Source organism: Hippopotamus amphibius, chromosome 15, assembly GCF_030028045.1.
Source record: "Hippopotamus amphibius kiboko isolate mHipAmp2 chromosome 15, mHipAmp2.hap2, whole genome shotgun sequence".
Classification (NCBI taxonomy): domain Eukaryota; kingdom Metazoa; phylum Chordata; class Mammalia; order Artiodactyla; family Hippopotamidae; genus Hippopotamus; species Hippopotamus amphibius.
In genome coordinates, this window is record NC_080200.1 from 65,967,776 (window position 1) to 66,111,954 (window position 144,179).

Here is a 144,179-nt window from a genome sequence, read left to right on the forward strand (position 1 = left end):
GTGGGGAGAACAGCCGGGCAGGTGTTGTGCATTTGCCACTTTTCTCATTAAAGTGCGTGTGCGATGGCAATTATTCTATACGTTCCCTGGCATGTCAGCGAACATCATTATTTTTTCACTCATTCCTAAAACAACCTCATGATGTAGGTAAGACAGGTATCATAAATCTCATTTTTCAGGTGAGAAAACAGTATTTTAGGAAGTAACAGGATTTGACCACATTGCTTCCATTCCTATTCAATTGTGCCATAGCTGCTGGGAAGACAGTCGGCACCCAGTGACCAGGGCATCGGGTAAACACATGGACAATGTAGTAATATTCATAGCATTACTATCAGAATGCACAATGAACACAATGAAAGAATAGCAAACTATTCTGTCCATTCATGTTAAAAAAAAAAACTAAACAAACCATGATTAAAGGATAAAAGTTATGAATGAATATAGACTTTTTTTTGCAAATGGATAATGTAAGTACAGCGAACAACACTATTCAAACTTATACACAGATTTTTTTTTTCAGTAAATACCTACTACAGTACCACACACTCCATGGTTGGTTGAATCCGCAGATGCAGAACTATGTATACAAAGGGCCGACGGCAAAGTTACACGTGAATTTTCTGCAGCACTGGGGGTCGACGCCCCTAAGCCCCACATTGTTCGACTGTAGTTGATGCCCCAAACGTACAGGGAAATATAAAAGGATTGAAAACCTTCACTGCTAATTTTTGTGCACACCCAACACTAGGCAGGAAAAGAGCATGACTAAATTGAAAATATATATTTGGGCCACATGCTAAATGCATAGAATATACTAGAATAAAATCTAGTATGGGTTAGATTAATATATAAATAACTAAAATCCAGGACAGGATATGTTAGTACTTGCCATTGGAGGCACAAGAAAATGGAATGGGAGATCACTGAGTCAGGAGATTTGGATATAATCATTCAGTGTGATTATTGAATGAATTACATTTTTGTAAGTATAAAAATTTACTTTCAAATTTAAGAAAGCAAACTGAGAGAGAGACTGAGAGAAAGAGGAGTGTTTCTTTCAGTTTTGTGGACTGAATCTGATCCTGTGTGTTTTTCTTCTTCCTGGACTCCTCAGGCAGGTATGAACAAACCCAGTCTATAATGCATTTACATCTATTTCCTGGAAACTTTCTAAGATTGTATATAATGAGCATTTGATAATAAACCAATTTATCTCCAGACTCATGGTGTGGGTTTTAATTTCTGCTTCTAAATTTTCAAAGATTAATAAAAGAGAAAATAGAGTTTCTGCAAGTGAATTTGATGTAATTCCTTCCACCTTTAAACAGAAATGTTTTTAGACTGCCCAACATAAGCCACTGCACATGGTATTCCTTAGCTCTCCTGCAAACAAAACCTGAGAGCCCCTCTGCATCAGGTGTTCTGGCTTCTCTGCAGGCTAAACAAGTCTGCTCCAGGCAGAGGGAGTCTTTAGTTGCATTGCTAATTTCTAAAGTCTCTGGCCATGGACATTCTTAGCAGTGACATTTCCTCCATCCACTTATGCCTTGGGGCTTAGGTCCTTGTAGGCAAAAGAAAAAAGGTCACAACTTCTTTGACACTCCTCCCATCATGGGGCTGGGTCTATGTACTCTCTTCTTAATCAGGGCAGGCTTGTGGCTGCTTCAGTCAAGCAGTATGGTGGAAGTGACCCTGCGTCTTCTGGAGCAAAGTCATAAAAGCCATGCTGTCTCCATGTGGTCTCATGAACCCAGCCCCATGCAGTGAGAAGCCCATCCAGGGATAGTGACCACGTGTGGATGCCCCAATCAACGGTCTCAGCAGATCCCAGCCCTCAAGGCATCCCAGCCCAAGCAACAGATGTCTGAGTGAGGAAGCACCCAAATGGTTCCAGTCCCCAGCCTCAGGTCAACCCAGCCATTCTAGTCATTCCAAATGAGACCTCAGACCTCCCTCTTGTGTTCTGTACAATTTCTTGACCCACAGGATTTGTGAACATAATAAAATGATTGCTGTCTTACCCCATGAAGCTTGGGGTCATTTGTTATGCAGCACTCAACCAGAACACCCACCATTACATCTGCCCATGTCACTCAAACTTGTCCTGAGTCCCACCTCTCAATCGATTTCTATCCTGACCTCAAATTCTCTGCCAGTCCTTATGCAAATTTTGCATCTTAACACTCACCCAACTTTATGCTTATATTCTTCTCATTGTGATATTTTGTTGCATTTACTTCCATTTTTAAAAACATTTTACTATCATGGGACATTTCCATTCTTTTCTACTTGAGGTAATTATGGATGATGCCATCATAAATATCTTCATATGTGATTCCATGCTTGAGTTTCAGATTAGTTTTAAAGGGTAGATTTTCAGAAGTTCAGTTACTGGGTTAAAGAGGATTAACGACTCTAGGCTCTGGAGGCGTACTGGCAAATTCATTTTCAGAGTTATAACAATTTAGAGTGACACCAATAATCTATGAGCATGCCTGTGCCGCTGTGCCCTCTCAGCGAAATTAAGTTTTATAATTAAGAAAAATACTAATTTGAAGCATAAAATTCACAGTTTTGTTTATCTCAGAAATTCACATAGAGGTGGAATGACAAGGGCAGCTAGAATCACAGGCACATTAAAGCATGAGATACAAAAACAGACAGAATATGATTTAGAAGAGACAGAGAAAGCAAAAGGAATGATTGTCAAGTCTAAGCTGGGGAGTGAGAGAAAGACGGAGCAAAAAAGAGATGGAAGAAGGTAGCAGAAGGGACCCTCAGACCATGGCAAGGCCAGATGCATAAAGAGAGGGAGAACCAAAAAGAGAGATTAATTCCAAGCAGCTCATAGGTCACTGTGTTGAGTAGGACTCTGAGGTTCCAACTAAGCTCATGGGGGTTGGGTAGCCGGCAGTTCTCTGTGGGGCTTTCAGGACAGCTTTCTGTGAAAATCAAACCAAGGTTTTGGAGAGACCCAAACGAGAGTCGTTAAGAGAATGAGAAAAAAATAATCCAGATAAGAGGTGTCATTATGATAGAATGTCCACCTTGTTTATCATCCCACGTTTTCTCAGAGAATAGCAGGAGGATAGAACACAGCTTTAGATGAACAGCATTAGGAAAACAAATTACCAAAAAAAAAAAAAAACTTGGAATGGGAGTGAATTTGGCTAGATTCAAGTACCCTTACCTTTATTTTCTGAAACAATGAACAATTCATTGTCTCTCAAGTACAATAAATGTAGCTCCTTGAACTAAAATGTATAGGTATATTCAAAACAGCCTTTTCAAGGAATAAGAGTGTCTTCCATGAAATGCCGCTGTTTGATGGCCAGCTCGCTGTGCTGTTTTATTTTTTCCCCGGATTCTAAGCACTTGCGATAAAAACACTGGTCTGGGTAAGCTTGTTTTTGGCAGCAGTACATTACGTAAATAAATATCTGCTTAAAAATGCATCCCATGGTGCGACTGATATCATCAGCGCCCCAGTTTTCCAAGAACAATATGAGATAAACCACAATTAAGTCTTCTAAACAAGAAGAGAACAACAGATAAAATAACCAGTTTCGTTTAAGCTCTGCTCTGGGCTGGCATCAAGGACCTATGAAATTCAGGACACTGCAGGCTACTGGACTTGCAGAAAGATACACGTGTTCCCCCAGATCACACTCAAGTGCTTGGCACATACATCTCACATGTACAAACAAATTAATATTTTATTTTTTGCTTATCCAGGAAATGGGCAAATTAAACACTCTATAGCATAAGCGATATTTACATGTCAGGTGTGATCACTTATAAGTGTACATTGACCTACGACACAGAAAGGTAATTTCCTTGTATTATCCCATGTCATAAGCACAACGATTCTGACAAAAAGCTATTAGCATCTCCCTTTTTTTTCAAAACCTGATCCTAAGTAAAGTCAACTGCTTGCCTACATGTAGGGAGCTCAGTGCTGAGGGGAGAAATTATACAACTGCCATTTGATGTAATTTCAAACCAATGTTCTCCTGCTGCACCTGGACCCTCAGATCCCACCACAGCTGGACCCTCAGAACCCACCACACCTGGACCTCCAGATCTCACCACTCCTGGACCTTCAGATCTCACCACGCCTGGACCTTCAGAACCCACCACACCTGGACCCTCAGACCCCACCACTCCTGGACCCTCAGAACCCACCACACCTGGACCTCCAGATCTCACCACACCTGGACCTTCAGATCTCACCACGCCTGGACACTCAGAACCCACCACGCCTGGACCCTCAGAACCCACCACGCCTGAGCCCTCAGATCTCACCACACCTGGACCCTCAGACCTCCAGCCCGTGCCTACCTCACCTTCCACCTCAGAGGGGGATTCTGAGATGTGCTCAAGGGCCCACCAGGTGCCGGCTGCCCTCACGCACTGCTCCGCTGCAATCACCAGGTGCTCCCTTCCCCCAGCAATTCCTCCACCTGCAGTTCTTGGAGTGAACCGAACACAGGCCAGTGAAGAAAAAAAGGTTCTGTAGGGTCTCAGGGGCCTGAAGACAATCTTCCACCTCATTTTCTGAAGAATTCCCCTCTTGTTTACATCAACACTGAAAACTGAACAGAAAGGCCTCTCTCATGTCCAGATGCTCTTTGAAGAGATTACTGGTGTTTTCCAACCTGCTTTCTTTCCACGTGGACTGCAAGCCCCCTTTGGGAAACAAGGATTTATTTTCTGGGCCTTTGAAAAGAACAGAAAGCAACACCATGGCTTCTCACACTATTGGGCCAGAGCCTGTGGGGGGTGGTTGTGAAGCGGGGGCCCCCCGGGCCAGCCCCACGAGGGACCAGCAGTGGGTCCCACTCTCTACAGCTCAGCAGATCTTCACATATGAGGACAGGAAATGCAATTGGGCAGGGAAGGGGCAGCGGGACACAGGACAGCATGGCAGAGGGGGTCCAATCCCAGGGTCCACGGCTGGGAGCCGGCGGCCTTCGGTGATGTTCATGGTGAGGTTCCCAAGAAGCAGGGACAGAGTGTGTGTGATGAGGAGGAGATGCAGGCAGGAAATGGTGTGGGCTTGAGGCTGCACCAGGAGGAGAAGCCAAGCGGATGCTGCTCTGGCCTGACCCCAGAGGGGCCCGGGGTGTGAGTTCTGGTCCCGAGCAAGGAAGCCTCGGTCACGCTCCCATACCAGGGCCAGGTCACCAGTCACCGGGGTGGGGTGGCAGGACCTAAACTCTGGGCACTCCCCATCTGTGCACATGAAGGGAGAGCCACAGCTCCAGTGGGCAGGTGGGCGTAAAGGCAGGGAGGGATCTGCGGGGATTCGGGCCAAGCACTGGCATCATCCTCCGTGGTAATAATTATTTTATCGTTTCATACTTACCACGTGCTGGCCACGCTTCTAGGCACTGTTTGCATGTGGATTTACTCGGAAGGATCTACTAATCCTCACTGCCCTGGTTTTACAGATGGGCAGGCTGGGCACAGAGAGGTTGATTCAGTGACCAAGGCCCTGTGCTTGGCGGTCACATTCCGGCAGGTGGCAGACCCCCGCCTCAGGGGTGTACTGTGAGCCTGTGTCTGCACTGTCCTTGCACAACAGCCTGTTGCCTCCTCTGTAAAATGAAACAACAACTAGCTGGCAGGGTTGTGAGAAGATCCTATTGATTATGACATGACAGTGAATTACCCCAGCTGGGAGCAGAGAGAACCAGCTAACCCCAGACAGCCACAAGCCTGGTCAGCTCCACATGGAGTGAGCCCCTGGTGCCCACCTTCACTTTGATGAGAGAACAACTGTGAACATTTAACTCCACTCTTTCAAGACATTGGTACAAGGGCACCTACTCCATCCTCTTTCACAGGTAACAAACCAGCTCCTATGTTACGCTGAGCTATTTTTAAAAACTGGCAGTTTTCTCACCTAATGAGAATTCCAGAGGCAAGTGGTTGCTGGCCTTGGTTCAGTGGCTCAGTGACGTCAGGAACACAGCGTCTGCTATTTTCTTGGCTTTCTCTGTGATTATGAGATGGCTATTGCAGTTCCAGCCATCACATCCAAATTCTAGGCAGCAAGAAGGACGAACAGAAAGCTAAAGGGAAAACAGTAAGTGCCAGCTGAATCATCTACCTTTCAAAGCTTTTCTAGAGGGCATCTTATTTGTGAGAACAAAATCACATGGCTGAAACCAAGTTCCCCCTAAAACTGAGTTTATGATTAACCTATCTATCAAAAATTTTGTTCCCTTTCTTGTCCCAAACGTGTTCCCCTCAAGATTGAGTAGTATCAAAGAAAAGAGGGGATTAAAACCACACACAAGCCCTGTGTCCCTGTCCTTTAAAGTAAGAGTTTAGTTTTAGTCTCCCAGGCCTCCCCAGAGTTTCAAAAGAGTAGCTCAAGAGTTAATGGTTCGGAAATGTGAAGGTGTAGAAACAAAGAATAGCTGTTGGTGGGGAGACAAGTAACAATTTAGACTGTAGACCAGCCACATAGCAGAACCAGCCACCAAACTCCCAGGTCCCTGAAAGATAGAGATAAAGACCTGACACGCATTCCTAAGTTGTTTTTACAGGAAGCAGATCTGCACTGGACGAATGCTGCTGCTGCAGGCACATGGACCCCAGACCAACTGAAAGCAGAAGACTGGTGATACTCGAAACTTAACCTTGATACCAACCAATCTGAGACTTGTGCACAGGCTGATCAAACATCTGGCAGCCCCCTCCCTGAAAGCCCTTGGGGAGTTCCAGTCTTCTGAGCATAAGCTGCCCATTCTCCTTCCTTGGTGCCTACAATAAACCCTGCGCTTTCCTTCACCACAACCGGTGTCAGCAGATTGGTTTTACTGCATGGGCGAGCAGCCCCAAGTCCAGGTTTGGTAACATGGCCACCCCATGGGCAAAGGAGCCTAGAAAATACACTTCCTTAATTGGGCTCATTGCTGCTCCAAAATAAGAATCATATGGGTGTATCGTTTCCTATTGCTGCTGTGAAAAGCTTAACACAAATTTGGTGGCTCAGAATGGTACCCATTCATTCCCTTTCAGTTCCAGAGGTCAGAATTCTGACACGTCTTAGTGGGCTACGAACAAGGGGTGGCAGGGCTGCATTCCTCCTGCCAGGTGAGGGGAGATGGTTTCCTTGCCTTTCCCAGCTCCCAGAGGCTCCTTGTGTTCCTGGGTTTGAGGCTTCCTTTGGCCTTGACAGCCAGCAAAATCCAGTCAAGTCTCTTCTGAAGTTTTATCTGTCTGGTTCTCCCTTTTGTGCCTCCTTTTCCACTGTCAAGGACCGTGCGGTTACTTTGGTTTCACCTTGGTAATCCAGTATCATCTCCCATCTCAAGAGCAATAAGGAATCAGCAACATCAATTCCCCTCTGCCATGTAAGGTAACACACTCACAGGTTCCGGGAATTAAAATGTGGACATCATTTCAGTGGGGCAGTGATTTTTCCGCCTACCACAGTTAGAAGAGAAGAAAATAAAGTAGATATTGAGTGGGCCACCTGCAGCATCTACCATTTGGGCGACTATACGTGACCTTGCAGTAAAAAGTGCAACTGAAATAACTCCATTTCCTCTTTCAACAGGATTATAAAGTCAGGGAACTTAAGAAACAACCCTCCAGTACCTAGGGTTTACACAGGGTTCCATATTTAGCAAAGAATTAGGAAACTGAGGCTCAGGAAAGTTGAGCAGCCTTCCCTAGGCTGCTGAGCAGCAGAGCTAGGATTTGAAATCAGGGGTCAGGGCCCAGGTGAGAGCTGGGACCAGAGCCCGGGTCTGGGTTCTCCCTCACCAGTCACTTCCCTCCCCTACACCACGCTGCTCAGACTTTACCAAAGCCAAAGTGGGAGCCACATCATGTTCTCATACAAGGTGGAGAACTTTTCTCTAAGGGACCAGACACTGACTATTTACGTTTTCCGGCTCTTTGGTCTGTGCCATAACTACTCAAGTCTGCTCACAGTCACAGACAGTAGTAAATGAAGGTCCTGGTGGCTGAGTTCCAGTGAAATGAAAGCTGAAGGTGGACTCGATCTGGCCCAAGGGCCTAGTTAGCTGAGCCCTGGTCTAGGCAATGATATCGTTGGTAGTTTGTCTTATGAAACCACCTTGAACCCCGGGCTCGTGCTGAGTCACTGCACCTGGGGAAATACAGGGTCAGGTTCCTGCGAGGCTCTGGCCACACATTTTTGTCAGCCAATCAATACAGAACCTGGTTTTATGTGTGTTTCTGTTTAAAGACACTTGTTTAATGTGTAGTTGAGTTATGAATATTGAACTCATGCCAGCATCTCTGGAGCTCATGTCTGAGTGAAGCTCATCTAACACGTATTTTCTCCGTAAGACACATCACAGCCTTCTTGTCCTCAGGACCCTGGACAGCCTTCTGGCATGATGCTTGAGGGCAATTTTAAACAGTGATGTCATCACCAAGAAGCACAAGAATGAGAAAAATGTGTCACTAAATACACCGTGAAAAGGATGCTTGTTTACAGGGTGAGAACCGAGACCAGGAGGCAGAGTCCTCGGATCCCCCTCAGCTGAGACTGTGTATGTCAGGAACTCAAATTTACCACTGCTCCAGGCACGTCTGCCAATGACCATAAAAGCACTGAGAGTGTTGATTTGAGGTTACAGGTAAATATTGGCAACTGGGTGAATGCAAAAATACGGAAACTGCAAATACTGAGGCCAACCTCTGTATGATGCTGGTAACCAGGTTACCACACGATGAGAGACGCAGCATTTGAAACGCTCGGTAACCGTGTGACGCTGACGTCACCAGTGAGAACAGACCCTGGTCCTGTGGAACTGATGCCCACCTGACCCTGAAGAGCTACAGGAAACACCAGCGCTTCTACCAGCCACTCCAGCCTCCCCCCTAGAAAAGGGCTGGGGAATGACTGCTGCTGGCCAGGCCCCGCCCACAGCCTCCGTCAGCACCGCTGGTGGGAATCTGCAGTCTGCGGAGCAGAGGAACAGGACAGTGTTAGGTGCTCAGAGGAACAGCACGTAAGCAGCTGTGTTATCCGCAGAACTGGGATCCTAAAAGCCCTGCCCAGCTGGAGCAGTGACCAGTGTCCCACGCGACACCTGTGAAGCCGGCTGTGGGCACAGGGCCTGAGTGGGGGACAACCCAACGAGTAACCAAGCCTGGGCCCCCAAGGCCTGGTGTCCTGGAGAAGTGACCCACGGTTCTACTGTGACATGGCCTCTGGCAGCCTACTTAGCCTTCTCATGACTCGGTTTCCTGACCTAAGTGCACCCCCCTCACGGGGGCACAGGGAGAACCAGAGATCACCCAGCCTCAGCATGGTGCTCGGAGCCCGGCGGGGGGGGGGAGTGCTGTGTTGTCCGTCACCATCGTCGTCACAGCCCAAGTGCCTCCTCTCTTCTCAGGCCGTAAAATCCCAATAAGATGCGCTATGTCTGCAGTTCTGCATCTGACCGTCCTGTTCCATCGCACACTCGGAAACCAAACCTGGAGCATTGTGTCCAGGTACAGATCCACACAGTAGAAGACAAACTAGGGAGATGCCGTTCGCGACAACATGGATGGAACTGGAGGACATTATGTTAAGTGAAATAAGCCGGGCACAGAAAAATAAATACTATACGGTGTCACTGATATTGAGAAACCTCAAGAAGTCAAAGTCATAGAAGTAGAGAGTAGAAAGGTGGTTTCTGGGGGCTGGAGGGGAGGGGGAAAGGGGGAGACATTGATCAAAGGGTACAAAGTTTCAGTTATAAGATGAATGAGTCCTAGAGATTCACTGTAAAGCATAAAGGCTATAATTAGCGATACTGTATTGCATCCTTAGAAATTTGCCAAGAGGGTAGATCTTATGTTGTGTTCTTATCACACACACACACAAATGATATTAGAAATGAGGAGGAGGAAGAGAAGGAGGAGGAGAAGGAGAAGAAGAAGGGGAAGAAAAGAGGGGCAGAGGAAACTGGGAGGTGATGGATATATTTACGTGTAGGTGGTGATGATGGTTCCATGGGTGTTTATTTATCTCCAAACTTATCAAGTTGGGCACATTAAACAGGTACAGCTGTTTCTGTGTCAATTGTACCTCAATAAAGTGCTTTAAAAAGTACCAGTTGTCCAAAGTGTAGATAAGGGTGGAGGCTCTATTCCATCTCGTTTGGGTTCAAGCTTTAGAATTCTAGCTGGTTCTGATGGACAAGGAGCTGTAAGAGTTGTGCAAAGAGCAAACCACAGCAAAGTTACACAACAGATTAGAAGAGCTGCTCCTTACAGTAGAATTTGACCCCAAACAAAATGGCACGTGTGTTGATTTCAACCGTGTTGTGTGGTTTGGGGTGAAATTCTCTCCCAAGCAGGCAAGGTCCACATGCAAGCCTCCAAGACAGTTGATGAGAAGCTCAACATTTGTCAAAATGATACACGCAGGGTTTTCTTGAGGAACTTTCAGAAAGTCCACACCAAGTGCAAGGGGCAAACAGCTCAGTGATGGGCGGCAGGACCAGCCGGCCAGCTCTAAACCTCGCCCAGCTGGGCCTTTGTGTCTTTCTGTGTATCAGGTGGTAATGCTGTGACCTTTCCCAAATCCGTGGAAAAAGAACTCTAACATATTTTGTACTCCTTGTAGAGACTGTTATATATACAGGGCACATCTGTTTGTTGGGCGAATACTTTGTACTTATTTGAAGAATATTTGGGATGCATTTCTCCCATATGTTACAAAATAGTGAAAAGGATCTCTCTGGGAAGCAGTGGCAGGTTAGGCCTGGGTCAAGTGCTGGCTGGAGTCCGTCCTCCTGTACCTGGACAGAGCGGAGAAGGGGAGGATGCAGGTGGCTCTTATCAGAAGGAAGCCTGCAGGGCCCCATGACAGAGGCACGGCCTCCCCTTGCTCAGATCCCACAGTGGCGACACTGGGCAAGGCTCACGCAGAGTGCACTTTCCTCGGACTGCTGCGAGGCTGAGCGTGAAGGTCTGGTTCCACAGAGGGTAGAGCTCAGCGTCCTGAAGTTGGTCCAGGTGAGGCGCTGACTGTGGACCAAGCTTCTGCACACCCATCGCATCCGTGGGATGTCTTCCTCAGAGCCTCTCACTGCGCTGACTCCAGGCCCCCCAGCCCTGGCATTACCTGAGCCGCTAGGTAAAGTGTTCAGTGCAGGTGGATGGGGGGTGGGGTGGGACGGGACTAGGCTGGAGAAGCAACAGGCAAGTGATGGCGGTCTTCCCCTGGGCCCCCCAAACAGGCAACCTGAGTGACAGGTAAAATCAAACAGGTGACTGTAGAGGCAGCGAAGGAAACACGCTGATGGTGAGTGAGGAAAGGCTCCAAGGCTCCCTGCGCCTCAACTCCAAGGTGAGGCTGTCAGGCCCCACCCAGGTCCCGTCTGTCTGTGCCTTTGAATAGGAAGGAATAAAAGAGAAGAGGTGGGGGGGAGGGGCAGAGGCACCTCTGTCTGGTGGTCCAGCGGGGATAGGGGCGGGGCCATCACGGTCTGCAGCAGGGATCACGGAGAGTCCTGATGAGAGCAGCTCCTCCTGGCTTCCCCCGCGAGCCCCCGCCTTACGCTTCTGCTCTGCAGCCTGCCCCCTACCCCAGTTTGGGTGCAACTATCTTTTAAACTGTGTGCCCGAGGCAACCCTGCACCCTCTCACACACTGAGGATGGCCCCAGGCTGCCTCTGGCACCCATGATGGGATGCAGGGGTCTGTACCGGGCACCGCTGCAAGATGGAGGAGGTCATGGATTCAGAGGCAACCATGTGGCTACACAAAGGACCTTCTGATCTGGGGACACACAAGTGAAGGGCTTCATACATCCCGACGGGCGGGGTGGGGCAGGGCTGCCTCCTGCCTGCAGTGTGCGATGGTGTGGGTGTGGTGCAGGTGGGGGGGACGAGGCCCCCGTCCCATCACCCCCTGCACGCTGGGGTTCCAGGCACACTCCAGCAGTTAATCCCACAACGACTGTGAGATGCTGACCTTCACCCCCCTGCTGAGTTCATGTTAGAGCAGTCAACCCCGCGATGGCCCTCAGCGGAGAGGCGCACTGTGATTAAGAAGCCCACAGAGCCCTGGAGAAAAGACTGTGGTTTAACACTTTTGCATCTGACCACTATTTTTCATGGAGGAAATAATGAACAGGTGCATCAGCAAGAAGTAGGTGGTGAGCAGTGCAGCGTCCCATTCTAGGGAATCTGGATTCAGAAATGTGGATGCCCCTGTCCCCAAACATGCCAGTTGGAAGACACCCCCATCGATCACTTCAGGAATGATTCCCTCTGAATAAATGACCTTTCACACTGGCCCACCTGCTTCCTCTGACTCAGGATGCTGGGCTGGTGCAGCGGGAAACACCGCTGGAGTGTTAAAATGTTAGTCTGGGTTCTCTAGAGACACAGAGCATAGGACATATTTGTCAGGGAATATGGTTCTGTGTCTCTGGGGGACCATGATATGATGAATAAGGTGGATGGATGGATGGATGGATGGATGGATGGATGGATGGATGGATGGACGGACGGACGGATGGACGGATGGGTGGATGGATGAAAAGGTAGATAAATAGGTGATAGATATATAGCCAGATAGATAAGTAGGGTTATAAATATAATCTATATATCTCTCTGGATATATAGATACATGTAGATATCTATATCAAATATCTATATATCTACATACATCTATATATAACCTATACCTCTATTTACAGATATATAGAGACAGAGAGAGATTTATTTTAAGGAATTGTCTCACAGGATTGTCGGGGCCAGGAAGTCTGAAGTCCATGCAGCGGGCTGGGAATTCAGCTAAGTGTTGCCACAGCAGTGTTGAGTTGGAATTCCCTGGGGCCGCAGGCTGCAACGTAAGGCAGGGTTTCTGTGTTGCCATCTGGAGGCAGAATAGCTTCCTCTTTGGGAACCTTCAGTCTTTGCTCTTGGGGCAAAGACTGGATGAGGCCCACCCATACTATTAAGGGTAATCTCCTTTATTTAAAGTCAATTCATTGTAGAATGTTTCTCACATCTAGAAAGTACCTTCACAGCAACAGGTAGACCCGTGTTTGACCAAAGAACCGGGCAGCAGAGCCTAGCCAAGCCAACACCTAAAGTTAACAACCCCAGCGGTGTCTACTCCCTTCTTCCTGGAACTCCACCGGGAAGAATAGTCATCTTCCCCAGAGAACAGCCACGCTGCCGGGTCGGCTACCTCGCTGTCCATGGACCAGAGCGGACCCCGGTGGTAGGAGATCCCAGAGGGAGGAGCAGAAGGAGCTGGTTGTTCTGGTGATGTTCTCAAAATCAGCTCTTTCTCTCCCTCTCCTTGTGAAAGCAAATTTGTGTTTGAGGTCTGCTCTCTCAGCCAGGGGTGGCAAAATGATCCAAATTCATACAAGGAGAAAATTGTTTAATATAATTTATGCATATTGACATGCTCAGATATCAAGTGGACTATTCCACGAGGTTCTATGAACATTATGAAGGCACAGAGCACTTTCACCAACACACATCTGCCACCTCCCCTTGCCAGTGCCTCCCTCCCACCCAGAAACCATGGGTCTCTTGCTTATTCTAGACGTTTATACCTATTGAACTACAAAGTACATACTTTTGCGTTTGGCTTATTCCAGTCAGCCTATTATTCAGAGAGTTACACCTATTGCACACTTATCAGTAATCTATTCCTTTTTAAAAAATTTTTGCTGAGTACTATTCAACGGTATGAACAAGCACAGCTTATCCATTCTGTTGATCAGTGGTCCAGACTTGACTATTACAGAGGTCTTATAAAAGGCTTTTCATGGATGTACATACACATTTATTTTGCACACATACCTAGGAGTGGAATTACTGGGTCACAGAAGTAGATTTCACACTTTAAGAAACTGACACTTTGCCAAAGTGGCCGGACTGTTTCACAGTCCTGCCAACACCAAGTACAAGTTCAGGCTGTCCCAGACCTCTTCCCAGAGCTCTGCTGTGGTCAACCTGATGTATTTTAGACCTTCTAGTGGAGCATGTAGTAACATCTCATTGGATTTTTAATGTGCATTTTCTTGGTGATTAATGAAGTTGAACTGTTTTTCATGTGCTTATTGACCACTTATATATCTTCTTTTGCGTAGCACCTATGTGCCTGAGCCTCTTAAAATTGGGCTGTCTTGTTTTTGAATTTCAGGAGTTCTTTATATTTCTGGATACAAATATTTTGTTTTATGAATATATTCTCACAGTCTGTGACTTGCTTGTTTATTTTATTGATAATGTTTTATGATGACTTTTTTATTTGATGAAGTCTAAATTATCATTTTTGATTTTATGATTACACCTTTTGTTTCACAAGAAATCTTTTCTTACCTCAAGGTCATAAGTATATTCTTCTATGTTTTTTGTTTCGTTTTGTTTTGTTTAGGGCTTTACATTTAGGTCTATAATTTATCTCAAATAGGTTTTCATTTGGAGTGAATTAGTGACTGAGGGGTTTTGTTTTTGTTTTTGTTTTTTTTAATGGACCTCACACAAGCACATTTTAGACCCTGACTTTCAAGGTGTTGATAGATAGCAACTATAAAATCTTTCCTCAGTTTGGCTATTAACACAAGCTTTGACAACTGGCTTTAATACACCCGAGAGCATTAGGTGACCTCACAAGATCCAACTCCTCTCCTTGCATTTTTCAGCCCCTTCGCATGGGACCACTCTGACTTACCAACCACATTTATTTATCACTGTCAAGACTCCTGCTGTCAAAATAGCACTTCTTTTCACCCCTCCTGTGTATAGCAGAGCACGTGTGACAGTCTGCAGATGGTATTACCTCCCTTGATTTTTTTTCTCTACTTTTTTAAATTATGAAATTTACTATTCATAGATACATATGTACAATTTCAAGAATACACATACACATTGATAAGGTCAAGTTTATAGAAATTTATACCTTTTTTGGTGCTCTTCATTGCTTCCTACAGATTCAGAATTGAATCTGATATCATTTTTCTTTAGCTTGAAGAAATTATTTTGGTACTTCTTTCAGAGAAGTTCTGGTGGGGAGAGATTCTCCTAGCTTTCATCTCTAAAAATGGATTTTGCCTCCAATTTTAAATTAATCTTTTCATTTTGGGAAAATAGTAGATTCTCATGCAACGGTAAGAAATACAGAGAGATTCCATATATCCTTTACTCAGTTTCCTCACAATGATAATATCTGCAATATTATAACCAAGATACCAGCTCTAATGCAACCAAGATACAGAACATTCTGTCACTACAGGGATCTCTCATGTTGCTCTTTTCAGTAACATCTTTCTCCTCTCTGCCTCCATCAGTGACTCTTGGTAACCACCAATCTGTCTCCCCATTTTATAAATTTGCCATTTCAAGAATAAAATTGTAAGATGGAACAGTTTGAGATTGGTTTATTTTTAAGGCTATTTTTGTAAAATATGGAATTCTAGGTTGATATTTGTGTATGAATGCGATGTGTGTGTGTGTGTGTGTGTGTTGTGTGTGTGTGTCCTCTGTATTTGTCCTGATTGGTGTTTCCTGAGCTCTCTGGATTTGTGGGTTGATGTCTCCCATCAATTTTAGACCATTCTCAGCAAATATCTCATTAAATATTTCTTCTTGTTCTCTTTTCTCCTTTTGGGCTCCAATTACAGATATGTTTGACCATTTGATATTGTCCCATAATTTAAGACACTTTTTTTTTTTTGGTTGCACTGGGTCTTTGTTGCAGCAAGCAGGTTCCTTAGTTGCAGCTCATGTGCTCCTTAGTTGAGGCATGTGAACTGTTAGTTGTGGCATGCATATGGGGTCTAGTTCCCTGACAAGGGATCAAACCCTGGCCCCCTGTATTGAGAGCATGGAGTGTTAACCACTGTGCCACCAGGGACGTCCCAAGACACGCTTATCTATTCTGTTCTTTAGTTTTATTTTATTTACTTATTTTTGGTTTGCTGGGACTTTTTTCTCTATTCACCTGTCCTCAAGTTCACTCATGATTTCCTCTGGTGAGTGATTCTGTTATTAGAACCATTATTACTTCTGATGCTGTATTTCTCATTTCTAGAATTTCTACTTGATTCATTTTTGTAGTTTCTTTGTGTCTGCTAAAATTCACCATCTCCTCATCCATACTGCACCCTTCTTCTAATAGATCATTTAGCATATTTCTAGTTATTTTAAAGCTCCTGTGAAATAATTCCAACATCTGGGCCACCTATTTTCTTTCTACTGTCAGAACAGTAAAGTCTAAAGTAAATAATATTTTTTCCCTTTAGAAAAGGGCTTTCTTTCTTGTGTCAGGTCACTGGTTTAGAGTAACTGAGTAAATTTGCTCTGTAGTTAAACTGGGTCTGAGCTTTTTGGCAAGTTCAGTTTGTTTCAGTTCACTAATAATTACAGGTATTTTGAGAGTGGGCTCAGAATTTTCCACTCTGCAGTGCTCTGTGAATACTATGAAGATTCCCCAAATTTAATCATGTTTTCCACCAGTTTTCCATGCCATGACAGATCTCTCTCTGATTTACAACTCTGACTGACAGCTTTGTACATTGTTGGAGGGTTCCCTTTACTTTCTGGTCCGGCCACAGGCTTTTGGACCCCTGTGAAGACCCTGTTCTGCCTGGAATGGCTTGGAGGGGTTACTCTTAGCTTTCTGGCCCCACCCACAGCGATCGTCAGTGGAAAACCTGAAGCATTTTGGGGAGCGGAGGATTTTCTCGGTCTCTTGCTTATGCCTAGCCCTCGGCAGCTTAAAACCCAGGGTGCCTTTGGCTGATTTACCTCATTTCTCCCCTCCTTCTGCAGCTGCATCCTCAGTTCTCTGACTGGTTTAGAAAGACTGATTTTGTGGCTCATACATCTTGTTTGGGTTATTAAGAGCAGCAGCATCTTGTCATTTTCTACTTTCCAACCAAAGGGACATCTTTCACATCCTTTACCTTCTATTTTCTCTCTTTTTTTTTTCTCTGAGTTGTTTGCTGGGTAATTTTATACAGAGTGGTCTTATTACCAATATTTCATCATTTGTAACGAATCTGCTTTTATTCTGTCCCTTGACTTAATACTTGAAAATACTTGAAACGTGTGCACATGTATTTGTCTTTGTTTTTAGAAGTTCTATTTTGTTCTTCAAATCTGCTTATAAATTTTCATAATCTTTTTCTTTTGTCATACTTTCATATTCCCCTTATTTAAACATATTAAATCCAATTATTTTCTGTATTCTAAACCTGATAAATAGAATATATACAAACTCCATAAATGTGACTTCAAACATAGTTTGTTATTCCTGGAAATTCTCACTCATGGAGTGAGCTTTTTTTTTCTCATCTGTTTAATAATTTTGTGTGTATGAGTATGAATTCAGGCTCCTCGGAACTTTATCTGTGGGGATTCTTCAAAGATGGGGTTTAAAAAGATCTCTTCTCTAGCAAGGAGATGCATTTGCTTTTTTCAGGGGCTTCAGCAGTATTGAATTGGGAGCACTGTCAACTAACTTGGAGGGACTGAGGCCACCTTCCTGCCCAAGTTCCCATGAGTGCAGGCCTTTGGGTAGAAATTCTCACGCAAGATATTGGGGTGTGTGTGGTCTTTCCTGCTCCTCCCATAGCTAGGATGGTCGGGGTTCCAATTCCTACCTTCTCCCTCTGTGGGTTTTTCCTTGCCTTGACCCAAAGCCTCCTGGGTTTATGGGGTGAGATTGTCAGTGATGTGGCCATGTTATTCTGGCCCCAGGCCTTGTCTCCTTTGACCTTCCTCACGGACTGTAAACGACAATATCGTTGGCCATCTGAGACTGGTTTCCTCCCACCAGGCCCCCTCCAGGCCAAGGCCATAGTGATCCCTCCTACCGTGGATTTCGGCTTCCTTGTCCTTTCTTACCTTCAGGAGATTCCCTTATTTTCTGCTGGCTCAACTGTGCTTTATATTTTAAATATTTGATTCAACATTTTTAGTTGTGCTATTTGTCTGCAATTCTGCTGGACTCCCTCTTCATCTTCTGTTTCGGCCCTGCTCTCCTGACAATGAATAGGCCTGTTTGCAGTCTCCAGGGGCCCTCAGGAGCTATATTCTGGAAGCACACTTCAGGATTTGGATAAGTGGGGGGAGATGTATGTCCTTCTCAGATAAGGCAGCTACACGCTCACCTGGGTGTCCACCATGCAGACATCCCAAAGGGGAAAGCCTGCTCCTTCCTCAACCTACTGGCCCACTCTGAATTTAAAAATGTCATGTGAAAGTGATTTTCATATCAGTCTTTATTTTGGTAACTATAAATGTTGACATGAATGTAGATATTACTACGTTTAAAAGTAAATGTATCATATATTACAAACTTACATTTATTGTTTTAAATCTCAAACAAGCCCTTATGATTTAAAGAACAGTGCTTAACAATTATTTCTAATTTTAAATTAATTATTGGGCAGAAATACATACTTTTATATAATGACTAGAAATTGGTGTTAATTGCACTTAGAGATTTTTGTGACTAAAAGGTTAAATAAGTCTGTGCAAGTTTAATAATTTAGAAGGGAAGTGCACAACCGAAGCTGGAATTACACAGAACTATTGTGAGATAGTCTGGGGTAAAATCTATCTGATAAAGAGAAAGTAATCGTGAAGTTCTTCATATATGCTGTTTTCCCTTTCTGCAAAGAAACCTCACATGTGTACACACACAATGAGGCAGTGAGCCAGCGGCACAGATGTTGAAAACCAGGCGGGGTCTAGACTGAAGCCAGAGACCTGGTTTGTATCCTACCTCTGCTGCTGCCAGCTCTGTCCCGCCGGGGCCCCGGCACCGTGGATCAGTGAGAGGGGTCGTGGTGAAGCCACTGCAGAGGGCCTCTGCGGGGACAGTGCCTGTGGCCGGGGCTGGGGAGCAGGCGGGGCTGATGGTGCCCTTGCTGCCCGGTCGGCTGGCTGTCCTGCTCTACTGGCCGGGGTACGCGAGCATCTTTCTTCTTCCAGGAGATGCCAAGAGTTGATGGAAGCGGCCTTAAACCAAGTGTGACCTTTCTGCCACCTTTTTGGTCTACCACGGTGAAACACAAGACCCTGGAACATGGGAAACAAGCTTCATCCCTGGACATTGGAGACCTCATGGGTTGCGAGAAGCAGCCCCAGGTTTCTAGGATTCTTAGTGCTCTTTGCAAGCCAACATCCATGGATGCTGAGGCCACCACGCCTGCCTGACCTTATGCAGATGGCAGTGCCTGACTTTCAAGCAGGCTCCCAGGAAGACAGAGATACAGTATTTCTCTGCTTTAAAACATAGTAGTTTGTCTCAACAAACTACCAAGTAAAACTTTTAAAAAGCTAATCAAATGAAATTAGTGGCACATAATTTCTTCAATAGTTCACAAAGAATATCGTGATAGCCACGTACGAACTTGAACATTTAAAGCACATTCTCACTCCCCACCCCTCAAAAAACCCACCCATATACAAAAACAAGAAAACAATAAAGTGAAAGAAAGCAATCAAAATAATTTGATTCCTTTTTCTTTTCTTTTTTTTTTGCTGTGCTGCTTGCGGGATCTTAGTTCCCCAATCAGGGACTGAACCCATGCCCTGGGCAGTGAAAGCTTGGAGTCCTAACCACGGGACTGCTAGAGAATTCCCAAAATAATTCCATTCCAGTGGTGACCAATTACTAATGGTGTCAACTAACAAACCACCAAGATCCTACTAGAACAACTGAGAGAAAAGAAGAGATGTCTCCACGGCTGGATGTCTCCTGGGCTCAGATTCTCAACATCTGTACACGTATTTTTAGGGGCACTGTCCGTGCTTTCTGTAGAAAAAAGTTTTGAGCCCCACAAAATTTCTTGGGTGACATAAAAATATAATTTATGGTATACCTGGCTTTCTGTGTTTCTGCTACACTGAGACAAAAGACAAGCCCCAGGGGTGCACAGAGCCACATGAAGTCACAAAAGAATACAGACGTTCCTGACTCCGCCTCCACCTGAGACTCCACATCAGTAATCCCAGATGAGCTGCACCGTGATCAGGTGAAAAGCGGAGGGTGGAATTTCCCAGGGCTCTCTCAAAGCTCCTGTGCTGGAGGCCCCTTCCCACCACCAGCTGATGCAGCCTTTGCCTCTGCGGAAGCTTCCTCCTTACAAGACACCAGGAGTACGTTTGGGTTCCTGTGAAATCTACCTCCATGTCCTTCTGTCTCTTTCCTCTCCTAAACCTGTTCCTGTGTCTGGGCTGAGGAGGTCCTCGGGATGGGTGGAGTGCTCTGGGCTCGTGACCAAGGTACGGAGCACCCTCTGCCGGGAAGGACAGGCAGCTGCAAGCCCCCAGCTTAGAGTCGAGTTAGGGAACTGATAAAGTCAACGTATTTTCCACCGAAAACACTTGCATGGGATTACAAAGAAAAAAAAAAATCAACTTGAGGAGCCAGGCACAGGGGTTTTCTTATTTTAAGATTTCTTTCTCCCTCTTTCTCTCCACGTGGTCAGATTGTGGAATTTGAGTGGAAGGGAATGCCAGGTGAAGATAAAATGCAAAGCTCAATCTGTGAATTAAAGCAAAGCATTCATGATTATATTTCCTTTTTCTTAAGTGCATTAAAAATGGGATGTACAGCTAAAGAAAGCCAGAAAAAAAGAAAGGGAATTTTTAGTTTCTGACACTGTATTTATCTTACTTTAGTTTTTCCAGTGCCTTATTACTATTTAGAACTTACAGTTATGCACTGCAAAATTTTGTCAAAATCCAGGAAACTCATTTTCCCATCACTAAACAAACAGGTTTATAAACAGAAAGACACATTAAAACTGTTATTCTGGATGACTGACACGGTGATAGGAGCTAAATTTCAGTCCCTTTAAAAATACAAAATAGGAAAGGTCAAGAGTGAATACTTTAAAAATTCTATTTTCTGATACTGATGAACCCAGTGACAGGGCAAGAAGAAGGATGCAGATGCAGAGAATGGATTGGAGGACACGGGGTTGGGGGGGCGGGGGGCAAAGGGGAAGCTGGGATGAAGTGAGAGAGTAGCAGAGACATATATACACTATCAACTGTAAAATAGATAGCTAGTGGGAAGTTGCTGTATAACAAAGGGAGATCAACTCAATGATGGGCGATGCCTTAGAGGGCCAAAATAGGGAGAGCGGGGAGGGAGTCACAGGAGGGAGGGGATATGGGGATATATGCATAAATACAGCTTATTCACTTTGGTGTACCTCAAAAGCTGGTACAAGAGGGTAAAGCAATTATATTCCAATACAGAGCTTAAAAAAAAAAAAAAGTTCTATTTTCTGCTCCAGTGCTGATTTAACAGACAGATTTTCAACATGCAAATACAGGCTGGTCCTTAGTTAGACACTCAGAGAGGAGGTTAGACCCTGAGTCACCCTTTTCCTCCTTCCCTGAAGGTAGCTCTCCAGTTCAACTCATGTTCCTTGAGTCTCAGGCAGGAAGAGTAGCTACAGCCTGACCTGCACGGGATGCTAATCACACTTCATAAAGAACTTCTTCAGCAGAAGGTAGGACACGGGTCGTGTTTGGTCTTCTTGGTCTCTCCCACGGCTGATGACAAGGCTCTGGAGCAGATACCATGCCTCTGGAGCACGGCTGTCACCATGACAGTACCCAACTCTGCTCTTCGAGATGCTTCCACACTAAGGCTCCAGAGGAAGCGAGCACCCGACACTGGCAGGTTCTCCCCAGTATCCCCAGGTGATGGGAAAGCAGAAGCTTGAGACAAGTCTTGCCAGCTTTGGACGGCTGATGGGAGCTTCCCACGATGACGGAGGCTCAGGATCACGAGCCCCTTGATCTTCCTTTGCCTGATCAGTGGTCAGGGCTGGCAGGGGCTCCACTTAGCAAAAGAAAACGCCTCTTCGTGAACACTCTGTCCTCTTCTTCCAGGGGTCAAAGCGTTTTCTTTTAGGATCACTAGAAAATATCCAGGAAAGAATCCGACCAAACTAGTAAAGTATCTGCTTCTATTTTTCCTTTGGGGAGGGGTGGGGGGTGGTATTATTAGCTCTTGAATACCATCGATTTTACGAGTTACCCTTTCCACACATTTCCCCCACTTACTTCTGGAGATAAGGGGCCTGGGCAGTAAAACTGACTCCACTCAAAGCCTAAAATATGAATGGGGAGATGTCTTGCTCAGAGTGCTGCCTGCAGCCACGAGGGGCCCTTTGTGTCCTGGACCTTGTTGTTCATGGTGGGGCCACAGCGCCCTCTAATGGCACCATGCTGCTCCTCCCACTCCAGGCACAAAACCTCCTTTACGTTTCTCCATTCAATCTGTGAGTTCAGCGGTCACATTCTATCTTAAAAAACAAAGCAATGTGACCAAGGATTCTCGGGGGGGCCGGGGGGGGGAGGATTACAGCCTGATGTGTCACCTCCGGGCTGATTTTGTGCTCGGAATGAAAAGCGGGGGCCTCCCTAGGAGGTGCATGGGGACAAGACGTCCATTAAGATCACTGGGTAAGCCGCACTACACGCTCCTCACAGCCACTGCCGGATCCCCGGGCTCCCGAGTCATGCGAGTGGCTGCAGGCACAGGGGGCCAGGCCGCCTGGTCCGCGCAGGCCCCAGTGATGGCACCAGGACCCCTGTGCCTCCTGGGTGCACACACCGATTCCAGCCTAAAGCCGTACCCAACTCCAGGTCCAAATGCGTGTGTACCTTTCTGTGTTTATTTATTTATTTTTTTTCTTGATAAAACTCTACAACCATGTTCTGCCTGGGGACCAGAAACTAAATTTAACAGCAGCTTAAAACTGTTCCACCCCTGAGGGTGACGCAGCACGACGGGCACGCTCAGCCCTGTGTACTATATCAGGAGCGGAGGCTGATGCGTGAACTCAGTGCATCCTGGTGGGTAAACAACAGCCTATGTCAGGTGCCACCTACTCGCCACCAATTAAGAACGCCCGGAACTGCTGAGGTTAAAAAGGTGCCCTGAACCATCTGACAAATCTATTCACCAGGCAAATTCGCCCCCAAACTGTGTCTGCAGACCTGCTCTCTCTCCCTTACCCCTTTGCACTCCACGACCCTCTCCAAGGCTGTCGTTTGTGGGAAACACTCACCAGACTCACAGCTGCCCACAGACAGCAGAATCCAACCACGGGCCGCCCACCCGCTCCCCGACCTTGCAGCCTCAAGCAGCCCAGGGCCAGCTGCTGCCTCCTTGTCTCCCTGACTCGGGCAGGGGAGCAGACGCCAAGGTGCTTCGCTGCCGCCCTCTCCTGCCCTACCTGACTTTCCTCCTCCACCCTCCCCATGCATCTTCACATTACAGGATGTGCTCAGTGAGGGAAGCTATTTTTCTCCCCAGGTGACCACGTGCTTTAAATAATCTCCAAACTCTAACAACTTCCTAACTTGTGCCCGCATCTCATCTGCACCCGACTTCTGCCCATCAAGGCTCCCTGCCACCACCACTTGGATGTCTCACATCCCAAACACATGCTTAGGACTTGTGACTCCTGCCACCAAACCCGGAGCGCCTGTCCCCAAGCCCAGGCGCCCAAGACCATGGGAACCCTAATTCCCATCTGCCCCTCACCCCCAGATCATAAACTCAGCATTGGTTCCACCTCCAAGACCTGTGTGACATCCCTCCACCCCACGGTCTGCACGGCCGCCAGCGTCAACCCCCAGCCTCCTGACAGGTCTACCTCCCACATCACCCTTCTGTCCTGTGTCCTGGAACATCCCAGTGAACTGACACCTGCTCAAATCTCCCTAGGAGCGTGACTGAGCCCAGGGCTGCCCAGGTCCCAGTGACTGGCAGTCACCAAAGGACACTCGCCCCCTTACCCAGCGTGTTCTGGCCACACCAGCCTCCTGCCCACACTCGGCAGGCTCTTCCCCTGCATCCCAGGGTCCCCTCCTCTCAAGGCGGGCTCCTTCCTCTCAGGTCCTTGCTTACGTGTTACTTCCTCGGAAGGACCCTCCTTGAAGACCCTCCCTTCTGCTGCAAATCTGCATACATCCCTCTCCACACTTCACCAAAAAGCTGGACTGCTGACTTACTGGGGAGACGGTGTAGGGTTTTCTCTATCAGCAGATCACAGGGAACCTGGCCCTGGCTTTCTTCACCAGCTCCTCCCAGCAAGGCCCTGGCACAGAGCACATGCTAAAGAGACAAAGGCAGAAAGAAGGAACACACCAACAAAGAGCACCCAAAGCGCAAGGCAGAGTTGTTTATAAATCTCAGTTTGTTATAATTACTTAAAAAACAGGAGGAAGCAGTAACAAAATAGTTGTCAAATGCAACGTTTAAAGGATAGCAACTGTAGTTAAACAAAGAAATCCAATATCGAGGGCCAACCAGCCCTCATCTGGTATCTGCTCTTGCTAAGCTCACCTCGGAGAACACTTAGAACTGACTACATCCTGGCAATCCGCCCGTCTCCGTCCGGGAGGGGGGCTCCTCTGGCAGTCGGCCTCCTCTCTCTTTGGCCAGCACTGAGTATTTGCTTCATCTTTGGTTGGAGCAGAAGTAAGGCCACGTGTCACTCTTTACTGATCAGGACAATCGTGTGCATGGCTTACTTTTATTTTTTATTATAAAAAACACATACAAGAGTTTTAAGAAATGATGAATATAAGACACATCAGGACCACGGTGAGTTATGAAACCCATTTTCTATGTACAAATACTAAAATTCCGAAAGTGGAACATCATCAAATGTGAGACACATTATAGGCTGTCCATATATACACGGCACACGCAGAGACCTGCCCGCGCTCGGCTGCATCTGTATGTACACGGTGAGGTACAAACACCCGCGGGATGCTCTACTCTCAGTTCCCCTTTTCCTGATACCTAGTTAAATATGTTTAAGGAACTTTAGAGATAGGAAGAAATGCATTAAGGTTAAGTTCTAAAGGCTCTCCCTGTTTAGTTACTCTGATCAGCTGCACACTATACCTTGAGAGAACTTTGTAGCCCATTTCCAGCTAAGACAGGGGAGGAGTCTTCTAGTTGTTTTAGCCTCCTCAGTGTTTCCTAGTCAGTCATTTGGGCACAAAGTCCAAAATTGGCTCAGGAACCAAATCAATATTTTTATATTAAATTCATTACAAAATGCCACTCAATTTTAAAAAGCGACTAAAAGGACACTTTCTGCAGCAAAAAAGGGCTAAGTTCAAGTTTTTGTTGTTTGACCAAGACACGACAAACGACCGTCCACATGTCACGTGATCACCACGGCGGTAAGTGAAACGTGTGCGGTTCAGGGAGAGCAGCCACTGCTTGTCTCGCGGCCTCGGCCGCAGTGAGGAGACCCCCCAGCACTTGTATCTCCCCGACCTCTCTCTCCGGAACCTCGGTTTGCATCCTGGAAGCTGACGGATCGGTCTCCACCCGAGACACGTGAAGGCACTTCTCCGGGCGTGACCTGGGCGGTCAGCCATGCTCCTCCGCGCACAGCGCGCTGACCTCCTCCAGGGAGCTGAGCACCGCGGTCGGGACGCAGCGAGAGGTCTCTGTGCGCCAGGCTTCCAAGATCTTGGAGATCTCCGCCGGGTTGCTGGGACTCAAGTCGCACAGAGCGTACACGGCTGCCAGCTGGATGCCCCACGGTATGTCTGAGGAGAATTCCCACGTCAGTCATCACACAAGACAATCTTTGCTATTCAGAATGTTCATGTTGTTAATACTATTCAAACACTTTCCACCAGCAATGACAACTAAATAGTGAGAAAAAAAAAACCCTACAATGAAAAAGTTCACTCAAATCCCTTCGGCAAATGGGAAAAACAAAACAAAACAAGACAAGACAAAACAAAACGCAGCACAGCTCCCTACAGGTTCTGGGTGCTGTCTGCGTCCCGAGGACAGCGAATGGGAGTCAGGGTGCAGGGCCCGAAGCACCCGCCCTCTCGTGATCAGTGCTAGGCTTTCCAAAGCAGTTCTGGAGAGGTCACACCCCGTGTTTACGTGTTAATAAAATGTGGGTCCCGAAGCACTTGTCAAATAAATGACTCTGTTATATCCCCTGGAAGTATTTATATGTGGACTTCGGAAATGAAAAACATAATGAAATGAGAGCAAGTGAAGAACTAGTTTTTAGTATGCAGTACAGCATATACTACACTCTTACACACTCGATTATCGTATGTGACTATAGATCATGGCATTTAATTGTAGACTACAGCCAGGTTAGAGATTATGGTGTATGAGTTCTCATTTAGCAGAAGTTTATTTAGAAGTTATTTAATCCAAATTTAATTTAGTTAAATTTTAGTTAAATTCACTTCAATAATCTAGTTAAAAATTCAGGAGTTATTTCATTAAAACTTATTATTAACTATATACTGTTAGAGATGCAATGCCCAACAGGGCAAACTACCACTATTTAAAAATAAATATCACAAAACCCATAGGTTCAAATGTCCATGCTGTAGATTTAGGTAGTACTCCAACAGCTTTAAAATTACTTTCCCTTATCTACATGGTAATTAGAGAGGCAGAGAGAAGGGCACATAATAAAGACTGAAAAGCAGTGTAAGAGTAAGAGTTTTACACAGGGATTTAAGAATGACGAACAGGTAAGAGCGCGTGCACTGTGTGAAGAGCTGAGGCTCTGGCCTCGGGCAGCCCGGCTGTGAGCTGGTGGCGCTAACCAGCTCCAGGCCTCAAGCAGAGCACGCTTCCTGCGAGGCGTTAGTTTCCTGTGCACAGAATGAAGCCAACGCCATCCACTGGAGGGCCGCCCCAGGGATTCCTAGCACCAGGCCTAACCCAGAGCAGGCCACGCAAGGCCCTCTCGCCCCTCCAAGCAGGGGGGCCCGTGCTGCTGCTAGGCAACGCCCACCCGGCATCTGTGCCGAGACAATCCCTCAGCCACTCTTGTGGCTACTCTCTGATGACAACACACAGTCCAGACGGTAAGAGTACACTCTCAGGGCATTCTCTCAGCAGCTAGGCTAAAATCAAATGAGAGAAAGAAGTCCTCGTGAGCTCAGCCTCCTGAGCCTCACCCTGAAAGCCCAAGACAACCTACAAAGTACGATGATCATCCAAGTAAATTTCAGACCTCACTGTGTGTTTCTGATGGAAACTGTGTAACTGCTTTACTCCCTGACTGCATAACCTTCAAATAAAAATGAGACATCCTTCAAGGGTTACTTTTGAGTTAATGCTCTTCCCACAAAAGAATAAGAATATAAAATTACATGCTCTGTGGTATACCAATTAAGAGGAAACCACCTCTCTGAAGACCCGCTCAGGGACTTCCCTGGTGGCGCAGTGGTTAAAGAATCCACCTGCCAATACAGGGGACACGGGTTCAATCCCTGGTCCAGTAAGATTCCCACATGCCGTGGAACAACTAAGCCCGTGCACCACAACTACTGAGCCTGTGCTCTAAAGCCTGAGAAACACAACTACTGAGCCCGTGCAGCGCAACGACTGAAGCCCGAGCGCCAAGAGCCCATGCTCCACAAGAGTAGCCACTGAGAAGCCCGTACACCACAACAAAGAGTAGCCCCTGCTCATCACAATAGAGCAAGCCTGTGTGCAACAACAAAGACCCAACACAGCCAAAATAATAAATAAAATAAAAATTCAAAAAAAAAAAGGTACCTGGCTGTGACTGAGAGTCAAATAAGCATGCTATTCAGGGACTGGTAACAAACAAAATAAAAATTAAAAAAAAAAAAAAAAAGACCGGTTCACAAGGCCTCCGTTTCCCAGTGCTCTGGGGATGCTAAGTACTCAATGACAGGCAGGCCGCCCTGGGGCCGCTGCTTCACACGTGTGGCCGCACTTGGTCGTCACGGCACAGCCTCAGCCGGGCCTCGGTGGGCAGCTGAGGGTGCATCACTGGTCAGAGGTCACAGGGCAGCGTGAAAATAGTCCTGACAGTTCTTGCGACAGAGCGTCAGCGCCAGGACGATAAGAGAGATTCCTCTTCCTTAGGGACGCGCTGCCCCACAGGGCGCGCGGCCACCACTTAAACAACAGGAAACCCATGCACGCTCACATGCAGAGAGCGCAGGCAGCGTGTAGCTTCCTGACCAGCTCCTCACCCCCAAGCAGGGAGAGACGCGCAGAGCACAGCGCACGGCTCGGACTCAAAAAGAGGCTGAAGAAGAAGAATGGAAGTGATTTAAAAATAATTAAACGAAGTTTTACCTTCATCCTGAGCATGCTGTATAAACATACCAATAACCGCACTGATATTTTTCACAGCAGATGGAAACCCTTCCTTCAAACCCAACTGGCCTAAACGACCTGTGGGAAAAAAAATGTAAAACATCTGCGGTTAAATGTGAACTTTTCATGAGAACTTAAAACTTAGGTTTTCTTTCGTTTAACAGTATGTACATTAAGCTTCAGGATCCTGAACTGAAGTAAGATAGGTACCTATTCTTAAACGAATACAAGTTAAATAGTGAAGCATCAGGACTCAATACAGCACCATTCGTCCCGGGGAGGGTGGAGTGGGTTTTGACTAAGTGACTGTCATCTCATATATGCTTCACACATGCAGATGAAACACAGATACACAATGTGTTGCTTTCCCAGTGATCAAATAATAAATGGAGTTTAGCAGAATGAATGGTTTCAGCAGGCTCAGTGTGAAATGACTAACTTCCATGGGTTAACAGACTAAATGTAAGACACACAGTTTGCTGTTACGACGTAGTTGTCTAACACAGTGTCCGTTCTCTCGCAGAGCAGCAGCTCCCTAGTGTGCTCTATGGAACCCTGGGATCCTCAAGGTCAAACTCCGCTTTCCCAACAACATTAAGAGCTGACGTGCCTCCTCCCAGCGCTGAGATGCGGCCTAACGGTACAAATGCAGCAGCAGTCAAACCAGTGGACCCTCAGCACCAGGCAGGGCAGGGGCAGCAACACTGCACGGGGGTCACTCTCCATGGCCAGGAGCTCACAGTCGGGAAACTCACTCACTTAGAATGTCCTTGATGAAGCAGTAACAATGGTTCCTAGGAAATCCAGACCCCTGAGCTCATAGCTCTGTGAGCTTCTAGGGACGGAACAGGAAGGGCACTTGAGGCATGTCCCTGGAACCCTGGCACCCCACCTGCCTCCAGGAAAAGCACCTGTGCAGCTGATTCAGTTGGGAAGGGAACTGGGTGCTTTCTCCATGAAACACCCACGTTTCACTGAAAGAACCACTGACAAACTACGGCTATTTAGACCGAGATAGACATTTTCTTAAAATTTAGTAACGTAAACCTGGCACTGAAAGGAAATTTATTACTGTTGTCAATAATAAAACTTGAGCTCTTAAGAAAGTTAGAATTTTGGAGAAACTTCCATCACCGACCCTAAGCGCGACAGCTTCAAATACTTAAGAATTCTCTGATGAGATCGGTGATGATATTAATGTCTGTTTTCATGATACTGTTGACATCTGGAAGATTTGTACGTATCAATATCTTCCAAGTGAGCAGCTGCATGTTACAAAATCATGAATGGGCAAAAGATCCCTTCAACAAGTCAGCTGGACTTCAAAGGACTTTCGTGCAACAGAGCAGCAAGGTTCACTGATGAGGTTTCAGATTTCACAGTGCAACTAGCCTTTAAGAAATCATCACTTGAGTTCTACTGCAGTGTCAAGGAAGAACATCCACAATTACTTGAAAGGGCTATTAAAATACTCCTTTAATCAACTACATATTTGTATCGGACTGGCTTTTTCTCCAAATACTTCAACCAAAACAACACACAGCCAGAGACTGAATTGCAGAGCAGCGATGGGAAACCAGTTCCGCTATGAACTCAGACAGCAAAGAGCTCTGCAACAAGATAAGGTCCCATTCTTCCCACGCATATTTTTGTTTGTTCTGAAAATGTTTTTCATTAAAAATATCATTTGTTAACATGTTTATTATTATTAATTTTAAATGAAGAGTAAACATTTTTTGAAGTCCTAGTTTTACTTTCTAGTACAATCATTGACACGCAAAACCTGGAGTGACAAAAGCTCTCTGGGGGTGTCACTAGGGCACTAAACAGGAGAACACTATTTCCCTACCCACCTGGACGCTCCGTTTTTCCAACAGTCCTGTGGAAGCCGGCTCACTTCAAAGCAGAAGCCTCTGTGCCTCCCTCACAGCGCGGCCTCTCCCGGCCCTGCTGTGACACGGGGGGGCCCCTGGGGCAGGTCCCGGATGCTGCTTGCTCACAGCTCTCCCTGCACTCTCAACCACGACACCACCCTGCACACTCGCTGCGCTGTGTCCCTGCTCCCGCCCGAGGCTACAACCAGTCCACAGGTTTACGCGCGTGCCAGTCCGCCAGCCCCAGCTCTGCCTTGAATATGGAGAAACTGAGGCACGGGACGCTAACGAAACTTTCCTACCTTGTGTGCCCTACAGGAACTCATGCACGCTGAATGCTGTGACAGACAGCAGACATTCGGTAAGTTCCTACGAATCAATGACTCTCCAGATAATTCCTAATCCAGGATGAAACCGTAAACATCTGGATAATCCCTTAGGCAGTCTTTTACGGGCTGAAAAGTAGTATGCTTCAGAGATCAGAAATTTCAAGGTACTGAGCACTCTTAAATATCTCCTTGCAATTCGATCAAAGTGCTAACTGCACGTCGCCAGACCTGTCCTCTGAGACAACCTATCGGGGTATTCAATGCGTGACTAACAGCAGGGAAAGGGCCAGGGTGTGTGCCCAGAGCAGATGCGGGATCACCTGGCCATGGGATATGCACGCGAGCCCAGATGATATATGACTGCGTTATAACGGGTCCCTTTCTTCTAATTAAAAATGCTTAATGAATTGGGTTTCATAAGCTACTTAAGTTAACAGAGCAAATCAGAGATAAAATAAGAGGAAATCATGAGTCTGAGGTGTATGGTTTTGGGGAAAAGCCTTAAATGTATACGACCTGACAAAGATGATGGACAAACTTGCTACATAAACGGGGAAAAAAGTCCCTCTACAGAAGGAACGTGAGTGGGTCCAGGGCGGTCCAGCCATGTTAAAATTCAAACAAGAAATGTGGAGTTAGTCAATGTCAGAGACGCCCCACTCCACACTCAGGGAAGCCTAAGGAGGAGAGCTGAGGGCGAGGGAAGGTGACCCAGTCTACAGGGCAGGACTCAGAGCAGGACAGCTACCCAGGGTTCTCATTCCGGATTTCAGATGCAGGTATGTTAAGGAAAGGATGAGGTAAGACAGCTGCGAAGAAAAGCTGACAATGTGGTGCGACACTAGATAGACATCCACAAGTCCTGGCTACTGCAGCCTGACACGCAAAACCTGACATGGGAAACAGTGCTATCCCAGCTTCTAGGCTCTGCTGACGCCGGGTGGGACACCTCAGGAGTTAAAGCTGTTACACAGCTTTATACTCTGCCGCCTCCAGTGGCAGGCAGACTTCCGCCCCCACTCTGCTCCCTTCCCACCCAGGGGCTCACATTCCCTGCCCCCCGGCCCCGACTCTGCCAGGACACGCGCAGCCTGGAGCAGGTTCTCCCATCCTCCACCTTGCCAGAGGTCTAGAGCCATTCAAACGTCCCACAAAATGCTCTTTAATCCATTATTGTTAAGGTAGGTTAGAGAAACCCCATTTAATAATCACGTGACCTTTTGCTAACAGCGGCTGTCAAACTCCAATCCAACATCAGATAACACTGAACCATTCTGACAGAAAGTTTGTTTTACTTCCCATGGAGTAAACATCCAATTAGGATTTACAAATTTGGAGTTAAGAATACAGACAATTCCTTTAATTTATGAATGCCTGCTCTGTGACTTTATTTATAATTAAGAAATCATAGACAACCAACTTAATTACTTGCTAAATTCTTTAGTAAATGTCAGCTTCAGAAACTCCAAGAAACTTCCCCAATAGAGTTTCTTCTTAGAAAGAGTTCAAACTCCAACTCAAGACAACTGTGTGGGAAAGGAAAGCACACATCCCACCCTAAAGCCCCGTCTCAGGATTCCACCCAGTCCACACAGCAGGCCTCACCTGCATGTGCCCTCCCCCTCAGCCCGACCTGCTTGCTGGGACACCAGCACTGGCTCTGCTCGGGGGGCCCAGCAAAGCTCAGTCACGGTTCTCCCAGAACAGCCCAGCGGCCACTGCCGCTCTCTCCACACCAGGCCTCTCACTCGCAGTGGCTCGCCCTGCCCTGGTCCACCTGCCCACCTGTGGACCCGAGAAGGGTTTGCTAGTCCTGACCCTGCTCTTATTTTCGACATTACACTTCCCTTCTAATTAGCCATCCTCTGAACTACTTATTTATTTATATATTATCATTTTATTATACAGTATTTTTAATTATATATTAAGTATACATCATTAATTATTCCTATAACATACATCATTGCATTATATCACCCTTAATATGTAAAATATACATATATTACTGTAAGTAATGTATATTATCAAATGTTATAAATTATTTTCTCAAAAGCTATATTTTAAGGATTTAGAGACTAAATTAACCTGAGTTTGACTAAAACTACCAGTCAGATTTTCTTCCTACAATTATATATCCTTGTTTTTGGATAAGCCATAACATACTCTTAATCCACATATGAGTTACTTTTTAAGGTATATATTCAAAAGTAGTTCTATAATCTTGTGCAGTTTTGTGTGGAACCTGAGAATCTGTCATTTTAAAAATGCTTTCAGGCAATCTGGACAATCCGCCAAAGCTGATGAGAGCTAAGTGCAGAGGAGGAGGACGTGTGAGGCCGACCCCCCACCACAAACGCTTCCCAGAGGCAGGACGGGCAACACCAGAAACGCGGCCGCCCACTCTCCCTTCCCTTCTTGTTACACTCAGTAAACACAGAAGGAGATAACTGCAAGGATGACAGCAAAACTCACAGCATATCTTATAAGTGTGTCTTCAAAATCATCGTATTCCTTAGCACATTCCATACACTCTTCCTCTAGGTCAACATGCAAGTATTTATAGACTTTACATCGTTCCTAATTTCTTAAATTCTCAAAAAGGTTTCTCAGTTTAGAATGAATTAGTTCAAAGTATGAACATTCTTTCTTGAATCCATAAGAGAAGCTGCTACTGAAACCAGAATTTCCGGACACACAGATGCCACCACCTGATGGCTGAAAATGCGGTCACTGGCCCTCCTGCGTCCTTGCTCCTGCTGCTCGGGACAGACACTGGTCCTCACGGCACTGGGCCTGAGGCATTCAGGGAGCTCCCCCACTGAGCAGTTAAGTTTTCTCCACTTCCACACCTTCATGCTTTCACGTTTGGTATCTCAACTCCAAGTGATGTTTGGTTATTTCCAGTGAAAATTATCAGACGTCCAGCTCGAAACCATGTTGCGGTCAAGACCCAGTTTATATATTTATTTACTACAATGTTCCTATGTTTGCATGTAAAATGTGCACAGTGCAGGAATGCATGTTTGCAGATATACAATAACAAAATTAGTCTGGGATATTATATTTCTTACTGAGATCTATTTATAAGACTGACTGACATGACTTAAAAATTCTCAAACCTCATTTCAAATGGTATTACCTTGGGAGTTTTACTTAATTATATGCCAAAGACACTTAAAAGACATGATAACGCTCTTCAAGGATCTAAAGGGCCCTGACACAGAAATAGGGTGAACCTTGTTTTGTCAGCCCCCAAGCAATCAATACATGGCAGATAGAAGAGTCAGTTCAAAGTAAAGAGAGCCTTGGAATAATGAACAGATCTCAGGATTGATGATGAGCCAGGGACCAGAGAGCAGTTTGTCAGAGATTGGGCAAAAAGAAAAAAATAAGTAAAAAGAAAAATTAAAGATTTGCAGGTGAAAGGGAGGAGCAGAACTAAATGGCCACTGAGGTCCTCTTTAGATCTGAGATCAAAAAGAATCTGTTTCATTTAAAATATTTTTAAAGAATGATTTTAATTTCTGTATACTCAGCTTAGAGTACACAGAAACAAAATAAAACTAGTCCCCAGTTATGGAAGTGCATCACCATCCTTACTGAGCAAGTATGAAAACAACTGGGCTGCATCAGGGAAAGATACACTTATTTTATAAATCAAATTAGACTGTAACTTATAGCAATTTTTGCATCCTCGTGTATATATATGTGTGTGCGTGTGTGTATTAAAATTAACATCTGAGAATCAAGAGCTCAATTACAAATAAAATGTACTAACATGAAAAATTTCTGACAAAGTTGAATACGACGTTAATTTATAAAGACAGAGTATGAGTAATGAAAATTAACTTAGTTCAAAAGTACTTACTCTGATGGCTGTAAAGTCAGTCATTACAGTGAAGGTTCACTCAAGATATATTATTACACACTTATTCTCCCACCAAGACACCATCAATAACAAGACCAAATTTAATACAACAGACAACTTACCAATGAGCCTCAGGATTGATGCTATAATAACATCAGGAGTGTATGCAATGTTTGCATGTCCTTTCCTGTATTTTATCCACTTATCCATTACAGGCCACAGCTCCTTACTACAAAATAACAACAAATATTATGCACGTACATGAAAGTATGCTCGCCCACCATCGCTCAAATATTAAGAACTTATCTTAAAAATGGTCCATAAGAGACAGTTAGTGAAGAGGAACATCTAAGGAGGTAGCGTTTTTGGCTAACATGAGAACAGATGCTGAAGGTTCACATACTTTCCAACTATTCAGGATCTCTGTGCTCACAGTGGCTTTAAAAAGGCTGCAAGCGATCACGCTGGTATCTTTACTGTGTTTCACCCTTTCCACAAGGCTTTGTGTACAGATGCTGAACAACGTCCCCAGGTCACCGAACCGGAAGCAGTAGAGTCTGGGTCCTCACGTGGACCATCCAGACATCAGGCCGCACCTGTGTTCTGGAAGCCTAATTTCCCGGGCAGGGGCAAGGACGAGCAGGCTGTATTTTGTAAAAACAACTAAACCAGAGGAAATGAACCACACTTCACGTGGATTTACAGAAACTTTCTCGTGATTGAAAACAGTGGCAACTCCTCTTTGCTTTCACTTTTCAAAAACGTCCTACCTTCTTACATCGTACTTATAACATTAGAAAAGTTTAACACAAACAAACGAAAGGAAAATGTAAAGTAAAAGCACCCCAAATAACATACTCTCAGGTAACGACCACTCTTTTAATTTGGGGCTCTTCTTCCCACAGACTTCTCTGTTTGCATGTATGTGAAAAACACGGTCAGAGTGACCACAGTGCTCAGGAATCGGGGTCTAGAGTCACTCTGGCAGAGATCCTGATATTGGGCACTCCGTCCACACCATCGGCAGGGGGACCTTGGACAAAGCACCTCTGACCGGCACCATCCCCGGTGGTCACATCTGTCACTGGGGATAGAAGCGCCCCTGCTACCCCAGAATTTTGAGTATTTCTGTTCCTGTGGGTTTTCCTTAGTATCTGCACATTAAGATAATGATCGTTACATTTCAATCTACACACACTCGCCGAGCACCTCTCTTGTGTGGGCACAGCTCTCTCTACATGTTGGGGGAGGCCAGGGAACCAAAGTCCCCCCTGCATGAGATTCACTTTCCTTCAGGAAAGAGTAATAAGAGGATATAATGAAAAGCAGTGAAAGGTACAATAAAAAAAAATAAAGCGAGGGGATGGGGCAGTGACAGTGGCATTTAAAGAGTAGTTTTAGTAACTCTTATCCAAAGCAAGGTGTGCTTTGTAAATGTTTCAGCTGCCTCACACAGCAAGAACGACTCCCCCCACAGTGCGGCAGTCACCACACAGACCACCTGGCAGTGCGAAGAGCCCCGCCCGAGCCCGCAGAGCAGCCCTGTACCTGATGATGTTGTCGTGTGTCCACACCCACTTCTGATGGCAGCACAGCAAGTCGATGGCGCAGATGTACTCCCACGTGGCATCACTCAGGTCCTCACCGAATCTTTCACTGGACTGAAATTCTGTCTTTGGACATAACTGTATGGTCAAAAGCAGCTTAGAAACCATGAAGCCAACATCTACAGGAGCATTCTAGCGAATAAAGAAGACAAAAGGAAGTTTAGGGCTTCAAATACAACACATCTTACATGGGTGATCTCAAAGAGTAAAACAAGCATCACATGACTAATCACTCAATTTTAAAGGACACCTATTGAAAGTTACTTTGAATAAGGAACTATGTTTATCTTAGTCATAACACCTGACCTACAATGACTATGTATGGTGGCAGGCGGGCCAGGTCAAACAGTTGCAGGCAGAATGCAGGATCCAGTCAGGCAGGAAAGACACTGCAACCCAGAGAGGAATGCAAATTTTCATTAACTCAAATCAGGGAATTAAAGTTATATAAAAAAAAAACTTTTAATCTTTAAAATATTCTTTAATAAATTAATCTGTCATCTTTCTGACCCTAGATATCAACCTGCTTTTTCCAGAAATTCATAAAGTTGAATTCGACAGTACTAGGCTCTTCTGTCTGGCTTCTTTTACAGCTGTGCATGGTATTTGGATATTTTTCCACGTTCCTGCATGGATAACTAGTTTGAACACACCTTTTTACTGCAGAGCAGGAATCCATTATATGGATATATATATCCAAACCACAAACCAGTTTGTCCCTTTGCCTACTGACAGGCACCTGGGTTACTTTCAGCTTTAGGCTTTAATTAATAACGCTGCTTTGGACATTCTTGTACAAGCCTTTTTGTGGACATAAATTTGATTTCTCTTGGGTACATACCCAGCAATGGACTTATTATTTTTTTTCTTTTTTGTGTTATTTTTTATTGGGTTTTGTTATTAAAAATGAACAGGGAGCTTTCAATCTTCTCTTATACCTGAAAAAGACTGGAATTAGTTGGTTCTTTAAAGATTAGAAAAGATTCAGGTGAAAACTATACATGCTTCTTATATATTAAATTTTTAATCATCTTTTCAACCTTTTATAATTGAAAACAACTGGTTCATTCAAGTGTTTTTACCCCAAAGTCAATTTTGACCATTTTTATGTTGCTGAGAAATCATGCTAGGTTTCCAAAGCTGTTGCTATAAAGTTGCAGGTGGTAGTCTTCTCATTCTTTATCCTCTATCTCTACTCACATCTCCTCTCTCATTCTGAAATCCTGGAATATTTTTGCTTTTCTTTTTTTACATTAATTTGAACTAAGTTCTCTGCTTTATTAGTAACTTTTAAAGGCAATTTCTTTTGTTCTCTACTTCATTACTATTACCTCTTAAATTATATTTTTTTTCCCTAGATTCCTTCTCAAATTTTTAATTCTTAAGATTATTATCGGGGAACTTTATTACTTGTTTAATAATGAAGACATTTACACTATTTCGATGAGTTTAAGTTTTCTAAAAACCAGAGGTCTTTGGTATGAAGGGTTTTCCTGTCATACCGAATACTGTGATTTTACTTTCGAGTTTCTATGTGTTCACAGATTGTCTAGGACTGTGAATCTCAATCTCCAGGGAATTTTTATAGAATCTTCTAATTATTTATGTCCAATTTTACTAAATCATTACCAGAGAATCTTGAGTGCAGAATCTTTACTTTTTAAAAATTAAGGTTTTCATGTGGCCAAATTCATGACTGGTTTTTGCAAATGTCATAGACGTATGAAAAAACACAGTCTTCATTCAAGTTTACTTTTTTATATTGTTGAATTCCACTATCTCTTTACTTATTTTTGTGTCTCACACTGGTTGAATTCCGTAGAACAGAATCTGGAAGTCTTGGACTATAATGGTATTTTTTCCCCCAAGTATTCCTTTTTTTAAACGCTCTGGCTTTATATTTTTATTTGATATGATACAGGCTATGTATAAACACATTTATTAAAATTCTACTTTCTTCATTAATCATGTTTTATCATCCAATCATATCTGGCTTCATCCTGAACAGGCCCAAGGAGAAAGCTCCAATGCACAAGCAGGAGGACCAAGCAGGGACAGGGGTGGCCCTGCAGCCAAGTGCAGAGGATGGGAACGCGGCAGGGATGCTCTTCTCACTGCCAGCTATCATGCTCTCTGGTACCTCACACCAATACATTCTCGTTTGTCTAAGTGGACTGATGAAGAGAGGATTACAGACTTGATTTTTAACATTCCCCTAACTTTTTATCCACCAACAGCCCTTTCTTTTTTTTATAAGAAAATAAAAGTCTAATGAATAGTACCATCAAAAAGTACTAAAAAGGAAAGCAAAATGGCATACAAGTCAACTACATGCATAAGCCAGAATTTTTTAAAAAGAAGATAGTAATCCAGTCATAAAAAAGAACAGAACAAAGTGAAAGTCAACCCCCCACTGACTTCAACACCGCTTCTTAAAGTTTAGCACTACCAATTCAGCATCCAGAGGTTCTTATTAGAGAAAACCTAAGCAGAACACCAATCCAGATACTTTATTAGCACATCAATCACTAAAGAAAAGAAAATAATAGAAGAAAACAAGGAACACAGTACTTAGAACAAATACAAATTCCATCAACTGGAAATAAAAACACGGAATATTAGATTCAGAAAAATCGTAACAGGAAGTAGCTGAGATACCAATTTTTTCACCTGCGCACGTGCTGTAGAAGCGAGCGACCTGCATCTGCTCCGAGCCCTTGCATACACGCGTGCATGCAGGCATTCCATCAGCCATAAACTAGTACACAAAATAATCTTCGTTCACTTAACACAGCACAGAGGTCTCAACTTCTCCCCAAGTGTCTCATGCACACTTAATGCACAAAATGCACAGGCTTAGACTAAAATGATATTTTAAAGGATCTAATATGGAGAATATCTCTAACATGCTCATGAACTCAAAAGCCAAGTAATCACATTTATGTAAGAAACACAAGTACAGTATCACATAAAATAAAAAGGAACCTCACCTTCTCCCAACTGAGGAAAGCTCGCAAACAGTTCAGAACCTCTCCTTTAGCACGCTGCCTGGCTACCAACTGCATTGCCTTACTAATCACCGACTGAGAGAGAAATATATCATGCCACATGTTTGCGATGAACAAAGTCAATTTTTCAGACTCTGGAAAACCTATGAGAAAGAAAACAAGATAATAAACCTTTATGTCTGATTAAGTGAAAAAATGACAACCTAAGAATATATTTGAATAACTTCCCCTTGTGCGCAGCAGGCTATCTAAAGCTAAAGAGAGGAGGCCTGATGAGGCAGCCTCAGTGGTGAAATCTGCTCCTCCATCTCTCCTGCCCATCCCTCCCCTCCCCCCAGCCAACCTTTCCCTTTGACAAACTTTCCTTAATCAAGTTTGCAACACAGGGCATGAGGACACACCACTGTGGAAAAGAGCAACAGCTCCAAAACAAGAAGAGAAGGCAAACCTCCTCTCTCCAGACCGCACGCCCAGACCCCTCCCATTCGGTAAGTGTCCTTTCAGGCCATGTTTTATGCATTTACAGGATGGAACTCACTTGAAGCACACATAAGGCTTTTGATATGAAGGGATTTTTTATAAATTATGACTGATAATCCTTTTCTTATAAATACCTTCTCAAACATGATGGCTTGTCTTTTTGGTTTGTTTAATCAACTTAATTGAGGCATAGCTTACATGCAACAAAATACACTCTTTTTAAGCAGTCTGATGGATTTTGGCAAGTGAGCATGCTCGTGTAACCCCCCACTGCAGCCCAGAGAACATTTCCTTCCCCCCGACATTGCCACAGTCTGACCCTGTCAGTGAATCACTTCTTTCCAGAAACACACAAGCCTGCTCTGCCCACTGTCACTTGCCACATGTGCCTTTTCTCAAACCCTGGTGGGCGTGCACCCCTGCCTGCCTGGCACCCCCTCAGCAAAGGCCCCGCTGCCGCGCGTCACCAGCCCTGTCTCCGTCTGTCTGAGGAGCCGTCAACGGCTCAACACCCCACACTTGGTTTTCATTCAACTGCTGATGGACCTCTGTTTCCAACTATGGGCTGCTATGAATTAAGACGCTCTGAACACCTGTGAACTATATATGACTATGTGGCTATGTCTCTATTTCTGTTGGGCATGTACCCAAGAGTGACACTTCTGTGTCATCTGATAAATTAATGGTTGATTTTATAAGAAACTGTCAACGTGTTCTGCAACTGGTTAAATCAGCCAACACAAAGATTTGTATCCTGATTGGCATGAGACCACCTCTTTTTTGTTTTCTCTGTTCTATTATATCCAGCATTGCGATGCGTATGGAGAAAGGGTAACGCAAAGCATAAACTCACTGCGCTATTATGATCTGTTACTTTAGGAACCTTGTGCTTATCTGGTTATTAGCCCTCCTGTCCCAGGACTTCACGTGCTGTCCCCTCTGCCTGGAATTCTCTCCCTCACTTTTATCTTCACATCTAAATTCAGAAGGCACTCTGATGAGGACAGCTTCCCTGACCCGAGACTCTCTCAAACCCACCTTCCACAGCACAAGTCATTCATTCATTCAACAGATACTTAACAAGGACATACAACACACCGCTCTGGGGTGAGGATGTAGGAGGAACAAGACAAGCAAAATCCCTGCAAAGACAGAGGCAACAAACAAAAAGGTGACAGCATGACCGCAGCAAAGCAGAGGAAAAAGCTTCCCAGGAGAAGACCTGCTACAGATACAGAGGTGAGGACGGGCTGGGTGTGGCTGAGGACACGTGGGCTCTGCAGAGCCCCTGTCGCTCTCCTTCCTGCTGCCCTCTACCGATAAAGCCTGACGTGTGCTCCTGTGATGTCATGGTCACGTGTGTGCCCCACTGGGAGGCCATATCTGTATCTGGGTTTGGCCACCATCAAAGCCTTAACACTTATGTGCACCTCATAACTATTTGTTCAATAAGTCAGTGACTGAAAAAATAAAGAAAGAAATTTAGTGGGCAACAAACACAGCAGCTTCACTCACAATTCCACAAGAGACAGACTCAATTGCCCTGATTTATAACCCCCATAAACATTATGGTTAATACAAGATTATCAATCTTTGAAACCTAGATAAGACTCTCTAATATAGCATTAAATTCCATTTGTGTATGACTTTGCTCTTTTAAAATGTTTCCACTGGTGATCTGATATGAAGAGTGAGCCCTATCTGCTCCATGAATAGACTGAAGAAACAGTAGGAAAAGGAAAAGAGAATCTAAGGACAGCCCTCCTTTCCATTTCTCCCTGAAACTCTTCTTTCATGAGCTTATGAATCCATCTTAGAGTTTCTGCCCTTTCCAGCTAGTGACAGGGCAGAGTGGTTTGTCAATTTTAAAATGATGCCCTTATCTTGTGTCAACTATACCTGAGTTTAAAGGAGCCGTGCAAGGAATCACAGCAATACGCAGTAACGAGAGACACTCTCTCATACACAGGTGGAAATGTATGTGCTGACCTAAGTAAGCTTAAGTCACCTGAATTCTCCCACTGAAAACCAGGCACGGGCTGGGTATAGCTAAGGCTCTTCATGCCCTCTGGCAAATGCACAAGACAACATGATTTTAAAAGACACACTGCAATAACTTAGCTGAAAATACGTATAAGCAGATAAAAAAGCAATAACCTGTTTTCAGTACAAAAACGTTGCCATCTACACGTACCTTCCTTAAGTAAGCTGTAGCAAAACAAGCGAGCTCTTTCCAAGTCTCCCAGCTGCCGACAAATACCCACATACACCCTGCAGAGGGCATGGATGTAATTGTGCTCCACAGACATCTTCTGAACTTTCAGCTCTGAGAGAATGGAGTGAAGCAAACACTCTGCTAAATGCTAGATTGGAGGAAAAAAAAAAAAGAAAAGGCAATGTACACTGATGCATATCTTTAGCCTACTGAAGAACAGCTAAAAGTTACAAAATTAAGTATCTTTTGGAAAGTTGGAAAAATAAAACATGCACTGTCTCAGAAAGCAGAGGACAGCAGCCCCCGTGGTAACCCGCTTTAGCCGTGAGGGAAAGCCGGGAGGCTCCAGGGGAAAAAGTGCCCACACCCGTGGGCAGCCAGGGCTCAGCGGGGCTGCAGGGCCCACTCAGCAAGTCCCAGCACACCTGGATGTACACGGTCACTACCACCATGCCAACTAGTGATCATTTTTTGGTTTTTACTAAAATAATCTGTGTGTGTATTGAATCCACTCTACTCCCACTCTTGTTTTCTGAACTCCAATGTACTCTACACATTTAGATCCTGTTTAGATCTTAAAATACTGGGTAATGTTTTCCTTTGCTCAGGAAAAAGAGCATTAAATAATTTGATATATTCAGTCATTTGAAGATAAACATCTTTCCAAAGCTACCTGTACCACAATTTGTGCTTTCTGAAATGCAATCTAAGAAAATAAACATTTATACCATTGTGATTCCAAGACGTACAGGTAACCAATCAAGTACCACCCACAGGACACTGGGAACCGCACACCCAGCACCAGTGTGAACATGTAGAAAACAAAACCCTAGGATGGTCCTGATAAGCCACGTAGGTAAATCTGCACCATCCTCCCCTGGCCCCCTTCTTGAAACTAAGCATCTATTCCTGTCGGATTTGTGACCTACATAAAGGGAGGGAGGGGCAAACCCCACACTAACTTTCTGACTCTCAGAACTCTCAAATGTGTATACGATGCCATTCACAGAAAAGGCTCTATTACATAGCAATGTGATGCTTTGAAGCAAATCATTTTGAGCCGTTAAACATGCCAGAATTAACGGGAAAAATGCAATTTAAGTCCTGACAAGCACTTTTCTCCCCTTTAAAATTTTAAGTTATTCGGTGAATACAAATTATCAAATCTCCAACGTCTTATCACTTCCCAAATGAACAAAACGCTGGCTAGAAGTAAAGAGCAGGTCCTAACATTTACACGGGTGACTTGCCCTCTCTGAGAACAGCCTTCTGTTCAGGGTCCCCATCCCCCCCACTGACAGAGACAGCCTGTGTCTGAGGACATGCATGTCCTAATGCTCTCAGAGCAAAGCAGCCACGTACCTTCTTTGTTGTGCTAAATTCATAAACAACTTCTTTCTCTTGATCTCGCATCACAGGCTTTTTGGAGATGTTTCCCACATACACGTGACTACGAATGACCGGCAACAGGTCGAAGGACGACTCCGCGATCTTCTTCAGAGCCTCCGCTATGGCTCTGTCCTGGGACTCGATGGTTTCTTTGCGGTTGAGAGGGGCCTGTGAGACTGTACCGACGGCCGGGAGAGGACGCCTCCCCTCCTCTGTCCTCACAGCTGCAGCCTGGGAGGGGTTCCTTCGGGGGCTCCGGCTGTCGCCCTTCGAGGCGGGCTCTGGCTCTGGGGACCCGCTGTCCAGGCGCAACCTCTTAGCACTCCGCGGTGTCCCCGCCGACAGTGCCCTTTTCCCCCCTGAATCCTGCGGAGGGCCCACATCTCTCGACTTATCCTGCTTCCGGTCAGCGCCAGAGCCGCCCCCCGCTTTCACAAAGGCGGTTGAGCTTGAAGCGATGGCTTTGAAGCCCGTGATGGCGGTGACGGGCCCTGGTAAGTTCTTGCAGTCAGCCGGCGGGCCTCGAGTGAGCTGAATGTTCCCTTTGAGGATGTTGAGGGTGCGGGCCCTGGCGGACAACTCTGGGTACATGGTGTCCAGGATCTTCACGGAATTCTCCTGGGGCACTGCCGCCGCAGGATGGGCAGAGGCACACGGGGGCAGGCGGCCGGGCACGGGGAGGGCGTGCTTGGGGGTCGCAGCACAAAACTGCAAAGGAGATGACAAGACCCTGTCACTGGCTGGAGCAGTGGACGGGGACAGGGACGGGGACGTGAGTGGAGGAGAGGAGTGCCCCGGCTCCTCCGGCACGGGAGACACCAGAGGCGGCACCGGGATCGCACATGGCGGAGAAACTGGGCCACGGGGCGAGGTGGGCGAGGAGGGGCTGGAACTTGACATCAGCGGAGAAGCTGGCTGTGAAGTCCGCGGAGGCGTGGCGATCAGGGGAGCCAGCAAGGGGGGCAGGGGGGGCCCCACCTCCTGCCGGATCTTACTCAGCGTGTCCGCGCAGCAGTCCGCAGGAGTGGATGTGTCAGCGCTGGCTAGGACGGTCTGCGTTTGACTCCTCTGACTTTTTCCATTACCTCTTTCCCCTGAAAATGATGGAGCAACTTCACTCTGAGTAGTCTGCACTCTGCTCGATGCTGAAGTCTTTACTGGTTTGTTTGACTGATCTCTGCTTGAAATCTTTGATTGATTCTTATTTTTGCCCAATGGCTCTAGTTTTGAGTTATAGTAAGTGTGATCAGACGGAACAGTCTGAGACTCAAAGTTTTGATCGTATATCTCAGAGCTAATCCTCACGCTGGGTTTAACAGGTCTATTCCGCAAACGACTTTTATCAAAGTTCGTACTCTGACCACTGCTTGAAATATCCTGGGTTCCGGCCACAACACTGCCACACTGGAGCTCCTGAAAAGGAGGGCCCAGGTGACCGGTCTCTGGGGACTTCTCCACAGAAGGAACTGAAACGAAACCCGCTGCCAGCCCTTCTGGATCCGGGGAAACAGGGGCGTCTTCAGCAGCATCACACAGGATAACCTGGTCCACATTTGGCATGAGAGCCACCCCGTTGATGATGGTCCAGTTGTCCCCCTTCTCAATGACTAGATTCTGATCCTTATTTATCAGCACGTTTATAACCTCAGAGGTCACTGTAGCGATCTGACACTGAAATGTCATTCCTGCCAGCCCCGCGCCTGAGTTACCGCACAGGAGTGAGGGCTCAGTGGGTTCTGATGGGCCTTCTTCTCCACCGTCCATCGGCCTGATCACTTCCACGTTACCCTCAGACCTGCTTTGTGTGTTTTCATGGTCAGGTCCACCACGAGTGGGAGAACCGCCCTGAGTGTGCGAGCCAGCCGTCACTGGGGGTGAAGAGGAGCCAGTTGTTTCCAGAGGTGGAACTTGCTCTTCCACGTGTTCTGCTGTCACGCCGTCAGGTACATTTAAGAGCAGCAAGTCACCAGCATCCTTCCCACCCGTGTCCTCCTGGTTGGTCTGTAGTTCCTGTTTGATCCTGGCGAGCACCTCGGACAGCGTCTGGTCCAAGGAGCACTGTGTGAGCTGACCCATGCTCCTTAAAGAACAGTCGTCTTCCTCCGACTCAACGCACTCTTCAGAGGTTTCCAGTGTTTCTTCTTCACACAGCTGCTTTGTGTCCTTTTCTCCTGATAGTTCACTTTGCTTTAATTCCTTGTTCATTCCTTTATTTAGGGTTCCTTTGCTAGAACATTCCGACACAGAGTCCCCTGAACTATAATCTCTTAACTGACAACTTTCAAGAAACGTCACGACCTCGGATGTGGAAAGTCTGTCTGTGTCAGAGAGAGTACTGATGTTGAAGTCCTGCAGAGCGGAGGTCAGGTACCCCACCTCGACGGAAGGTCTGGCCTCGGCCGCGCCGGCACCTGCAGCTCCCAGGTCTCCTCCAGAGGCCGCAGCCGTGCTCTGCTGGCCGCCCTCCAGCCCAGCTCCAGGCTCGCTCTCCCCCTCGCTGCAGCTCAGTGCCTCGCTCTCTTCCACCTCGGTGTCCCCGCCCCCCGCCTCCCGGAGGCCGGAGTAACAGTACAGGGCACCAGGAAGGCTGCTCTGCGCGTCAGCACATTTCTCCTCCTCGTTTCTGCCAGACGCTGGTGAAAAGGTAGTCTCTGTGGTGCCTGGACCTTCAGGAGAAGCACCACCAGGAGTCGGAGACAACAGCTGCAGGCGCTCTTCTGGGCCGTGCTGCACAACAGGTCGGTCCTCTGCAATGGCCAGGGCCTCCCCAGAGGACCTGACTGTGCCTCCAACAGGAAAGCCTCTTGACAGTGTCGCCTCCGTAGCTGGAAAGTCACCCACATCCAACCTGGATGCGTCCACATTTGCGGCAGGAAGACGCGGGCTCTGCGTCTGCACCTCTTCCTGCACTGCAGCTTCTCTCACGACATCTTGGTATGGGACCGGGATATGTTCAGAAGAGAAAGATAATTTACTACCTGTGGAACAATGGGAATTTTCCACTGGTGAAGAACCCCCGGGAGGGTCACGATCTGATTTTCTCCACAAGGAGGACACTCCCGGGGCAGTGCCCTCTGCAGCGGCCGCCTCCCTGCTCCTCTGTGCCGTGTGCACGCTCTCCCCACCACATCTTGCTCCAGATGGCATCCCACGAGCCCCATTACCAATGTCTGTCACCACGAGGGGCTCCCTCCTCAGTGGTCCTGAGGGTTCCCATCGTGCACTCTGCACGGTTTCAGGCCGCGCCTGCTTGGTGATAACTGACACCTGGTTAGGCAACAAGGATGCAGGGGCCCTGAATCCCGCAGGACGGTGATCCTCTCCGGCAGGGTCAGGCTTGGATGCTGAGCCTCTACTTTCTGAGGACAACACTGCCTCTTGTCCACCTTCGGGTTGAGCCCTCAGCCTCTTTTCGCCACCTCGACGTAACAGATCACTGTGGTGCCACGAAGTGCTTTTAGCAAAGCCGAAGCCACTCCTGATCAAGCTAGATGGAGGCCCTGCCAAAAATGTGAAATCCGACCGGCTCGGTGTGAGCTCGACCCTCAGACCTTGCCTTTCACCTGTCTCGCCTCGTGCGGCTCCCAGGAACACTGAGTGTGGGAGTGAGCAGATACTGCTCACGCCCTGCACAAGAGTCGTACATCCCACCTCGCTGCTCCTCGAACCGTTAGAATCGGACACCGCCGACACCGGGCTCAGAGCACGTAAGCTGTTCTCCAGATGGCCTTCCCCTGTGGGGCGCTCCAGGAGCTCAGGATGCACCTCCAGCATGTTAAACGCAGCAGCCCGCAGCGTCCGTTCTGAGCGATGCAGTTCGGGAGGGCCGGCTTCAGTAGCAACAGGCACACCATCCTCCTCCAACCCCGGGGGAGACTGGGGTTGACCGCAGAGCCACGAGGCTCCCGCGGCCGAGGAGGAAGACAACGCCTCCTCCAGGCCAAGCCCCGTGGCAACCAGTGCCGCCCCTGCTGCTCCCGGGCCAGGGGGGTCTCCCGAAATGAACCCTCGCACCGCTTCTCTTTCCTTCTCTAATTCTCTAGACGGTCCCTGAAAATGACCAGAAGCTGACAGGCGACCAGATTCAGCAGTGGTTCCACCAGTGAGCGTCCACTTGGTCGGCTCTAACTTGGGTGATCCTATCACTGCGGATGCTGGCGTCTTTCCTTCAGGGGCACTAGGCTCACTCAGTGGCCGCGGGCCCAGGGGACGGTGATGCGAGTCTGACGTCCCGAGAGCCGCACCCTCCTCTCCAGCCAGGCTGCCCGACAGCTCAACACGCTCGCTGCCCATGGGTTTAGGATGTGTCCTCTCCGCGTGCACCGACCCGTCCAGCTCCCTGACCTGTCTCTGTCTTCCCGGCTCATCCAAGACATCTTCTCTCTCACCCATGAACTCAGGTGACACTGTCCAGTGCTTCTCACGAGCGAAGGAGAATATGGCTGCAGGTTCTCTCAGGTTTGCTGTAAATGTCCCAAACCCAACTGTTGTCACCTTACTGCCTTCCATTGTATTTAGAGCTTGGGTGGCTTCGCGTGGTTGGAGCTTTTCCTCCCATGTTCCAGTTCCTTTACTTTTCCCAGATGAGCTAAAAGGATCCCGCAACTCAGGTGTATCATCTTCTGAAACAAGCTCAGTGCTTCTATGTCGGGCTGAGTCACTGTCACTGGAATCTGTACACTCTCCAAAGTAGGTTTCCTTAAAAATAAATGAATTATATTAATTAGTAAAATACCACTTCAACCAACTAAACATAACTAGCAATTAAACGCATTAAAAAAGGACGTGCTTCCAGAAGAAGCTGAGGAAAGGGTAGCCTACTCTCTGGGCTCCATGAAAGGATGGGGCGGGGGCAGGGGTTCAATGGAGCAGAGCCCGGCTTCACCTTCTTGCCTTAAAGAAGCCACCTCTCTCCAGCGTCTCCTGCACTCACATTGCTTCTCCCGAAACAGAGAAGCTTGCAAGTTCTACTCCACGTGCAGCCTAGGGTTAGGTCTGTTCTCCTAATCTCTAAACAGTCTTCCTTCTCAACTCTGAAGTCCTCGTTTCCTGGTACAAAAGGCTTCCTCCTCTAGCTGCCCAGCCGATCTCCTCCACAGGCGTCTGACTCTGGCCCGGCACAGCCCCACCCCGCACCCAGCCTGGGCTTCGATCTCCTGTCACCCTGTAGAGCCCTCCTGCCACCTCTCACAACTGGCTGCACTCCAGCTGCTGTTCTTGGCAGACCTGTTCCACCCCTTCAGCAGCCTGTGCATGGACACATCCCCTCCCCCACGGCCCCTGACCTCTGTGTCCGCTCCAGAAACCCCCCGTGACTCCCCACCAGCCCCTGCCGTCTTGAGTGAGCTGCCTCTATCACACAGCCCCCAGGAGAGCCCATTCATCCACTCCGTGCTCCCTGGTCTACGGGGCAAATGGACTGATGAAGAATAGCCACCACTGACATTAACTCGCTCCTACTGGAAAAACCCTTCACTCCTTTGGATTCTAGAGTGCCAGCACCTCCTGGTTTTTCCTCTGCTGGCCTGCAGCTTTCAACCTCTTTTCCTCTTCTTCTGTCTGGCCATATCCGCACTGACGGCTCCCCAGGACTGTCGGGACCTGCCCCTCTTCTACACATTCTGACTGAACGACACCGCACAGTGCTAGGGTCTCTGCTGCACCGGCACGCTGGTTGGTGCACCCGGCGCCTGCGTCCCACCCAGCCCGCCTCTGAGCACCACAGCCGAGGACGTGTTATGCGCTCCACACACACCCTGCTCAGAAATCCCGCACATAGCTAACGGCGAAGGTTTCCTTCACTATCTTCCGGCCCAAATAGGCTCTCCTTCTATCTGTTGTTTCCAACATCCCGACTCCACACCTTCTCTAGCAACCGCATCGCAGACCTCGCCAGACATGCCGCTCACTCAGCCTTGGGACCTTTTCCTTACCAGTCCCTGCCTCGTGAACACCAATGCTACTACTGGGTCCAGGTGTCAAGGACTAAGGAAACTGCTAATTAAAGGACGTCCGTCTACAGTCCTGCCTTTCCCAACCCTCCTGTCTCCCTCCCCACTCAGATGGTGACCAAACTGAAACTCTCAAGTGGAACGCGACCATTAGGTCCCCTTCTCTGGGTCCTCTGCCTTCAGGATGCTGCGGGAAGTCCTCAGGACGCACGTGCACTTGGGGCCCTGGTCGGGGTGAATGCTCCCCAGCATCCAGTCCGCCTCTGCATCAACAGCTGCTCCACCTGACGCGCCGCACTCCCTCCCTCCCTCCCTCCCCCAGGCCCCCTCCGCCTGGCCTCTGGTCTCCTTCCAGCATGAGCTCCCCGCCCAGCCCAGGTCTCCCTGGCAGCACGCCTCCCAGCACCGCAGACTCCACCATGGCCCCCTTACGCGGCAACTACCACACGAGATCCCACCAAGGGTGATCACAGCCCAAGTGACCGCAGCACTCCCAGGGTCCAGCACTGTGTCCAGAACACAACACACACGCGATACGGATCCTGAGTGAAGGAAGCGACGCAAGGGGCACTCCATTTATCCGTTCCTCGAGCCAAAAAGGATACAAATCTGCTCTGTCAAGACCAAGTTCCTAAGAAATTACAATAAACCATTCTGCAAACATACAAAAAGCGGATGAATTCATTGCATGAAGGTGGGGAATTCAGCAGCCGAAGTTAACTGGCCTGCATGCTGTATAAACAGATTTCCCATTCCTGAAAAACTCCATGTCCACAAATAGCTTTCACTCATTCATTCCACATCTGTTGTGTGTTCAGCCACTAAAGGTAAGAGTAAGCCTCCCACAGGAGACTCACAATACACTGCAGGTGAAAACAATACAAACGCACCCCTAGTACAAAACGCAAAGCCATACATACGTGTGGACCTGAGGGCACCGGCACCCCCTGTTAAAGCCCCTCCCTGACCCGATCTGGTCTGAGCTCACGCAGCAGGGTGGACAACGTGGCCACCTGGTAACGCAAATCCAACGTGCCAACTCACGGGTGCGAGCGAGGGCGACAGCGCAGCCAGGGGTGGGGACGACAGCAGGGGAGGTGAGGGCACCGGGGACAGAAGAGGAGGGGGAAGCCTGAAGAAGTCGACGGCGGCCTGAAGATCTTCATCCAAACAAGGGCCGTGATCAGCAGAGTCAGCAGCGCCGTCCTTGCGCCTCTGCGCTGCAGCCTCAGGACGCCCGTCCTCGCGCCTCTGCGCTGCAGCCTCAGGACGTCCGTCCTCACGCCTCTGCGCTGCAGCCTCAGGACGCCCGTCCTCTCCGCTGGCACGGCGAGCCGCGCCCCCTGGCCTCGCCCTGCCCACGTTGCCACACGCAGGCAAGTCGCCCTCTATCTCCATGGACAGCTCTGCCAGGCACGCCTGCACGGCCGAGGCTCCGGGAGGGCTGCCCCCTGCTGGAGCGGGCAGGCCGTCCTCCCCGCACTCTGTGGGTCTGGGGTTTTCTTTGGCCGGCTTTTCTGTGGGTGAGAAAAAAGTGAATGTTAACTTATTTTCAATATAAAGAAAACTTAAAAAAAAAAAAAAAAGAAAAAGGAAACCTTATGTTAAGAGTTCAAAATGCTTGCATGAAATCCAAGTAGAAACATTTTTAAAAGGCAACCAATCCCTTCCTATAGATGATCCTATAAGACTTGAACATATTCCACGAAAGTATGCTTCCCTCACAGCAAGCAAATGAGAAGATAGGCAGGTGGATGGGTGAGAAGCCTGTGTCCCATCAGCAGCAGGGTGCCCGTGCCAAGGCTTCCGTCTGCAGCCATGGTAACGGGCCTTGGTGAGGCGCTCATTCTCTTGGGAAATCAGCAGTATTGGAGAGAAGTAGCTTTCTGCATACAAGATTACAGGAAACAGTTTTCTCTGTCTGAAAACCAACCTATATCAGGCCTACCCCATGATCATATTTGCACAATACTCTAATTAAGGGACTTGACTAGGTCACATAAATACTTTGCTAATTGTAACGCAACAGGAAAACTACTATAAAATGCTAGTTCTCTTTGGGTTTTGATTTTGGTACTGCAGCAATGCTAATTGTTAGTAAAAACATTGTGTCCTGGGAAATAACTAGAAGTAACCATTTGTCACATTTGAAAGATGTAAAACTACATTTTACAGAAGGTCTCAGGGCTCCTTGGAGCAGGGGTTGATTACAGGGCTGGGGAGGGAAAAATATAAGCTGAGCCTGAAACAGTTTGCAGACGAGAAGTACAGTAGTATTCAAATCAAGATGGGACAAGCCTAAATGACCCAGGAGCCAAACTAAAGATGGTCCCAATAACCAACTCTGGAGCAATCTGAATAAGATAAATAATGAAAGCACCGAATTATAACTTACAGAAAAAAACAAATATCTACGAGCCTACATTGACAGAAATAGTGAACAAAGTGGTGAAAAGCGACAGCTCTTCCCTACTGAAGAATCCCAGCCACCACACGTGGGAGGAATGCGGGACATACAAAGACCACTACGAGAAAAGGCGGCAAGCACGGCAGACAAGACCCATCCACAGATGCCACAGTCCGTGGCTGCAGGTGGCGGGAAACAGAGCCTCTGCAGCATCAAAGAGCCTCCCTCAAGACGCTCAGTGACTCAGGAAGCAACAGAGACCATACATGGAGGGGCCGGGCCACAGCACCTCCAGTGAGAACACAGACCCACATATGCCCTCTCCCCGGGCACACCACCAGGGAACTCGCACCAAGATACACAGCCTCGCTCTAACACAAGACAACATCCCACAAGCCAACAGGCTTTCTACCAAACCATTTGTACTCTCCAAAAGGGTCAGAGATGTGAGACAAGGAAAAACCAGTAACTGTCAGACTGGGGGCAATGAAAGGAAGGATGACTGCTTAACGCAACATGGGGTCCTGGGACAGGAGACGACAGTGGGAAACGAGTGAAACTCGGTCTTCCATATACACTTGCTATATACACCTCCCCCACGTGTCTTCCAGTTTCCATGAAGGTTCCCTGACAAAAACTGCTATTACAAAATTAGTAGCCAGATGCATTCGCTGAGACTACAAGTCACGCTGGAGGGAATGGAATTCTGTATGAATATAAGTGCCCATCCTAGTTTATTTCACTCTTTCAAGGTGAGATTCAGGAGGTACTAAAAACTAAAGGTGTGCAAAAATCCTCAACAAAATACTAGCAAACAGAATCCAACAGTACATTAAAAAAATCATACACCATGATCAAGTGGGGTTTATCCCTGGAATGCAAGGATTCTTCAATGTATGCAAATCAATCAACGTGATACATCATATCAACAAACTGAAGGATAAAAACTATATGATAATCTCAATAGATGCGGAAAAAGCTTTTGACAAAATTCAACATCCATTTATGATAAAAGCTGTCCAGAAAATGCACATAGAAGGAAATTATCTCAACATAATAAAAGCCATATATGAGAAACCAAAAGCCAACATCGTTCTAAATGGGGAAAAACTGAAAGAATTCCCTCTAAGAACAGGCAAAAGACAAGGGTGTCCACTCTCACCATTGTTATTCAACATAGTTTTGGAAGTTTTAGCCACAGCAATCAGAGAAGAAAATGAAATAAAAGGAATCCAAATTGGAAAAGAAGAAGTAAAACTGTCACTCTTTGCAGATGACATGATATTATATATAGAAAACCTGAAAGACTACCAGAAAACTGCTAGCACTAATTGATGAGTTTAGTAAAGTAGCAGGATACAAAATTAATGCGCAGAAATCTCTTGCATTCCTATACACGAACAACGGAAGAGCAGAAAGAGAAATTAAGGAAACTCTCCCATTTACCATTGCAACCAAAAGAATAAAATACCTAGGAATAAACCTGCCGAAGGAGGCAAAAGACCTGTGTGCAGAAAACTATAAGACACTGATGAAAGAAATCAAAGACGACACAAACAGATGGAGGGACATACCATGTTCTTGGATTGGAAGAATCAACATGGTGAAAATGACTGTGCTATCCAAAGCAATCTACAGATTCAACACAATCCCTATCAAATTATCAACGGCATTTTTCACAGAAATAGAACAAGAAATCTTACAATTTGTATGGAAACGCAAAAGACCCCGAATAGCCAAAGCAGTCTTGAAAAGGAAAGATGGAGTTGGTGGAATTAGGCTTCCTGACTTCAAACTATACTACAAGGCCATAGTGATCAAGACAGTATGGGACTGGCACAAAAATAGAAAGGAAGATCAATGGAACAGGATAGAGAACTCAGAGGTAAGCCCAAGCACATATGGGCACCTTATCTTTGACAAAGGAGGCAAGAATATACAATGGCAAAAAGACAGTCTCTTCAATAAGTGGTGCTGGGAAAATTGGACAGCTACATGTAAAAGAATGAAATTAGAACACTTCCTAACACCATACACAAAAATAAACTCAAAATGCATTGAAGACCTAAATGTAAGGCCAGACATTATAAAACTCCTAGAGGAAAACATAGGCAGAACACTCTATGAAATACATCAAAGCAAGATCCCTTTTGACCCACTTCCTAGCATAATGGAAATAAAATCAAGAATAAACAAATGGGACCTAAAGAAACAAAAGATTTTGCACAACGAAAGAAACCATAAACAAGACAAGAAGGCAACCCTCAGAATGGGAAAAAATACTTGCCAACAAAGAAATGGACAAAGGATTAATCTCCAAAATATACAAGCAGCTCATGCAGCTTAATACCAAAAAAGCAAATAACCCAATCCACAAATGGGCGGAAGATCTAAATAGACATTTCTCCAAAGAAGACATACAGATGGCCAACAAACACATGAAAAGATGCTCAACATCACTAATCATCAGAGAAATGCAAGTCAAAGCCACAATGAGGTATCACGTCACACCAGTCAGAATGGCCATCATCAAAAAATCTAGAAACAACAAATGTTGGAGAGGGTGTGGAGAAAAGGAAACTCTCTTGCACTGTTGGTGGGAATGTAAGTTGGTATAGCCACTATGGAAAAGTCTGGAGGTTCCTTAAAAAACTAAAAATAGAACTACCATATGATCCAGTAATCCCACTACTGGGAATATACCCAGAGAAAACCATAATGCAGAAACAAACACGTACCGTAATGTTCATTGGAGCACTATTTACAATAGCCAGGACATGGAAGCAACCTAAACGCCCATCAACAAATGAATGGATAAAGAAGATGTGGCATATATATACAATGGAATATTACTCAGCTATAAAAAGGAATGAGATGGAGCTATATGTAATGAGGTGGACAGACCTAGAGTCTGTCATACTGAGTGAAGTAAGCCAGAAAGAGAAAAACAAATATCATATGGTTAACTCATATATACGGAACCTAAAAAAAACAAAAACAAAAAAAAAGGTACTGATGAACCCAGTGACAAGACAAGAATAAGGATGTAGATGCAGGGAATGGACTGGAGTACACAAGGCTGGGGGAGGGGCAAGGGGCGAAGGGGAAGCTGGGACGAAGTGAGAGAGTAGCACAGACATATATATACTACATATATATAGAACAGATAGCTAGTGGGAAGTTGCTGTATAACAAGGGGAGATCAACTTGATGATGGGTGATGCCTTAGAGGGCCGGGACGGGAAGGGTGGGGGGAGTCGAAGGAGGGAGGGAATATGGGGATATATGTATAAATACAGCTGATTGACTTTGGTGTACCTCAAAAACTGGTACAAGAGTGTAAAGCAATTATATTCCAATAAAAAATAATAATAAAGTCATAAAACAGAAAAAAAATAATAAAGTGGCTGCATAAGGGGGAAAACAAAAAAACTAAAGGCATACAATGCCCACAGTAAACATTACCACTGCATGTATGAAATGTACTTCTAGAAGCCTCTCTCTCACCTGGGACACATCTGCTGCCTTCACCAGGTAGTCTGTGTGTTGTGTTTATACAGAGCCAGAGTTCCTTCAGAAGTAGTTTTACCTTTCCTGTGAAAGAGAGTAAAGTATTAAAGTCAGGTCATTCGGCTCAGTCTACACAAGGCCAAAACATACTCCTATGAAATCAGGATGTATTAGGGAATTAGAAAACTAGGTAACTTAAAACATCTTTCCCAAATTCAGTCGTTGCACACAACTCGTTTAGCTACTGACACAAAGGTCTACTGACTGAAGGCTGAGTACAAGTTTGGATTTTTTTGGTGGGTGGGGTGCAAACAGGAGTAGGACTGGACCAAATCTACTTGTTGGTGACGGCCTTTATCACCGTTACGCATGCACAGTATACAGAGATCTTTGGTCTCTGTGTTTCCTACAGAGAGTGATATGAGACTGCGGAGGGGGAAGCACAGATACAATGACCGATTTGAGAGACTACGGTTCTATGGAGTCTACAGAGAACAGTATCCCCTCAGTTCCAGGAGGTTATCAGAAAAGCCATCAGAGTTGACCATGCTGTAATTAACCTAGGGACTGCATGGATCTTGGAAAATTTTCCCTGAAGGGGAAATGGGAGGAGACAAAAACGTGTGTGTATAAACACATGAATAGGGAGAAAGAATCACACACGTGAGCAGACACGCAGAAAGAAGCGCATGCTTCTATAAGGAAAGTGAAAGCCTTGGAATCTTCATATTTTTCAAAGGGGTCTGAATTCCTAAAATGGTAAAGAATCACTGGTTCAACTTCAAAGGCAAAGGGCAACTGTAACAAAGACAGACCTAATGAAAGTCACATAACATTAAGAATATTATACTATGGTTTTAAAGTGAATTTAACACTAAGAACACAAATTCTCAAAAATGTTCCAAAGCAAAAACTATTCATAAAAATGTAAGTATGAATACTTTGTGTCAAATATGCATAAAAAGACAACCCACACTAATGAAAATTTAACTGAAAATAGCGTTAAATATCAGGTAATTTCAGGACACCTCAAAGTTATGCTATAGTTTACTTGAAGTTCTTAAATTAAACTGAATCATTTATTGAAAATACTGAAATCTTTAATCCAGTTCTAGAGAGGCTAAAAAGACCAACCTTTTAAACCAAAATATCTCCAAGGAATCACACATTTTGGAATAGGTCAGCCCTGTTTAAGTTGGCAAACTACATCACAGTAAAAAATTAAGTCCACAGAAAGAGGACCAGAACACAATAAACAGAGAAGTTTGAAAAGTTGGACATTTCCAACCTCTCCTGAGCCAATCAGCCACTGTCACTGTGTGTGAGGTATATCTGTTTGAGTTTCAAAGTTCTGCGATCAAGTAGTTTATCTACATTGTGATTTAACCTACCCAAAAGCCTGCTTCCAAATACTGTACTCCCCTTTGCTTAAATGACCTGACCAGGATCCCTGCTTATTAGGTATACCCAAAGCAGCAAACAAGGAACCTTAAAAAAAAAGAAAAAAAGTTATTTTCTATTCTTATGGAGGCTGTTAACCAGAGCTATGCCTATTTCAACTGAGCACTCATTCACGACTTCCAGTCTGACATAAAAGAGCTATCCACTCTCAGCAAGGCAGAAAATAACCTTCACTGTGGCATCATCACTTGGTTGTGAAAACCTCATTCAGCGGAACCACACACCTTCCCCCGATCCTTCAAAATGCCTCCTTTATCAAAATGCAGGCATCCCTGACTGCAGTATTTCTGGACTTTCCTACGCCACCAATCTGTCAGTTTCCATGTGAACAGCATGCTTCTTTAAACACAATAGCTCTTATACTATGTTTTAGTACCTGTGCAGGCATGAATCTGGCTCAGGATTCTCCTTTCCGAAAATTAAATTATTATTCCAAACAGCTAATCTTTCTGATAAGCCTTCACCATCTGGTTAGTGTATATTTATAAATACATGTGGGGAAATACACATCTTTGTGCCTCGAGTCTTCTGATCCCGGAACACAGCGTCTATGCATGTGTTCAGGTGGTTCAGAGTTTTCTTCATGGAGGCAAGCGTGCTGCTTTCAGGTCTTTCCCCAGACATCTCAGGTCTGCTGTACCTGAGATCAGGTTGTTCTTATTCCACCCGTTTTGATAGGCTAATGATGGCCCACTGTGCGTGTCCACTGCATATACCAGCACTTTCCCAAGTGCCCACACTTCTGTTTTTTTTCTACATAGATGTCACATTGTTTAAAAGATGGCAATCTGCCGCTTCCTCGTTAGCATGCACAGCTCCTGCCCTTTGTCTGCCCGGCTGCACAGCTTAGGGTCTCCAGCACACACAGGAGGGATGGAACAAAAAGCAGGCTTGCCTTGTTTCTGACAGGAATGACTACACTCAGTGTTTCACCTTTCTCAAGTTCAAATGTATTTTTCTGTTATTGCCTTACCAATTTTTTTTTAAATGAGGAATGAGTATTGAATTGAGATGATCCTATCATTTTCCTCTTAACCAGCTGTTGCGGTATTCCTGAGATGAATCCTTAAGTCATACCTTGTCCATATACTAAATTAATCACAGATTTGAGTTCTTACAATTTTATTTAGCACTCTTGCAGCTTTATTCCCAAGTGACAGAGTTCTGAGTCCTGAAGATATGTACGCGTGTTAGTAATTGATTTTGCTACAGAGTTACACTACTCTAAGAGAATGAGACAGGAGGCAATCCATATTTTTTAAGTTCTAAAACAAAATAATAATAAAGGCATCAGTTTTTCACTGAAGGCTTGCTCACCTGCAAGCCACCTAGATCTTTCATGGTGTTGGATATTTAACTATTTTTTAAAATTCCTTCTGGGTTATTTTTCCGTTCAGGACTGCAACAACTAGACTGTGTCAATTCCAGTATGTTTTCCTATAAAATGGTTCATTTTATGAACATGATAAAATCTGAATATAAATTTGTAAATTAAGAAAGTCTCCAAATATATTTTTATAGCTTTCTCAGTCCTGGTGTGATTCAGTTTTTGCTTCTTCCTTTCTTGATCAGATCTGCCAAAGAGCTGTCAGTTTCACCAGCACTGCAAAGATCCAGTTATTAGTTTTAACGGTCCCAAATCAACTGCCTTGTTTCCTATTTCATTCATTTATGTTTCCATCTTCATCAATTCCTCCCGTCTATCTTCCTTAGGTTTCTGTTGCATTTTCCTACCTTCTTAGTCATGCATTTTCTGTAATTCTTGCTTCATTTTCTGTAATTCTTGCTTTCTATCATAAGTGTTTAAGACCACAACTCACTCATTGAACATTTTATTGGCAATATCTCAAAGATTTTAATAAATACTGCCCTATTTTTGTTTACTTCCAAGACAGTTTAGTATTTCAGTTTTTATTTTTTCTGTTACCCAAGAGGGATTTGTATTTATTTATTATGTGTGTTCAGTTATCAGTTTTTTAGGGGGGAGGTAGGAGAGATTTTTATGAAATATCAGTATCTTAGTATCTCATATTAGGTTGTGGCTTTTTCTTGTCTAGTAAATAGTCAGCTTTTATATATGTTTGAAAAGTATTTTAAAGAATTCAAAGTCTGTGGTTTAAGAGTTATATGTAAGTCATCCATCCTGCAATTATGATTCTAATTCCATCTCCTATTTTGTTTGCTTTTACTCTGTATTTCTGAGAACACTCACTGAGCTCTCCCACGAAAACAGATTTGGCTATTCCCCCAGAATATCCAAGCATTTCACTTGACATAGTTTTATGCTTGAAGGTCATAAGAGCACTATCTTCTTGATGAATTGTACCTTTAATCAATCTAGATATTTCTTCTAATCCATGTAAATTCATTTCTAGGCATGAATTATTCCTATGTCTTATATTGCTGCTTTCAAGTTAGCATTTGTTTGGAATTTCTTTACCCATCCCCCTATACGCAATCTTTCTGTTTCATCTGATTTTAAATGTACTTCCTTTGAACAAGTCAGAGATGGAGACCATACACAAAAACCACGCTCTACAGGTGGCAGGCTTTTCTGATATAAATATTCTATCCGTGTCCTGCTCTGGCAAGTTTCTTTCTACAGCATTTCTTGATCACATTCTCCCCTTACAGCTCTTCTCCCCTCTGAGAAGCCCTAGATGACTATAACAACACCTGGCTCTATGCTCCAGTCTTAGATTTTCCCTAACACCTTTTACTTCCTTATCTTTCTACACCACATTCTCGGAGAGGTCCACAATTAAATCTCTTGGTTCCCTATAGCAATTTTCTATTTGTCCACTCAGCAACCCAGCCTTTCTAGTGGGTTTATTTCCACACTGTATGTTTAATATTTAAGAATCCCAACTCAGACTTCCCATCAGCAGCCTACAGATACGTGCTTAGATGTTCTCCAAGGACACTATTTCAATTGTTAACTTTTTCTTCTCGTTCATGATTTGACCCTGTTTCCTCAGGGACTAGTTTCTCTCGAGCTTGCTGCCTTTCTTTCCTGTCACGGCTTTTTCTCAGTTTTAGATGAACGTTTAGGCAGGACATCTCTCACACCCGGAGTACATGTCTTCAACCTCCATTTTGAGTCCTATTCCTCTGGCAACAAATGCAGGTCCTCATCTCATGAACCTGCAGGACCCTGCCTTCAGAAGGAGGGGACGCAGAGCACATGCGGCCGTGAGGACCTACATGGCGTATACAGGAGGGGCTCTCCTTCAAAGCAGCCGTCATGAACCCAGTTTTCTGACATCCACACCCACGCTGGGTCCTCCCAGGTGCTAACACTTTAGAGAACTAAACTTTGGGCCACAGCCTGTGGACAGTTTCTGAAGCCAGAAGGTTGCAGACGTTCCACGCCTTCATCAGCCACCTGGCAAACGGCTAACGCGCCGCTCCTTCTCCCACGCCCACGCCCACGCCTACGCCTCTGATGTGCAGAAGGACAGGCATCTGTGTTGAAAACCTGCTTTTTGGGGGCTATTTTCTCTGTAACTTGGGGTTTCTTCACCATTGACACCATCTGCTTTATACCTTCCTCATTAATTTCTAGCACTTTTTAACTATTCTTTTCTTTTTTTTTTTTTAATCTTCTGCCATTTTTATTGGAATCTGAAAGGCAGGCAGGCTCAGGCAGTCTTTTCAAAAGTGAAGCCAACCCAATGCTCTTTCTGCCTAACTCGTAAATCTCTTTCAGAAGTCAGGTATTAACAGAGAAAAGTGTTAAAAGATATATTTAAGAATTAGGAATTAAACCCATCAAGGTCCACAGCTAAATAATCAGCAGATTCCTAAAGACTTCATTTATTTATTTATTTGGAAAAAAGTAAAATAAACAACATCCCTTCCCTCACAGTGAGGATAGATTTAATTTTTTTTTTTTTTTAATTTGAGAAAGTAACTCGTTCTTTGAAAAAAAAAAAAAAAAACAAAACAGAACGTAAGGCTAGAGAGCAGCTATGGAAGGGGGTGAGGGTTCTGTTTTAAAAAGTGAGGCCTGAGGACAGCCGAATCCTGCAACAAAGGTGATTCTACTCAACAGCTGACTGTCGGCTGGAAAGCCCAGTGCTGCCGCTCCTCTGTTTCTCTCAGCAGCACCTATTATTCAAAGACTCACTTTCCACACCTCAGAGGACGGTAAAAAGTCAAAAGCACATGGAATTATGTATCAGTGATAGTGATCTCAGGGCCCAGACAACTGAAAAGTGTGAACTGTTAGTCTTAAGCCCTGAGCTATGAATTTAAAAAAATAAAAAAAAAAAATTAAAGGAAGGAAAAAGGTAAAGGAGACTTCTGAAGAGATACTATATACTTGCACGAAACAGTGTAAGTGGTTTTAATAATTCTCACTCAGAGAAAACATCAGTGACATGAAAATACCATTATTTACTTGTTTACCATTTTATATTTTTCTCTACCAAAAAAGTGCGAGATCGCCAGAGGAGAAACTCATGATCTCTTTTTTAAAACTGGGAAGGAAAACACAAAGAAGGGTGGTCAATGGTCAAGGGTCACACAATAAGTAGAAATACTGACGTGAAACTTCAGCACCTCCACTTGCCACGTTGCGCCTCCGCATCTAGGAGGCGGCAGGCTGGGCGCCGCAGTGTGCCTGGGACGCTGGGGACGTCGCTGTTCCCTGAGCACCACCACACTTCTCCGTGTAACTTCCGGCCTCCCCTAAACCCTTCTGTCCTCCAAAAATACAGCACAGGGCTTTGACTCCACACTTTCCCTGCCTGATTTTAACCATTTTTATATATTTGGCACCTAAGAAATCTAATACATTAACTGATCATTGTAACCTAATGAGGAAACTATACTTATTTATTGGAAAGTATGGTAAGTATACCTCTCCCCGTTTTTCTTTCCCACACTGCTTTTTGACTCTCATTCACTGTATTATTTTATCAGACAGCGAGGTGACAACATACACAGATCTAATGAAGACAGGAAATAGGAGGTGGCTTCTTTTAACAAAACATGTCCAAGCCCTGGAATTCCCACAATTATAGCTAAGGGTAACAAGCAACCTCCCAAACCACTAAAAGAAATGCACAAAGATCAAAACGAAATTTGTAATTACTCACTTTTATCAATGCTGCCATGAGAATCACTTGAAATTTGTGTTCCAATATTTCTCAAATCTAAAATGTGGGGGAAAAACAGTTAAAAAAGAATTCTGTGTCAAAACAGAATTTTAAGTAAGTGTTAACTGAATACTCACCCTTTTCATTTTTCTGTTTAAAAAATTCATCAAGCTTTTCCTGTGAAAACAAAACACGAGCAGAGTTTGCAGCAGATAAAGGGGTGCAGCTCTTCTAGACGGGAGGTAAGAGGGGCAACCGGGGGCACTGCTTACCACCCTCAGCACAAGGACCCGCTGCAGCCCCGGGGGTGGGGAGAGGAACTGAACACGCGTGTGCGCCGCTGTTATCTATTACCTGTGTCTTCTTAAATTCCTTTTCAAGTATTTTCTTTTCATTCCTCAGTTGCTTGAAGTCCTGAGTTTGCTTGACAGCAGCCTCTTTATTTAAAGAGTGCAGTGAAGAGAGAAAAATAATTTACCAAATTTATAATTACCATTAATGAAATACTCAAACAACCTATTGAGAGCTTTTCTTGTTTCTTAAAATTTGAAACAAACTTTGTAAAAAGTTACTGTTCTGTCATCATTCTATCAGAGTCAGGGATAAATGCAGGGACACTTCTGACTAAACTATTACCTACAAAAGCAAAGACTGGCACAGATCCTAGGAATCCTTTCCAGTCCCGAAAAGCCAACCCTGACCCTTTAGTCAGGCAACAAGCCAATGCATAAGTTCTTCCGCGGGAGAGGCTTTGGTCCCCTGTTCTTCAACAATCAGTAACATTCAAGTTCTAGAGATGCAGAACTGTGACTGTACTAAGCAGCTGTTAAGACCATTTTCTTCATGTGGGGGAGGGACAATCTTCTCGGTGTTGACTATGCTGTTACTCCTTCCTGCCTGGGGTTCCCTTGCATCAAACCAACTCATCCTAAGTCCAAATATCTTTAATTATAGATCTACTTTTAAGGTATTTTTATAGATCTCCTGGGGACCTACAGCAAATTCTTAACTCCGGGTTTTGGTTCTGAAGTACTGAATGGTTCAAATATACTATTAAGAACCTGACCAGTATTGACTTTATCTGAATATGTTCAAATACAATTGCTATGAAAAGTAAAATCCTATAAACACCACAGTAACAATCCTCTCCTGATTCCTCTAACAAATCTGAGTATTTCTTTACCTGACTATTATGCCCTATCACTTACTAGAAAAATATTTTAGTCACATGGAAAATATACTTTTGCTTCAAAAGAAGTCTGTTGTAAAAGCGTCACATAGTCTCACAGGCACTTTAGACCCCTTTTAAAAATTTCCTTAAATAGACGCTTATCTCCACACACTAGCGAGAGAAGGTAATTCTTGGAAAGAACACAGTGATGCTGCACTTAATGCCACACTTCAGGTCTGTGCAACAACCAAATCAGAGGAAAGTTAAGTCTGAAAAACTGGCCTCCATTTAGGCAGGTTAATGACTGGAAATATATTCAGAAACTTCTATTCAAATTCTCACTTCACACTTGGAACAAAAATAAACCGTCCTCTGACAGACGTGTGGTTGCCAAGGGCAGGCGGGGGAGGGATGGAGGGGGGGTTTGGGGTCAGCAGATGCAAACTCTTATATACAGAATGGACACCAACAAAGTCCTACTGCTAGAGCACAGAGAACTATATTCAGTATCCTGTGGTAAACCACAATGGAAAAGAGTACTTAAAAAAAGAATTTTTATACATGTATAACTGAATCACTATGCTGTACAGCAGTAATTAACACAACAGTGTAAATCAATTACATGTCAATAAAAAAATAAATTAAACGAAGCAAAGTTCTCTGAAGCAGAGCACTGTGCGTGTGATGACAGAGCAAACAGAGGTCAGCAAGCCCCCCACGCTGGAGGGCAAGGCTGGGGTCCAGGGAGGGCCTGGCAGGGTGCGCTGGTCTCTACTTGATGTCATTTCCACATCACAACCACTCAACGAAGGGGGAACAACAGAAGAAAAGATCTCGGGTTCAATTCCTGAAAGGGCTCTCAGCTGCCCCAGGAGGGCTGGGCACACCCTCGTGTAGCCCGCTGCCTGCCCAGTGCAGACAGAAGGCCCTGACCGCACGTGGCGGGGCGGGGGTGCCAGGGACAGCGTGCAAGTCCCCAGTGTAGGGACTCTACAGAAATCTCTCCGTCATGAGCGTGTCACAACCATCCAAATTCATCACGCTTCTGAGTACTAGAAGTAGCATCCTTTTCTACTATCCATTTATTTCATTAAGAAAAAATGAGAGGGCCCCCCAAGATTCAACTTTCAAAATTAAATCCTTTTACTGACTGCTGCTTTTGACAGTAAGCGTCCGGGCTGTTATGCTTTGAGTGAACACTCCCAGGATGTGCCACATTTCACGTCCACGTCTATCCAGTAACTGAGGGAGGTACAGCACTCAAGCTTCCTCCTAACGGAGCCCTTAGTGCACTCACCCAGGGATGCACCCTCACAAACCAGGACTCCACTACCTGAGCAAGTCTACAGCCTTGCACAGTTCCCAATCATTCGTACAGAGACAATGACTCCATACGCTGGACAACAACAGTGCCAATTACCTTCCAACTTCTTCACCTTGGCTTCTAGTTTCTTCTTCCTGATAATATAATCGTAGAAATTAAAATGGTTAAAAAAAAGTATTGACAGACAAACATATAACTTCACAGTTTGTGATATATATTATTTTTGAATTACTGAGATTTACATAAAAAGAAAATGTCAGTCACAACAAGCATCACACATCAACCACTAGAAATACCAGCAGCTGCTCTGAAGGTAGAGTAAACTTCAGAAGCAACAGTGTCTGTTTCGTGTGTAATAGTTGTAAAATGAACATTTCACAACTCTGTATCTTCCTGGCGAGCCATGCCTGGGACTCTGCCTACATGGCTTCAACTCTGAGCCAAGCTGAGGTGTCCAGGTGCTGTTCTGGAGTCAGTCTAGCACCTGATCAGGTGAGGTTACTTTCAGGAGCGTGTATGGTGGGAACATTCATACCACCGTTTCACAGGAGGCAGTGGCTAGAAAGCTGCACTCACTTTAGGATAGGTTTCTGAGTCAGAGAAGGTAGGAACCCCTCTGAGTCACTGTGACATCGCAGCTACATTAAACTACTGTTATGTGTAGCTCACAAGTTTTGTAAATAATGTGAATATAGCATTAAACTTGAAAACAGTGACCCGACTTCTTCCGAAGGGCCCTGTCCATCACGGGAACAAAGGCACCCATTCCAGACGATATCTACTAAAGGACTGCTACAAAGAAAGGAGACGGTAATCATTTTTCCTCTGTGAAAAAACATCACAGACACACACACATCGCACAGAGAGACATAAAACCTTTCATGGAGTTCTTCCTTTGTGCCGGCCTTTAACGTATGATGGTTTATTTAATCCTACTGATCCTTCAACATAGGTATAACTTTCATTTTACAGGTGTGGAAATCAAGGTTGAGAGACTAGTTCAAGATCACCCAGTTAATTATGGCCAACAAGACAGAAAAAAGAGAAACAGTACTGATTTAACCCTTAAACATTTTCAAAAAGTTGAAAACCCTGTTTCCATGGTAATTTTTAAAATACTTACTGAGCATCAGTTTTCAAGCACTCTTCCTTCACACGAGCATATTCCTGGTGAGTATCCTGATACAACTTTAGAGAACTCTAAAAAAGAAATAAAAAAATATATTAAAAAAAAAAGAAAAGAAATAAATATTTACATATATATATATTTAAAATCAATTGAAAGTCACTGGCCACCAATGATTTTTGACCTTGATAAACTAAATTGTTACCACTTAATAGTATGAAATTAACCACATGAATACATATGATTATGCCGGAACCCAAAGGACAACTCACTGAACATTGTGACACATATCACCAGATCCTTCACAGAGGTAATACGATTAACTATCAGTCTAATCAGAGCTATGAAACTTAAAATATACTCATTTTAAAGTAACTCCAAATCTTCATAATATCAAAGAGCTAATATTTTTGTCTCAACAAATTAAAATTCAACAAAACCTAAAGCTATTTTAGAAGTAATAAATATAAGCTATTATTACTACTATGCAAAAATATAAAATACATCATTATACTTAACGATAACTGGGGAAAAATGTTAACACCAATCAACATGTGTGCCCTACGGGCACTACGGAATGGGAAGGACACGTACTAAGCCTTATAACACAATACAACATAACGTGTATAGTTGTTCAGCCGCCAAAGCTCTGAGAGACAGGCTTCGTGACCCCTTTTTACAGATGAGGGGTCTGAAGACTCAGACGCTGAGTAATTCTTTGAAAGTCACAGTGAAGGAGTGACTATTCCGGGTTTATTCTTCAGCTCTGACTCCGATGTTCATGTTTCCTCTCGGGTATGGGTGATGACATTACTTTGTAGTCAGAGGTAGACAAAAGTCACCGTCCTGATTGTTTCTGTGTAACTTTCACCGTGCAGGTGAATATACTGAATATAACAGAGACTTCCTACTGAAATAGGGAACCCATCACTGGTAAAGCGTTCAAACCTCAGCGAGGCGCAGGGCACAACGCAAAGACCCAGAGGCACAAATACCAGCAGGTGGAGGTGCCAGGAACAATTTCGGCTCGGCTACGACCTGTCTCATGCTACCACCTAACTTTACTGGCTTCAGTTTTTTTTAAGCTCTAAAAGCCATGAATTATTTTCTAAGGCTCCAGGAAGAGTAAACCAAAACTTATATTAAAAAGTAAGTTTCCAGTATTTTAAATAAATTGTTTTACTGTGGCTGGGTTTTGAAATGGAGAACATAAGTTCTGTAATTTTAAGTTTGAACTTTTGCATGTTATTGCACACTTAATGCAAGAAAAATAGAAAAGGCAAGCAAAGCAGGACACACATAAAAATTCACAGCTAAAAGGTTTCTCTACCAAACCTCTCAAAAAGCATAAGCAACTAATACCGCATTCCACTAATTACTAATAATCTCTGTAAGGACTAAGCCATCAATCAACTAGTTCAATGTTCTCTGAGTACAGCAATACACTTAGTCTTGACTATCATTCATTTCCTTTGTTGAGATATAAAATGTGCCCTTATCCCAATTACAGTAAATAAGCAGTTCTTAATTTACTGAAGATAAACCTTCATAGGAAAATTACTTTAGGTACCTTTTTCTCTTCTAACTCTGCTTTTAAAGAGCCCAGTTCCTCCTGACATTTCTGCAGAGGAGAAATCTTTTGAAGCATCTGCTCCACTTGGTGATGCAGAGTAATATTCTCTCTAAAAATGAACAACGCATTAACGCTATTATGCAAAAGTATCTACAGTGAATTATTAAATATATCTACTGCTGAGTTTCGATTTTATTTCTAACTGAAAACAAAAAGGAAATCAAAGAATCTCTCTTTTTAAATGCATTCTCTCTATTTATACCAAAACGATTTACGTAGCACTTTTTATTTCTTTGGCATTAGTCTATTTCTAGTAAAAGCACATCCAAAAGCCATCTGAGAAGCAAGCACAACAGGCTCCCAGTCTGCTGGAGAGCACGAGGATGCCCGGACAGCCCGCTGCTCGACCTGGCGCTCCTAGTACTGACCCCATCACCACTGATCTCAGTTAAATGACAGGCAATTCTGTGATTCATTTTACAACCATATCATGCCTTCTTCTCATTGATAAACATAATCAGAGTATAAAACACTACTAAATCCTAAGTAAGACTATTTTAAATTGTTTAAATATACACGATAAACAATCACATTAAACTGTGAAATTCACAGAGGCAACAGTAACTGAGAGCCATAAGCTTCATCCAATGGCCACGTGGTCACTAAAAGTTACTGAAAAAGCAAACACTAGTCTGTAATTTAAGACCTCAGTAAGAAATTCATTTCATTTGGACCATTTAACAGTAAGGAAAATGTGCATCTTCTTTTATTATGAGCATCAAAGAAACAGCCTACACAACGGGTCAATTCTATGTGGCATTTTGTTGAATCTGTGTAGAAATCTAGTTCAGTAAATGTCTACCCCAAACAGACAATGAAAACAAGTAGCTTACCTTCTTGCAAACTGCAGCTGTAAAACTTGTTAAAGAAAACTGTGACAATTTTATCTACTGGTACTTGTCTGAAGATACAACTTTAAAACTGTAACAATCTGTGTTCAATATACATACAGGCAAGATCATAATGCCTAGAAAACAACATTCAAAGTTCCATCTGTAACAGATGATAAAGTTTTTTACTGCGTTACTCATATTACTCATAACACGCACCATAAGTCAAAATATATACTTCTCTAAATTAAAAAAGATTCTTAACTACGATTAATATTAAATTCCAAGAATGAAGACAAAGCAATAAGCAACTAATGAAAACTACCTTGAATCCTGAATATATCAAAATATCCAGACAGGATGTCCTTCTTTTCTGAGTCCAGAGCCAATTCCAGCAAACGAGAGTTATATACTTACTAAAACTATATATATGTGTGTGTGTATATATGTAATGAATATAAATACTGAATGAATTAAATATATATGTATTTAATGAGCAATGAGAAAAGAAATACAGGGAGAACATAAACTCTGGAAAACCTTTCACTTTTACAATCTGCACAATTTGATAACTTCATTTTTCATCATGCTTCCAGTAAAATGTTCTAAGACAGCAAAAAGTCATTCCTTTAAGTTTCACAGCCTGTAAAATCCTACTCTCATATCAAAATACAGAAATGTCTGTTGGTCACAACACATTTATACCCTCCTCTATTACAATGTAAATTTCTCAAGATTAAGGAGTATGGTTTATTCATCCTAAATTATTGCAGTCTTTGCAAGGAAGAAAAATTCAAAAAATATCTGATGAAACAAAATATACTCCCTGCTCTGTACAAAGAGGAACTAATAAACAACAAAACGGTCAGAATTACACAAAAGAGTAAGGAATCAAGTCACATAAGAAGCCACATTAAACCTGCAACACTAGCACCTCAGGCCGTAGAGCAAACAACTGCATACTTGAGGTTCCATGAATACATACTGTGAGCAAATGTCAAATGTGTTTAAAAAGAATCTAAATCTACCTGTAGTTGAGGCTGAAGCAGATTAGCACATTACAGAAGGGGAATTCAAGAATAAGCAAAAAGTTTTATCAATTCTAATAAATTACTCTAATAATTTTGATTTTTAAAATTTTATAAATTTTAGAAAAGTAAATCAATAATTTCCCTGCTAGATTACATTGTAATTACCTCAAAAAGTTGATACCATTTCTTCCAAAAAGGATACAACAACCACATATTTTCCTAATACTGGAATTAACTGCCAATTTCCCTAATTAGCTAATTAAAAGCTAAATAGGGAAATTAGCTAATTATTATTAGCTAATAATAACTGTTTCTGTACAGCTTTCAAAGTCAAAGATATTACTCTTGCCATAATATACATTTATAGTTAAATAGACTGATAGTTTCAATAAATAAAGCACAAGAGATTTTCAAAAACCAATTTTTTGGAATGTAAAAATTCAGATACTAAAAATAAATCAAAATGCTGTGCCCTGATTTCATTACTCTAATCACACAAATTAGATATGATGGTACCAACACGAACAAATAACTGGTGATTACGTGTACGCTTAGGAATGCCAGAAAGAGTACTGAAATAGGCCTCAGGCTACTACCACAGTTCAATGAGCAGTATCTGCTCCAACACTGACGCTGAAGCTGTGGGTCAGTGAATCCCTAAAAATGTGTTCACTGTCACGGGAGAGACCGAGCTCAGGTGAGTATCATCAACAGGTGTGGGAGGAAGAACTGCGCCCACTATTTCCACGCTGCCAGGAAACAGAGGCCCGCCACACCGCAGGCACTGTAAGCAGCTACCGAACAAACGGTGGCGAAGGGCCCAAGGGCTGGCCTGAGAATACAAAATGACACTATGACTCGGGATATACTCATTAACTCCCTACAAACCACAAAACTAACTAACAAAAGTTAATTTTCCAACATTCTGAATGTTCCTACAGCGCACTTCTTACAGAAATCCCCACATATTCTCTCAGCATCACGTTCAGCTTCACATTATTCCTAAATCTAAAGAACACAGGTCATGTCCTCAGCACAAATGAAAAAGGCCTACTCTTTAAAAAGCTTAAGAAACCCTAAGAAAATCAAAACCAATGACAGAAACAAAACACATTCTATGACAAGGAGACCATCCACCTTGATCATTAAACGTGTGTTAATAGTAGAAGACAGCTGCTCACTGCGCTTGTTAGAGGGACGTCCTACGTTTAGCCTGTAAACACCACTTTCCAAAGGACAACTACAAAAATTCTCACATTTCTTTACGTTCTTCAAAAATTCACAGGAAAAAGCCAGTAAAAGGATATCATCACATTTCTTCTGATATTCTGTTAACAAATTACTGTAACAAAGAAAAGAGTTGTTACTTTTTCAACTAGAAAACATACTATGTTAAAATCATGTATCAAAATGTACAAGGTAACTTTCTACCTAAGTTTCCTGCAACAAATCTATGTTTAATTAATTAAATATATGCACAAACACACTATATATACCACCTTAAATTCCTTAAAAGCACTGCACTGATATGAGCTTTTAATTTAAAACTCCATTCATCTAAATAATATCTTTGCCTATATATTCTTGTGAGTTTGACAGGATTAAAAAACCAATTTCATACCACGACCATGAAATACTATGAGGAAATCTTATGTCCAGTCCTAAGGCTAAGGAAGGCTTTAAAGATAGAAAACAGCTTTTTAAAAAATTTCTGGTTTAGCAAAAATCATGTCCTAAGTCAAGCCTTGTTGTAAAGGTCTGAGCACTGGGAATTCTCTGGCGGTCCAGTGGTTAGGACTGTGCACTCTTACTGCCGAGGGCCTGAGTCAGGCCCCCGAGGGGTTCCATTATAACTCACACCACACAGGCACCCGGTGAACAAGCCCAGCTCTGCTCTCAGCCCGAGGGGTCTAATATCACCACCATCTGCTCCAGCTTGTGTGGCAGGTTCGTGCAGTTCGACCAAACGCACGAAAACATACTCACTCTGTGTTAATAATTTTTTGCTTCAGGGTAATTAATGCTTCAACATATTCATTTAAATTCTGAAAGAAAAAAAAGCTACAGTTAGCTATCTGCTTCCATAAATTACTTCAAATTTTTTTCTGTAACATTATAAAACATACACACTGTTCACTATATTCTATAAACATAGAAATATGTGAATCTATTATTTGCACTGTATATAAACCCACAGAGGTATTCTGTGTGACCTTGAGACCATGCTGCACTTCTCTGAATCTCTCTTTACCTGACTGATGACACTAGCAGCAAGGCAGGTGTACAGATGCTCTGACCGTGCGTGCTTCTTCACAGTGAGAGCTCAATAAATATTCGGTAATTTAGTTCACTGATTACTATTAACCATTACACTACACTTCACTCCGTATTATTTCTGAAAGGACTTAAGGCAATCCAAAGATACACATAAATTATTTAAAAAAGCAAAAAAGAAATAAAAATAACAGGAGAAAGACAAATAAGAATATTAAAATGGGGCCGAGATTAAGTGACATTTCTTTTCCTGAGGATCCATATTACACTGCAGGGACCAGCTACAAATCTGGCTCTAAATTACTGCTCTCAACTCGACAGAAAAAAACATTAGTTACACTGTTCAAAATGTTCCTAAGATTTAAAACAGAACAATTTTTTTTTCTTTTCCTTAAGTGACTTTTTCCTTTAATGCCTTTTTTCATTGATAAACACTTTAGAAATAAAAACTTACTTTTCACTAATTATCTCCAAAATGTCTTTTTCTATCTAGATAACCTAACTGATTTTGAGAATTACAGCTATTTCCCTTCATGCTAACGTACGTTTTCTTTGCAGTCACACATATAACATATTTATTAAAATAAAAAAAATCAATACATTAAAAGACAGAAAGTAAAAAGTATATGTTATAATCCCAACACCTGTCAAAAATCACTCTTACTTTCTGCATATATTCTTTCAGAACTGCCGCTGTATATGTAAAATACGTTTGGATGCACTCAATTCACGAATTCTCCACTGAAGGTCAGTTAGTCCTTTTCAGTTTTTACTGACAACAGGCAAGTGCATTTCCTCTGGGAGACAGCTCTATTTTCCCCCAGGATAAAGTCCAAATAGCCTCCCTAGTGATAGTTGGGAGCTTTGATAATCTTGGAGCCATGTTTTTTCATTTATATTTCTTAATGCACGATACTAAGAAATGTTCCTTAACTCTTCTGCCAATTCATTATTTTTCTTTTAGTAACAGCCCCTTAATATCATTTGCTCATTGGTGTGGTTGCACTTTTCTTATGAGCTGTAATACACGAGGGACAGTAATGTCTGGTCCAAAAGTGACAAATATACACATGTGTATGTCTGTCAATTGATCATTAAAATACAACTACATATGAATACAGAAGTTTTAAATATTCACATAGTTGAATCCGTCATTTTTCTTAAATTTTGGTTTCCTAATATATTTAGAAGCCTCTACCCCACCTAAGATGCTAAAACATAAGGAGTCTTTCACACATTATTCTAGTACTTTTATGTCCTTTTTTCGTATTTCTACCTTTATTCTAGAATATGTTCTTGTGTACAGTAGAGACTCTGAACATTATAAGTCAAAGGGCAATGAATGGATTATTCGATAACTTTAGTGTATGTGGAGTTCCACATTTAAAAAAGTCTTTCATTACGTACAAAATAAATTCTACATAGCAGATTTCTAGGCAGAGAGGGTAATAATGCGTCTGCTTTTACTCCCTCCCTAAAACCAGCTAAAACTAAAGACAAGGGATTTCTTTTCCCCAAAGGCCAAACCCACCAGGATGAGAACAAGACAAAAGACAAAAGGACACAGGAAAGCAGAGTTGAGGATACTGATTTAGCAGACCCAGGAGAGTTGGGGCGTGTGGGGTGGGGTGACAACAAACCACTCAGTTCTCAGTTTACACTGCAAAACTTCAACAAGCTCAGAGGAACCAGGTTCCTCAGAAAGGTGGGGGGGGGGGCACTAAAATGAGAACTAGTTGCAAGCTTTCTGGAAAGCATTAATTCTCAAATCCCCACTCTGCTCCGCCTCCAAGGAAACTGCTCCTCCCCCACCCAGCAGAAGGAGGTTTGCTTTTTGAAGAAGCCTCTGCCTGGAACACTGCGAACACTCAGGGCAGGTGGAATGCACCAAAAACAGAGCCCAGGTACAGTACACCTAAGCACACTGCACTGACACTGGCTGCGGGCTTCTCCCCATTAAGCTCCTGGGCAGTGGCAGCCAATTCTTCTGCCCTCCAGGCAGGAGACTAGAAAATCTAACCAGCCTGGAGACAGAAGTAGTGACATGAGATATTCTTCAATCGGTAAGTGGCCCACCCAGACCTACTACAGTGAAGCTCAGGGTCCAAAAGCCCCACAACACTCAGTGTCTCCAGCCACCACCGTATTAGCCACCACTCTTAATGTGAGTAAACAATCGAAGATTTCCAAACATCAGACAGAAACCCATAACATGAAAGTGAAACGAAAACAAAACAAACCAAAGCCATTCGGAGTACACAAAAACTGAGGAGAAAACTTTAAAATTACTAATTCATATGATCTGAGACAAATGATGCTACATTCATGAAACAAGAACAAGCAGCTATTTTTAAAAGGACTATTCAGAGTTCTTAGAAATTTTTTAAAAAGCTTCAGAAAACTGAAAACAAACACCACTAGGATGGCTAAAATAAAAATGACAGACAATAATAAGTGTCGGTGAGGATGCAGAGAAATTGGAACCCTCATAACACTGCTGGTGGAAGAGAAAACACGCAGCTGCTGTGGAAAATTTGACAGCTCCTCAAAACGTGAGACAGGCAGCCAGCAATCCCACTCCTTGGGTACATACCAGAACTGAAAACATGCTCAGGTCAAATATGTACACTCTGATTTAAAGGAGCATTTATTCACACTAGCCAACAAGTGGAAATAAACTAAATGTCAGCTGATAAATGGATGAATCGTCACCCGATGAATGAATGAATACAATGCGCTACAGGCATACAATGTGATTATCTGACAACGTACAGGAATGAACGGCACATGCTACAACGTGGATGAAACTTGAAAACCTGCTAAGTGAAAGCAGGCAGTCACAGAAGGCTACAGGCTGTACGACTCCATTCATATGAACTGTCCATAATAGGCAAATCCAGAGAGACAGAAAGTAGGCTAGTGATCGCCAGGGACCTGGGGCTTGGGGAAGGGGATGGCTGATAATGCTTAAGAGGTTTCTTGGCAGGGCACAGGGGCAGGATAAAATGTTTTACAAGTGGTGACCAGGATGTGCAATTGTAAATATACTAAAAACCACCTAACTGTACATATAAAAGGATGAACTTTATGGTATGTGAATTAGACTTCGATAAAACTATTTAAATGAAAAACAGGAAAGAAAAATTAAAGACTCAAAAGACGATGATAAAGCTGGAAAAAAAAAATGTCCTCCAAAATTTAAAAACAAAAAAAGCACAGACATGGGAAAGAATAAAGAAAAATAAAAAATCAGAGCATCACTGCAAGAAGTCTCACACGCCCAAGATCTCCAGAGAGAGAAGAACAGAAAAGATGGGGAGATCATTAAAGAAATACTGATATTCAAGAAGGAAAAACCCAGAACTGAAGTCAGAAGTTTCTAAATTGAAAGAGCCAGCACATGGATAAAAATAGGATCCAAACCATGAAACACAAGCACAAAACTTCAGAGCATCAGAGACAAAACAAAGTTCCTATAACAATCATGACAGAGCAAAATCAAAATGAAACAAGTCATATACAAAGAACCTGGAATCAGAATGGCTTCACACTTCAACAATCATGTAGAGACCTAGAAATCTAGAGACCTAGAATCTAGCCTTCAAAATTTTCAAGGAAAATGAATTCCATGGTAAAATTCTGCACAAGCTACCAGTCGATCATGATGGCAAAACAGACATTCTCAAACCTACAGTCTCCACAAACTCACTTCCCAGACATCCTTGCTCAGGAAGGTACCCAAGGATGTGAACACACTCCACCCAAATCCTGGAGTAAACGGAGACAGGACGAGGTAGGCACAAAACAAAGGGAAATCAGAGCTACACTGAGAGGTCGTGGGGGGGGGGGGGGGCAAGGGTAGGGCACAGAGAGGGGAGTGAGGAATGTCCAGATGTGCTGAGGTACAGGGCAGAAAGACAGCTCAATCCTCACCTACCAAAGTCAGAAATCGAACAATATACCTAAAACTGAAAAACAAGAAGTAGCAATATATACCTATTACTTAACAATATGAAATAGCGTACAAACAAAAGTGGTGTCTCTCAAGAACGGGGACAGGCTGGCTGGGGGCTTAACAAATTCTATACATCCAGTTGTCTCTCTAAACTATGCTCATGTATGACTGTGATTTTAAAACTTAAAATCACAAAACATAGCATTACACTAGAAAATTAAACACAAACTGAGTGAGGACAGCTTCTTGGTTTCCTACAGCTCTCCAGTCCCTAACTTTTTTCCTATGGCCTGGCTGTGTGGCAGCTCAAATTTGGTCTGCTACTGCAGTGTCCTAATAAAACATTCTTTGGTTTTTCTCCAATCTGATTTAAAGGTCACTTAGGTTGGCTGCAATCTAGGTTTCTAACTAAGGAATCTCAGAGTTGTGAATGCTGAGTGGGCTGTGTCTAGATGGAGGGCAGCAAGGCCCCTTAGACTCACATCCATTTCCAGGTGCACACACGGTGCCCTCCCTACTGCTGTCCAGCCTCTAGGGAAGGACGCGGGGTCCTCCTCTCCAGGAAAGGTGAAGGCGGCCTACCGTCTGATTACAGCTTTTCTCCCTGCAGTCTCATCCTCTCCTTCTGGAACTTCTATTACGACGTCTACTGGAAAGCTCAGAGTTACTCCCAATTCTCTCCTCTCTGCAGTCTTAACTCCCACCTTTTGTTTTTCTCTGCCTTCAGGATGAGTTCCTCAAGCTCCATCACGCTCACTCACGTGTTCGCTAACACAGCCCCCAGAGGAGCCCCCGCCCCTCGGACCCTCAGACACGCTTCCCCATGTCCCCTCCTCTACGGCACAGTGTTCATTTCAGCCATACAGCAGCCTTTTGAGTGTCACCGTGAACACGGAGCTCCGAGGAAAAGAAAAGAGAAGCAATGCACTCTGTGCTTCCCATCCCCCCACACTGGGCAGGCGTCCTCAGGGAAGTGGGATCAACATGGTGGCTGAGCACACAAGGCGAGGAGAGACCGCCTTGGCAAGGAGCACGCAGTGGGCCTGGGGGCTGAGAGATGGACAGAGGAGACGGCAGTGTAGTTAGGAAAGCGGTTTTACTAACCCACTGAGGACAATACATAGATATCAAGCAAATACGGAAATACACAGATGATAATGGAATAAGTAAATCTCCTGAATCAGCCTCAAATTACTGACATTTGGGACTGAGATGCCTGCCAGCTTCCCTATACTCAGGAGATGGAGCACTACTCCATCCAGGGGTGGTACAGACAAGAGTTCACAGGGCAGACCAGAGACTGACGTCCTGAGAAAGGCCCGCTTGCAACGTGGGTCCTTGGCTGGCGTCTGGGAACCTGGATTTCCGGAGGGTTCCCACCATTCCCTGAACTGACAAGAATGGCGCCCTGATGCTGAACCTGCCTTCCTCCTGGGAGTCTGGAGCTCTGGTACATGCTAGACAGGGGGTGCCCACACGACCAGCCCCGAGCTGTCTTTGGGCTCGGAGTCTCTAGTAAGAGTCCCTGGTAGACAACACTTCACACGTGTCACAAGGCACTGCTAGAGGAATTCATGAGTCAGGTCACTTACCCGGTCTCCTCTGCACCTCACCCCATGTGCCTCTCCTCTGTATCCTTTCCCTACAGTAAGCCACACCCCGGAGCAGTCTGCCTAGGGAATCATGGAACCTGGTGCCGTCTTGAGATCCCTAATACAGTGTAACCACCAAAAATGTCTCCAGACCTGGCCAAACGTTCCGCAGAGAATACAAGGCTGTACTCACACTTCCCTGAATGTGAAAGCCAGAGAAAGACTAAAGGGAAAAGGCTGAAGAGACACGACAATGACACACATCTTCCTTACAGGACCTTGAACCAGCAAAGGGGAAAGCTACACCTGGGCTCAGCCGTAAGCACAACCGGGCAGGTGTGGGGCTGGAGAAAGTGCTGCACCGAGGCTTCCCCCGGACTGGGGAGCTGCGGCTGCCTCTGCTGCGAAGGGCTCAGGTCTCCAGGAAACACACTCCGCAGTGCGCAGGGGGGAGAGAGTGCGCGTGTGTGCAAACCAGTGATGAAATCAATGCGAACATCCTGACCATCTGTGTATGGGGTGAAGCGAATACCACAGTCCCCTGCACTACTCTGGCAACTCTCCTGTAAGTTCTAAACGACCTCAAAATAAATTCTGTTTTAAAACCACACTAATCTCCTTGATTGCTTTGCTGGGGGTGATATGGCCAAACAATCAGCTTGAATCCTCTCTGATAAGCCACATTTCCTCCTCCTGTTCGCGAGCTTTTTATTAACTGCTCTTATTTAAAAGTGAGCATCTAGGTCGAGCTCCATCAGAGATGAGTGTGTCTGACCGGTTAGATGGGACCCCAGTGACTCCCTCTGGCACAGTGGGAACACCCACCCCTCCACCTGCACTCATCCCCCAGGACGAGCTGAGGGGCTCTGGTTCCCAGGAAGGCAGGCTCCAGCCTCGCTGGCCTCGTATTCCTCTCCCCATCTTCTGCTCTGTGTGCGATCTATCACAAACTCCCTTCTCCCCTCCTCGTCTTTGCACATGATGCGCCCTCTGTCCACACTCTCCCTGTATTTCTTCCCTTATTTAGCCACAAAATACCCTTCAGGCCTAAACTCACCTCCTCTGTGAAGCCATCAGCTGTCCCTCCTGAATGCTCCCAGGGTACCTACCCTGAACATCCCCCCCAAATAGTAGAGCTGACCCCCGATCAACATGGGTCTGAACTGTGCGGGTCTGCTTTCACTCAAATCTTTTTCAATAAGCGCACGTATTGATTACACGACACTTACACCGGGGTTGCTTTTTCACTCATCTGTAACCTCAACCACAACACAAGCTCTGTGCCTCTTCTGCTCATGGTCACATTCTAACACACTCCACAGCATCACAGACATGGTGACACTCAACGCTCAATGAACGAATCACAATTTTGTGGGCATTCTGTATAACCACTTACAAATCAGTATGTCTAGGAACAAGTATGTTTCAAGTTCCAAATAATGAAGCTCAAACCACTTCTGATTCTCAATAGGAGTCCAAGACAAGTCTATATAAATAGTCGGCTCAAACCTGCTGCAAGGACAGTCAAACACCATTATTCTGAATCTATTCTAGATGAGCTAAACAGTACAACTGTGTGCTTCAAAGTCTCATCTGGATTCCCAAGTTAAACTGTCTCACTCCGCAATGACTCAAACTGGTTTAAAAAAAAAGCCTCTCCTTCACCAGAGTAAAGGGACTTGTGCCAGCCTGATTTAAAGCCACTCAACTTAAGACTTGCTTACTTGTACATAATATCACCAGAGTGAGTGAGGATCCACGTTGGCTTAGGATTCCCAAAGTGAGGCAAGCCATATGGACACGGGCTACAGGTCAGCGATAAACCATCACAACCAACAAGGATGAGAAACAGATGAGGTGATGAGAGACTAGGAAAATGCAGGCAAGCTATAACCTCTGAATTAAGCAGCAAAGGCAGCGCACCTCTGCACCCACTAAAGAGAAAGAGGGCAGGGAGTCCCCTGGCAGCCCAGTGGTTAAGAATTCATACTTTCACTGCTGAGAGCTCAGGTTCAATCCCTGGTCAGGGAGGTAAGGTCCCGCAAGCCCGGGACACCACCAAAAAAAAAAGAGGGCAGGGAGAAGTGAGACAGAAAGGAAGCCGTGCAGTGCACATAAAGCACTGTTCCACTGGGGACAGAGACAACCAGCTTCCCACGGACGTTCACAATGAAGCCACAGCACTGACGCCAGGGCTCCAGTAGGCAAGATGCTTGTAATGTGCTTGTAATGTTCTGCAAGAACCAGAAGTCTCTGTGTGTTACAGCTATGCAGCAGGACACCTTCTCCATGTACAGAACCTCCTTCGTTTCTCTCTGGTACAAGTTTAGCTGAAATACAGAACTTGCTGTGACACCACGGAACCCTGCAGAAACTTCTTTTCTACAGATCACAGGCCTACTAACTGGCAAATGTCATCGGCTGTTGTCAGCCCTCCTCCTTTCCCATCCTGATGTCCGTGCACTTCCCGTTTAGCTCTGCTCATCCGTCTCTCCTTGCTTCACCATTCCATGTTTGCCTTAGTCATGAGCCCACTGGCTTCCTTTTTTTCCTTTTTAAATTTATTTATTTACTGGCTGTGTTGGGTCTTCGTTTCTGCGCAACTCTTCACTGCAATGCGCTGGCTACTCGTTGTGGTGGCTTCCCTTGTTGTGGAGCACAGGCTCTAGAAGCACGGCCTTCAGTAGTTGCAGCAGGTGGTCTCAGTAGTTGTGGCTCTCACAGGCTCTAGAGCACAGGCTCAGCAGTTGTGGCACGTGGGCTTAGTTGCTCCAAGGCATGTGGAATCTTCCCAGACCAGGGCTCAAACCTTTGTCCCTTGCATTGGCAGGTGGACTCTTAACTGCTGCGCCACCAGGGAAGTCCCCAATGGTTTTCTTTTAAGTGACAGAACACATTCCTCCATTTTCCGATTCCCACCCCCCCCCCCCAAATAAAATCGTTACACTGAACTCAGTGCCCATCTGACCTGGCCGCTTCACTGTTGCCCTGGAAGGATATCACAGTACCTTGCAGGCACCTAGCTCCACACACAAATGTGAAAACAGTCAAAAATCCTCAGCGCTGATGTCACTCCAAAGCTTCAGGCTTACATTTCCAAAGTCTCCCCTGTCTTGGTGTCTGCTTTTCCTACCCCTACCACAGTTCTCAGTCACTCAGGATTTAAATCTCTAGACCTTCTATTTTCCTGACTTGAGATCTATCCACTCTTGGCAGCTTCTCATACTCAGAACTTTTTTCTTCTCTATGCCCAAACCCAAGACCCTTCAATTGAGCCACCCTTTTATTTTCACTAGCATGCAGTAGTGAAATCATTTACCTCCTCCACCAGCCTGCACACCACCACCGGTTATTTTTACTGCAAGCACTGCTCTTGTGTGGTAACCACACAAAATCCTTCACGTTCCATAATGCGAACGAAATAAGCACGTAACTTTAAGGTGATCACCATCCAAGGTCCTCCATGATCTGCGATGAACCTATTCGTCCAGCCTTACTTGCAATTAAAGACTTGTTCCACAGAATCCACTCACAACTAACCATCCTCTTCCCCTAAAAAAGCATTCCAGGCAACAGAAAACCCACATGCAGTGGAGTGCTGCAATCTAGGAAAGAGGTCTGCAAAGGAAGGCCCTTGGCCCGTTTTTGAAAAGCAGGGTTCCATGGAACACAGCCACGCCCATTCCCTCAGTATTCTCTGTGGTGGTCTGCGCACCACACAGGCAGAGCTGAGTGTCTGTGAACTAAGTGTTTATGCTCTTGCCCCTTACAGGAAAGGCCGGCAGACCTCGGGACCCAGGGCCTTCCCAGGATGACGCCCACTGCTGTTCTGAGAACCAGCAGCAGGAATATGGCAAGGGAGGCAGGAGGTGGTGCCCAGGAGGCTACTGCAGTAAACCCTGGGCCAGAGATTACAGCGGTTCACACAGGGGTGGAAGCAGTGAGGATGGTGAGGAATGGGTGGATGAAGAAGCAGCCAGCAGAATCCGTTGATGGGCTGGATGCAGGTTATGAGAGCAAAGTGAGGAACCAAGGATGACGTCTAGCTTCCAGCCTGAGCCACCAGAAGCATACAGCTGCCACTTTGAACTAGGATGGGGACCACTACCCACAGACCACATTTCTGAAGGAAAATCAATCCACAACTGAACAGCACAATTTACACCAGTTGTTCTCCTGCACAAAAGCCTCCCATGACTCACTATCCTTTCAGCATAAAAGCCAAAATCCTTACAATGGTCTCTAAGGGCTCCCACCGTCAGGCTCTCTTCTCTCTGACATCATCAAACTCCCTGACTGCTATAGATCATTTGTATCCCCCCAAAAATTCACGTTGAAATATAATCCCCAATAACAATAGCCATCTGGAGGCTGGTCCTCTGCTAGGTGAACAGGTCATAAGTGTAGAGCCTTCACAGATGGAATTGGTGTTCTTATAAATGAGACCCTAGAGAGCTCTGAGCTCTCTCCCCACTCCTGCACATGAGGACACAGCACGAAGAAAGCATGAACCGGGGATCTTGCTCATCAGATACCAAATCTGACAGCCCCTTGATCCTGGACTTCCCAGTCATGGTAACTGTGAGAAATACATTCCTGTCGCTATGAGCCACCCCTCATAGAGCAGCTCCAAACAGAAGACGCCAACAAGCACCCCCTCCAGCTCTAGTGCCTCCTCGCTCTTCCCCAGCACACCAGGCAAGCTCCTGCGTCAGGCCACCACACCTGACCTCTCTACTGTCTGGGGTGCTTTTCTCCAAAGACACCTACAGGGCTTATTCTCACCCCCTTTGCTCAAATACAACCTCTGTGAGGCCTCCCAGGACTCCCTATTTACACTGCACTAGCCCCTGCGCCCCCCTCACCCTTTTGTCCCCCCGCCCCCTTTCTTGGCTCAATTTATCTCCAATGCATTTATTACCTTCTCACAGAACTTGTTTAATCTGTCTCCTCCCCAGCCTCCCAGAATGGAAGCTCCACGAGATGAAGAATAATTGCCTTCCCCCCACTGTGTAACTGCACCGCCTAGAGCACAACAGGTGACCAGCAAACATTTGTTGAGTGAATAAATCGGCCCAAAGAATAAATATAACTTATGAAAGAGTCAACAGAACTTCACTCGCATTTCTGGGTTTTAAGGGCAAAAAACAAAAGCACGTTATCAACACCTACATGAGACAGCTCAGCTTAGACAAGGATTTTACTATTAGCTCTCCCTCTGCTTCACAGTGCCAGCACATGACTTTCTTTTCTCCTTCCCCTGCTCTCAGCCCTTAAAATGTCTGGGATGGGTTCATAGGTGATGCAAGTAAAAACAAAAACAAAAATGTAACGAAAGGAGAAAACAAAACAAACCCCTAAGCTTCTCGATGGCCCATGTGGCCTACATTCCTTTCTGGTTTCATCAGCGCTCTGCCCTCTGCACGACACTCACACCAACCAGACTTCGTTCTGCTCCTCACAGACACCATGTTCCTTTCCACTTCCATACCGTCCACCCGTTAAACTCTACCTAGAAAGCTCCTCGCACACCTCTTCCAGTCTGCTGCTTCTCCTCATTCAGTTGTCCAAATGTCACCTCCTCAAAAACACCCTGCCTGCCTCCCCAGCAGAGAGACAAAACCACCCCTCCAACTCCTCCTTTATCTTCCTAACACTTAAAACCTTCTAAAGTCTTACTTGCACACGTATATCTTACTTGCGACAGCAGATCTCACCTACTTGGTTCACCACTGCGTCCGTAGTGCCTAGAACACCACGTAGAACAGGCGGTAATTTAATTACATGTCAATATCGCGGTGGGCAGTTCCACTTTACCATTAAAGACAACCAAGAGAAGGAAGAGAGGCTCCTGACATCAGACAGCTGGGGGGGTCTAGCTGGAAACGACTACTTGGGGGACTATTTCCACGACTCCGCAAGACCTGGCGCCAGACACCAGCAACTCACGGCAGACGAGAGTCCACGCCACCCCTGATACCTGCCTGCCTTTCATGGATGAACGGCCCTCTTGGCCAACCCGCAGGCCGCAGCGGAACCTGACCCCCCCAGGCAAGGAATACTTAAGGATGGGCCAACACAATAAAAAGAAAACCTCGTCCTCGGAGAAGCCGGTTCCCTTGGCGTTCTGACCATCACTCGTGTGCCTAAAAGTCAGCCCCGGGGAACGCTGAGCCCAGACCAGGGAAACAGGGGGCCCCGCCGCGCTCGCTCCGCCCCGCATCCCCGCTGCATCCCGGCAGACGAGCCCTGGGTCCCGAGCCCCGCAACGCAAAGGGAGCCGCTCCCCAAACCACTGCGGGAGGAGCGCAGGCGGGAGGCGGCGGGGGCTTCCGCCCGGGAGAGGCAGCCGGCGCCGCCCGACCCCCCGCCCCACCAGCCCCTCCGCGCGCTCGGCCCGGGGCAGACGCCGCACCTGCTGCAGGGAGGCGCAGCCCTGACAGCGCGGGAGGTCGGCCGCCGTCCCGGGCGCCGCCGAGTGCGTCTCGCCCGGCATCATGCTGCCGCTGCCGCCGGGCCCGGGGAGCCCGCGCGCCTCAGGGGCCCGCGGCCTCGGCCCTGGCCTGCCTCTGATGACGCCACTGGGGCCGCCGCCCGCCGGGCCGCCTCCCGCCGGGTCCGGGCGGGTCCATCCGTGCACAGAGGTCCCCGTGGAGACAGCGGACGGCGCCCCGAGCCAGAGCCGCCTCGGGCCCCGGAGAGAAGCGCTGCCCGGCGCGGCCCCCAGCGAGCGCGACGCCGTCCAGCCAGGCCCCCGCCCCGCCCTGGCTCGCCCCGCCCCTCGCCGCGGCGCGGGGCTGCCCGGGGCGCCGCCTGAGCGAAACCGGGCGCGCGGCCGCGCCGGGGCGGCGGGGGACACGGGCGCGAAGGAGACCTCCGAGAGGGGAGAGGCGGCGTAGGGGCCCTCCTTCCACCGCTTAGGGCGTACCCGTTCCCTGCCGGCTTGCCGTGTGGCCGGCTCTCCACGGACGCCTAAAACCCTCCACGAGGGGGCGGGGCCCTGAGCGCGACGTCACACCGGGCGCCTCCAGGTCCTGAAGGACCCCGCAGCCAGACGGGCCGGTGCGCGACTCGGGACCGGAGGGACGCGCGCGGGCCGAGCTCGGCCGGATCCGGGCCGGGGTGGAGGGGGGGCGGAGGGCGGGTTGGGAGACGGCGGGACTACGGCTCCCGGCGCCCCGCGCGGCTGGCGGACCCCGGGCGGTTGCGGTGGCCGCGCCCGGGGCGCTCTGGCGCCTCGCCCTGTGGGTCGCCGCCACTGATCGGTCCTTCCCCCGGGGACGTCTTCCTTCCCGGCAGCGCCCCGCGCCTGCTGCGTCCGCTCGCTGTCCGGCCCCGCGCCCCTCGGCCTCTGTCCAGGCCCGTTCCCGCGGCGGCCCTGCCACTGGCTGCCAGCTGCTGCCAAGTCTTGTTTTTAAAATCTCTCGGAAGGGAAAAAAAAGAAAAGAAATGCTCAGCTGGCCGCAGTCCGTGGATACAGTCAGGTCCTGATCCTCTCCTTTGAACCGAAACTCTCCCCATCTGCGTTCCAGTACCCACTGCCCCCAGAATCTCTTTTCGGTGATCACAGCTTGTTGCCATCGGTGCCTTGCTCAGAAGCCTCCCGGGGCTTCCCGACGTCTGGTTAGAAGGTCCAAATGCTTAGCGTTCAGTACAAGCCTCGTATGTGTTCAGGAGACGTCCAGACCTTAGCGGATCCTTCCTAAATCCTCGGGATGGAAACTGCAACTGGAAACACCCCTTCCAAGAAAGCAGGCTGGGTTCCTCCCAAATTCTCGCTGCCCCCGCCCTTGCTTCCACGCTCTGTGGCTGACTCCTGTGTGTAGGGGAGGGACCAGGTGTCCATCAGGTCGCTAGATTGCCTGTGCTTGGCACTTAAGACACACCTGTGCTTGTCTGAGGTGCTGTGGGATGTGCAGAAGACAAGAGTAGGGTTAAAAAGGAAAGGAGAAGTGAGCAGATGGACAGCGGGAAGCGGGTGTACCTTGGAAGACAGACGATGTGACTCGGAGAAAGGGGAGAGGAGACCCTTGTCCTGATGACTTTGCATTTCTGGTTTCCCATCCCTGACAAATAGGTCTTAACGGGAACTTCCTTTTTATTTAAGGTTTCCCAAATGAGTGTTTTTTTTCCATAGTATCTTAGTGGGGGAGGCACCAGCTTACCCTCCAGCGGTATTCCCTCTGCACTGCCCACCCACCCACATAGTACACCTCACCTTACTGGGACTGAGGACACTGACCGCTGCCTTCCTGCCTTTGCACCCCTGCCCTTGTCTTCCCCCTACCTGGAATACGCTTCCTCCCAGCTTGACATGCTGTAATCCTCCTATCCTTCCAGGTCCCACATTTTACTGGCAGAATCGCAGATAATACCTACGTCCTTTTCTGTCCCTTAGCACTGAGTAATTTTTTATAACAACACGTTTTACTTATACCACGGTGCTTTTTCTGTCTTAGAGGTGGGTTTTCCTTTTAAACGCTGCAAAGTGCTGTGTGCAGTAGGTGCTCCACGAAGGTCAGGGTGAGTCAAATCTGCTGCAACTCATTGAAGGTGAAAAAAGCACTTCCGTTCAAAAGTGAAAGTGCGTGGGTTTCAACTTTTGCCATTCTCACAAGACATTTAAAGAAAAAAAGAAGTCTCATTTGTGTAATGTGGGTGGGCAAACTTTCCATAAAGGGCCACACAGTAAATATTTTAGGCTTTGGGGGTCATACAGGTCTCTACTGCATATTTGTGTCATTTTTTGTTTTTGAAAAGCCTAAGGATGAAAAAAATCATTCCTACCTGTCAGGCTGTACAAAAACCAAAAACAAGTGTAATTATAGTTCGTAATGGACATTGGTGTCAGCCACTAGTGAAAATGCTGAAAACAACATTTTTCCTCTTTCCTACACGAGGGGCCACACCTGTTTTGTCATTGTGATGGAAACAAACAAGCAAACGTTTACACTGCAGAAAGTGGTGAGCAGTGGCTTTGGAACCAAACACCTGACTTTAAATTCTCAAGCAAGTGACCTATGTGAGCTGGTATTTCCTTACAGAGGATTAGCTATAATTTAAATGTAAAATGACAAGGACGGCCAAGTCCATAGGATCTACTATACAGAGAGTAGGTGTTAACAGTAATTTATTGATGGTGTTATCCATTTTGGAAAATAGAGAACTAATATCTCCAACCTACTCGTTCAAAAAAAAGTTTGGTTTTGTTTGGTTTTTTAGCTTTTTTTTTTTGGGGGGGGGGTCAAACTTCCAAGGAAAACTGTTTTTCTGTCAGACTGTCCTAAGACCTGGAAGGATGTCTGGATTCTGACTCTGATTTGGGTGACCCTTGTGCCTGTAGAGTTCAGTTAGTTACTTAGAGTATCCAACTATAACCACTCTCAGTTCTTGCCCCACCCCCTCAGCATCACCTCCCAGGTACTTTGTGACCTCTCAAAATTAAAGCTGTAGAGTAGAACACAATTAACAGGTTAATTAAATTGATGATTTATTAACGTATGATTCCACTGAAATAGCTAATAGATTTTGTCTGGAAGTTAAGGTTTTTATCACTCAAAGAACTCAAAATGGAAAGCTGTTTGTTCTTTGAATGTTCTTATATTTTGCTTTATGAAGATATTTTTTCATCTGTTGTATTTACCTATAAGAAAAATAAACAATGTTTCTTCTTTCTTTTAAAACCCTGAGAGGTGTCTTATGGAGTAGTTTGCAACTCTAGCAGTCTGCAATTCAGTGATACTATCTGACTAAGTTACGTTAGTATCCATATCTGTGATGTAATGCTAACATAAGCCCACAAGATGTCTGTCTTACCCTGTCTGTGGTTTAGACCCAAATGGCATCTCCAACCATGTTTACGACTTATCAACCCCTTCTTACCGGAGCAGAAGTGCCATCTTATGGGGCATCCCGTGTGGCGGTGTTGCTCAGGAGCCACCTTGCCATCTGCCCAGTCGTACCCACCGGGCTTGGTGCTGAACTGCCTGTGCCCTAGTGTTTCTTACCATCCTAGGTTGCAGTGGGGTTTTGATTCTTCCCCAGGGATCAGAGGTAGGCCCTGTGCCTTTGCTTACAGCCCCAGCTCTTAAGTCGGGGGTAAGCACGTTACTTCTTCCTGGAAGACAGAGTTTACTCAGAAACCAGAAGAACCCATTTTTGTTTTAAAACAAGCATAGTTCGGAATAAAATGCAAAACTGACACAATTGTTGAAGCACACATTTAAAGGACTTTTGTGGTTGTGGACGCCCTTTCCAGGGGAGTGTGGGGTATTTTGTGAACCTTTGGCAGCTGTAACTCTTGTCACGTAAGACACTTCCTGTGATATCCGGGATTTGCTTCCCTAAAAGTTCCTACTCCACAGACCCAGTAACTTCCGGCAGCAGGGTCTTCTGCACAGTTTGTGGGACCAAGTGTGAGATGGAAATGCCAGAGCCCTTGTTCAAACTTCTGAGGAGTTTTAAGGTGCAACAGCAAAGCAGCAAACAAGTGCAGGCCCTGTGAGCATGGATCACTCTGACAGACAGACAGCACACTGAGAAAGTGGCCCTGCCAGCCACCCTCTTTCTAATCAGACCTGCTCCCCACCCTCCTCACCCCTCATGGTCCTGCCCCATCCCAAGTCAGAGGCACAGGGCTGTGTCATCACGACTTTCAAACTCAGCCTGCCAAGCGGTCCCATCTGTTATAGCTCCTCCCTTCCCATCCTAAGAAATGCCAGCATTTGGCCAGTCCAAAGGCATCATGGATTGACTTGTCACTTCAGCAAACTCTCTTGTCCTAGGTTTTGCATCTCTCCTTTCTGTCTGTCTGTCTGTCGTCTGTCTAGACCCTTAATGATTCTGGTTACACATGGTCTCACCACCCATGTTGTAGATCACTCCTCTCTCCTGTGGCTGTGGTCGTAAGACTCCATGGAGCCCTAGCATAACTTCAGGGTGACCCCAGGAAAATTCTGATGGACTGATAAAGACAAAATATCAATATTATTCTGTCGAAGAAAAAAACAGTATTCACGTCACTTGGCAAAGAACGGTAAGGAAGGCTTTGTATACGACCCTCGTGATAGCTGTAGGGACCACTGTGATGGGTTTTGCAGTAGGAGAGAGTGGGCTCAGCTCCAAACACAAGGAAAGGTGGGAATTTATGGCCACAGAGCAGGGTGGGGGGCAGTGGATGGAACATTTCTAAGAGGAAACATCGGGCATAAGGGGGTGGGGGGGCAGAAGTTCTGGCTAAACCACCCCAACAGGATTCTTGCTGAGGGCAGGCAGGGTGATCAGACCTCATGCGGGGTCGGTGGAGGGTGAGGAACAGGGTTAGAAATCTCGGGGGATCTGATACCCAACGTGGGGAATCTGGTTCAGCTGACTTAGCAAGACTCTTGCTAAAATCGCACAAGGCAGAGATGACCCCAGAAACCCAAATGTCAGGCCCACATTGAGAGGATAGTTCGGAAGAGTCCTGTCCAGGAGAGACTGGCAGCACAGGTGGCCGCTTCTCCCCCAGCCCCTCCAGGCAGAGCTCATCTGCTGCTGCGGCTCCTCCAGGCATCACCAAAGCAAAGATTTCTCTCCCAAAAGAGGCTTGGGGACCCCTTTCATTCTCAGATCCATGGCTCAGCCAGAGTCCTAGTAAAGGCCTGTCGAGGGGGCTCTGCTAGAACATCCATCAAGGCATTTCCCAATCAGAATAACTTTCCCTGTTACCACCTCAAGGTTGAGACTGGGTCTCAGCACAGGGAGAAAGCAAGGCTGGATTCCACGGGGATCCGCGGTGAGAGAGGGAGGACAGATGCCACCAGAGGCCACCCATGGACACCTTCTGGTCCCTTGTCCTTCCAGGCAGATCTGAAGGAAGGGTCTCTAAACGGATGTTGTCTAAGGCTGGAGATGCTCCCTTTTGAGGCAGGCTTCCCTTTTCCATTTAACAGGAATCAAAGCTGCTGGGGAGGGACTTTGCTGGCCGTCCAGTTGTTAAGACTCTGCTTTTCCACTGTTCTGGGTCCTGGGTTCCATCCCTGGTCGGGGAACTAGGATCCAGGATGCCATGCAGCATGTTCAAAAAAGGAAAAAAAAAAAAGCTGCCGGGGAGAGGCAGCATCCCCAGGGCCGAGGGGAAGCTGGCCTGCCTGCTGGACATCCTGCCTGCTCCTCCTGCCTCCTCCCAGCCCTCCCCCCTTCTCCCACACCTCCCCCTGCCAGCCCCTGCACACCTGAACTACTGGCTCAGTCCTCACCCGGGGAGTCCTGCCACCACCTTGGTAGGTCCAGCAGGTACTTAAAACCCTCTGCCCACCTCTAGCCCTGATTTTCTCTGGGCCGCAAGTCATTCTTTGTTCTACTATTTTTTGGAGATAGTGACTCTACGGCTTCCTTCTTTTACTGCCTTCCCTCGGCATTGCCTTCCCGCCGGTCCCTCCCTCCCCACCCATTTCAGAGTCTTTGCCCTGAGCTGAGGTTTGGTTCCTGCAGCCTCCAGCCTGTCCTGTATCCTTGAGCTCTCTGAGGACCAACTCTGGAAGTGTTCTGTTTCTGTGATGCCTCTGATACCCGTGATCCCCTTCTCTTAGAATCCCTTCTGCTTGTTTAAAGGGAACCATCTTTGCTAATTTACCTGCAACAGCTCCTAAACTGACATTTTGTTGAAAGGCATTTCACCATCATCTCTTCATGGTTATTAAATATGAAGTCTGGTGAGACCCCTTGGAGGTTTGACACAAAACCGCCCGTGGGTGTCCTCAGCCCCATCCCAGGAAATGTTTTCACACACCTGTGAGCTTGGCTGTAGGCGTGTGTTCCATCTGGGGTCAGCTAGAAGGACCTGAGGGTAGGGACTGCTCAGAAAGTGGGTCTCTGAGGGGCGCTGGCACCAGCATCCTCACGCTAGAAATTCTCACTGGTCATCAGGGTTTCCCAGCCCCGCGCTGCTGCTCCCTGGGGCTGGATGGTACCTATGCATCCCTCCAGGCTGCACACCGGTAGCCCCTCACCCCCAAGCCTCGTGAAAATTAAAGATCTCTCCAGACCTTGCTCAATGTCCCCGGGGTGCAGAGGGGTGTACAAGTCATCCCTGTTTGAGAACCACTGCTCCACATCATGGTAGTTGTGTCTTTAATTTTCTTGGTGGCTGGAACGAAAAATATGGAGGTGAGGGAGAGATTTTTTTTGAAAATGGGGGATGGGCACCTCAGCATGGACTCATCTTGCACACCTTTCAGCATCATTTGTTGCAGCTGTTGGTCACCCTTTCCTCCTTCACCCGGGGCTTCACCGGGGGCCAGGCACCCTCTCTCTGGATGTTCCCCTGTCCCACAGGCTTCTCCTGCTCAGTCTCTCTTACTGGGCCCGCTGGCTGCACCTTGCATTGTGTCAGCGTGGGCAGCCCCAGAGTGGTCCTTCTCTTCTCCTCCCTCCATGTGCACTCCCTGTGCAGCATCCTTCAGCCACCTGGCTTCAAGTCCCCGCTGACTCCATCCAGCCTGGGCCTCTGGCCTTAACTCTAGAAGAGCATGTCACCCACCTGTGTGCTCTCTCCCCACATTCTGAACATGTCCACCTTGGTTAACTGCCATGTGTCCTCCTACTTACAGGCCCAAAGCCTAGGAGGGCCCTTCCCTGCTGTCCTCTCTCAGCCCACATCCAGCTCGCGGGCAGCTGGGCAGCATGTAGTCAAAGCACGTGCAGCTCCCAGGCTCCCATCACGTCCACCACCCGCCCCTCCCCCACATCTGTCCACATATGCTCATCCTAATAATGCTTTCACACGTGAGTCCTATGAGGTTCCTCTTTGGACCAGGAAACAGTCAAGTCGCAGCCGTCCTTGGAAGACCTGCTGTCTCTGTGTTCTCACTCCCCCTCTCTCTCCCCTACTTGCCCTGACCTGGCTCTGAGCCTTCAGGCTGCATCGTGGCAGCAGGCACCTCCGACGCCAAGGTGTTCCTGAGGCTCCTCCTTCCCTCCGGTGTCTGTGACCCTCCCACCCTCACCTCATTCACATCAGGGGCGCCTGACCAGAGGGCCTGCCTGACAAGTCTGTCCAGAGCAGCCTCGTTGTCCATCCTGCTTCCCCATCTTCTGAGCCCTCGTCTACCACCCGGCACCACCTATCTGTTTGCTGATGGCTTTACTCAGCTAGAACGGGTGCTTCCTGGAGAAGAAGCCCAGTTTGTTCATTCTGTGTCCCCGGTACCTAGAGCACACCTCACCCGTGGCAGTTACTCAACAGATCTCATTGTGGAAAGAATCAATGAGTGAATTAATAAATAAGTATCTGGATAAAAAATATGACTTAGTGAGGCTAACAACCAAGAGCTCCACAGTTGTGCACCTTGAGCACATGTGAAAACATATGTCTGCACAGAAACCTGCACATGGCTGTTTGTAACAGCTTTGTTCATAATTGCCAAAACTGGAAAGCAACTCAGATGATCTTCAGTGGGTGAATGGATAACTAAACGGTGGTACAGCCAGTCACTGGAACACTATTCAGTGCTAAAAAGCAATGAGCTATCAAGCCATGAAAAACATGGAGAGGACTTCCCCGGTGGTGCAGTGGTTAAGAATCTGCCTACCAATGCAGGGGACATGGGTTCAATCCCTGATCTGGGAAGATCCCACGTGCCTCGGAGCAACTAAGTTTGTGTGACGCAGCTACTGAGCATGGGCTCTAGAGTTTGCAAGCCACAGCTATTGAACCCACGTGCCACAATTACTGAAGCCCGCACGCCTAGAGACCATGTTCCACAACAAGAGAAGCCACCATCGCAGTGAGAAGCCCACGCACCACAACGAAGAGTAGCCCCCGCTCACCACAACTAGAGAAAGCCCGCACACAGCAATAAAGACTCAACACAGCCAATAAAAATTTTTTTTAATTAAAAAAAATAAACGACATGGAGGAAACTTAATTGCACATTACTAAATGAAAGAAGCCAATGTAAAAATTCTACATCCTGTGTGATTCCCAATCTATGACATTCTGGAAGAGGCAAAACTACGGAGACAGTAAAGAGACAGTGGTTGCCAGGGATTGGGAGGAGTGGGAGGGGAGTAGGTGGAGCACACGGAGGATTTTCAGGGCAGTGAAAATACTCTGTGTGATAGGATAATGATGGATGCATGTCTCATGTTTGTCCAAACCCATAGAATGTTCAACACCAAGGTGAACACTACTGCAAACTACAGGTGATTCTGATGTGTAGCTTCATCAGTTGTGACAAATGTGCCGCTGGGGATGCTGATAATGAGGGAGGCTGCTTCTGGGGACAGGGGTATAGTTGTACTTACCATTCTATTTTGCTGAGAACCTAAAAGCGTTCTGAAAATTAAAATCTAATTTAAAAATAAAAAAAGAAGAAGTTGGAGGCAGTGAGAATAACAATGGAAAGTCTCCAGGTCAGGAGGAAATTTGGCATGTTAAAGCACTGTCATGCGAGTTCAAGTGCCTAACGCACACTGAGGCCCAACAAACTGAACCTTCAGTCTGGAGCAGAGAAAGGTTTGTTGCAGGCCACGCAAGGCGAGGAGGTGGCTCATGCCCTAAAAAGCCTCGAGCTCCCCGAAGGGTTTTGGCCGTGGTGGTGCAATGGTTAGGATTGCGCACTCCCAATGCAAAGGGGGCCTGAGGTTTGCTCCCTGGTCAGGGAGCTAGATCCCACATGCATGCTGCAGCTAAGAGTGTGCATGCCATAACTAACAAGCCCAAACACTGCAACTAAGGAGCCCACGAGCCACAACTAAGACCCAGCTCAACCAAAGAAATAAACTATTAAAAAAAAAAAAAAGCCGGGGTGGGGGGGGGCGGTGCGGTATGTAATCAGCTCGTGCACAGCTCTCTGATTGGCTGATGGTGAGGGAACAGGATGGCATCACAGGGGTTCACAGTATCAGTCCTTAGGCTCCAGGAGGCCTGGGGCTCGGTGCTCATGGTCTCAAGAAGTTAACATCTTCCATTTGTGGGGAGAGAGCAGGGCGTTCACATCTGCAAAACACCTCAGGAAATTTGCACTTGCATCAATTACTATTATCCGGGTACCTCCAGAGGAGCTAAAGCAGAAGATACGGGGGAGGTCCTCCATGGGGTCCTGCTGGGTGACCGCATTAGAAGTTAGCTCACGGACTGATGAACTGAGGTGAGGAGGTGGGCACCGATCCGGTTACGTGGGGTCCTGTAAACCAGGCTGGAAATGCTTTCGATGCCAAGTGCAATGGGCAGCCACTAACGCTCTGAAAAATGGAGGGGCCTGATCTGATGCACAGTACCATTTTTTCATTCTGGCTTCAGGTGGAAACAGACTAGGAGACTGAGTGTCTTTCCTGAGTTGGGAAGGAAGCATCAGCTTTGGGCAGGAAATCAAGGATGTGTTTCTCCAAAGACGTGTATAACTTAAAAGAGGTTGCTTATGGATTTCACAAGGAAAGATCACACATGATAGAATTATCTGGGCCCCCGAAAGACAAAAAGGTTTTGAAAAGTCATGTCTTGAGTTTCTTACTGGCCTTAAGAAGCCGTGATTCTCAAAACCTCCTTATTTCTGAAAGTGGGGGGTCCAGATTGTGAGTTGGGATGGTTTTATTCTAAGATCATGAGGATGTAGCACATTCTGTAATTTATCCAGGCAGGAAAGGATTGCCAAGGAGGAAAAAAAAAAAAAAAAGTCTTTCATTTAGAATAAATGTCTAGTAATTGTTTGAATTTTAAATAAAATGATACCAAATATCTTTGGCCAAAAATTTTCTTTTGGCCTCATCCTCAAGACCTGACATAAAGAAAAATGGTGCTAAACTTTAACAATACATTCCAGATATATGGTGGATGCTCCAATCATTCAACATATACTAGAGTAAAAATACATATATATACGTATCTTAGCTTAATGTCCTTCATTAAAAAAATAGAAAAGTATGAACCCCAAATGCCTCCTAAATATCCTATTGAATCGGTTGTTATATTTTTGAATTCCTAGTAAAACAAACAAAAAAAACAAAAAATTTTCTATACAGTAAGGAACTTTATGGCTTTTGAGGAAAAAAAAAATATCTGTTCAAGCATAGGTTGAAATCTTTTTGAAAATTCAGAAGTAAGAACCGAGAAGGGCTGTTGTGAAGACAGATCATATCCTATCCAACTCTGGAAGTAGGAGCTGCAGGCTGTCAGGTCCATCCTTGGTCTCAAGAACTAGGACATCCAGATTATGTGGAAGGAAAGAGGAAAGGGGAAAGGATGATGATGCTTCCTTCTTCTTTGCAAAAATGTAAACAATCATGGGCATTTCAAGTAGGCAAAGTGATTCAAGGCTCTACTAAAGCCCAGTAGCCACATCACCTAGACGTGATTCAGTTGTGAGAAACGTGAAATATAAACTTATCTCACTTTCAAAAGAATGCGTTGAACCCTGTTAACTGGTCTGATCCAGGGGTCAGCAGATCTGACCTTTTAACTCTGTTTCATAGATCAGAGAGGCCCTCGCTGCCCAGCCACGTGGTGGGATGGCTGCTCTGCGTTCTCATCCACTGGGAGAGAAGTTCCTGCTCCTACACACAAAATCCTGGCTCACTTAGGTCAGGTGCTCATACCCAAACCAGCCGCTGGGCTGGAAGGAGCATCTGGGAAAAGCTTAGGTCTTGGTCACGTGTCCTGCAGGGCAGCTCGAGCACAGGCAGCCCCCGCCCCGTGGTGTACCGTTGGGGCCTGAGTACCAAAGTGGAACCAAGCACTTCTACTCGCAGAGGAAGACTGGATGCTGGGCAACCATTCCTCCAGCACTAGTGGCTATTCCAGTGGATTCTATCTGTGACTGCACTGCCCACTGTGGTTCCCACCGTGTGGAAAGGACAGGGGTGCAGCCCCGAGGGTGGGCAGTGGCTCCCTTTATTCTTAAGGTGACCAACTGTAGCAGAGACTTCAGTAAAAGGAAACCAGATTTGGGAGGGTGATCATGAAAGCAGATATTTTCTGTCTGTTCATTCACTGGGCATATTTTATGGGCCACTACCCTCCTCCAAGGCAGGCCCTGTGTGCTGGGCTGGGCTGGGAGATGCAAGCGCATCATACCTCATCCATCGGAGCTCACTTCCTGGCCAAACAACCCAGAGTTAGCAGCTAAGTGTGCCTGTTGCTGAAGCCATGAAAGAAAAAGAAGGAAGTCCTGAAAAAGCCTAACGGTCAGAGAGCATTGGGAAATTGAGTTACACCCGAATATTTATTTAAAGAGCTTTAGGGCTTCCCTGGTGGCACAGTGGTTGGGAATCTGCCTGCCATGCAGGGGACATGGATTCCAGCCCTGGTCCAGGAGGATCCCACATGCCAAGGAGCAGCTAGACATATATACCACAACTACTGAGCCTGTGCTGTAGAGCCCGTGAGCCACAACTACTGAGCCCATGGGCCACAACTACTGAAGCCCACACCTAGATCCTGGGCTCTGCAACAAGAGAAGCCACCACAATGAGAAGCCTGTGCACCACAATGAAGAGTAGCCCCTGTGTGCAGCAACAAAGACCCAATGCAGCCAATAAATTAAAGAAAATAAGAAAGAGCTTTATATGAATATCATATAAAAACCAAGGGCTTGGCCCTCTATAAGCAGTTATTTATAAAGGATGAGCCCAGATGCTTGCTCAGCACTTGTTTAGTTACCTACCCAACAATAATTAGTTGTTCAGATTAAGTAGCTATAAACCAGGACACCAAAACTTAAATCATGGCAATTTAATTAAATTATAGACAAAATAGCAGAGAAGAAAACAGCAAACTTCTCCAGTGTTCCCAAATTTACCCATCTTGATCTATAGTTGACAGAAAAATGATACATATGGTAAATAAATTCAAATCACAGCCAAGGAAACAGACTGTGTAAAATTAAAGTAGAGATTATGCTGTTGTTTAAACATGACTTCATGTGGTAGAGAGAAGTGATGGGTAATCACAACCTTTTATCATCTCTCTCACATGTCTTTTGCAGATTAGAGGGTCTAGAAAGCAAACATGGCTGTGCTCATGTGTCTTTGCAACTAGACTGACAGATGTGAACTAGCTTCTGCCAATTAGATGCGCTAACAATTAGATGCGCTAACAAATGTTTCTGAAGAAAGAAGCCAGGGGGAGCTCATGTTTCTGCTGCTGTGACTATGTAAGGTTTGTTGCTGACTTTTTTCCAGCAGTATTCCAGGATGCCATCACTAGTTTTTTAGGCGTTGAGAGCGCTTTGCAGCACTGATGGCTGTAACGTCTTTGCACAGCTAGGAAACGAGGTCCCTGGAGACACCAGGTTGACACTGTCTCCCTGACCCTGTGCCTTCCCCACTTGGCACAGTTAGCCGCTCCTGACTGATTTTTGCCTGCAGTGCACCTGGTCATTCCTGGAGGCCCAGCCTGGAGCCACTTTTCCAACTCAGTGTCCAACAATTCTATGCATGCTTTGTTTTAAATCCCTTTATACTTAAAGTGGTTGGAGTTTTTTTTTTTTAATGAATTTTTTTTTTTAAGATATATTCATTTTTGGCTGCATTGGGTCTTCATTGCTGTGCGCAGGCTTTCTCTAGTTGTGGCAAGTGGAGGCTACTCTTCGTTGCAGTGCATGGGCTTCTCAGTGTGGTGGCTTCTCTTGCTGTGGAGCACAGGCCCTAGGCACTCGGGCTTCAGTTGTTACAGTTCATGGGCTCAGTAGTTGTGGCACACAGGCTGTAGAGCACAGGCTCAGTAGCTGTGGTTCACGGGTTTAGCTGCTCCGCAGCATGTGGGATCTTCCCAGGCCAGGGATGGAACCCCCGTCCCCTGCATTGGCAGGTGGATTCTTAACCACTATGCCACCAAGGAAGTCCCTGGTGTGTTTTTTATTTCTTGTAATTTAATTCTTACTCATATGGAATTTAGCAAGAAAAGTAATTGTAGGCAACGGACCCTCAAGGACTGAAACTGTGAGATGATCTCTCTGTCTTGATGGAATTTGAGGTAAGGATTAAACACCATGAGGAAATGAGAAACTGGGCGTATGTGGTGCACAGTAGGAAAAGCTTCATAAATTGTCACCTGAAGTTTTCAGGCATAAAGATTCTGTTGAAAGCAAGACATTGATGGGCAAGAGGCTGCTACAACCTCATGGTGAGAATTAGGAATATAAGGTGGGTGGATGGGCTGGCTGCTTGTGGCTGAAGTGAAGATTTCAAAGAAAGGAAAGTTCAAGCCTGAAGGTTTACACTCTCGGCTTAAGGCACAGTCAGACAAGGAGCTTGTAGTCTGACATGTCTCTAGTAGCTGCCAACAAGGCCAAAATTATCACAGGACCAAATCACCCATTTTGATGATCTGCAATGTCAGCTGAATTCAAAGCCTCATCAGGTCTCCTTTGAAATACAGGGGATTGTTTGGTTAAGAGTTAGAACTGGAGAACTGTAGTGGGGAGATTCCCTTGCTAACAGAACTTCCTCCTTCTTTCTCTAATGAGGTCAGTCTTATCTACATCTGACATAGCTTCTTTGAAAGGAATGCTAGTTCTCCCCTTGCCAGTCCCACCTCCCCCATCACCCCTAGACCTGTAATTAGAATCAGATCTCTACATGCCTTAGAGACAAAGTGTAGAATCTGACTCAGGAAGAAAAGACATACTCATCAAAATAATTAAATTTGTTTATACAGTCAGCCCTCTGTATCTATGGGTTCCACATCTACAGATTCAACCAAGCATAAATTGAAAATATTTGAGAAAAAAAATTCCAGAAGTTCCAAAAAGCAAAACTTGAATTTGCCACTCACTGGCTGCTATGCATACAGCGTTTATATTGTATTTAAACTAGTTACATATAATTTACATTGTATTTACAACTATTCACATAGCATTTGCATTGTGTTAGGTATTATATCTAGAGATGATTTAAAGTATGCTGGAAGATGTCTGTGGCTTATATGGCAAATACTACACCGTTTTCCATAAGGGACCTGAGCATCCACGGAGACTGGCATCCTGGGGGAGTGGGTCCTGGAATCAACCCCCCTTGGATAACAAGGAAGAATTGTATTTAATTAAATGAGAAGAAGTCTGGGTAATGTGTTTTGGAGTGGATCAGAAACACACTAGATAAACTAGTGTAAAAGGAATATAACTTGAGTTTGGGAAAACTGTACCAGGTATTCTAGACTCTTATTTTCGATCTGCATCAACATTTTCATTCTCTATGACAACTGAGTCACAGGGAATTTGATTATCACGCCATTCTACAGGGCACCATGTTGGTTCCTTTTACTGATGGCTTCATGCTTATTGAACTTCATGAGCCAGAAATATCCTATCACATGTAAGAGCAGGCAAGATAAAACCTACGAAAAGCGTCAAGGGCCACCACTTCAGGGACCAGCAGAGTTTTTGTAGGTCCAGATATATCCCAACATGGGAGAGTAAAGGACAATGTGTTGGTCTTTGAGACCCTACCATGGAGAAAGAAGCTCAAGGCTTGGTCAGACTTTTTTTTTTTTTTTTTTTTTTTTTGAGCAGACTGCACCACCTTTGGGTGTGCAGCCCTGACCCATTTACTGTGTAACCTGAAAGACAAAGAACTTTAAAGGAACTAGAAGCAGGAGAAGGCAAGGCACTCTGACATTTGGCTTCCCAGAAGCAGGGGGACCAATCAGATGTGTCACAGAACCTATTGCAGACCCTCCTGGGGAACCTGGTGAGGCCCTTACACTTCTGGCACAAAAAGTAAGACTTTTATGGAAATAAGTATAACATTTTTTTTTTTTCCTAAAATGGCTGTCTTCTACTGGGCCCTGGAAGAGACTGCCTAACCGTGGGACATTGTGTGTCTTTATGAGCTAACTGATTGGGTCGTAAAGTGTGGCTTCCATAACAGCACAGGGTCAAAGGGAAGTGACATAGGTAAGCTTGGGCATCAGCAGGTCTTGAAGGCCAATTACAATCGCTTGAACAGGAGGTTTCCCCTCTTGGTGTCCCCACGGACGCTTCTCTGCTCCCCTCCCGATGGGCTTCATGGGAAGGTCTTATGATGCCCAGCTGTCAAGGAAGGGAAAACGTTAAGCCTAGTTGACAGAGGGCCCTGGATGGTAGGCTGGTAACAGCCCAGGATAGATTTCTGAGGAATTACAGCTCCTCTCAGGTTTGTCCCCGTAGATGAGCAGTGAAGGAAGTTTCTCCCCAGGGCAGAAATCAAGCAGTTCATGTAACGTCTCATTTTTATTGGAAGGAGCTATGGCTGGAGGTGTAGACCTTAACTGATGCATTGGAAGTTGGTGGAATTTGCTCAGGGACTTGGAGGGAATAAGGTTGAAGGGCTGGGGACGAGGGGTCTGGAGCAGAGGCACAGACACAGCGTATAAGGGAATCTACTTCCGACCAGTCCTCCCCAAAGGGCACCAACCTCAGAGAAGTTTGCAGTAACCTGATGGACCAGGTGGCCCACCTGTGACAGTCAGTCAGCCTGTCCCCCCGTCACCTTGGTTTTCCATGAGCAAGGTGGCCACGATGTCATGGATGAAGATGAAGGTGGAACAGCAGTGGGCTTTCCCTCACAAAGCTGATCTGTCACTGGGGCCGTGGGCTCAGTCTGCCAAGAGCTGACAGCACCCTTAGGGGGTGAGAAGTAAAATACAGCCTGCCATATTAGTAAGCAAAGGAGGTAGCAGCCATCAGCTATTGCAGCCAAGCCAGAGGGTGAGCCCTGAGGGAACCTGGGGTGGAAACAAGGAATGCCAGCCACCTAGCCGTCATCACACTGCAGCCACCCCACCCCCCATCCCGCAACGGTGCATCTTGAGGAAACTGGGGGTGGGAAAACACAGGAGATAGGCCTCAGATAGCTGAGGTGCATATCAAAGGAATGATTTCAGTGAGCCCAGACTCTTGCATCCTCCAGTAGAAAAGCACCAAATTCCTTAACTTGAGATGTCTGGTTTTCCTTAACAATAATCTTTTGATGTTCCAACTACCTGCCCTTTGCTGCAAAAACTCCTATACAGACTGGATCCCCCTTCCCCTCCTCCGGGCAGTCTCTCAGGGTCGAGATACTGTCTCCTGGGCTTGAAGTCCTAAGAAAGTCCACCGAATAAAACACAACTCTCAGCTTTTAGGCTCTTTTTTTTTTTCTCCAGTCGACAGGGGTCAGACAAACACCAGAGGAAGGTGATTACATCGGCCACTTCCATTTTGACAGGGATGGTGATTTGCCCTCTCTGGAATAGACACTTTGTGTATGAAATGCTTCCGCCTACATGACCATCGAAGGAGCGCTATTTATTATCATAGTGGCGCATCTACCCTTACTTCTGATCAAAATGCACATTCTATGGAAACAGAAGTGTGGGAAAGACCTATGTCTGTGGGATTCTGCGGTCTTCCTTTTTTTCCAACATCCAGGTGCAGTTGGAGGTTCGAAATGCTGGAATGACCTATTGGGTACCCAGACGAGATATCCATCAGGAGACGTCACATGAAGGTGGGTGATGTCTTATAGAATGCAGTGTATGCTTTGGAATGCTGACCAGTATCCAGTGCTGTTTTCCCATTGGCCAAAACACAGGCACCCCAGAGCTTTGGAAGTAGGGTTAGCTCCTTTTGCTATTACCTCCAGTGACCATCACACAAAATTCACTTCCTGTGCCCCCAAATTTAAGGTTTACTTGTTTAAAGGCTTTAGTTCCCAGATGAGAAATGTCAAAACCCAGGTTCTCCTCAGGGACAGCTCTTAGAACTGCTGAACCAGTGGCAAAGGCTAACGGAAGATACAATCATCCAACACAGACAGGAGCCCACAGGGCTCAAGGCTGCTAAGAATAAAGCTTCAATTTACCAGGTAAATGGCTGAAGAATTTGCTGCGTGGGGAAGAGGAAGTTATTTGTAGATAATTACATGACTGTAAATAATATCTCTGGCTTTGTGACCACTTGTGGGAGTGAACACTACAGTAACTACCAAAGTGACTTTCCGATTCTGCAAAGGTAGCTTAGCCAGCTTCCTTTGTCCATTCTTTACTTTTCTCTTTTTTATTTTACACATGGTGTGTTGGCCACATTTAGCTTCTTCATTTAGTCTTTCGGTTGCAGAAGGTGATACTGTGATGGCAAAGGATGTGGTCCAACGATGGACATGCTGACGGACAAGACTTTGGATCTCTCCCCTTTCGTGGAGAAGATGGAGTTACTTTCCATTTGTGTGAGGAATAAACCCATTGTGCTGGCCAGGAGCTTTGTTGTCCTCCTAGTGGTTTGGAAGACCCAATGTGGGCACATCTGGAGTGGAGGCCCTCAACGTCCATTCCACACTCCTGATGAACCTTCCTGGAGGGCCAAGGTTAAGAGGGTGTTTCTCTCGTTCCTTTCCAGTTACACCTGGATGGAAATTAACTTCTGAGAGGCAGCTACCCTCCCAGGACAGCTGACCGGCAGGAGGGCAGCAGTGCTTCCCTTGCGGCCGCCTTGGCCATCTCAGCTGACGCGCAGGATGGAGACGTCGGGCTTCAGCGGCCGTGGTCCTCTTACTTCCTGGAACACAGCGAAGCCTGTGTGTTCCTGAAGCCGCTGGTTCCGCCACCATCCCCCACCTTCCTCCTTGTAGCGGGGAAAGACTTCCGGAGATGTTCCCAGCCCAGTGCGGGTACAGACCCGCCCTCCTCCTTCTGACCCTGCTGCAGGCACAGGACCCGCTGCACTAAATCCCTTTCTGTTAACACCTAGTGACTCCTGCAGCTGGCTTGTTAGCATGGGTGTTGGCTTTGGAGGTAGGAATGCAAACTACACCGAACTTTTGATCCCTAAGCTGGTTCCCTCAAAGATCCCTCAGTCTCTCCACTGGCTCGCAGTTTCCTCCCTACCCATTCGCTCTTCTTCCCCCTTCCTCATCCCTCCTGGTCGCTGGGCTCAGACTGGCTCCATCCCCACAGGTTTACACCCAGATTACTGCTGAGGCTCACAGCCCAGACATCTCATCCTGCTCGTCTTTAATAGAATCAACACGTTTGTTCTCTTAAAGCAGTTAAAAAAACCAAAAAACAAAAAAAAACCCAAGTTACTCTTTCTCTAAAAGCTCTGTCACTAAAGTAACCTACAAGACAAAATCCAGATGGCATAGAATGAGAATACCATCATCTCCCTCAGCTCTCCCTCCGCATGTCCCACAACTCTGAAGCTTTATTACCAATTAGTACATTTACGCCCCCCTGGGAGAGTCCCGCCTTGAATCACCCCACCCTGTGCCCACATCCCAAGCATCTCCTCACGGCGAGCGCGGCCTGCCCATAACTTCATGCACCCGAATGCTGCCAGCTCTGATCTCCTGCCCAAGCCCACCTTTTCCGTGAGGAGCCCCTGATTTATCTAGTTCGGGGTAATCGCTCTGTCCTGTGAACTAATTCCTATGAAAGGATTTAGGATACAACGGAGCCACGCGCTAAACCCCGCAGTGCCCTGTGCTGCTGCTGTTCTACCCTGAGCCTCTCTGCACTCTTTAAGTGTAGGTCGTCCTGCTTAGAAACTCATGTTATCACCACCTTCCACAATTCGTAGCACAAATCCATTTGTAAAGCTGGATTTAATCCATAATCAGTCACCTGAAATGAGCACTTGAGAATAACGGATGCGAAAGTATAACTCCTGCCATCCACCTCGGAGGGTGGTGTAAAATGCTTTACGTTCTAATAGCAACCCGGACATGCATTTCTTGTGTGCTTAATACATTTTTTTTCATGTGTGTTTTAGATTTTCTAAAAGGGTGTATTAAGTCACTTAACAGGAATCCTGCAAAGTGCAATGTTATTTGTAAAGCACCTTGTTTCTCATTGATAGATAGTAACGTGAAGAGGATGGTGTCATTTTCTTTATGAAGTATGTTTAAGTCATGGATCTGAAATTTCAGAAAAGGAATCCAATAAATTTTAAACTTGACGAATATGATCTATTGTCTTTGAACCAAATGGTACTAATTTGGCAAAGAAAAAGGCAAAAACATCCCTTACTGTTGCCAGAGTATATGTTTTCAATTCCCTTATCCAAAAGTCTCTCTCATTCTTTTTGAGGGAAATTCCTTTTTCCCCCTAGGTTTGATGTAACTCACATTTGTTATGGGAGTAGAATGCATGATTTCCTCATCTAAACATCTCCCTGAAAAGTGAGGGTCTGTGTTAGAAATCAGCACGTTTGCCCTACTTTTGTTTATTGATCACATGTGGACTGAGCATCTGCTCCAGGCTGGGCGCTGCTCTGGGGTGTGGAGATGGCCAAGGGGCACTGCCTGGCCAGGTAAGCCCCTCCTGTGCTGTGATGCTCTGTCCCGAGCACTAAGCTAGGGGAGCAGAGAGATACAGCGGGGGTGGGGTGGGAATGTTACTAGATATTCAGGAAGCTTCACAAAGGAGATGAGCTTGGAATTCTGGGCTGGACATTAAGAAAGGGCTTTGCCAAGAACAGAGCCATTAGGGTCAGGGCATTCCCAGGAGAGGAAGCAGTTTTGGCAAAGTCACCGGGCACAAAAGTATTAGCTTATCGAAGGGAGGTGAGTAACAGCATATGGCTGGAGGGAAGGCTGTGTAGGGCGAAGTGAGGGAAGACTGAACAAGAGGTGGGTTCTGGGGGTCTTTAAGCTCCCAAAAGAGAATTTTCGTCCCCAAGGACAGTGTATTTTGTGGAGAGTCAGGGAAGAGAAGGGCTTTGTCTGACAAGCTGGACTTCCAGGGAAAGACAGCTTTCTCTTTTCCGAAGAACAGACATAAAAGCACAGAGTCCTATGGATGATAGATGTCAGGTTGTATAGGTACATGAGCACACGTCACACACACTGATCTTGGGTGGCCTCACCCCTCAGCGGCTTGAAGCAGGATTTCAGTTCCCAGCCAGTGATCAAGGTCCCATCAAGGATGGCGGTGAGAGCACTGAATCCTAGCCTCTAGGCCAGTGGTCAGTGACAAGGCCCTGGCCCTATGGCTTTGCAGAAAAGAATTCCCGCAAAGATGGAAAGTAGTGACACAAGTAAAGTATTTATTAGAAAAAAAGTTGCATATGTCTGGATAGACATACGGCGGGCTCAGAAAGAGAGAGAGCCGCACCCTTGTGGCAATTTGAATCACTTTTATGGGGCATTTCTTCCGTGTTTCCTTTGACCAATCATTTTGATTTGCCTGGGTCAGAGTCCATGTTTGGTGTATCTCAGGATTTTCCCATGTGCGCACACATCTCCTAGCCAAGATGGATTCCACTGAAGAGGCCTGTGGGTAGATTGGCCACTTGGCATCACTCCCCTTTTGACCTCCAAGGAGGCTTTCTGGGCATGTGTGGTTGGGGGAGGTCTGCTGACTTGGAGAATGAGGAGTATGTGGTCTCTTATCTCCTCTCTGGGCAGGGCCCAGCCTCCTCTTCCAATTGTCCTGTTATTCCTGTCTCAGAGTATCGGTCCACAGGGAACGAACTCTGACCGTTTGCCCTGGGGGCCCCTCTGTCTCCTGCCTCAGTACCTGTTGTGCAAACCCTGCAGAATCAACAGCAACCACAATAGCAGCTTTCTAGAAATGCCAGGGGGCAGTGTGGGATCGTGCAAAGACTGACAGCCTCAGGACAGGGCCACTCGCTGTGACGCCTCGGCCAGACTCTTGACCTCTGAGAGGGTCTTTATTCACACATCTGTAGGATGGGGCAACGAGACTTGCCTTTGTCGAGTTAGTTGCAAATATAACATCTGAGCAACAAGCAGGTGCTTAGAAAGTGGCAGGTGTTAAATGTGGCAGCAGCTCTTGTTCATAAAGTCAGTGTTATTTTCCCTCTACTCCTTTGCCACAGGTGAGCTCTCATTGGACGCAGCCTACGTGGTTAACAAAGTGTGCTCCTTGTTTCATTTGAATTAAAAATAGGCTCAGGGCTTCCCTGGTGGCGCAGTGGTTAGGAATCCACCTACCAGTGCAGAGGACGCAGGTTCGAGCCCTGGTCCGGGAAGATCCCACATGCCGCGGAGCAACTAAGCCCGTGTGCCACAACTACTGAGCCTGCGCTCTACAGCCTGCGAGCCACACCTAATGAGCCCATGTGCCACAACTACTGAAGCCCACATGCCTAAAGCGCGTGCTCCACAGCAAGAGAAGCCAGCACACTGAGAAGCCCGTGCACCGCAACAGAGTAGCCCCTGCTCTCCGCATCTAGAGAAAGCCCGCATGCAGCAACGAAGACCCAACACAGCCAATAAAAATAAATAAATAAATAAATAAATAAATAGATTAATTAAAAAAAGAAAGCTCACACTTTGCCTCATCCAGGTTTCACCCCGGTGTTGGGCGCTGACCTGCCCACCCCTTGGAGCAGAAAGGCCTCCCACGTGGCTGGTTAGGGCATCCAGCTCTGTGTCGGTCACTTGCAACCCAGGAGGCTGTCACTGAAGGAATTTTTTCCCCTCCCACCCCCATGTCCACATTTTCTGTCATTTGAACACACTCTTAGAAGTCATCCAGGGTGCGGGTTTTGAAAATCCTGCGGAGAAAATGTTCTTCCCTGACAGCTGCCTCCTTGCAAATTACTCAGGGACGGCCTTCTGCCCTCACCATGGGTCTGACGTTCTCAGTTTCTAGGGGTGCCTTCTGGGGTTTCTACCAATGGGGTCCTCCCAGAAACATGCTTTGCTTGAATTTGATTCATTTAGGAATTTTGGGTGGGCTGAGTGTTGAGAACCGAAACGTCTATACTCACATAATTGAATGTTTACATTAACACTGCTTTACCATTCTGTAACAGGGAGGAGTCCAATCTCACTCCATGTTGGATCTGTTTCTTTTACTTTAACCTTTGTTTCCTGTTGCTTTTGTTCACTCAAAGGATACTGTGACCTGCCTTGGGGAACCCTGCCCCTCTGCCTGAATGTTAAACCAAAGTGCCTTTGTTCAGGGAAGCATCCTGACCCTGGTCCACCTGCGGAAGGTGGATGGCGGCAAGAAGGAAGACATTAACACATCCCCTCCCTGAGGCTGGCCATTCCAGGAGACAGTAGCAAATCTTATCGCCTTTTTACTTTACTTCTTCATCTCCTCCCCCTCTCTGTTCTGTAAAGGAGAGTGCCATCCAGATCCCGATAAGATGAATATTTTGAGACTTTAGCTGCCGTTTTCTCAGTCTGCCGGCTTTCCAAAATTTATATTCCTTGCCTCAACACCTCATCTCCGATGTATTGGCCTGCCGTGCAGTGAGCAGAGTGAGCCTGGACTCGGTAATAATTCCACTATTTAAATCAACCTGACTTCACCTCTCCAGAAACTCTTGCCCAGGAGGATGAAACTTACAAATAACTTTTTTTATAAAGCTCTTTATTGGAATGTAATTGCTATACACTCTTGTGCCAGATTTTGCGGTACACTGAAGTGAATCAGCTGTATTTATACATATATTCCCATATCCCCTCCCTCCCGCGACTCCCTCCCACGCTCCCTATCCCACTCCTCTAAAGCATCACACATTATTGAGTTTATTTCCCTACGTTATGCAGCAACTTCCCACTAGCTATCTATTTTACATTTGGTAGTGTATGTGTCAATGCTACTCTCTCACTTCATCCCAGCTTCCCTTCACCCCGCCCCCCCACCCCATGTCCTCCAGTCCGTTCTCTATATCTGCATCTTTATTCTTACCCTGTCACTGGCTTCATCAGTACCATTACAGATAACTTTATTGCTAATTTCAAGAACTTCCACGTATTAATTTAAATGAACATTCAGCTATTCAATTTGCAAGGGATAATAGTGGATGACTATATGAGCTCAAGCCTTGCTGAGTTCGTCTCTTGTAAGCGATTATATCATGAACTTTAAGCAATCCTAATCCCACCCCACTCTGCTTTGAAAGACCAGCCTTAAACCAGACACCAGAAATCTCATAAATATCCCAGCTTTGCCGCACCCCCTCCAAGACAAATCTAAGACCCTCAAGGTAGCATTTGCCTGAACCTTGGGGAGTGACAAACTCAGCTTTGCTCTGTGGACAGCCTGCACGGGTGGGATTTTCAGGGAGCTGGCATTCAGCTGCATGGATGTCTCAACGCCCAAGTCCCTCCGGTCACCCCACTGCTCTGTGTTCTGTGTTGAAGACGTGTGTCTTGGAGGACTGTTAGGAACCACATGCAGGGTGGTCGCACTGTGTCCAGACTCGCCTCTTCCCAGCATTGCATCCTGGGCAAGCACCCGGTCTCTTGGCGTCATCTCAGTGTGGTGGGCTGAGTGATGGCTCCCGGAGTGACCCCTCCCCTCCCTGTGACTTTGTATGGCAAAAGTAGAAGTGATAAGGTCAAGAATCTTGGGGTGGGAAGATTTTCCTTGATGACCCAGGAGGGCCCTAAGTGTAATCTCACGTATTCTTTTAAGAGGGAGCTTTTGTTTGTTTGTTTGTTTTGATTTTTGGCTGTGTTTTTTGGGTCTTCATTGCTGCACACGCGCTTTCTCTAGTTGTGGCGTGCTGGGGCTACTCTTTGTTGCGGTGCATGGGCTTCTCAGTGCAGTGGCTTCTCTGGTTGCTGAGCACGGGCTCTAGGTGCGCAGGCTCAGTAGTTGTGGCACACGGGCTTAGTTGCTCTGAGGCATGAGGGATCTTTCCAGCCCAGGGATGGAACCCATGTCCCCCGCATTGGCAGGCATATTCTTAACCACTGCGCCACCAGGGCAGTCCCAGAGGAAGGCCTGATAGAGAGGGGAATGCACGCATAGGAATGCAGCTGGGCTTGTGGAAGTCAGCATTGAAGGCGGGGCATGTCTTCTGCCCCCCCACACCAAAGAGGATCACAGGATGGTCATTAAATACAGCTCCTAGCCTTGGCTGGCTGTCAGTAGGAAGACAGTGCCCATGGCACTGGGTCAATCCCAAGGGTTCAGCTGGAATTTTCTGTGCTTCTATCCTCCTCAGTGTAACACCAGCTTTCTCAAATGTGTCTCAAACGTGAGAATAGTTGTAAGTGATACCTGAGGGTGCCTGGAATCCTGGGATTTTATTGCTAATTTTTTTCCTGGTGAAACGTTCTGCTTTCTTCAGAAAATTCTTTACCAAATCTTTTATAATGAGCCAGTTCTGTATAATCTGATTTTGATTCTATGCATTTTTCTTTAGTTTTGGAAAATTTTGATAACTTTTCTGAAGATCTAAATTATAGTTTTGGAAAATTTTGACCTAAATTATTCCAGGCGAGAGCACTTTGTCCTAATTACTTAAGATAATTTAAAAAAGCCATTCTCCAAAGCAGTTTCCAGAATTTTGTTTCCACATGGTGCTGTGAAAAGATCCGTCTCCTCTCCCACTCAGTAAGAGCAGCTTCCCGTCACGGTAGGGACAACCAGCATTGAAAAATCTTCACAGAAGACGAGATTTGCAGTCATCACTGGAACGTCTTCCCTTAACACTTCAGGCAGCCCTGGCCTTGTTGGCCCCCCACCCCCGAAGATGTACCTCTGTGAAGGGACGCAGCCCTCGTCTTTCCAGGTGTGACAGGCTCCTCCCTTATGTACCTTTTTTCTTCTGACAGTGAGTAGTTCTGAGCCTCCTGAAAGCATTGCATGCACCAGAGACATGCAGCAGTGATGGGGCCGGGCGTGGGGCAGCAAGAGGCAGACCTGGAAACCTCACGAGTCATCAGTCGCTGGCTGCTAGGGCGGTGGAGGAAAGGCGTGGGGACAGTCCGAGCAGCTGGATCGGGGTGGTGACCAACATTCGGCCAGCGGAGAGGCAGCGCAGACCTGGCAGCCGGGAGGAGGCGCGGCCACCGCAGCCCAGAGGGCCGGCCATGGGGCAGGCTGGTCCCGGGGAATCCTTGGAATGTGTGAACACCCCAGAGCAGTCACAGAGGGTCCTCTTGCCTGAAGATTTAGGTACAGTTTGTTGTCACCACTTCAGAGAATTTAGGTGGGAAATGATGGGTGGAATCAAGGTTAAAAACCCACCCACTATTTCTGTTTAGGGCAGCACGTTCCTAACTTACCAAAATGTGTGGGCATGTGAGGATTATGATACAATCCTCCTCCTTCCCTCCTTTTATGCCCAAAAGCTTTCCAAAGTACACATTATAATTTCCTGTTTTATACTGTACAGTAATTATAATATATATAACGTACAGTATATACATACTATATAAATACAGTCTATTGACTGATTCTTTAATATTTGAAGACTTGGAATTTTGTTAGCTTCATTTTTTAGCCCATTAGTTCATTCCAGGCATCAGAGATGGCAGTAAGAACTGACAGGTAGATGACTTAACAAGCTACAAACTGCCCTGGATTTTACTTTTATTTTACGAACCCTCTGATGGAATTTGACTCGTGTATTCTCGAAGGAGAGGAAGCTGCCTGTATTAGTCATCTATCGCTGGTTAACAACTCACCTCAAACAGCTCACATCAGTGATCCCACGCTCTCTGCAGGTCAGACGTCCAGGCGCAGCCTGGCTGGGTCCTTTCTTTTGGTCTCACCAGGCTGCAATCAAGTGTCAGGCAGGGCACTGGTCTCATCAGAGGCTCAAGTGGGGAAAGATCTGCGTCCAGGTTCTTTCAGATTATTGGCAGAATCTAGTTCCTTGAGGTTATAGGACCAAAGTCCCTGTCTTGTGGCCAGCTGTCAGCTGGGAACGACTCTCAGCTCCTAGAGGCTGCCCTGCAGTTCCCTGCCACATGGCCCTCTTGGAGTGAGAGTCTGAGCGGCCATCTCACTTCTTCAAAGTCAGCAAGGGAGGGGGTGTAGCTCAGGGGAGAGCATTTGACTGCAAAGTCAGCAAGGGAGATCCTCTCTTCTTCCAGCCTGCCAAGGCGGAGTGTTACATGACATGTAACCGTGGACGTGAGAGCGCATCACCTTTGCCGTATTCTGTCATTCAAACGTAAGTCACAAATCCCACTCACACGCAAGGGGAAGAGATTACATGGGACGTAAATCACTGGGAGGGGTCGACTTAGGGTGCGTCCACTACATCACCTAAGTGTATATTAAAGATTTGTACGCGTTCTGCTACTCCTTAAGCATTCAAAGTTTGCAAAAGGAGTTCATATAGAGATTAGTATACTAAGTGAAGTAAGTCAGACAAAGACAAATATATGATCTCTCTCATATGTGGAATCTTTTTTTTTTAAATGATACAAATGAACTTATTTACAAAACAGAAATAGGCTTACAGGTATTGATAAACAAACTTGTGGTTACCAAAGGGGTAACACTGGGGGGGAAGGGATAAATCAGGATCTTGGGAGTAACATAGACGCACGACTACATATAAGGCAGATAACCAGCAAGGCCCTACTGTAGAGCACAGGGAACTCTGCTCAATATTCTGTGATAACCTGTATGAGAAAAGAATCTAAAAAAGAATGAATCTTTATATATGTATAACTGAATCACTTTGTTGTACACCTGAAACTAACACAACATTGTAAATCAACTATACTTGAACAAAATATATATAAAAGTAAAAAAATTTAAATGAGTAATTTCATGATTATTAAAAAAAAATCTAGGTTAAATGAATAAATGCAAAAAGTAAAATAGAATAGGTGCTAATTATCATTAGTTCTACCATGAGGAGGTGATCACTTATAACACTTGAATGCATGTGTTGCACCCAGTGTTCTGTATCATCCCCGCTCCTTTAGTCGTGATTTACTTTGACTGCTCAGCACAACCGATGACCCTTCAGAAACGTGATCTGGGACCGACCGCACTCCTGTGGGGCACAGAGAGCAGGCTTCCATCCTCACTGGAGAGAGAGACGCTTCCGGAGCTCCTTTTCCACCTAAGAGTGGAGGTCGGCGGAGCCCCATGTGGCTCGTGACGTGACACTTTTGAATTCTTAACTCTCACACTGTCTGGGGTGGGGGTGGGGGGCTACTGGCATCGGTAGGCGGAGCCTAGGGAAGCTGGGACACATTCTGTGACACACACAGACCTGCACACACCGATTGTCCAGCCTCAAACGTCAAGAGCTCCCAGGCTGAGGACCCCTGGGCTCATCCTCACACAGGGTCACGGAGCTGAAGATACTGTGGGGGTTTCGTTTATTCCCAAAGCTGTTCCTTTCTCTCTCAATCACACCCCACAGCTCAACCCAGTGGAAAGAAGGAGCGAAAGTCACCTGGTGTCAAAGCATCTACAGAATTCAGCGCTCTTTAAATCACAGGGCGATCCTGGGGAGATATTCACATGCACTCACAGATCACGCAGAAATTATCTTACTCCTAGAATAAAGCGCCGGGGAGTGGGAGAGCATTTATCCCGCTTTAAGGAAAAAGGGGAAAATTATGTGATCAAGTGAAGCATCAGAACCAGCCCCAAAGTAGAAAACGCAGGACATGGCCAGCCTCCTTCCCAGGGGACCAGCAGGGCTGGCTGACCCTCTGGGTTTCCATGGTCACATATCCCAGACCTTGAGAACGCTTTGTAGGAAGAAGTTTTGGGGGACTTCTGGGGCCCAGAACTTGGACAGAGGTTTACCTAAACCCTCCCCCCTGGAGCCTGTGGTCATTCGAAAGTAACAGAGGAAAGCTGTCAAGCCAAGGGAATGATTTCAACAGGCGTGTCAGTGGGCAGGGTGGAAAGCATTCATTGCGAAATCGGGGGGACAGAAATGTGGAGGGGAGTCCAGGGAATCAGAGCACTGGAGAGCTGCTGGAGGCTGCTGGTTACCGCGCTCAGTTCACACACGAGGAACCTGGAGTCTGTGGCAGAGCCAGGGCTGGAGGCCAGGCTTGGGCTGGACCGTCCTGCGTGTCGCCATCTCGCTGGGCGTGCTGCGTTCAGGCTGACTCAGTGAGCGGACAGACAGGGCTGGACTCAGGGGAAGCAGCAGGACCTGTGTCCACCCCGTCTGCATCCCTTTCCTGAGCTGCTCAGAGGTCCGCCCTTCTTAGGAGTAGTCCTACAGCTCAGCACCAAAGCTGTCTGCTCCTCAGCTGAGTGACAGGCAGGTCACCTGATTTAATCCATAGCTTCCTAGGCAGGGTACACAGCTCATAAGGGGTCAATGTGCTATCTCCCCAGACACATGCAGCATAACAGCTTTAACTGTGTCTTTACTTAGACTTTACAAGACTCCTTGGTGAAGGGACCCGAGGCATCATCACACCACAAAGAAAGTAAATTGATATATAAATCAACCGACAAAAGATACAGAAGAATAAATACCATAATTTGTACATATATAATGTATATTTCATTCACATACTCCTTTCTCTACACACATGGGATGCACATATCCTTTCTGTGGGAAACATGAGAGAGAATATTCTATAAATATGTAAGTATTTTATTGATATATTTATATTTTTTCTAGCCACATGATGATTTCAAGTATAATTTTGTAATCTTTTTTTTTCACTTAGCAATGAGTTCTAAACATAAATATGAATCTAGACCTGCAATATCATAGTTTTTTCTTATGCTTGCAAAACATTGCACTTTAACTGATTCAGCCTAATCTCTGCAGTTGTACATTTTGGTCAGGGTTTCTCAGCCTCGGCACTGTTGGCACTTTGGGTTGGTCATCTGTGCGGTGGGTCTGTCCTGGGCACGGTAGGATGCAGAACAGCATCTCTGGCCTCTGCCCACTAGATGCCAGTAACGGCCCCTTTCAGTTGTGACAATTAAAACTGTCTTCGGGCGTAGCCAAACATCTCTTGGAGGCAGAATAACCCTAGGCTGAGAACCAGTGATGTATGTTGTCTCGTTTTTTTTTTTCCTCTTTTGGGTTTCATTAAACAAAGTGGCCTGAGCTTCCTTATAGCTGTCCTCCCACCTCTATCCACTTATATCCAGAGGGTAAATTCCTCGATGCTAAATTACTGCTGCAGAGAAGAAACATCCATTTGAGAACTTTAATATCTTTTTGCCAAATTTCTGTTAAAGTATCATTTTTAAAACGTTAAAAACACAGCTCTCATACGAATACAGAGTGAGCCTATGTCAAAGATTTCTTTGTCTCATTTAGTGAGAGCACCAGCAAGATGGTGAGGCTGGTTCTGAAGGAAGTGAAGAAACGGTGCCCACAAGCATTGCAAAAACACTAGGAGGAGGTTGCTTAGTCATTCACACAATGTAGCTCTAGCCTTTGGGCTGTAATACTTTGCAAGGCTACAGAGCATCATTCATTTGCATCGCTACACGTGAACGTGGACTCTCTATGAGGTTTGAAATACCCTAATCAACAGAAAATAGTAAGCAAACCGAAGGTAGTTACTCCTGGTGAATCAGATAGGTCTTAGGTATCTGTTGGCCAAAGCCCCAGTATATCTTTGCAAAGACAGAGTCACCCTTTTGTCTCTTTCTGAGTTCTGATTGTTTCTCTCCCAACCTTGCCCTCCTGAAGTTTTGTAAAATGTACTCTCACTTCAGCTGACCCAGGTCCCATAACCATAACCACTGTGGGGGTGAAGATCATCAGCCTTTTTCACTATATTCTATCAGACAGGTATCTCATGATTTTGTTTATAATTTCACTACCTGAGGTCAGATATTTTCACACATCGATTGGCCATTCATGCTCTAATTTAGTTTGTCTATTCAGGTCCTTTGTCCATTTTCCTTGCAGAGAATTCAGCTGTTTCTCATTCATTTGCGATTCATTTATCTGTTTAGAAAACCAGTCACTTGTCTTTTATAAATGTTAGAAATATTTTTCTAAATTTTCCTTTGCCTTTTTGTTTAGTTTTTCTTTAATGTAGAATTTATGTATAACCTGGTTAATCAGTATTTTTCTTTATGGTTTCACTTCTGGGATTATGTTGAAACATCCTTTCTTAACCCCAGATTAGATACAGTTAGCCCTCAGTACCCACTGGCTCTGCATCTGTGGATTCAACCAATAGTAGATCAAAAATATTAGGGAAGAAAATTCTAGAAAGCCCCAAAAAGCAAAACTTGAATTTGCCATGCCCTGAAACTCTTTACGTAGCATTTGCAGTCTTTACAATGATTTTCATGGAATTTACATTGTATCAATATTAGGGAACACAGGTAACCTAGAGATGGTTTAAATTCTAGGGGAGTATGTGCCTAGGCAAACACGATGCCAATTTTACATAAAACACTTGAACATCAGTGACTTTTACTAGGAAGGAAAAACAGTACAAGAATAAGGTTATGGCTCATCTGACTCCATTTCATAATTAGTCGTGATTATTGCAGTAATTATTATACACAAAATTACCCCCTGAAGGATGCGCAGGGGCTTGGGGGTGTCCTGGAAGCAATAACCAATGGATACAGAGGGACAGCTGCGTTTATCCCTGCTTTCTTTCAGAATATCTAGTGGTTCTTATTTTATATTTAAATTTGTATTCCACTCACAGTTCATTTCAAAATACGATAAGAGTTGGAGATGTAACTTTTTTTCTCCTGAAGACTTAGCCAGTTTTCTTGACTCTGTTAATAATGTTTATAATCCATCTTTCTAAAGTCCTGTGGCTCGTATGTGAAGCCCCTGTACAGGAGGGTCTCTTTCTGGACTGTGTGTTCTAGCCTCTTGATCTGCCTGTGTCTTGGCCCCAGGCCATAAAATGTAAATCACTGTTGGTATATAATATACTTCTTTATCTGGCAGAGCAGTTCTCATTCTAAACATCACAGCTTTTATTTGCAAATGGTAGAGTGTCTATTTGCATGGAATTTAAGTAAAAAAGTATTCTTTATTTTTTGTAAGGATACTGATTTTTCATTTTCTTATCAAGCTATTTTCCTAAAGAAGATATTTTCACTTCTTAGTGAAACTTCTCTTGTGTAGTGTAAGGCAAGGACCCCTGTCTTAAGTATTCTTACTAGGACTCCTTTCCTATGCTTGGATTGTCTGAGAATATTTAGGTCCAAGGTCATGGGCGGGGCTGGGGCGGTGATGTCTGAAAGTTGGCCGAGGGAAGACACCTAGGCACTGGTGAGGGTCTAGACCTTCATATGCTCGTGACACAGCATGACCAGGTTGCACGCAATGGAGAGTCTGCGCGTCTTTGTTTATTTGTCTGTCTTTATCAATCCCCGAACTAGTTTTCTCAAACCGGGCTCCTCCCACGAGTCCCATGAGATTCATCAGAGTGGCTGGAAGGAAAGTGCTTTTTGGGGCAGAAGGGTTGGAAAAGGCCTGGTTCAGTAAACTATGTTGAACAAATTCCTTTGTAGCCAGACTTCTCAGGGCCTTTAATCAGGTAACATCCTGTGATGCTCCACGAGCATGATGGTTAGTGGGCCTGGGCACCCTTCTCCAAGAAACGAGAAATGGTCAGCCTCCCGTGAGCACAGCTTTCTAAGCTCTGCTGCCCAGGAAACGCTCTCTCCCTGATACTATAATTTTTCAAGCAAAATTATAAAAAAGACAAAATATCTCTATTACTGAAAAAAGAAAACGGGTGTAATTAACGATGCGCATTGACAGGACAGCAGGATCCACTCTGTCTTGGGGGCAGTTTATATTCTTCTGAGCACATCCTATACGTTCTCTGGGCAGCCCTCCGCACTCCCTCCCCTGTGAGGGCTGGAGGACAGGGCTGTCATCCCTGTATGCTGAGAACATTGATGTCCTGCAGCTGTGCGGTGGGGGACTCTGTTGCCTGCACAGCAGATTTTGTGCGTTTTCCTTTGCTGTGTAAAGTCATGGAATTTAACAGCAGAAACCAACAGCCATTTATTAGCTCACAGTTCTGCAGGTCAGAAGTTCAATCACAGTGAGACCGAGTTCTCTGCTCAGGGTCCCACGCAGTGAAACCAGGGTGATGGCTGGGCTTTCTTCCTTTCTGCAGGCTCAGGGGGAGATTTTTGCTTCCAGGTCACGCAGAGTGTTGGTGACATTCATATACTCATGGTTGTAGGGCTGAGGACCCTGGGTCCTGGAGGCCATCCGCATTCCTTACGTTATGAGTCTCCCCCATCTTCAAAGGCAGCAACAGAGAAACCCCCTTCATGCTGAACGCCCTCAAGCGTCTGGTCTCTTTCTTCAGGAAGAGCCTTATCCCTCACTTGATTAGGTCAGGCTCACCCAGGATAATCCCCTGACCCTGAAGTCAATTTACTCAATACTTTGGACCTTAATTCCATCAACAAGATCCCATCACAGGAGTACCTCGGTTAGTGTTTGATGAGTGACTAGGAGCTGATGTGTACCCTTCTGGGTTGGAGGGCCATGGCGGGAATCTCGGGGCTGTCTTAGAACTGCCTCCACATTCACTGCCTTTTTGCTGGGGGCACCAGGATCGCACTGGCTTTAGACATTTTCTGTGCTACTGAGATGTTCTGTGTGTGACTGGGAAAATAAAAACGAGTCAGAAGACACCTGATCTTGGTGAGGGGTCACAGAATGCACGAGAACTTGAGAGGCTCCCAAGAGGCTGATGCTGAGAACCGGCAGAGTCCTTTCCGTGTCCGGCAAAAGCGCTTTCCCCACTGCTGCGCGGCCCTGCTGCTCTGGGGATTGAAAAAGAACCTGTGTGGTGGTTCTGTGCTTGTTTTTTAATGAATGTTTTAATAAAAGTCTATTAAGCTTCATTGTTTTGTGCGGTCGATAAAATGCTCAATATATTTGAGGCAATTGAATAATTAACAGTCGCGGCCCTGATGTTCTTTACGGGGTGCTGATACAATCATGTTTTGTTTGCCCTCAATGATACATGGAAAGAAACCACCCATCCCAAACCCCCAAATTGAGACTTGTTAACATGGAAAGCATCACACGCTCCAACCCGTTGTTTCCCCCAGGCTACACCTAATCTCCCTCTCTGAGCTCTGGATCACAAGTTTGTAAACGTCACTTTGTAAAGTTTTTAGTGAAATCTAGCAAGTGAGAACATTTAAGTCACACCAGGCTCCTTGGGGTTGGTGGTTGGCTGGTAGCAGCTCTTCACGTTCAGCCCGTGTTGGGGGGAGGGCTGAACCCTGGGGAGATGCTAGGCAATCATCCCCCTCCTCGCCTCCACGCCAAGCTCCTCTCTGCAGGAACCATCCACTGTCCCCCTTGACTGGAGGAAGCTGTGATTTCCTGCTTCAACGTGAGGCAAGCTGGGCTCCTGTGGGACGGAAGAGACAAGCCCCACCACACGGTTTCCTCTGCTCCAGGGCTCCCCGTCCCAGGACCCGCTCGGAGCTCTGATGTCACTGGTACAATGAGCCCAGAGCCTGGGGTCAGGCTCATCTTCTCAAGCAGGACTCACTAATATCATTAAGCCGCCTGGTTTTAATTTTCGACCCCTTCCCAACTGTCTACTTAGCAGCGTTTAAAGCCAAACTCATTCATTCTTTCCATCATTTACCGGTGATTGAAGCAGTTTCATGATCGTCTTGTGAGGAGGAGACAGGAATACAGATCAGGAAGAACTGGAAAGGGATGAGAAAGTGGGATTCTAAGTTGGAAGAGAAACGCGAGACAATAAAAGTGTAATTGAAAACATCGTCCTGTACAATCACCGTGGTGCAGGGTTTGCTGAATGGGGGAATCGACATTTATCCCGCTCCTGAGAGTCCACTGTGAGAAATAAAGTTTAAGGAAATCTGGGGGGCACTCCAGGATTTCTCAACAACTTTATCCAACAGTTCGGTACGTGGGAAATAGAGCGTGGGGGTGATTAAGGGGCTTCAGCTGTCCCCTCGCCCCTAAATAAATGTTCCAGCCCTGTGACAGGCTGTTTGGATCTGAGCTGAGTGGCTGACCAGGACCTGTAGGACTTGTCCCGACCTCTCTGAGAGAGAAAGCAGACAGTTGCTGGACTGCCTCTCATGTGGTGTCTTGTCCTGTTGACAGACTTCATATTTCAGAGAACCTGGTGATGGCTCTGGAGGTGGTTATTGCCGGCTCGTCCCTGCTTGTTTTATCCTCCAGATGCCCACGTAGGTGTCGCTTGGGCATCGCACACATGTCCTTCCTGAGTCGAGCTGAGCATCCCTGGAACCTCACCCTTCTCAGTCGGTAGCTCCCCCTCCCCTCAGACCTCACTCCAGGAGGTGTTCGTGGGTCTCTCATGTCCTCAGATCCAATGACAGGACAGCCTATTGGCTCCCCCTTGTCTGCCTCTCCTTCTGTGCAGGCTGCTTCTGCCCCCAGACATCTGAGAGCCCACTCCCAGCACCTCTGCTGTCCCTCTTGTCCTCTAAGGCTAGTGTCCTCACAAGTGCCCAAGGAATGAGTTTAAAACCTAAATAGTGTGATATGATGCCCCTGGTCACAGCCCTCCAACGGTTTCTCAGGCTGCTTAAAATGAAATTTAAATGTTACAATGGCTGTTAGATCTGCGTGCTCGGATGCCAGCCTCTTCCTACCCCAGCTGCAGAGAGCACGTGCTTCCTTTCTGTTCACGGACTGTGCCAGGTCCCTTCCCCTCTGGGGACCTTGTCAGGTGCCGCCCCTCTACCTGGAGCTCGCTCCCTCCAGCCCGTCCCCAGGCACACAGGTGTCTCTTCAAGTGTTACCTTCCACCGTAGACTGTGAGTGAGCTCACAGCGTCCAGAGTTCCCAAGGCAAAAAGGTATCTAGACTGGCATAGGGTGGTCCCTCAAGTGTTTGGTAAATGAATGAATGATAAGTAACTTCCTTGATATATCAGAAGTCTTACCATGTAAGCTGAGAACTCAAATAAGTGTTTGCTTCTGAGTTCAGTTCATTTCAACACCTGTGGACTGAATATTCTGTTCCAAGCAATATGGGAGCTTCTGGAGCTGTGGTGTCCAATGTGGTAGCCACTAGCCAAGTGTGGCTACTGAAATATAAATTTAAGTTAATCAACACAAAATACAGTTACGCTTCAGTTCCTCAGTCACCCTTTGCACACTCTGAGGGCTCCACAGCCACGTATGGCTAGTGGTTGCCTGTTGTGGACTGTTTTTTGTGCCCCCACCCCCCGGATTCAATACGTTGAAGCCCTAACCCACTGTGATGATATTTGAAGGCGGGGCTTTTGGAAGGTGATTATGTTTAGATGAGGTCATGGAGGTAGGACCCTCGTGATGGGATTTGTGCCCTTGTAAGAAGAGGAAGAGAATTCCTCTTCAAGAAATTCAGAGTCTGCTGGGGAAGGACAGATGGGTAAAGGTCATCTAATTAGCCCTGGTAGGGGTTTGCACAGGTGCTGAGGACTTAGCCCAGAAGCCCTGCCCTTGCTAGCTCTGAGCTGAGTTTTCAAGGCAGAACAGGAGCCTTCAGGTAAAGCCGAACGTGGAAATGAGCGGTTGACCCTCCAAGTATCCTGAAAGTAAAATGTAAACATCAGAAGACCTTAGAGGAGACGTCAAACCCCAGAGGGCATGTCTGCTTGCTCTGTCTCCTCTCCTCACTTCCTTACACATTTCGTTTAATAGGAAAGAGCAGGACACTTTTGTCCTTTGGCGAGATTGACATGTACAGATGGCCCCCGACCTACAATGGTTTGACTTACAATTTCTTTTGCATTTTAATTTTTTATTTTATATTGGAATATAGTTGATTACTAATGTTGTGATAGTTTCAGATGTACAGCAAAGTGATTCAGTTACACATACACATGTATCTATTCTTTTGCAAATTCTTTTCCCATTTAGGTTGTTACATAATATTGAGCAGAGTTCCCTGTGCTCTACAATAGGTCCTTGTTGATTATTCATTTTAAATAGAGCAGTGTCTACATGTCAATCCCAAACTCCCTGTCTCTCTCCCCCCACCCTTCCCTCCTGGTAATGGTAAGTTCAGCTCTCTAAATCTGTGAGTCTGTTTCTGTTTTGTAAATAAATTCATTTGTATCATTTCTTTTGAGGGTGTGGAGAGAAGGGAACCCTCCAACACTGTTGGTGGGAATGTAAATTGGTACAGCCACTAAGGAGAACAGTATGGAAGTTTCTTAAAAAACTAAAAATAGAGCTACCATATGATCCAGCAATCCCACTCCTGGGCATCTATCCAGAGAGAAACATAGTCCGAAAGTATACATGCACCCCAGTGTTCCTTGCAGCACTGTTTGCAGTAGCCAGGAAATGGAAGCAACCTAAGTGTCCATCGACAGAGGACTAGATAAAGAGTATGTTGTAGATATATACTGTATAATGGAATGTTACTCAACCATTTAAAAGAATGAAATAATGCCATTTGCAGCAACATAGATGGACCTAGAGATTGTCATGCTGAGTGAAGTAAGTCAGAGAAAGAGAAATAGCGACATGATTTTTTGACTTTATGATGGTGCAAAATGTCCCTACATTCAGTAGAAACCATACTTTGAAATTTGAACTTTGATTTCTTCCAAGGCTAATGATGTGTATCATAATACTCTCTCATGATGCTGGTGCGTGGCCTCAAGCTGTAGCTCCCAGTCAGCCCTGAAATCACAAGAGTCGACAACGGATACAGTTACAACCATCCTGTGCCCATACAACTTTCAGCACAGTATTCAATCAGTTACATGAGACATTCAACACTTTATTATAAATTGGGTTTTGTGTTACATGGTTTCTCCCAACTGTGTTTTAATGTAAATTTCTGTGCAGGTTTAAGGTAGGCTGGGCTAAGCCGCATTTGGTAGTTTAGGTGTATTAAATGCATTTTTGACAACCACATTTTCAACTTACCGGGGTTTACTGGGAGGTGACCCCATTGTAAGTTGAGGAAGATCGGTGTAGAGGTTTATCACAGGAAAAATGGGTGTTTGGGGTAAGTTACCCTGGACAGAAGTAGCTTAACTTGTATTATCACGTGAATAAAAAGTCTTAACGTAAGGCCATGAGGATGGTCAGAGTTCACACCTGCTGCAGAGGGAGCTCCCTTGCGATGAGCTGTCCATTCACAAGTGCGGGTCCTCCGAGGACACAAGACGTTACTTCTCCACTGGGGATGCTCATTTAGCCTTCTCTGCTCATCTGATATCAGTTATTTCCTTCCCAGGGTATCGATCTGCCTGATTTTCAGGGGTTTCCACTATCTCAAACTATCCGTCTTCCTTCCTCTGTGACTTTGCTTCCCGGTGTCCATGTTTCAGTCCCAGGTCAAAGTTTATGCAACCGTTTTGTGGCCTGGTCTTCCTTTCCCCCACAGCAACTGGCAGGGTCCTTCCCAGGAAGGGCATTTAACCTGGGAATGGATGCCTTTAAAAATGGTACACAAAGGAAAGCCACCCAGTGCTCAGCTGGGCTCTGGACTTGCTCTGGTTCTCCTGAACCTCATCCCATAGTGGTGAGTGGTAGAGAAATAAGACAGAGGGCTTCAGATTTGCCGAGATGATCTGGAAGTAACCATATGGTAATTCAATGTGGATTTCCAGGGACCTGTGTGAGAGGGGGGTGGCAAAGGGGAGACAGCCTTCTGAATGTTCTTCTTGGGCTCTCTTGATGCAAGGAGGAAGGGGACACAGCTCGGAGACTCTGAAGCTGCTCACCCAGGGAACAAGCTCTGCATCCAACTCCCAGACCATCTCTGCTGCTCACAAGGGACAGTTGCAGTGCGTTTACCTTCTCCTTGCACAGCCCACGTGGGCCATTTTTCATAGCCTTTTGGAGGCTGCAGTGCTACCACTCTATGTTGTCCTGGAGAGGATGCTGCCAGTTGGGCTTTGTGTGGAGTAAATGTTGGCAGCAGCACCAGCTTTAAATTGATATTAACGTCAGAGTTGCTTTTTATAGTTTCCCTGAAGGTTTTAGCAACAATAGACCACGACAAGCTTCATGGTACCTGAATCCGAATGAAGCTTGCATTTTTCAGACGCATATTTAATTTGATTTTGGCACAGAATCCCTGTTTTCTTGGGTTTTACATCATTTATGAGGTTGCATGGATACACTCTAACAAAACATCATCTATAATCAAATGAGGCTCACCGAAGAAAGAAATGCATGCCAATTCCGACTCATCTTCGCCTTTATGGGAATAGCTGTTTGCTATCGATGATTAGCCAAACATCTGTGGCAACACTTCCTGAGCTGGAGATAGAGACATTGTTAATCACCGCATTTACAGGGATGTTTCTAGCTCCACGGAGGGGGAAACGTTCATCACAAACAAATGTCTCCACTAAGCTCTTCTCATTAATTACTTATGATAATTAAAGACACAGATATTTGCATGGGATGCAGGCATGTCTGTGTGTGTGTGTGTGTGTGTTGGGCAAATATATTTTGTCTTGTTTCACACTAAACTTTCTAAGAAAACGACCTCTAGTCACTGCTATGGGGTCATTTTAGGAACAAAGAAGTGTTCTTTTCCCCATTGAACAGAGGTATATGGTCTCAACTGCACCTGTAATCCAGGCATCACTCAGCATCTTTTGGGTTGAAATGAGGCATATACGCTCTTCAAGGATGGTTTATGGGATTAAGAATGACACAAATTTTCAATAATTGAATCCTTCATGAAACATCTCATACAAGAGTCAACATCTGCACTTCGTTGTTCTGCCCATACATGGCCGTTCCCAGGGTTTGTTGTGTGTTGTGGAGAGCGTGTCTCTCCTGGTGATCACAACAGAGCTGCCAGACAAAGCTTCCCCCTGAAGCTCACGTTTGGGGCAGTGCAGATGGAGGGGGCTGTGTGGGCCACACCGGGGGCGGGATGGCTGCCTTTCTACACGAGGCTTCGCCTCTTGCTGAGGCTGTGCTCTGCCTGTGATCTATTCTGTCCATGTGCGACATCCGTTACTGTCACCCATCTGCAGAGTTGACACTGCAGGAAAGTATGGGGAGAGGTCTGGACACATCGGCAGCTGGACAATTTTCTCAAATTTGGAAGCAGTCAGAGATGGAGCTGATGAAAAGGCAGGACACTGTTCCTGGCCTCGGGTGAGCCTGCTGTGGCTCCTCTCTGTTCTCCTGCCCTGGAGAACGCATCGCAAACGGGGCATTTCTAACCCATCTGAATCAGCTGAAAGTACCCATTGATTTCGGGATCAGCAGCTGTCTGTTTTGTCAGCTGCATCCTCTGTGGGCATGTGAGGCTTTCCCAAGCCCTCAGAGGAGGCCAACACGAGCACTTTGAGTCATCGGATCAACTCTCTTTAAACCTAGAGACAAATTCCTTGAGTTTAATAAAATGAAGTTTTAAATAAAATGAGTTTTTCTTCTTAAATGTTTGTCCCTATTGAATTTGGCATCTTCTTAAGACCCTGAACTGTGGTGTGGGAGAGCAGGGGATGGAAATAGAGCAGCCTGAGCTATTCCAGCCTCAGAGTCCGGTGGGTCCTTTGAATTAATAACGCCAATTGGATGGAATCCAGTTTCAGATTTGACCTCACTCTGGACAAGCAGTCTTTTTGTTTCCTTAAGTCTGCCTTTTTGCTTTATAAAAGTTCACCTACAAGGCAAGTTATCATGCAACAAAACCAGGGAAAACGCTTCAAATACATCTCGGTAGAATCTGTGTAAGGCTTGCAAGTCTCTTTCCAAACTTCCAAGCTCCTTCTTGCCCAGGAGAACACACTGAGATCAAATTCATCTTATTTCCAACTGGGTTTGCCATCAGCTTCTGCTGTCTCAATGTCAGAGAGCTTTTAGCCTGGCCCTCCAGGTTTTCCCCGTGTGTGTTCTGTATAAACCCTCAGGTTGTTCTGGATTTTGCACATTTAACCATGAAAACCATTTTTCACCTTTACTGAGAGGTCGAAAATGGACAGGAGAGAGGATTGGTGTTTCTTTTATTTCAAAGTCAGTGAATCTGGGGGCCAGGAGGCATGGTGTTTCCCAGCTGAGTAACCCCTGGCCTCTCATCTGGACGACTTCCGCAGCAGTGCCCTGAGTCCTGCACTCCTTCTCCAGAATTCCAGGGCTAAGCAGAAACTCAGTCAATGTCTCGTGGAAGCAGATGAGTGTATCAGCACCAAGATGACAAGGGGACAAAAACGTAGCTGGATAGGATGTTCAGTCCTTCAAGCGTGTTTCCCTGAGATGGAAGAACTTGATGTTTCTCTCAGTAATTTTATCACACATCATGTCGCCGCAGCTGGTTGGACTCTTCCCCTGAGTTGCATCTGTGACTTCCCTGGATGGTACCTGGGGTGCTGTCACCGGGCAACAGCCTCCCTTGTCAGTGTGTGCTAAGGACAGGGGTGACTCTGCCTGGGGTCAAAGTCCCCCATTGGCGCTAAGCATCCACCACCCCTTTTCTTGGGTTCTCCAATGATCGGAGCCTCAGACACCTGCATCCAGTGTCCACTGGGTATAGACTTGTCACTGCTTTGAAATTCCTTGCTATTGAACATGTTATTTATTACTGACAGATTGATGGGCACAGGAAAATACAATATTCTTCTGTGTCAAACGTGGCTTCTTTCCAGCTTATAGGTGGAATTTAAAAATTACGCGCTTTTGAGTGAACTGAGATGGCCCTATCGTTTTTTAGACTTAAAGGAAATTTCCATTAAGGCTCGCTTTGCTGTGATGGGCCATAAGATAAGAGCTTGTTCATTCGCATGTCAAATAAGAATTCTGTTACTACGGGAGACTGTATGTGAAACCTTGGGACTCTGGAGCAGTGTGGGATGAGCGGGTTCAGGGCAGGTGCCTGTCTTTGAAGGGGTGGGTTTGAGCTGACGGCAGAGGAATGAAGGAATCAAGAGGTGAAGGAGTGAGATGGGCATCCCAGGCCAGGGAAGAGACTTCATTGTGTTCGTATCTGCTCTGCATTGGCCCCGATGTCTGTATCCATTCAGGAATCAGCTGGGATCCTGGCCTTGTCCTCCAGCCCCACGTGCCACCATCCTGTGTGTGCTGCAGTGGTGCTGCGGTGCTGCATATTCCCCGGTCTCCCAGGGAGATTTAGGTGCTTCTCTCCTGGGCATCATCACCCTGGTTTCCCCAGAGCACACGGACCCGACCTGCTCTCAGCCGTATGCCGGTGCACAGCACGTGCCCTGCTTCTCTGTCCTCACTTGTCCATGTCTCTGCTCTTCTTCCAGGCTGGGCTGTAAAGCCTCCTCCTCCGTGTGTCCACTGCACCTACTACAGAGTGTACCACACAGTAGGTGCTCGGCAGACATCGACTAAGGGGATGGAAGGAATCCCCACCAGATGCCTACCCATCAAGTCTCAGGGAGTCCCGTGGTGGAGAGATGAGAGCCTGTGTACACTTATCTCCATGGAAAACCTTGTAAGAATGAGACTCAAGGTCTCACTAATCCCTTCTTACAAATAATCAAGTATTTTAAAACTCACTTATTTTCCCCACAATTTCTTTTTATTAGGCTCTTTTTCTGGGAATGAAACATGAGTCACTTCTTCTGGACAAATGCAGTCCATCCCTTCCTCTGCTGTTTTTTGTTCCTCCCAAGGGCCCTGGCTTCTTTTCATTTTGTTTAGCCTTGTGTCTTCTCTCCTCCCAGAGTGCAGGACTGCTCACACCTGCTCACATGGCCTCTCTTGAAATTTTTCTCTTTTTCTTCTACACAGCCCTCTCTCTCCCCTCCCATATCCAGAAACACTCACATACCTTCCCACTCCACTCAGGCTCCCTCCACACTCCCCAGCAAGCACTCCCCCATAGCAGCTGGCCGGGGCCAGCTCATAGTTTGGGAGATTAGGTCACTGTGGCTTGTCTATACAGCTGTGCATCTGGCAGGGCCCCGGAACCACTAATCCCATCCCTCATGGTGGAACTGATAGTTTAGTCTCACAGCTACTTTCCAGGCATGCTCACGGTCCTAGAAACATGACACATTCATAATAAAGCCAAAACACGAGTCACCTAGCCCTGTAACCTAGCACCTACTTCCAAGTATCTTCCTGCAGGTTCCATGACCCTGTTGGGAGCCCTGGGCTCATTGAAAAGATCCTTCTGGCTGGTGGTGGGAGTGACTGTGTTATGACCACCATGGCTGGTGATGGTGAGGTCTGGGGACACGAGGTCAGCTGAGTGCAGTCAGGCTGCTCTTGGGAGGATGAGGGCCATGCAAGCCACTTCAGGGTAGAGGAGCCTGGCGCGCTGCTCTCTTTCTGGCCACACCTTGTTATGGCAATAGACACCCCTAATTTGGAATTTGACGGGTGAAACACAGGACCTGGAGATTGGGTCCAAACCAGAAGAATGTCCAAGGCATGCCAGAAGGGAGTTGGGGATTAGGTAATAGGGAGGCGAAGGGGCTAGTCCAGGACTGGCCTCTCTGTCCATCTGTGGTCACCAACAGTCATGGTTGGCTGAGGTCTATGTGAACGCAAGGCCAGAGTTGTCGAAATAATCGCTCTGCTTGAACACAGACCACACAGTCATGGGACATCAGGGCAGAAACTGACTTTCAGGCTAGTCTAAGATTCATGAGGTCAACCAGTTGCCTAAGGTCACAAAGCTTTGGAACCTGTCTCTAAGTCCTCTTCCTCCCGGTGGCCTTGTCCCAATTTTTTAAAAAATGTCACGGTACAGACAGGAGAGGCAAGACGCATGCTGGCTGCTCCTCTAAATACCTCACTGCTGCCACCCGTGAACCTCTGTCAGGGACGTGATGCGGTTTTGTGGTTGTTGGCAACTTTACATTCCGGCACCTCTTAGAAGAAAAGAATAACTCATTTTCAGCACCTGAGCACAGTAAGCAGGAAATCAACCCACCACTACCGTGTCGGAGCAGATGTTCGTGGCAAGACCTGGTTAGTGCTGCCTGGGCTGCCTCCTCTGCTTCCAGCCCTCCAGCGCAGAAGCCGCCCTGCTCTTTTCTGAGACCGCCTCCATGGCCCTCTTGACTAAGCCATGGATGAAGACCTGATCCTCTAGGAAACGCTGAGTGTTTCCCCAGGGTTTTTGTGCAGGAAGTCCCCAATGTGGAAGCTGAACCACAGGAGCCAAGAGCACCCTGGTGCCACGTGTCCTGCCCTTTGGAGGAAGGGTATGGGCTCGCAGTGGCACACCGAGAGATGCAAAACCGGGTCCTGAAAGTGAGGAAACCTGACAGCATCTATATCTGGGGGTCGATGACCCCTGGGGTTCAGAAGCACCACGCCACAGCCAGGGGTTGGTTGTTCAACCTCTCCTTGGAATCTCTCGACCAATTCACTGATGTTTTGCTTATGCTCATTCATGTTTTCTGTTCCTTGCCACCAAAGTAGTCCTAGTTAACTAGGAGACTTCAATTCTAGACTCTAAGAACTCGTTAAAGAAAACTCTCTTTAGAGCATTGAAGTAAACCAAGTAGAAGTCAACTACCTTGTTCTAGGTATAAAAATGGCAAATCCCAGGGTTGGGGCAGAGAAAGTAGATGATGAACTTAGAACGTCTTATTGTGTCAGAAAGTAAGAAAATGGCAGGAAAAAAAAAAAAAAAAGACAGGGTCTTTTTATGAGGACACAGATCGCAGATGCCACTGGAAGGAGATCCCAGCAGCCACATCTAGGTCAGTTTTCATTCCAGCATCATTGAGGATGGTAATGAATTACTGCAAAAATCTCTGCCTCCATGTCAACAATAGGTAGATGCAGAAAATAATCGGGGGAGAAGCGTGGGCCCCTGCCTGCCGTGGAGTGTCTCGTTCAGCAGATAAAGTGGAGGGAGAGCTGGGTTGAAAAGCTCCATTTGGCAACTGGCACTGTGCAGAGTAGTTCAGGCAAGAATCATCAGTGAGTGCCCAGTCTATCTGGGGGGGAGGGGGATGGATTTGCAGGAGGACAGGAGGTTGGCATGTCTTCAAGTGCCTTCCCAAGGTTTCCTTACTCAAAATGAGGGGAAAATGAGTAACTACAGAGTGGAGAAACTGGACCACACAGAGACTGGGCGATCGAAATCTGCCTCAGCAACGAGGGCAGACAGCACTCGGTGCTCTGGGCGTGATGAACGGTGCACAGTATCCCTCAGGCAGGGCACGGACCAGCCCGACACGAGCAAACACTGGCAAACCAGCCCATTCAGGCAAGAAGGGCAGGATTCGGAACTGTCTCAGGTGAAAGGAAATTGAAAGATGGGATAACCTGCATGAAGAAAATGGTCCTAGACTGACTCCTTTCCTGGAGTAAATGCCATAGAGGACATTACAGTCAGTTGCCCACATACGAACGCGTTCCGTTCTGAGAGTGCATTTGTAAGTCGAATTTGTTCATAAGTCCAACAAGGTCAGCCTAGGTACCCAGCTGACACAATCAGCTATATAGTACTGCACTGTGATATGTTTATAATACTTTTCATATAAATAATACATAAAAAACAAACACAAAAAATTAAGAAAACACTTTGAATCTTATAGTACAGTACAGTACCGTGAAAAGTACAACAGTGCACGGCAACAGCTGGCATACAGGGGCGCGTCTGAATCTTTGAAAGTTCACAACTTGAAGGTTCGTATGTAGGGGAATTACTGTATTGGGTCAGTTGTCAAAACTGAAATATAGATAGTGGGCTGCCTGAAGGTTAAATTCACCACATTTGATAACTGTATTCTGGTCAGGCAAAAGTACACCCATCTTTAGGAGTAAAGACCCATGATCTAGTAAGCTATTCTCAAACAGTTCAGAAAACGTTACACACACACACACACACACACACACACACACACACACAGAGAACGGATATAAAAGCAGGTGGGAGAGATGGGCTTCCTAGGTGGCATAGTGGTTGAGAATCCGCCTGCCAATGCAGGGGACATGGGTTTGATCCCTGCTCCAGGAGGATCCCACATGCCGAGGAGCAACTAAGCCCGTGCACCACAACTACTGAGCCTGCACTTTAGAGCCCGTGAGCCACAACTATTGAGCCCATGTGCTACAACTACTGAAGATCACACGCCTGGAGCCCTGTTCTGCAATAAGAAAAGCCACAGCAATAAGGAGCCTGTGCACCACAACGAAGAGTAGCCCCCAGTCACAGCAATTAAAGAAAGCCTGCGCGCAGCAAAAAAGACCCAACACAGCCAATAAAATAAATAAATAAATAAATAAATAAATAAATAAATAAATAAATAAATTTATAAAATAAAAAAAAAGCAGGTGGGAGGAAAGGAAATAATATTTGATTCTGAGGAAAGGGTATACGAGTGTTCTTGTTCAATTTTTAAAACTTTTTCTCTAATTTCGAAATTATTTCCCAATAAAATGTTAAAAACCACAGCAAAAGTGGTGCAATCTATCCCCCAGGAAGAAAACCCAGACCTGCCTGGGCAGCGAGTCACCCAGACACCCCAGGGCTCTCTCAGTTCCGGGGTTTGCTGTTTGAATTCAGCATTGCAGCAGCAGGCTTGGCTTGAGGGCCTGCACTTTTCTGCCTCCTGTTTGGTGACTTTGTCTTTTCCAGGATGTTTGTTTCAATTAACCTCCAGGTAGCAGAGGATGAAAACACCCTAGCTGTGTGCCAACAACAAGTCTTGACTCTCCTGCAGAAGAAAAACTGTAAATAAACCAAAACACAGGGGACATTATTCGATCTGGAAAAGGGTTACTTAAGTATTCCAGGATGTTGGAAACAAAAGATATTTTAAATACCACAAGGCCTTCAAGAGTGATTTAGAGGGTGCAATTCTGCCCAATATTAGCTGACATCAATTGGAAGGAAACCACAGCTAAGAACTAAAGTCCCAAGTGTAAGAGAAAGGATGAAAAAATCCAGTGACTTAGACCCCAAGATTTCAGGGCTCCTCATTTTTAAGTGGACTATAATAGGATCAGCACATATCTGAAAATCCTTGAGCTCCTTGTGACTACATCAGCCACTCCCACGTGCGTAATTTTGTTCCCTCATGGCAACATCTAGAGTTGAGGGGGGCAGTGTCATTGCCATGTGGCCAAGCTAAAGGGACAACATCAGTGGTTCCAAACGTCAGGTCCCCGCACCAGCAGCCTCAGCACCACCTGGGAATCCAAGAAATGCAGACCATCAGGCCCTGCTCAGACCTGCCAACTCAGAGCTCTGGGTGTGTGAACAAGCCTTTGGGTGGTTCCGTGTCCACTACAGTGTGACAGCAGCTGGGCTGAATCTCATTTCCCAGCTTTCATTTCCAGTGGAATGTCAGTTGCTCAAGAAGCCAGGTTTTAATCTGGCGCTATCACTCCCTGTAAACTTGGGGAGATCAGGTCAAATTACCGTGCCTTGTTGTAAATTTAGGGACTGCGATCAGAAGACTTCTCATTTTCTATTTTCTTTTCACCGATATTTGTTTATTCAAAATCGCATCAAACTGGACTTATCTAATGTGAAGGGCTTTCCTCAACCCTGCTGCACAATGGCACACAATCCATTCCTTTATTGACCCAGCAACAGGCAAGGACTCGTGGCGCATGTCGGGTTTCCCTCTGAGGAAGGGCAGGGGGTTCCTGCTGAAGGGCCTGGGAAAGGAGACGGGCACACGTGCGCTCCCAGAGCCCCTCGTCTGTCCCCCCCATCCCCAACCGCCCAGGTTCCAGAGGGCATAGAATCAGAGAAGGGAGGTCCTGGCTCAGGCTGAGGCCACATCCACATCCAGAGTGGGGAAGTCCTCGAGCATTTCAGGGTGCACATGGGTATCCAGGAGAGCTGTGGGCCCTGGCCTGAGCTGGGGCGCCCACCTGCAGACGCCACTGGGAGGAGGTCTGCAAATCGTGGGGGTTTGGAATAGGTGGGGGGCATCAACCCATCAGCTCACAAGCACCCTTCTCTTCGTCAACAGCACCCTTTGGGAAGCCAGGGGCCACTGGAGAACTGGGGATTAGGGTGCATCTCACCCTTTGTCTTTGGGCCCTGTGGGATCGTGTGTGCCACAGCCACCCATACTGGAGCCCCTGGTGGCCCATCTAGGAGGGCAAGCCTTCCTCTCCGGACTGAGGGGAAAGGCCTTGGGCTAAGGAGCTCCCCATCTCTCCAGTGCACCCTGATCTCCCTGACCCTCTGCCCTGATACCTCCCCTGACTAATACACGTTCTCAGGCCGTGATGGGAATAGGAAGTTCTTCACCAATTCGGCCACGGGGCAGGGCCCTCTCCGTGGGGGTGGGAGGGGCTCAGGAAGGGGGGACCTGGGCTGGACCGGCCTTGTGTAGGCGCCTCCCTGCTCCCATGGGGAAGGCACCCGAGACCAGGGCTCCATCTTGTCACGCCAGACTCACACGTATACCCCTTACAGCCCCTGCCAGTCTGGCCACGCTGCCCCGCCCTCCGGAGAGCTGTCCTTTCTCCTGGGAGGCCGCCCTGCTGAGGTCCTTCTTCCCCTCTCCCTCCACCAGGAGCCCCAGGCTGGGAGACCGTCCCCAGTTCTGCTGATTTCACCACCAGCAAGCCTCTTGCCTGCCATGATGGACGACCTACCAAGTGAGGCCACCTTCAAAAATAAAACAACAAAAACTCCATAACTTTGCTATGAGAAAGGCAGAAGCTCATCTAACGTGACCAAAGACTTCTTTTCCAGTTCCGCAACCCCCACCCCCACACACAACGTGACCCCACAATTGTGCAGGGAAGGGCTGGGTGCTTTCTGACTGTGTGGTGGGCGTAGACTGAGCTGAGTGAGCCCTCCAGACCTGGGATGTGAAATGCACCCTGCACTTCCTGGCTTCTCCCTTAATTGCCCGGGGAAGGGGGTTTCCTTCCACCCACACTGGTTTACATCCATTGTACATTCTTGTCATCCTGGACAGAGACTGCCTGTAGGATACGTTAGGGAAAATGAAGGCCTTGCGTTAACACTTAGCCAAGTGAATGATTCATCAGACTGACTCATCAGGGTCCTTCCTGGAGGCCCTGCTGCCTCCTGGACGGTGGGCTCCCATGCGCAGCGATCCTGCCTTCGTTCACGGCCTAGTGCGTGATAGATGCTCAATATACACACTGTGAGGAAGGAATCCGTGCACTAAAGTGTCATTAACCCGCTTCCGTGGGAAAACCAAGAGTTATGTGTGAAATGAGCTAAAATTTAAGCTATATACCAGAAATAACTTCACAGACACTTTTTAGAGCTCTTGGTCTTTCTGCAGATGCCCGGCTTTCTCCCCAAAGTCATAGCTAGCAGGGAAACGGACAAGGAGAGGAAAGCAGGATGCAGTGGCTCAGGGGATGCGATCTTTGGAAACTCACATGCCAGGGGCTCAGGACCCCGCCTCATCCGTCCTCAGACACTTGTTCCTGTGGACCTTGGGTGCAGACATCGGAAAAGGTCCTGTAGGGCCTGAGTGGCAAAGATCAAAGTCAGGGTCAGAAATTAGAATCTATGAGAGAACAAACTAGGGGTCATCCGTGGGGAGAGGGAATGGGGGAGGGGCAATACGGGGGAGGGGATTAGGATGTGCAAACTACTGTGTGTAAAAGAGAGAAGCAACAAGGATCCATTGTGCAGCACAGGGAAATATAGCCATTATTTTGTAATAACTTTAAATGGAGTATAATCTATACAAATATTGAATCACTTTATTGGACGTCTAAAACTAATCTAATACTGTAAATCAACTATACTTCAACTTAAAAAATATGAACAAAAGAGAAATTAGAAGCTGTGGACGTCTCCACTCCCTTGGCGGGAGGTGAAGCATCAGTCATTCCTTATACGAGTAAAATGTGTTCTTATCCCTGGATGTCGCCATGAAGTTTCTTCTGCCCGGAATTTATGTGGTGCTCTTTCCAGGGCCTCTGAACAGGGTTACACAAGGGGACGCGTTCCCCAGCAGGGGAGGGCCAGCCCGGGGCGCTTCTGGAGAGGACAGGAGGTGGGTGGGGGCTTGAATCCTGAGCTCCTGGAAAATGCGGGGCCAGTTGTCTGATACCCAGCAAAAGATGCTTTGAAGAAGTAGAAGATAATGTGAAATTTTTCTCTAACTAGTTAATCTCCAGCTATGATCCTTTTCTCACCACGAAAATGCTTACTGATGGAAAACTATGCATATTTGTAAAAGAAGAAACAGCAGGAACATGCATTATGGGGCTAAGAAAAGAGGATTCTTGGACCTAACTCATCCTGGAATAAGTGGGGTTGGAAGGCCCTTGTGTGCAAGTGTGAGTGTGTGTGAGTGTGTGCATGGGTGTGTATGTATGTAGGTGCTCATGTGCATTGAGCGTGTGTGAGCATGTGTGTGTGACTGTGAGTGTATGCATTTGCAGTGTGTGCGTGTGTGTGTGTGTGTGCACTCTTCTTGCAACCTTCAATCAACCACAGAGTCAGGGTGGTCACTCAAGAGCGGCGGGAAAGAGGAGGGGGGGCGGGAGGAGGGGAGAGAGAGGTGGGGCCGTGCTCAGGCGGGCGTGGTGGGGACGGTGCAGGAGGCCCGGCGGCCAGAGGGGCCTCAGCGACAGGACACAGGCTGGGATGCTGCCCAGGGCGGACAGTGGCACAGCATTTGCCCATCTCTGCACTTTATATTGTTCTGCTTCTGTAGAGAACTAATACCTTCGTTTGACAGAGACGGTCGGGGAAGAAAGAGACATGTGTTTATGCTTGTGGGGGGGACACTGGAGGCTTGGAGGCAGCTGAGACCCTAAGTTCTAAACCCAGTCTTGCCAGCAGTGCCCCTGGGATTATGCCTTCTTCTCCCTGAGCCGATTCCTTTATCAGTCAGTGAGGATATTAATAAGACTATTCTACACATGTATGTGCTCCAATAGATGTATCATACATGTGCTATAACATGCATATTACACACATATTATATGCACGATACATATACTATAATGCGTGTGTATATATATATATAATAATCTTATTAATATCCTCACTGACTGATAAAGGAATTGGCTTAGGGAGATGCAGTCATATATATATGATGTGAAACATTGTCTCTCCACTCACAAGACACCCTTGCAGAGAGCACTGCTAAGCGCACACAGCTGGGATTAGCTACCTCTTTCCTGTCCTTTCTGATCTGAATAGAAGCCGGGCACCATGCTTATATCCAGATTTAAGAGTTGAGTTAAAAATAAAACATGGTACATATAATTTAGAGCAGGCTCATACACTAAAATAAAACAGCGAAGTTACTGAATGTCACTGAGTTGCATGCTTGAAAATAATTAATATGGTGAATGTTACATTATGTGAATTTTACCAAAATAAAAGTTATGTAAATAACATAAAATAAACCCAAAGTAGTAGCTCTCAGTTAAACCCCTCAGCCACCCCGGCCTCCTCACCGTTTGGGAGAGGAAACCCCCGCTCTTCGGGGGTATCAGAGATTTCCCCACAGGCTCCCGCCTAATATTCCCAGGGACCCTCCACTCTGGCCTGAACACTAATTTTCCCTTCAAGCTGGCTCTGGTCTACAGAATAGTCTCTGATTTCTGAAAACTAATTTCTGCCTCCATCTTTTTTTCAAATCATCCCCTTCACGTGGAACATTCTTTTCTTATGTAATATACCAGCCCCAGGGTCTATGCCCAGGAGTCTTCCACATGAATGTTTCGGAAAAGAATTTAGATGCTGGGGTCTCTTTCCTGGAACCCAAATTCAGGGGTCTGTAGGGGAGACCCCGGCTCAGTCCCATCACACATCTCTTCTCACAAGCTTTCTGCAGCTGCCTGGGTCTCCCCCAATGCCCTTCTTTGAGCTCATGTAGAGAAACCGTAACCCCAGCTTTTACAACACATGCTGCTTTTGCAGCACGATTGTGTCCCTGGAGATCAGCCGCCAGGCCCTGGCACATGACACAGCTGTGCCCTGACAGGCCTGCATGCTGGTGCCAGGCTGCTTGCGATAAAGGGGCAGCCCCTTCACCCTCACACGTCCTTATGCGGCTCTGTATCTGCGGCCTGTTCAGGGGGCATCTTAGCTCCAGGCGGAAGGCACGAGTCGCCGCTGCCCAGGAGGAGACCCCCTTTGCCTGCCCTCTGGGCCGGGACAGCCTCTGACCTCCTGTCCTCTTGGGTCTCTACCACAGAGAACCTTGCCCCTGATTCTTGAGGAGCTCGCAGACCCAATGGCCCCCTCTCTCCCTGCAGGAATCCCCCAATAAAGTCTCTTCCTACTGAGTCTCTGCTAGATTTTATTTGATTTCAGGCTGAAGTGGCCTCAGCAGGCCACGGAGGAACTCAGGAAATGGCCACACTGTGGCTTCACGAAGCCGGTCGCCTCCTGACCATCGGCCCCTGGGAGGACAGGTGTGCCCTGCAGGTGGGCCCTGCGGCCGAGGGCTGGCTGACACTTGAGAAGCCTCAGGGCCTTGGCTGTGGGGGTGGGGACGTGACTGATGGGCCCACCCCAGAGGGAGGGAGGCCCCAGGACCAGCCTCACTGCAGGGTGGAGGGACTGAGACCCTCAGTCACCCCCGTGGGGAGGGAAGGGTCTGCATTAGGCCCAGGCAGCCTGACAGCGCCAGTGTGCCCAGGGCTCAGGCCAGGTGGCCTTTGGGGGGTCAAGGACCCCCAGACACCCCTTTGACTCTGGGGCCAAAAGCAGAGGTTTGGGGATAAGAGGAATGAAGAACTGACCCTCCGGGTGACCACAGCAGGAAAGCTTAAAGCCTACACGAGAAACTGAAAAGATTAGAGGCGCAGCTTAGCTCAACTGGAGCTGAAAGAGACCCCAGAGAGACAACAATCCCAAGCCCTTCTCTTCCTCATGGGCTGGTGGAGGCCTCGTTCCAGGCGTCAGAGGGAGAAGTTAAGCAGAATGCGATGAAAATCCCAGTCTCAACCCTGTCACTCACCCACGCTACCGCGGGAAGCAGAAAACTTCCCAGGCAGGATTTAATGAGAATATAGAAAAGACCTGAAAGAAAACGTGACCATTTAGAGGCGCTACTCAGTAGTGTTCTCTGCAAACTTTATGTGTCAGATAAAACAGCTTTGTTTGCACTGGGCAAAACCCTGACTGAACTCACTTTTGCCAATAGTTTTATGAGGCGAAAGAATTGCAAAGCCTTGGTTTTCTCCAAGAACAAAGCAGCTATTGAATCTCTGAACCCATTTTGCAAATGAAACTTTTCAATGAGCTAGAGAACATTTATTTGTTATAAATTATTATAATTATAAATAAACATAAAATAAATAAATAATACTTATAAATTATTATTAATTTATTATTATAAGTCCCAGAAAGGACTTAAAGTTGGAAAAAATAAAGCCAGAAACAACAAGTCCTGAGTCTGTGTCGAGGTTCCAGTAACTAGAGCTTCACACCCTTCGCACGGTTCCGTTTGTAAACATCTTTAAATAAATCACTTGCGTTGTATGTGGAGTGAATGTAAATTATACACTCTTTTCAGGTAAAACCTAACTAATCTCAATATTATGCTTATATAAAGGGACCTATAATAAAGTGGTTATTGTAATCTTTTGTTTTAATTTAAAGGAGATTTTAAGATTTTTTGTCTTTTACTACTGCACGTGACCATCATCAGACACTGTCATATAAAACAATGGTTTCAGAACAGAACCAACCCCAAAACACCAGAAAGAGGCAGTTCCCCATTCAGTTAGGAGTGATTATTCAACAGTTTTATACGAGGTCAGGGACAAAGTCAGCGGCTTCACTTTTGTTGAGCTCCTTTGATGAGTGAATCTCTCTTTGAGTTCAAATTCATACATGAATCCCCTCTTGACAGGGACCCTTTCATCACCAGCAGCCCTGGCATCTGAGACTGTCCATGATGGGCGTGGTGAGAGCAGGACTGGACAGGTGTTAAGGCCCCACCCTCCCTGCGAACGCCCCTCATCACCTGCTTTCACGTCTCAGCCTTAGGATGTCCACCGGCCTCTGCCGCCGTTTTCCAGGTGGGCATCCCTGACACAGAAATGTACCCTAACTCTTCCGGGCAGGTGAAGAGAAATTAAGATTTATGGGACTGCACCTTCTGTATCCAGCCATCTCTATTTGCCAAACCTGTCCGGCGTCCCTAGAGATGCTTTTGTCTCCTGCACAGATGGAAAGAGCTTGTAGAGGCAGAGAAGCCAGACGTCAACAGGGGTGGGTCTCTTGTGTCTCAGTTTCCGAGGCTCTGAGCCTCGTATGTTCAAAGTCCACAGAGACCAACACCTTCTAACAAACACCTCATATTTCTTTGGGTTAGATTAGAAAAAAGCCTTTCACTTCTTTTTGTGTTATTGCGTTTAACTTTCAGGATCTGCTCAAATACTTATCCCTTTATTTAGGCAAAACCGTAGGAACTATCCACTTCACGAAGTTGTGCTTTAAACTTCTAAATCTAGACATTAGGTTTTGTAGAGACCTCATACAGAGATGTTGGGAAAGGCGCGGCGGTTGTCTGACAATTCTTCATTCCACTGGTAATTTTCCATCTAATACGACAGCTGGTCCTGAGCCTAACTCATAAAGTCTGTAGCAGTCACACAGGTGGGGAGAGACCCCTCTGCAGACCCACCAGACCCCTCTTCTCTTCACATTCTGCAGAATGAAATGCGATCCCTGCAGAAGCCGTGACTTCAGCAAGGCCGGCTCATGAAAGCAGGACTCAGTCATCAAGAATATGTAAAATTTAGAGATTTAAAGTTCTCAGTGCAATTGTATCAGCCAGCTGCACAATATCGAAGCTCAGCAAAGCTGGCTTTTTGTTTCTGCCGCCTGAAATTAAACAAGTACACTTAGAACATTCCCACGCCGGGAGTCCCGCCCTCTCTTTTCCACCTGCAACCATCTCTCTCCACCAAGGTGGTTCTCAACCCATGCATACCCTGCTCACCCTAGCCTTATACAGTGGATTTGGGGGTGTGTCTGCTACCATTACAAAACCTCTCCATCCCCCAGTGAAGATGCCTTGGGGAGGGAGAACTGGGTCATCCCTGCCCTTTCTCTGCTCTCCCTTCCTTTGGTTTTGCTTTCACTGTCCACATCTTTTTGCCACATATGTCCAGGAAAGGGCCCCTCTCCCAGGCCCAGAGTATGTCCTTAGAGGCCTAACCTTCTGCCTCCTTCCCCACCATCCAAAGCACCGTAGTCTCACATCCCATTACTTTAGGACCTTGCTCTGCACAAATAATCTACTAAAGGAATCCACTGTAAGGTTACAACTTCGTGGCTGATGGGGGCAGACCCAGGTTTTGGGTTGGGGGGTGTCAAGCTTTACAACTGCAGGGGCCCTCTGTAGGAAAAAGAATACAACATGAGGTATGATAATGGCATTTATTTAGAATGAGTAAAGAAAGCCAAGCAAAAGACCAGGGAGCCTTGGTGGTTCAGGTCACTTGCTTCCAAGATCTGGTGGAGGGATTTATCAGAAACGCTTCCTGGGTACAGGTCCCTGACTGCAGGCTGCTCCCTCCCCTGCCCAGAGCAGCCTAGGGTTACAGTGGGGACCTGGAGAGCAAAGCTTTACCAGCCTCACTGGAAATCTCCCTCTGGCAGCAGACAGTGAGGTCTGCTGGGTTGACCAGAAGTACCTGATTTTGAATGAGGGTTCCATCTCCTACTTGATCACTGGGTGCCTTGGAAATGGTTTTTCCCCTTCGCTCTTTCTGCATCTGTAAACCGGAGACATTACCACCTACTCTTAAGTTTGTGCTGAGACCATGGCTGCAATTACTTGGTCCACTTGGCACTAAACACTAAATAGTCAATAAACGATTAACTATTTGGAACATGTTTGCCTGTGTAAACATTTAGACAGATGTCTCCTGGCACAAAACTGTGGCATTTGCAAAGTTTTTCTATGGAGTCTCCTCAAAAGTTGATCTTACTGAAAAATGATGAAAAGAAAGCAACAATGGAAACAACAATAAGACCTCTCAGGGCAGAATCCCCCAAATGTTCTTAACCATTTCATCAGGAGAGAAGCCACAGGGTACCCGAAAAGTGAGGTGTCAGGACAGGATGCTGTGCACCGGTCCTGGGTCTGCTGAAGGGGGGGCCCTCCTGCCAGGACCTCATAGTCTACTCTCTTCCAGCCTCTGCTTTCTTCAGCGATTCCTGTTACTTAGAGCAAAATATTGAAATCCATTCCAGGAGAAGCAGGTGGCGTGTGAGGGTGTGGGTGGGCATGTTTGCATCCAGGGTTTAGTTAGGGTTTTGATGTGGGGGTTTGAGTCTGAAGGGTTAGAGTAGGACTGTGTGTTACCCCCAGGCTTTGGTGAGCTCTCAGCCAGGCAGGGCACAAGGCCCCGCTGGAAGCCAGTAGATGTGGGGCCTCGAGCACGGGTTGGAAAAGAATTTCCAGACACAAAGCAGTGTAGGAAAAGTAGGTTTATTGGAAACAAGGAAAAGAGAGGGTGGGAAAGACGTTGGAAAATCAGCAGGCCCACTTCCTGGCACACCGGGGAGAGCTGACCCGTTCCTGGGCTCACAGACAGCTTTTATAACCCCAAGACAAAGAAAATTCCTGCTAGGAGAATGGCGTTAATCGATTGGTCAGTGTGCCATAAGGCAAAGGGTGTCATTAGGTGATAGGCCAGAATCCTTTATGTTGAATACCTTCCCTAATATGGGGTCTTGTTATCAGCTAGCCTAAGTCAGGAAATATAGCCTAAGTTTGGAAACATAGCCTAAGTTAGAAAACAGTGGTTGTTGGTGGGGGAGCTAACTCCGGAACTGAGTTGCTAGGCCATACGTTATCTCCGAATTGTGACTTTGGTATAGGGCTCCACAGTAGAGATACACGTTGGGAGTGTTTGCTGCCTTATCAAGTCCAGAAGCTGGGGTACTGGACCCATATACCCAAATCAAGGAGGTGGGAGAAAACTAGAGGGGAAAGGGGAAAATCAGCTCTACCCAGTGGTCCAGAGTGGGCTCACAGCCTGGACACTCTGTCAGTTACAATTTACAACCTAACCCTTGTTCTTCCCTGTCAAGACCAGAATAGTTTCTCCCAGGGAATTCTGTATGTAGGAAGCGTCTGGAAGGGTATTTCCACAGACTGAATGCTTATGTCCTCTCAAAACCCACAAATTGAAGTCCTAATCCCCAATGCAATGGTATCAGAGCCTTTGGGGGGCGGTTAGGTCATGAGAGTGGAGCCCCCATGATGGGATTACCTCCCTTGTAAAAGAGACCCCAAGGGAGATTCCTTAAAAAACTAAAAATAGAGCTACTATATGATCCAGCAACTCCTGGGCATATACCCAGAAAAAACAAAAACTCAAAATTGAAGAGATACATGCACCCCAGTGTTCATAGCAGCACTATTCACAATAGCCAAGATATGGAAGCAGCCTAAATGTCCATCAACTGATGGATGGATAAGGAAGGGGTGGTACAGACACACAATGGGATGTTCCTCAGCCATAAAAAAGAATGAAATAATGCCATTTTCAGCAACATGGATGGACCTAGAGATGATCATACTAAGTGAAGCAAGTCAGACAGAGAAAGACAAATATCATGTGATATCACTTATATGTGGAATCTAAAAAAAAAAAACACAAATGAACTTACTTACAAAACAGAAATAGACTCACAGACATAGAAAACAAATTTATGGTTACCAAAGGGGCAGGAGTGATAAATTAGGAATTAGGGATTAACCCATAGACACTACCATATATGAAATAGATAAAACAACAGGGACCTACTGTAGAGCACAGGGAACTATACTCAATATCTTGTCATAACCTATAATGTAAAAGAATCTGCAAAGGAATATGTGTGTGTGTGTGTGTGTGTAACTGAATCACTTTTCTGTACACCTGAAACATTGCAAATCAACTACACTTCAAAAAAAAAAAACCTTCCAAACAGAAGACCGCAGAGAGCTCGCTCACCCCTTCTGTCCTGTAAGGACACGACGAGGAGACGGCCGTCTGTGAACCAGGAAAGGGGCTCTTACCAGACACCAAGTCTGCTGGCACCTGACCCTGGACTTCCAGCCTCCAGAACTACAAGAAATGCAGCTCTTTTGTTTATAAGCCTATGGTATCCTGTTAGAGCAACCTCAATGGAAAGAGACCTATAGGTAACATGTTTGTCTCATTTGTCTTCTGGAAATACAGGTACTCACAGAAGGAACACATTTGTATGAGGAAAGAGAGGAGGGTATATTTGGCAAAGTCACATGGCAAACGTTCTCTCCCACCTATTATTTTAATTCCTCTCTCTAGTATAGCAAGAACCTGCTTGTCGTTAGTATGAGGACGTCAGCCCAGGGTGCGTCTGATCATACCACGTGATTTCACTGTTGCAACTGACCTGAAGAGCCAAACTAAAGTTTCTAAAAAGGCAGCCCCAAAATAAAGATTCTGAAATATTCATTTCATAGCATTTCCTTTCTTTATTTCCTTCTCAGAACATCAGAGAATGTGGACATTTCATCTTGATGTGACTTGAAAGAAATGATTGCTTTAGTCAGAATAATCAAAGTGTTCTGCATTGACTAGACATCTTGACTCCTTTTCCGAGATGTCTCTCTGTCTTTACACTGACGTGCTGCGTCCCGGGACCCAGCAGCTGCACAGGGCTGCCCCAGCTGCAGATTCTGTGGGTTTTGTTCACCTGCCTATTTCTTTCATGACCTACAGCGACACAAGAAGTTCCTTAATCCCTCCTCGGTGACACTGTACTTTATGTTTGTGTATTTTGCTTTTAGGTGCGGGACTATTCCCCATCCAAAAGTGAGCCTCTGTGTCATTACTGGAGGCTGTTTACATTTTAAAGAATTTCACCGAGTAGAGTTCACTCCAGGTTTTCAAAAATGCCATCCTCGTTGCCCGGTAATATTTATGGCCTCATCTTGTGAAAAGAACACACGTTTGCTTTGGTTGGCATTCCCAGGAGATGACACCATTGGCAAAAATTGCATCTTTCTGAAGGTAAATGTCACAAGTCTGTGGGCTTGACCTACAAGATGCGTGACTGTGTTTTGTATTCTGTAAAGAACTAGATGTTGGATATTATGATTACAAGTTGTTTCTAAGAGAACACACACACATACAAGTATATTCCTGACTATGATTCCTACTTCATTGTTGAAGAATTGGGTTTTTATTTTCAAAATGCATGTCTAATTCAGAGACTTCACAAGTCATTGACAGTGCCTGAGTAAGGAATGGCCTGTTCTCCAGAAGTTAGTAACACTGAACTTGAGTTCATCGTTACAGGAATGATTGTGGAATTCGGTGAAATGATTTTCATAGAAAAGTAAAACATATTGGCCTCAGATTTCTGATAATTGGGTAATTTAAGCCCCTGTGACCTTCACTCCCAAATATGTTGGTCTTACTACACAAAACAAAATTGACTTGCCAGCAATATCCAGTTTTGAGGATACAATTACCCATCCGCCCATTCACGCGTCCATCCATCACACACGTGCTTATTTTCAAAAGGCCGCGGGTTGGTTCTCCTTCTGTTGCCGGAAATAGTGCAGAGGATTACGTAGCTTGAGACGTATCCCCTTCACTCAACTTCATTCCTTCTCTCAGGTCAGCATTCATCATTTTCAAGAGTTAGAGAGAATACAGAATTAGAAGAATGGTGGGAACCTTGGAGAGTATGTGAAGCTGAGACTGTGCCTGTGGTAGGAGCCTTTAGAACGGCTATGGAAATGAGGGTGCAAAGGACTGCACGCTTGTATCCTGAATTCACACGTTGAAGCCCTACTCCCAATGGGATGGCGTTTGGAGGTGGGGCCTTTGGGAGGTTATGAAGCTGGGGGCCCCATGATGGGGTTGGTGGCCTTCAATGAAGAGGAAAAGGGCTACTGGTTCCCTCTGTGATATGTGAGGACACAGCAAGAAGACGCAGCTCTGTTCTCTGTAAACCAGGAAAAGAGCTCTCGCCAGAACCCGATTGTGCGGGGACCCTGATCTAGCGCTTCCTGTTTGCTGTGTAAGCCCGCAGTCTATGGTGATTTGCAACAGCAGCCTAGGACTGAGGCAGGGGTATCCGAGCAGCTTGTCAGAACAGTGCTTCTTGACATCTGACTCTTGGATCTGGATGGATGTCTGGGGGATGTCCGGCCCGAATCACGGGTGGTCTCTTAGTCCACCTGGGGTGTGGGGGACCGCTTTGCAATCACGGGGACAGCGGGAGCAGCCCGTGCCGCTGTGTGGCCGCATTGGCCACGGAGAAGCCAGTTCTTACTGATGATGGTGGCGTTTGAGACAAACCTAGACCCTGCTGGTGATGGTTGCAGCCAGAATAGAGATTCACCATGTAACCAACTGAGTGATTGGCAAAATCAGTGCCACCAACATTACAACCAAACTACAGCCATCAGAGGAAGCAATGTACTTTTTCAAGAAAAAAGATCAAATCAGTCTATGGGCTAAATCCAATGCTCAATGCACACTTTAATCCAACAGAGTGTAATATTAGTGGTTTATGACAGGTTACAGTTCCTTTCACTGAATCAAATATCTAAAATTAAAGGGCTCACACATTTCTGGGCTTCACTGGGCAAGCATTTCTCTTGAGTCATCTAAGATGAAGCATAATTTTTAAAGAGCTGAGTCCATGATTTTCTTAAGTAAATATCACAAACATGCACAATTACATGACCTTTTTAAAATCAGTGGGGTTTCGCCATCCTAAGATGGATGAGACACATTTGGGGCACTGATGTATCACTTCACGGGGGGGGGGGCAACTGTGCCAGACTGTGTTTATTTACGGAAAACTTAAAAGATGTATAAGACTATTGGGATGGCCATGATTGTACAAAGGATAAGATCAAATGGGAGTGGGGCTTTAGCACGCCGTCCAAAACCAATGTTTACAATAGGATAAAGGAGGCCCAAAAATGCAACACAATACAAGCCCCTTGGCTTTTTCATTAAGATGTTTATACCGGGTGGGACCATATTAAGATGTTTATCCCGGGTGGGATCCCATTTCCTGTCTTTTGAAAGCAAAGCCTTGGCACCAGAGGAGGCCATCTCTTTTGGTCTGAAGCAGTCAATCCCTTTCTTCCTCGAAGATGTTGGTTGGCCTGCAGAGGGGCCCATGTCTCCTGCCCACTCCTCCTCCAGCTGGCCCAGCCAGGGTGCTGCGTGGGTGGAGGAAGGGCGCTCCCATGACGGTCTTTGGGGTCGGGGGTGGACAGGTTAATTATACAATGAAACGTAAGGTCACGGTTAGCCCCACAGCGAGTCGTCCCTGAGAGGTGCTTTCCCAGCCCTGCGGGAACCTTGGGGCACATGAGGTGCCCAGAAACCCAAGAAGCTGCCTTAGGCAGAGCCACTAGTCTCCTCCCCATGGGGAGGCCTGGATTGGGGGTCAGTGAGATACCACCCAGGTCTCAGCTCTGCCTTTTACTGCTTGCGTGATGCTGGGCCAACACTCACCCACTCTCTGCCTTGGTTTCCCTGTCTGTCACAGATGGAGGTGATGGATAACCCCACCCCCTTCCTCACAGGATTGTTTTGAAGATTAAATAAAGAAGTTCACTTAAACACTCTGTCCAGGGTGGTGTAGCTAAAACATGTAACGTGAAAAATAAAGGTTTTTCAACAAACAGGTCTGGAACCATTGGACATCTATGTGCCAAAAAGGGAACCTCACATCTTACACGAAGAGCATCTCAGAGTGGGTCACAGGCCCACACAGAAAACCTGGTTCGATAAAACTTCCGGAAGAAGATATAAGAGCATTATCTGTGACTTTGGATTAGGTAAAGATGTCTCAGATACAACACCAAAAACACAATCCACAAAGTGAAAAAGTGAATAATTGGACTTCATTGAAATGGCTAGATGCTGCTCTGGGAAGGATGCTATGAGAATAAGAAGACAGGCCACACAGAAAGAGAAAATATTTGCAAAACCCATATTTGATAAAGGACTCCTACACCAAATAAACCAAAACTCAAAAATCAGAAAACAAACAATGCAGTAAAAATGTGCAAAAGATGTGAAAAGAAGGAAAGCAGGTGGCAATTAGGTACATAGAAAAGAGCTCAACATCATCAGATACCAGGGAAGCACCAAATAAAACCACGAGAGACCGATACATCCCTACAGGGATGGCTCCGACCAGACACCCTCAGGCCATGAGACCCTCCGGCCGGGGACAGCCAGGATGCACAGAGCAGGGCAGGGAGCTCCCAAGTGGACAGGAGTCCTGGATGCTGAGCGACCACCTTTGGGAGAGGAAGCTGTGGGACCCCCTGGAGGAGAAAGTGTCCCTGGCAGAGGCTGTGAGCTCTAACATGGCCAAACACATGCCTCAGAAAGGCAGCGGTGAGAGGAGTTGAAAGTTCACTAGACAACTTCAGTTCAGTTCAGGTGCAAAGAGGCTGGGGACT

The 144,179-nt window shown here is 46.2% G+C and overlaps 1 protein-coding gene across 2 annotated transcripts; it reads right to left on the reverse strand.

Moving 5' to 3' along the window:
* Window positions 1-24,180: 24,180 nt before the first annotated feature.
* Window positions 24,181-83,006, reverse strand: ICE1 (interactor of little elongation complex ELL subunit 1). Of its 2 annotated transcripts, XM_057708760.1 has the most exons (19): window positions 82,699-83,006; window positions 70,449-70,507; window positions 69,770-69,804; window positions 67,435-67,453; window positions 66,539-66,650; window positions 64,966-65,042; window positions 63,939-63,976; window positions 61,702-61,784; window positions 61,485-61,524; window positions 61,348-61,404; window positions 54,782-54,868; window positions 49,912-50,384; window positions 42,890-47,614; window positions 41,507-41,675; window positions 38,815-38,975; window positions 35,766-35,956; window positions 34,340-34,446; window positions 28,126-28,224; window positions 24,181-25,574 (listed from the first exon to the last, which is right to left on the reverse strand). In XM_057708760.1, the coding sequence occupies exons 1-19, from the start codon at window positions 82,780-82,782 to the stop codon at window positions 25,393-25,395; spliced, it is 6,798 nt and encodes a 2,265-aa protein (XP_057564743.1). In that variant the 5' UTR covers window positions 82,783-83,006; the 3' UTR covers window positions 24,181-25,392. The 2 variants fall into 2 exon arrangements, with proteins under 2 accessions (XP_057564743.1, XP_057564742.1); XM_057708759.1 differs by lacking the exons at window positions 61,702-61,784; window positions 63,939-63,976; window positions 64,966-65,042; ... (3 more) ...; window positions 70,449-70,507; window positions 82,699-83,006 and adding an exon at window positions 56,176-56,272.
* Window positions 83,007-144,179: the final 61,173 nt, after the last annotated feature.

Excerpts from the sequence above, each read along its gene's own strand:
- ICE1 (XM_057708760.1), bottom strand. The coding sequence starts at position 82,782 with ATGATGCCGGGCGAGACGCACTCGGCGGCGCCCGGGACGGCGGCCGAC. Across the intron at positions 38,976-41,506 it reads CTACAGCTTACTTAAGGAAG|GTTTTCCAGAGTCTGAAAAA; the intron begins GTACGTGTAGAT and ends TCTTTCTCATAG. Across the intron at positions 25,575-28,125 it reads ACAGCATGCTCAGGATGAAG|ACATACCGTGGGGCATCCAG; the intron begins GTAAAACTTCGT and ends AATTCTCCTCAG.